Here is a 144,179-nt window from a genome sequence, read left to right as displayed (position 1 = left end):
TTATTCATTTATAAAATGACTGGATTCAATTTACCAAGAGGATTCAGGAATGTACAGTGAATTAACCTTGTTACAAGACGTGTGCAAAACCTTTCATTAGTCTTAGTGACATGGCCACCACTCGGTAATAAACAATAAATTGATATGAAAATCATTTTTTATTGTCATTGGGTTTATGCACCACTTTGCAGTTTAATAATCTTAGGATTGTATTCAATGAAAAATGAATCATAATGAATGAAAAACTGAGGGCTATTAACTATGCTCTGGATGTGCAGAGACATTGCAAAATGGGTGTATACTAGTCAAACTGGATTTAAAAAATAAATATTCACTATAGGGAATTTGCATGCAATTTCAGCTTTTGCATACATAATTATTATTATTATTATTATTATTGCCATTTATATAGCGCCAACAGATTCCGTAGCGCTTTACATTCCTTTCTATTTAACAAATAACCCATACTGGATATCCCATGCTAAATTTACTTTAATTAGGTTGGTCAGAAACCTCATTATGATTTTTTTTTTTTTTGTCCAGCTTAATTATCTACTGCAGGAGATACAGCATAATTTAATTTCCAACAACAGAATTGTATATTTTACAGGCCAGGGCCTCACAGGACATCCTCCAATTTGGGACCCTAAGCAACATCAAATCCTCTCGAGATACTCAGATGTACCCCGTATGACGAGAATCCACTATTGTAATTGTCAGAGTTTAACAGTTGGGCAAATATTATTATTACTTGTGTGAACGTTGGGCATTTTTTCTATGTATAAGTCTTTGCTGTAACAATGTCTGTACTGTTTTTTTCATGTTACATTTTCTGTCGAAAACAATAACTTAAAGTAAAAAAAACAACAAATAAACAGATTCTGAAATGAAGCCACAAATGTGTCTGTGGTAGCATATATTAAGAGGAATAATAAAAACAAAAATTAAAAGAGGGCTGCGCCACAATAAATAGTGAATAAATAAGCAATGTCCAATTCCAATAATGGAAGCAAATATAAAAGAGTCCAACCTAAGTGTTCTCACTGTCGTCTTAGAGTGTTGAATACAGGAACAAGGTCTTCAGGTGTAATTTTGATTCCAATAATATGGAAGATAAAAGAGAATAACAACCAATAGTGCAATACGTATATCTCAAATGAAATAAAATTGGAGTAATGGTAGAGAACTCACATTTATAAAAGCTTATCCAGCTCTAGGGTAAAGCACGCACAGTGGTATAATCCCCGCTTATGGGATAGTGGTGAGTACCTCTCCGTCAGTGGCGTCCAATACTCGGAAAAGAGGAGATAAAAGAGACAACCAATAGTGCTCTCTATTTAACTTTCTCAGTGGAAATTAATTAAAATCGTACTTACAAATACAGAGCAGACCAACTGCTCTTTGATGTCAGCGTTGGTGGAATGATCCCCACCTAGGATTTCTTGGGCTGCAGGGAGCTTCCAGGGGTCATAAAACCAGAATAATAAAAAATATAAAATAATAAAAAGCAGAATAAAAAGCCAGGAAAAAATAAAAATGTGTATATGAGAAAAGGATGACCGGCCTGAGGGAAGCGCACAGCGCTCTCTCCTGCCGGTCACTCGGTGTAGTGTGGCCAGGCGGCGCTGAACGCGGACAGGAACTTCTGGTCCACTAAGGGGTTTATGAGAGGGAGGACCACTAAGGGGGGGGGAGAGGGGAAGGACCTCCAAGGGGGAAGAGGGTAAGGACCACCAAAGGGGGGGGTGATTAGGAGAAGAACCACTAAGGAGGGAGGACCACTAGCGAGAGGGGAGGAGGATAAGGACCACTGAAGAGGGGGAGAGGATAAGGACCACTGAGGGAGGGGAGAAGGACGACCACTAAGGGGGTGGGGGAGGAGGGGAAGGTCCACTACGGGGTTTGGGAGAGGGAGGACCACTAATGGGGGGGAAGAGGGTAAGGACCACTAAGGAGGGGAAGGGGGAAGGACCACTAATACATTTGGGAGACTGGGGAGAGCGAGCACCACTGGGGGGGGAGTGAGGGAGGGGTAAGGAGGAGAAGGACCACTAAGGAGGGATGACTACTAAGGAGAGGGGAGGAAGGTCCACTAAAGGGTTTTGGAGAGAGAGGACCACTAAAGGGGGGAGGTAAGGACCACTAAGTGGGAAAGGGGGAACAAGGTAAGGACCACTGGGGGGGGAAGAGGGGAAGAGGGGAAGGACAACTAAGGGGGGGGGAGAAGGACCACTAAGAAATTTGGAAGATGGGGGGGAGAGGGAGCACCACTGGGGGGGGGGGAGTGAGGGAGAACCACTAAGGGGGAAAGGGGGAAGTGAGAAGGCCACCAAGGGGGGACTGCAGAGGTATAGTAGGACAAGGAAGAGCACTAAGGGACACAAGGGGAGAACACTGAGGGACAAGAGGGAAGGGGAGATCACTAGATGACAGGAGGGGAGAGCACTATAAAAAATAAATAAATAAAGATCTGCTCCCCTCTCAGTCCCTATCCTACCCCACAAACCATTTTTTTTACATTACAACACATACACAATGCATCCCCACATACACACACAGAGAAACATACAATGCATCCCTACTCACACACAGACACAATGCATTCCTTACGCGCACACACACACTGATTCTCTTACACACAGAAACAAAACGCATCTCTTACACACACTCAATGCACCCTTTACAGACACACACTGCGTTAAATAACATACACAGAAACACACCTTGCATCCCTTATACACACACACACACACAGAAACATACAAACAAACACACACTGCATCCCCTATACACACACTGCATCCCTTACAAAAATTGGTATCCATATACACTAAAAACACACACACATTACATCTACAATAACACATAACACATCCCCTACACACATACACTCCACTCCCTGTGAGAGAACTCATGGGTGGGCCATGTAGGTGGATTTATGGGTGGGCCTTGTAAGCATACTCACAGTCAGGCCCTGGAGGCCCAGACCTTGAGCTGTGTAAGGCCTGTGCCTGCAGGCTTTTTAATGTAAACACACTGTCTTTTCAGATAAAAGAAAATTTGTGCAGAACTGGCGTTGGCCCATATGGCAGAGCATGGTGAGCAGGACATATGGGGGGGAGGGCGGCAAAAATCCTTGCCCTTGATTGAGGAGACTAGTGGCTAGGGAGGCCACTAGAGGCGAGGAACAGGTACTGGATGAAATAAACAGAATAATAACTTGATTGTCAGGATAGGTTCATGACATGAGGTTCCACCCCATCTATCTATCTATCTATCTATCTATTTATCCCTTGTTGTAAGGGATCCCGTGATCAAGCCTGTAGTTCTTTGGGGCTATATACATATTTAGCTGTGTCTCAGTGATCTACATAAGTATTCTAGCATTTCATCCTAGCCTTATATTTTGTCATCATTTTTTTCAATTCAGCTGATGGTAAACAGAATGAATTCTAGTCGAGCCAAACAAACTGAATTTCTCTAAATGTCCTGACATTTAGTAAACAATCCTCTGAATAGCCAAATGGTTGACATTTTTATTTTTATAGAAAAATAATAATAAAGCCTTTGCTTTTAAATAGGAATTTATCACAATCTATGTTTCTGTGCTTCTAATTCAATTTTCCATTTATTCAATTTAGCCTTTATTTAAATCACTTAGCATTGTTATTACCATATATACCATATTCCCATCTGCAAATCTATTGTTCAAACAGTGCGTTGTTCACACCTTGCAAATCAGTTAAAGCAATCAATCTTTTCTGATTTACTTTAAAATTAGTAAAACAAAATATAATTAAAAGCATACAATTTACACTATAAGAAACAAAGTCATAGAATGGAAAAAAATGGGATAAGAGTTTTTAAGTAATGCATGGAAAATAAATAGGCTATAAAACCCAAATCCTTGATTATTGTTAATATTTGATTGTTGTTATTATGTTTGACATGTGATACTTTAATTAAATGTGAACAAATGAATCACATGGGGTTGGTTTAGATATCTAAGGACATATCTTTAGATCTTGTTTTGGCTTTTGATAGAGTATGTCTTTTCTGTCTCCCTAACAAAGTTGTGAGATGTGGGTTCCTGAGACTATCTGCTAAGTCCGCATTGACCAGTACATACACCATTAAAGAATGGTATATCAATTGCAGTTTTAATCTTCAGGCTAAAAATCCTTGTAAATATGTACAGAAATGCAGTTGACAAGTAGTTCTTGCTAACATATGACAGAAGATGGCTGCTACATGACAATATAATGAACAGCACTATAATAACCGGAAGGGTGGAGTTAGCTGAATACAACCTAACTAAGGAAGCCCAGCAGGGATAAATAGCCATGATATTATTACTATTATTATTATTTATAAAGCGCCAACAAGGTCCGTAGCGCTGTACAATGGGTGGACTAACAGACACGTATTTGTAACCAGACAAGTTGGACACACAGGAACAGAGGGGTTGAGGACCCTGCTCAATGAGCTTACATGCTAGAGGGAGTGGGGTAAAGTGAAACAAAAGGTAAGGGTAGGGTGGAAAAGTAGGTTGCTAGGATAGTGTTTATTGAGGGCTTATTGAGGGCTTAATTCATATGCTTTCCTAAAGAAGTAAGTTTTCAAAGATTTGAAGGAGTCTAACAGAGAGGGTAAGGGCATTCCATAGGAACGGCACAGCCCTAGAGAAGTCTTTAAGGTGAGCATCAGATGTAGGAGTACAAACAGAGGTTAGACGTAGGTCTCCGGCAAAATGTAGGGCCCTAGTCGGGACATATTTGTGTATTAGTGAGGATAAGTAGGTGGGAGCAGCATTGTGTAGAGATTTATAAGCAAATGTCAGGATCTTAAATTGAGCCCTATATCTTATGGAAAGTCAATGGAGGGACAGACAAAGGAGGAAGGTGTGGGAGGTGCGGGCAGACAGGAAGATGAGCCTCGCTGCCGCATACATTATAGACTGTAACAAGGCAAGTTGGGAACATGTATGACCACTAAGAAGCGGATTACAGTAGTCATGGCGAGAGAGGACAGCAGTATGGACAAGCACCTTTGTCGTATCAGTTGTTAAAGATGGTCGGATGCGCGTAATGTTTTTGAGATGGAAGCAGCAGGATTTGACGATTGATTGGACATGAGGGGTGAAGGAGAGGTCAGAGTCAAAGAAAACACCTAAGCAGAGAGCCTTAGAGGTAAAGTGGATGGTAGCGCCATTGACTTGGAGGGACACATACAAGGGAGTAGCAACACTTGCGGGAGGGAAAACCAGAAGTTCTGTTTTGGACAGTTTCAGTTTAAGGAAATTTGCATATCATCCGCATAGAAATCATAATGGCAGCTGAAGGAGCTGATAAGTTTACCAAGGGAGGCAGTGTAGATTGAGAACAATAGAGGACCAAGGACAGACCCTTGGGGAACACCAACAGAGATGGATTGGGGAGAAGAGGCAGAGGCAGAGAAAGAAACACTGAATGAGCGTTGGGAAAGGTAGGTAGAGCACCAGAAGAGAGCGGTATCTCGTAAACTGAGATTACGGAGGATGAGAAGATGCTATTGATGATCAACATTGTCAAAAACAGTAGAAAGGTCAAGGAGAATTAGGATAGAGTAGTGGTCTAGGGATTTAGCAGTGATAAGATCATTGTATACTTTGGTCACAGTTGTTTCAACAGACGAGCGCGGAATCCAGATTGAAGCGGGTCAAGCAGAAAGTTAGATTTGAGGAAGTCTGTCAATCTTGCATACACAACTCGCTCAAGGATCTTTGAAACAAATGGCAGTAGCGAGATGGGGTGGTAGTTGGGCTTTTTCAAGGTTGGGCTTTTTCGGAATCAGGGTTATGGTTGCATGTTTGAAGGGTAGAGGAAATGTACCAGAGCAGAGAGAGATTGCAAATTGTAGTGAGAGGCAGTGCAAGAGATGGAGACAAAGTGCTGATGAGATATGAGGGAATAGGATCAAGGGAACAGGTGGTGGGGTGGGAGGAACAGAGCAGAGCAGAAACCTCTTCTGCTGTAGTGAGTGCAAATGAGCATATGACAGCTGAGGGAGTGTGCTTAGGCTAAAAGTTCATAGTGGATGGAAATGGATGAGAGATCTCTTCACTGATTGTAGAAATCTTCTCAGTAAAGTGAGTTGCAAAGTTTGTGGGGGTCAAGTTGGTAGGAGGAGGAGCCATGACAGGGCAAAGAAGAGAGTTAAGAGCAATAAACCGTTGTTTGGGCTCACAGGAGAGTATGGTTATGAGTGTATTGAAGTACTTTTTTTTGAAGAGGAAGGAGCCAGGCTGTAGGAGAGGAGCATAAATTTATAGTGGAGGAAGTCAGACGCAGAGTGAAACTTTCTCCAGCAGCGTTCAGCAGTTCTGGAACATTTTTGGAGGTATCGGGTTAGCTTGGTGTGCCAGGGCTGTAATTGGGATGCTTAGTGCGTTTAAGTATAGGAGGTGCCATGATGTCTAGTTGAGAGGAGAGAGTGGAGTTGTAGAGTGTTAGGGCAGGTGAGATTTGAGATTGGTGAAAGGAGACTTTGGAGGTTGGTGGAGAAATGCTGTAGATCAAGACAATGGAGGTTTCTGCAAGACTGATGTGGTGAGGTTGAGGTACTTTGGGTACTGGGTATGAGAAAGATGTCAATGGACAGCAGATGGTAGTCAGATAGAGGAAATGGAACATTGGAGAGATTAGAGGTGGTACAGAGATTGGTGATGATGAGGTCAAGAGTGTTTCTTGCCCTATGAGTTGATGAATTAGACCACTGTGTAAGTCCAACGGAGGAGGTTATAGAGAGCAGACGAGCGGCATCAAGGCAGTTAGGGTTGTTGATTGGAGTATTAAAGTCCCCAAGAATGAGGAAAGGAGTTCAACAGGAGAGAAAATGGGGTAGCCAGGAAGAAAAGTGTTCAATAAATAGCCTAGGATGACCAGGGGAGGGGCGGGGGAAGGGAGATAAATGATGGAAATTCTTAAAGGAGTGGGTTTAAATAGAAAGACAGTGTGAACTTCAAAGGAAGTAAAGGATAGGGCAGGGTAGGATAGGTGGATAGGTTGAAAGGTACATTGAGGGTAGAGAAGGATGCCTACACCACCTTCTTTACAGTTGTTTGGTCTGGGAGTGTGGGAGAATTGTAGCCCACCATAACATAAGGAAGCAGGAGTAGCAGTTTCAGAGGGGGAAAGCCAGGTCTCAGTGAGTGCAAGAAGTGTGAAAGAATTTGATATGAAGAGGTCGTGTATGGCTGTTGATTTTATATTGCTGAAGATGGAGCGGGCGTTCCAGAGTGTACACTGAATATTGGTAGATGGGGGTAGACGGCATGGTATTGGGATGACACCTATGATATGATAGGTATCAGCAGCAAACAACAGCTTCAACACAGAACACAAAAAATACATAGTAAAATAAAAAGTAAACCCTGAGTAATGTGACATGACAATTTCAGTTTTGTGTGTGCCCTCTGTGTGTGTTGCTGTAAATGTGTTTCTGTGTCTGTATGTGACTTAGGGATTAGTAATGGAATGGTTTCAAAATGGGCTAAAAACAATATATATGGAAGGGACCATAAAATGTACCTTTGAGCTGAAGCCTTGTCTTTTTACCATCCAGGAATGCTATTTTCACTGTTTTAGGTTTGTACCATGGCATCTCACTTTTAGAGCAACCAGACAGTTGTTACCTGCATATGCTATTATATGAGCTTCCACTATGCAAAGTGCATCCAGGTCATTCAGACCTTGCAAAACTACTTCAGTCCTGAGTGCAACTAAGCCAAAGTGACTTCCTGCAGTATTTCAGACTGATACGCCTGTTTTCATGTGACACTCTCCTCTTTCCTTCCCACCTTACCTTCATTTTACATGGGGCATTTCAGAACAATCAATCCAACTTTGCATCAGGGCATGACTAGCCCAGGTCCTTCTTCATGCCTGCCAAAGACGACTTGCACAATATACCTGCAGTACAGCCAGGTATGTCAGGAAAATGGCAAAACACTGTGCCGAGTGATGAGGAGAATATGTAAGAATGTTCCTTCTCAATGTTATACTTTATCACCATTGATTAATGATCAGCAGTCTCCACTCCCATTCCACACATCTTCAACTCCCGGTAACAACTCACTGAGAAGAAGGCTTATTACCATAGAGACAGTTGCCCTCTGTTTGGAAATGGAAAACAAACAGTCCAATGCATTGCAGGTTTTTTTGGAGCAGACATTTACAGTTATACTTAAATTGATTGCTGGACAGAGGAGCAATGTTAAGATAGGAGAAAAAAAAGTCTGACCAAAGCCAGATATATGGTAACCCTACCCTTTAGGTTCCTAGAATCTAGATTCAGCCATGCTCGCTGTACAATTTGTTCTCTGGGCAGGTATACAATGTGACAACAGACTTCACTCATCTGGTTTGTATGTGGAGACGAGAGCAAGACAATATATATTGATGTTCAACACAGAGAAGTGCTGTTATATGTCAGCAGCACCATATAACAAATACTCACATGGCACGATCTCTTCATAGACCGGCACCATAAGGAGTAAACCAAAATCCTCTCCCATTTTAAAAATGTTGCAGTGGAAATGCCTATTCACCCTTGTGAATAATGGCCAAAGTTAAACAAACCTGATATTGCTAATGTGGAACTGTGAATATCAACTCTATCATATCAATACATACAGGAAAGGATCACTGGCCCCTAACAGTAACTAAAGTGCTCCATTCCTTTTATCAATTTTGTAGCTCATCTCTGCACTTTTTCTAGTGCCATGATATCCTTCTCTAGAACAGGTGCCCAAAATTGCACAGCATATTCAAAGTGGGGTCTTACCAGCGATTTATAAAGAGGCAAAATTATATTTTCATCCCGAGAATGTATTCTCCTATTTATACATAACAGAACCTTACTGGCCTTAGCAACTGCAGATTGACATTGCATATTGCTGCCTAATTTGTTGTATATAACAATTCCCAAAATATTCTTGTGTGTGGTTATCCCGAATTCACTACCATTTAGGGTGTAAGTTGCTTGTGCATCCTTGACCCCGAAGTGCATAACTTTGCATTTCTCTACATTAAATGTCATCTGCCATTTTAGTGCCCAGTCCCCCAATCTATCCAAATCCCTCTGCAGCAAGGCAATATCCTGCTCACATTTTTTTATTTTACAAAGTTTTGTGTCATCTGCAATCACTGAAACATGGTTTTCAATGCCCATTTCAAGATCATTTATAAATATGTTAAATAGAAGCAGCCCCAAAACAGGACTCTGAGGGACACCACTTACCACTTTTGTCCAGCTTGAAAATATACCATCAATGACAACTCGTTGTACTCTTTATTTAAGCCAATGTTCTACCCAAGAACAAGAATATTCATCTAGGCCAATTGTTTTTAGTTTGAACATTAACCTATTGTGAGGAACCGTATCAAATGCCTTGGCAATTTCAAGTAGATCACATCCACTGCAACACGCTGATCTATACTTCTACTTACAAACAATACTACTTACAAACAATACTACTTACAAACAATATACAAACAAAATATATACAATCTCATCAGAGATGAATAGAAATGAATGTAGTTCAGTAGGAGAAAGGGTGATAGTTTAGTCTAGTCCCAATAACAAAAAAAAAAGCTATCCACTAATATTTCCGTGTGAGTGATGAGTGAGTAGAGTGCTGTAACTTTAGATTATTGCTAATGAAAATATAATGAGGAGAAAACACATATTAACTTTTTTTTTTTTTTTTTACTAATCAAAATAATAATACTTATAATTTATGATTTTGCATTATTTTTCATTTTCATTTAATTTTGCCTTTCAAACATTATTTATCATTTCTTCTTTTTAATGGATGGGACACTATCCTACACCTGTATCCATTTATAGAATAGTTTGTGTAGATATTCATATGTGTTTAGATACTTCTTGTTTCCTTTCTACATGCTCCCCTACAGATTTGGACTCCTGCAGTGTCTATATACAAAGGAACAGTCTCCTGGCAAGTTAGGTAGTGTGTTTATGTGATATGGTGTAGCGGTGTCGCCAAGTAGATGGAGTGTATGAATGATGGGATGACATAGTCGGAAGGGATCATTGGAAGAAAGTCTGCGCCCCGAAGCTTGTATTCTTATTTTAGATATAGCACATATGATGTGTGCCCCCCAGTTTTGTCTGTTGTCGACAGTGTGCTGTCTTACATATTACCTCCTGGATATGCCACTGTCTGAATACAGAGCAGTCATACAATGCACATACTGAATATGGACCAGGGAGATACAGTACACTCTGAATGCACAGAACACTCTATATGTAGATCAGAGAGACACAGTACTCGCTGAATGGAGAGCAATCAGACATAGAGCACACTCAATACAATGCAGTCAGACAAAGCACACTCTGGATGTAGAACAATGAGATACAGCACGCTAAGCAGAGAAGTCATACAAAGCATACACTAAATACAGACCAGTCAGACACAACACACTCTGAATGCAAAGCAATAAGACAATGCACACTCTTAATGTAGAGCAGTGAATGCAAAGCAGACAGACATAGAACACTCTGAATGCAGAGCAAACAGACAAAGAACACTCTAAATGCAGAGCAGTAAGACACAGAGTGCTCTGAATACAAAGCAGACAGACAGACATAGAGCACTCCGAATGAAGAGCAGTCAGACATAGAGCCCTCTGAATGCAGAGAAGACAGCCATAGAGCCCTCTGAATGCAGAGCAGACAGCCATAGAGCCCTCTGAATGCAGAGCAGACAGACATAGAGCCCTCTGAATGAAGAGCAGACAGCCATAGAGCCATCTGAATGCAGAGCAGACAGCCATATAACCCTCTGAATGCAGAGCAGACAGACATAGAGCACTCTGAATGCAGAGCAGACAAACATAGAGCCTCTGAATGCAGAGCAGACAGCCATAGAGCACTCTGAATGCAGAGCAGACAGACATAGAGCCCTCTGAATGCAGAGCAGACAGCCATACAGCCTCTGAATGCAGAGCAGACAGACATAGAGCACTCTGAATGCAGAGCAGACAGACATAGAGCCTCTGAATGCAGAGCAGACAGCCATAGAGCACTCTGAATGCAGAGCAGACAGACATAGAGCCCTCTGAATGCAGAGCAGACAGTCATAGAGCTCTCTGAATGCAGAGAAGACAGACATAGAGCCTCTGATTGCAGAGCAGACAGCCATAGAGCTATCTGAATGCAGAGCAGACAGCTATAGAGCCCTCTGAATGCAGAGCAGACAGACATAGAGCACTCTGAATACAGAGCAGACAGACATAGAGCACTCTGAATGCAGAACAGACAGACATAGAGCACTCTGAATGCAGATCAGACAGCCATAGAGCTATCTGAATGCAGAGCAGACAGCCATAGAGCCCTCTGAATGCAGAGCAGACAGCCATAGAGCCCTCTGAATGCAGAGCAGACAGACATAGAGCACTCTGAATGCAGAGCAGACAGACATAGAACCTCTGAATGCAGAGCAGACAGCCATAGAGCACTCTGAATGCAGAGCAGGCAGACATAGAGCCCTCTGAATGCAGAGCAGACAGCCATAGAGCCCTCTGAATGCAGAGCAGACAGCCATAGAGCCTCTGAATGCAGAGCAGACAGACATTGAGCACTCTGAATGCAGAGCAGACAGACATAGAGCCTCTGAATGCAGAGCAGACAGACATAGAACCTCTGAATGCAGAGCAGACAGCCATAGAGCACTCTGAATGCAGAGCAGGCAGACATAGAGCCCTCTGAATGCAGAGCAGACAGCCATAGAGCCCTCTGAATGCAGAGCAGACAGCCATAGAGCCTCTGAATGCAGAGCAGACAGACATTGAGCACTCTGAATGCAGAGCAGACAGACATAGAGCCTCTGAATGCAGAGCAGACAGACATAGAGCACTCTGAATGCAGAGCAGACAGACATAGAGCCTCTGAATGCAGAGCAGGCAGCCATAGAGCACTCTGAATGCAGAGCAGACAGACATAGAGCCCTCTGAATGCAGAGCAGACAGTCATAGAGCTCTCTGAATGCAGAGAAGACAGACATAGAGCCTCTGATTGCAGAGCAGACAGCCATAGAGCTATCTGAATGCAGAGCAGACAGCTATAGAGCCCTCTGAATGCAGAGCAGACAGACATAGAGCCTCTGAATGCAGAGCAGGCAGCCATAGAGCACTCTGAATGCAGAGAAGACAGACATAGAGCCCTCTGAATGCAGAGCAGACAGACATAGAGCACTCTGAATGCAGATCAGACAGCCATAGAGCTATCTGAATGCAGAGCAGACAGCTATAGAGCCCTCTGAATGCAGAGAAGACAGACATAGAGCACTCTGAATGCAAAGCACAGACATAGAACACTCTGAATGCAGAGCAAACAGACATAGAACACTCTAAATGCAGAGCAGTAAAACACTGAGTGCTCTGAATGCAAAGCAGACAGACAGACATAGAGCACTCCGAATGAAGAGCAGTCAGACATAGAGCCCTCTGAATGCAGAGAAGACAGCCATAGAGCCCTCTGAATGCAGAGCAGACAGCCATAGAGCCCTCTGAATGCAGAGCAGACAGACATAGAGCCCTCTGAATGCAGAGCAGACAGCCATAGAGCCATCTGAATGCAGAGCAGACAGCCATAGAACCCTCTGAATGCAGAGCAGACAGACATAGAGCACTCTGAATGCAGAGCAGACAAACATAGAGCCTCTGAATGCAGAGCAGACAGCCATAGAGCACTCTGAATGCAGAGCAGACAGACATAGAGCCCTCTGAATGCAGAGCAGACAGCCATACAGCCTCTGAATGCAGAGCAGACAGACATAGAGCACTCTGAATGCAGAGCAGACAGACATAGAGCCTCTGAATACAGAGCAGACAGCCATAGAGCACTCTGAATGCAGAGCAGACAGACATAGAGCCCGCTGAATGCAGAGCAGACAGTCATAGAGCTCTCTTAATGCAGAGAAGACAGACATAGAGCCTCTGATTGCAGAGCAGACAGCCATAGAGCTATCTGAATGCAGAGCAGACAGCTATAGAGCCCTCTGAATGCAGAGCAGACAGACATAGAGCACTCTGAATGCAGAGCAGACAGACATAGAGCACTCTGAATGCAGAGCAGACAGACATAGAGCACTCTGAATGCAGATCAGACAGCCATATAGCTATCTGAATGCAGAGCAGACAGCCATAGAGCCCTCTGAATGCAGAGCAGACAGCCATAGAGCCCTCTGAATGCAGAGCAGACAGCCATAGAGCCCTCTGAATGCAGAGCAGACAGCCATAGAGCCCTCTGAATGCAGAGCAGACAGACATAGAGCACTCTGAATGCAGAGCAGACAGACATAGAACCTCTGAATGCAGAGCAGACAGCCATAGAGCACTCTGAATGCAGAGCAGACAGACATAGAGCCCTCTGAATGCAGAGCAGACAGCCATAGAGCCTCTGATTGCAGAGCAGACAGACATCGAGCACTCTGAATGCAGAGCAGACAGACATAGAGCCTCTGAATGCAGAGCAGACAGCCATAGAGCACTCTGAATGCAGAGCAGACAGACATAGAGCCCTCTGAATGCAGAGCAGACATAGAGCCCTCTGAATGCAGAGCAGACATAGAGCTCTCTGAATGCAGAGCAGACAGACATCGAGCACTCTGAATGCAGAGCAGACAGACACAGAGCCTCTGAATGCAGAGCAGACAGACATAGAGCCCTCTGAATGCAAAGCAGACATAGAGCTCTCTGAATGCAGAGCAGACAGCCATAGAGCACTCTGAATGCAGAGAAGACATACATAGAGCACTCTGAATGCAGAGCAGACAGACATAGAGCACTCTGAATGCAGAGCAGACAGACATAGAGCACTCTAAATGCAGATCAGTCACATAGAACACTTTGAAGCCAGAGCAGTCAGACAAAGCAACTATCTGAATGCATAGGCGTGCGCACGGGGTGTGCCGGGTGTGCCTGGGCACACCCTAATCCCCGCGGCACGCCTATGGATTGAGTCCTGCAGGAACAGAGTTCCTGCACTTTTTTGTGCAGGAACGCCGTTCCTGCAGGCACTCAGCACCCCCCTTCCTCCCCATGTCCCCCCTGTCATGGATGGGAGGGGGGGGGGCAAGAGGTGATGGACCCCCCCCCCCCACCCCCGGTCGGCTCTCTCAATATCAGCCGCGGCGAGGGAGCTGTGAGCTTTCTGCTCCCTCTCGCCGCGCACTGCTTGCTGATGCTGGGAGCCGGAATATGACGTCATATTCCGGCTCCCAGCTACAGCAGACAGCCCGCGCGGCGAGAGGGAGCAGAGAGCTCACAGCTCCCTCGCCGCGGCTGATATTGAGAGAGCCGCCGACCCACTGGACCCCAGGGACAAGTCCACGCCAGCACTCCAGGTAGGGAGGCTGGGTGGACATTTTTTTCATTAAAAATATAATAATGTGTGTGTGTGTCTGTGAGTGTGTGTGTTTGTGACTGTGTGTGTGTGTGTGTGTCTGTGTGTGTGTGTGTGTGTGTGTGTGTCTGTTTGTGTGTGTGTGTGTGTGTGTATGTGAATGTGTGTGTGTGTCTGTGAATGTGTGTGTGTCTGTGAATGTGTGTGTGTCTGTGAATGTGTGTGTGTCTGTGAATGTGTGTGTGTGTGAATGTGTGTGTGTCTGTGTGTGTGTGTGTCTGTGAATGTGTGTCTGTGAATGTGTATGTGAATATGTGTGTCTGTGAATGTGTATGAGTATGTATGTATGAGTATGAGTATGAGTATGAGTATGTATGAGTGTGTCTGTGAATGTGTGTGTCTATGAATGTATAAGTGTGTGTGTGTCTGTGAGTGTATATATATATATTTATATATATACACACACACACACACACACACATATACATACACACACTGGAGTGTATATTATTTTTTTGGGGGGGTGGGAATCTTGGTTCCCACACTTTATTCCCCAGGACTTTATTCTCCCCTGTCGGCTCACGCAGAACCGGCGCTGAGTGTCGGCTCTGCTCTAAGCCTCCATGGGCCGGCGGGAAGATCAAAGATCTACCTCACCGGCCCACAGCAGCATGAAGGGAGGCAGGAGAGGACCCGGGGAGCTCTAGACAGCAGCTCCGCCAGGTTCCTCTCACGAGATCTGAGCGTTGCCGCGGCACGAGAGTTAACTCTAGCCCCGCAGGCTAGAGTTCACTCTCCACTGGACCACCAGGGATGGCACATGGCAGCAAGGATCCCCCCTCCCTACATAAGGTAAGAAGGGAGGGGGGATATTTACTAATCTGCCCCCACCTCCACAATCTGTCCAAACATACAGGACACACACACACATACAGCACCCACACACAAAAAGCACCTACAGACATACAGCACTCTCACACAAACAGCACACACACAGCACCCTCACACACATAGCACCCAAACAGCACCCACACACATACAGTACACATACAGCACCCTCACACACACAGTACACTAACCGCACCCTCACAAACACACACAGCACCTTTACAAACACACAACACCCTCACACACAGCACACTAACAACACCCTCGCAAACACACACACACAAACAGCACCCTCAGAAATACACGACACCCACACACATCACACAAACAGCACCATCACACACACATCACACAAACAGCACCCTCACACAAACAGCACCCTCACACACACAAACACCCGCACCCACATAGCACACTACCAGCACCCTCACACATACACACACAGCAGCACCCTTACACACCACCCTCACACAGCACACTAACAGCACACACACACACACACACAGCAGTGTATGTATATATGTGTGTGTATATATGTATATATATATATATATATATATATATATATATATATATATATACATATACATGCTGCGCACGCCTATGTCTGAATGCAGAACAGCAAGACATATCAGCACACTGAATATAGAGCAAACAGTAAATATTGCACAAATCGCAAACATCAAAATAACTGTATACAAAAATCAGGACTGAAGTAAATCATGAATTAAAGGAAAGGTGAATCTCAGAGCTGTGGGAAGAGTGGAAATGCACAAGATACTAAAAGACAAATATAGAACAAAATAATAAACAGGCAAGAGGAGAAATAGTAATACTGATGAATGAAGAAGAGGTTACAGACTAAACGTATGGATAACTGAAAAAAACAAATGTATGGATAACTGATAAGGAAATAGTGGAAAAATAGTCCCAGAGAGTCATAAAAACACATTATTATTGATGGCAAGTTTTAGAAACGCATAAGAAAATATTGAAGAGTTAAATCCTTTGCTACAAAACATAAAGTTTTTTTTTTGTTTTGTTTTTTAAATGCATAGCATTAATTTTAAACATCACATGCACAGCCAGCGCGCAAAGGCTAAAAAGTACATTGAAGTACAGTTTTCTGTTCTGGGATACCTAAAAAGTTAAATTATATATATTTGCATAAATTATTTTTTAGGGAAATTTTACAGTAGTATTTGAAGTGGTGATCTCTATCTCAAACAGCATCTGTTTAGCCATATTCACAACATTTATTTCTAGATAATAGCAATGGTATTGGTTTCCTAATTAATAAAAGAAGGGTAAACATTATATGACTCTTTACTGGAAGTGTTTAGGAAGGCTGTGCAAGTCACATGCAGGAAGATGTGCCTAGGGCTGCATAAACAAAGTGATTTAACTCCTAAATGGCAAAGAAGCAGACTGCAGAAGCATGATCTATACACAAAATCTGCGTTATTAAAGGAACACTATAGCCACCTAAATTACTTTAGCTAAATAAAGCAATTTTAGTGTATAGATCATTCCCCTGCAATTTCACGCTCAATTCACTGTCATTTAGGAGTTAAATCACTTTGTTTCTGTTTATGCAGCCCTAGCCACACCTCCCCTGGCAATGATTGACAGAGCATGCATGAAAAAAAAAAACTAGTTTCACTTTCAAACAGATGTAATTTACCTTAAATAATTGTATCTCAATCTCTAAATTGAACTTTAATCACATACAGGAGGCTCTTGCAGGGTCTAGCAAGCTATTAACATAGCAGGGGATAAGAAAATCTTAATTAAACAGAACTTGCAATAAAGAAAGCCTAAATAGGTCTCTCTTTACAGGAAGTGTTTATGGAAGGCTGTGCAAGTCACATGCATGAAGGTGTGACTAGGGTTCATAAACAAAGGGATTTAACTCCTAAATGGCAAAGGATTGAGCAGTGAGGCTGCAGGGGCATGTTCTATACACCAAAACTGCTTCATTAAGCTAAAGTTGTTCAGGTGGCTATAGTGTCCCTTTAAGCTAAAGTTGTGTTGGTAACTATGGTGTCCCTTTAAATGCACTGTGCATTAAGGATACCTAAAGAATTGCTTATCTTTCAGGAAGTGAGTATGGACACTATTGGAGTTCACAAAAATGAGAATTCAAAATGCGTTTCATATTTAAAGCCAGAGTAGCTGAGTTGGAAAAGTTCTCTAAGGCCACGTTGGCTACTTGGCCTATAATCTTAAATTCACTTTGAAATTTGAAGTTATTTTGCTCCTAAATGGAATTTCGAATTGAGCAGTGAGACTGCAGGGCAAGGACCTTTACACCAAAACTGCTTAAAATGCTGAAGTTATTTTGTTACTTACATTGTCAATTTAAACAACTATTGTTTGCATATTTCCTGAAATAGATATATACATTTTTTCAAATCTTATGTTAAGCATCTGTACCACTTCTGGAGCTAAGAAAATAGATTTCAAACAGTTGCAAAGCAATTTAAAATGCATATTTGTAACTGCATTGCTCAAATACATTTAAAAATATGCATTGACGACTAAATGATTTTCGGTTAGCAGCAATTATAAGTATTAGCATTTGTTTACGTTAAATATACAGTATTAGAAAAGGTAGAAGAATGTGAACTCAAAAGTCATTCATCAAAGTCTCATTTTCAAACTGATAACTAGACTGTCATTAATATTGATTCACTTTATATTCCAATTAATTTGCTCAATTTATTAGAGGTCAGATAAAACAGCATAATGCATAAAATGAGTTACACTTGTAAGTTGCCCTATTTACTAGGGCAGCTTGTCATTATAAAAACCTAGTGTCTAGACTAGAGCCACATTAAGAGCCCATTGGGTCGGGTGCTGGCCGTTCTGAAGGGCCTTATCGACAGAAACCATTAAAGCAGTCATACCCCCCATGTGTCATGTATCTGATGGAGGTGGTGCTGGAGCGTAACACTGCGTCCACCGGCCTGCCTCTTTCCCATAGTGTGTCCTGCTGTAATCTCTTCCCCAGATAAACAATACATAGAAAACATGATTTATTGACCAGGCAACCTATTTCCATTACTCCATAATCCAGTTCTGATGCTCATGTCCCCGTTGAAGGCACTTTTGGCGGTGGACATCATGGGCACTCTGACCAGTCCATGGCTACGCAACCCCATTCACAGCAAACTGTGATTCATTGTGTGTATTAACACCTGTCTATCAAAAATAAGAAAAATGTTACTTTCACACTATTCAAAACCCCTATGCACATTTAACTAACTGTTTGTTTTTTAGTTTCACTCCAATGGCCATTAAGATGTAAGCTCTAATGTCAATTTGTGATACTAAAATACCTAGTTATTTAAATATGCATAGGGATTTGGGATAGTGTGAAAGTAACTTTTATTTTTATTTTTTTTATTTTATGTATTGGGGCTGATGTGTACTAGAGTCATTGCAGCCTCCGAGGAATAGTGGGAGTTTGAGCTCATGGCTTAAATTTGTAGCTTGCTATCATGACCAGCATTACGTTTTTCAGCAATTTGAGCTACAGTAGCACTTCTGTGTGATTGGACCACATGAGCTAACCTTCGCTCCCCATTTACATCAATGAGCCTTCGGAACCCATGAACCTGATGCCAGTTAACTGCTTGTTTTTCTTTGCACCACTTTTGGTTGTACAAACCACTGCAACCCACAAGACTTGTCATTTTGGAGATGCTCTGACCCAGTCGTATAAAACTCACTATTTGGCCCTTGTCAAAGTTACTCAGATCTTTTTGCTTGCCCATTTTTCCTGCTTCCAACACATGACATTCAAGAACTGACTGTTCCCTTGCTGCCTAATATATCCCACTCCTTGACAGGTATCATTGTAATGATATAATCAATGTTATTCACTTCACCTGTCAGTGGTTTAAATGTTGTGGCTGATCAGTGTATCTTCACACATTCTTCAAGTTAGTCCACAGAGCTTAGGAATGGAGGTTATAGTCTGTATTGTTTCAGAGCTTTTTTTTTATACAATTATAATTGGAAGCCTTATTACTGGGATATTTCACTTATATTTTAAAACTTGAGTCCTGAAAGCAAACTGAATGAAAATTTATTTTTATAGCATTTCACGATGAATGTCAACCAACAAAATATTAAGACAACTTTCACGTTACGCACATGGCTATAATCAATTTAATCAATACATTTTAATTGTAGCTAGAGTTAATTTTACCACATGACAGGAGGCTTCATATTTGCATATCTTTCTTTACTGAAAAACTCCAGCAGCATAGAAACAGTAACAACCAATCAGAGAAAAGATATGCTGCCCATAAAAGGGTCTGTCTATGACATCATTTCCTCTTTCTTTGCTGCTCCAGCCATCAACAGGTCAGAGTATTTTGCCTTGTGAAAAGATTTTTTACTGTGTACCTGTTTTTATTTGTGTACTGATTTAATTTGTATACGTGTGTTTATTCTTGCCCTGACTGCCTGTACCTGCTCCCCTCTCTCTGCTCTGTGCTCGTTGTATTTGTTTTCTCCCTTTCACTTTTTCCGGCGATCCGCGGGCGGCGCGGCTGTCTGTGCCACGCTCGCCGCACGGACCTGCCTCTACCACACGCAGGGTTATTGTGGGGTGACGGGTGGAGGGTAGCCGGGGCTTGTTTTTTCTATTTCGCCGCGTTTTCCTTACCGCTCGCGGCCGCGAGCGGGAACCTCTTCCCCACGCGGCCGGCGGCCATCTTGGATCTCGCGGTTATCGCGAGATCCGCCGCGGCCTCTCTCTGCGGTTCGGTATTCACCGACCGCCGTAACGACACCGGGGACCACCTTCAGGGTGACTCCCCGGTCTCCTTTCTCCCCAACCCCTGCACTGCCGTGCAGGGATAGTTATATTTACATATTACTGTTTGGTGCCTTCTTTTCTCCCTGAGGGAGAAAATACTTCACAACACTTTTTTTCCTATTTGTACATCTGCCTCACTGTGGCAAGGGAATGCATGCTCAATTTTGAAGGCTCAGAATAAGTTGTTATCGTCCCCTCAGTGTGGTTATTAATTAAAGGGACATACATACATATACGTATATATATATTTTCTCACCCCTCAGGGGAATTTGCTGGCACTATCAACCCTTCAGGGTATATCATTGGGTACCCCTCATAGGGTCCTGTTACATTACTGCACCCAAGGGTGAAATTTATGTGGGTGTCCTCTGGGTATTTTTTCATGGCACACCACCTGGGGTGACCCCCCAGACACGCATGCAGGGCGATACAGACCCCCTTTTTTTGGTTGATGTGGGTGTCCTCTGGTTACCACGGCACGCCACCCGGGGTGAACCCCGAGAATATGCACTAGGGCGTACCTAATTCTTATGCTAATAGCCCTTTGGATCAAATACGTGCATAAAGCCTTCTATACACGACAATATTGTCTATGTTTGCAAACGATAAACCACACGGTTCTCCCCACTGAACCTTGTTCTCGCCCCATAGGTTTGACGCTACATTTGGTCATGGAAGATACGCAAAACACAGACTTTCAAGCCATGATCAATGCCGCCGTGGCGGCTTCTGTGGAAAAGGCCCTCTTGCGAGCCCTCCCCCACAGCCGTGGTGATACTAGCCCTCCGGAACGCATGGAAGCGTCGGGCTCCGAGACGTCCAAGGCCAAGCGACTCAGGAAGCCTTTGAGCCCCCCCTCCGCCAAGGCGAAGGGCAAGATGCCCGCCAAACGGGTCAAGGGCGCGGACCAACAACCCGCACCCTGCACACCCCTGTCCTCGGACGAGGACGACGCCTACGATCCACATCGCCTGAATGTGGTGGATGAATGGCAACGGGAGGGTTCACCCTCGGACGACGAGGAATGGCAGGACCTGCCACCCACTTCTTCGACTTATGTCAAGGAGACCTTCTTGGACAAAGAGGCCGATGACAGCCACTCCGCCGGTCCGTCCGGGGATGGCGTCTTTATGGACGAACAGGGGTTGCCGTTGTTTGACCCACGCACCATCCGACACCCTCGCTCCTCAGAGTGGACACTGCCAGAACATCTGGCAAAATTTATTCATTACTGGCTGCACAAGCCATTGGAGAAGGAGGTACGGACGCGCCTCCGGGCCGAATGCCCCAGGCCCCAGGCCCCTGATCCCCGACAAGGTGGCGCTAACGCCAGAATTTGATGATACTATGGTAGCCTTTATGTCACGCTCGGGAAGAGACCCGCGCAAAGGGGTTGAAAAGGGCATCAAGGCGGCACAGGACAAAGTGCTGGACCTGCTGGGTCCCATAGCTAAGATGCTGTATCACGCTGACATGGCCCTCAGCCAAGGATCGCTGCTGGACCCCCATATCATACGCGAATGGGCCCAACGCGCAATATGTCTGCTGGGCAACGCCAACGCAGCGCTTTGCGTCGAGAGACGCAGATTGGCTCTGATCAGAATAGACAGCAAGCTCCTGGAACTGGGAGCCAAGGAATTTGGGCCTAAGGCCAAGGGTCTACTATTTGGCGATGCCTTCATTACTGAGCTGAAACGACATGTGAATTTATTCACGACCTTGAACAAGGCCCAGACCTCACTCAGACAAGTGTTCCACACTCCTCCCGCAAGAGGTGTTTTTGGAAGGGCTGGCCGACAGCGGAACCGTGCCGCCAGCCGATTTTGGACCTCAGGTCCCAGGGCGTTCCCACAGACGCCAACCTTCTTCCCGTCCTCCTCGCAAAAGCCTTCTACGTTTCGAGGCGCAGGAAGGTCCAGAGGTTTCAGGAGCCGCGGACGCGGCCGCTTCAATAATGGTGAGTCCCTCCATACGAACATTTGTCCCAAAGTTTATTGCAGGCAACCTGTCTTCTTTTTTCCAGAACTGGACACGGATCACCAGAGACGCCTGGGTCCTCCAGACGGTGCGCGGTTTCGTGATAGACTTTACCGCGCAACCTGTCCAAACCGCTCTCCCCCTCCCGATACGCATGTCGGCAGAACAAAACCGACTGGTGGACGAGGAGATCCACTCGCTCTTCGAGAAGGGCGCGGTTCAATACGCGCCAGACGGGGGAGGCTTTATAAGCAATATCTTCTTGGTGAAGAAGAAAACAGGCGAGTATCGGCCGGTTATCAACCTCCGACAACTAAACGCCTTTGTGGCCTACAGACACTTCAAGATGGAAGGCATCCATCTTCTACAAGACCTTCTCGTCAAGAACGACTGGTTTACGCGCCTGGACCTCAAAGACGCGTATCTCACGGTCCCCGTAGACAGAAGTTACCGTCAGTTTCTCCGCTTCAGATGGAGAGGACGGGTATGCCAATTTACTTGCCTGCCATTCGGCCTCAGCTCGGCTCCGTGGTGCTTCACGAAGCTATTGAGGCCGGTGATGGCTCACATCCGTACAAGAGGCATACGCTGTCTCGTATACTTGGACGATTTGCTGATTTTTTGCGAATCCGCGTCCAGGCTACGATCGCAGACGAACTTTGTAGTTCACTTACTAGAGTCCCTGGGATTCGTGGTGAACATGCAAAAATCGTCTCTCACTCCATCCCAGTCAGTGCAGTTCCTGGGTTTCGACATCGATTCGAGGGAATGCGTACTACGCCTCCCCTCGAAAAAGATTGCCTCAATAAGGAAGGAAATCAGGCGAGTCTTGAAGATGGACTCAATACCGCTCAGGATGCTCGCCCGGATTGTAGGACTCCTGTCCTCATCCATTCAAGCGATATTCCCGGGCCCTCTACACTACAGGGCCATGCAACGGCTGAAAGCGGGATACCTGCGCACCGGACATTCCTACGACCACTGGATCCCACTCACTTGGGAGGTGAGATCAGAACTGCGATGGTGGTTGCTACACATACAAGCCTGGAACGGCAAGGCGATCTTCGGCTCCTCCCCAGACTTCATTGTGGAATCGGACGCCAGTTTATGGGGATGGGGCGCCAACTGCTCAGAGGCCTCCACGGGGGGACCCTGGCAAGGGGAGGAAACCGGTCTCCACATCAACTGCCTGGAGTTGATCGCGGGTTCCTTCGCCATACGCAGCCTGGCCAAGGACAAGTCGAACTGCTGTATCCTGCTCCGCATGGACAACATTTCGGCGGTACAATACATCAACCGCCTGGGCGGAGCGAGGTCCAAAGATCTGACCGAAGCTACGAAGGACATCTACAGCTTCTGCATGCAGAGGAACATCATGTTACAGGCGGAATACCTCCCAGGGGTTTCCAACCTGACGGCGGACTGGTTCTCCCGGCACTGGAGAGACACCAGCGATTGGACGCTCAACAGAGAGATATTTCAGACACTGCGACAACGGATGGGTCCGCTATCAATAGATCTGTTCGCCTCAAGGAGCAACCACCAACTACGGAGATACTACAGCTGGTTTCCGGATCCGATGAGCGAAGCGGCGGACGCTTTCCTGCAGGACTGGCCCTCACACGGAGCCTACGCTTTCCCTCCATTCTCGATGATCCCACGAGTGCTACGGTACTTACGCACCCACAGGACTTCGACCCTACTCATAACGCCCCTCTGGCAGAGTCAACCGTGGTTTCCGGACCTCCTGGAGATGTCCCACGACACTCCCGTGCTGCTCCCGACTTTCCCACTCCTTCTGTCGGGACCTCGAGGGGAACCTCACCCCCTCGTCCTGGAAGGCCAATTGGAACTAGTGGCTTGGACGATTTCAGGGGATCCTGGTCAGTCCACGGCCTATCGCAGTCTACTAAAGACCTCCTTTGGGATTCGTGGGCCCCGGGCACCAGGAGATGTTACATTTCCGCTTGGTCAGCCTGGAGTGATTGGTGCATGGAAAGGGATTCCGATCCCTTTACTGCCCCTATCCCGCTGATACTCAACTATCTTGCCCATCTCTTCTCGACTGGTAGATCATTCAGATCCCTTAACGTGATCAGATCGGCCATTTCAGCGGCACACATCCCAGTACAAGGCAGACCGGTGGGTCAAGACCCACTGGTATGTCGCCCGCTGCGAGGCGCTAGAATGACGAGACCCCCAGCGCCCAAATATTCCAACCTCTGGCAGGTGAGTAGAGTGCTGGACTTTCTGAGAGGTTGGCCGGACAACCCGTTTCTATCTCTGAAACAACTCTCAGCAAAATTGGCTCTTTTGTTATGCCTTGTCTCTTTCCGACGGGTGTCTGACATTAGAGCCTTTGACGTGGACGGTTTCTCTCTCACTCCAGAGGGAGTCACTTTTTCCATTGCGAGACGGACTAAATCAGATACGCCCTCTGTATCCTATCCATACTTTGAATCGGATCCCAAGCTGTGTGTTGTCAAGACACTTAGGAGATACGTAGAAAGCACAGCCACTCTCCGGCACTTTCCGACGGGTCAACTGTTGATTTCCTACGTGAAACCTCACGGCCCAGTGTCTACGACCACCCTGGCCAGATGGGTTCGCTGGTTACTGCAACTGGTGGGAATCGAATCTAGCTTTGGAGCACATTCAGTTAGGGGGGCGGCGGCATCCCAAGCGTTCTTGGCAGGCGCCTCCCTAACCGACATTATGCGTTGCGCGGACTGGTCTAGGGAAAGTACTTTTCGGACATTCTATTTCCGCCAGGTTTCGCATGCTTCCTTCACACTGGTTAGGCCTAAGCTTTAAAAATGCAAATATGAAGCCTCCTGTCATGTGGTAAAATTGAAGATTATATTAGCTTTAGTGTACTAATAATCTTAATTTTAGAAATGACAGGAGGCAAATATTTCCCGCCCTAGGGTTTTTTCTTTCCCCCCCCAGATTACTTTGTTTTTCTTCAGGTTTAAGTCCTAGTGCTCAGGTAAGCATGCAGGTTATTACTGTATATGTTAGCATATGTTTTTTTGCATTGTTCTTTGCTATGCATGGATTATATATATCATCAGTTTTTTCTTTTGATTTTGTGGTCATGTTTCTCACGTTCCGTTCTTGATAACCTAAGTTTAAGTATAATACTTTGATGCCCTAGGTTTAAATTTCGCAGCTTAATATATATTATTGCTCAGTTATACAATGGTTATGATATGCGGACACGTTTCCACGCCAGAAACCTTTCACCTTTTTCTTTTTCTTTCAGCGTGAATATCCATTTTATGGGACGAAGAATCGTCTTCCACTCCGTCACATCATGGATCTACCTAAGTTCTTTATCGTTATATATTGTTGAATTGTTAATCTGTGTTGATATTTTATGTATTGACTGTTACCTTTTTTTCGCCTCAAAGAAAGAGGAAATGATGTCATAGACAGACCCTTTTATGGGCAGCATATCTTTTCTCTGATTGGTTGTTACTGTTTCTATGCTGCTGGAGTTTTTCAGTAAAGAAAGATATGCAAATATTCGCCTCCTGTCATTACTAAAATTAAGATTATTAGTACACTAAAGCTAATATAATCTTCAATTTTGTTTTATACTTAAATTGTATTTATATGCCCACCAAAAAAACCAAGAGAATAATCTTGGAAAATGTATCTTGATAAAGATTTGATTATTTAATAAAATAAATATATAAATATATTAAAAATAAATGCTACAGGCTTTGATATAAATCAAATAAAACTAATTAGCAAGCTTTCAGGATGTCAGAAAACGGCTTTAATTATCACAAGATTAACGGCTACAAAATTAACAACTTTCTCTTATTTTTAATTAGAATAATGAAAAACAGGTCGAAAGCATGCATTAAAAATATGAAAAATTAAAGAAATTTTGATCACCATAGTTTGATATTGTCTTAATTTCATGTAATATTTACTTATGTGTTATAGGACTGAAAGTCAAAGTAATTAAACTAGAAATTAAGACATAAAGTTCTGAACCCATTTGAGATTTAAATATTTTGCAGTATCAACTGTATTTAACAATGTATATGCATATGATATACTGGCTTTACCCTTCTTATATCAAAAGTATACCCTAGAGAATAAATCCACAGCATCTGTCCCTTCCTCTCCAGTCATGATCTTCCCCGACGGATAAAAAAAATATACACTAGAGCTCAGTCCATCTACATTGGTCTAATGCCTTGTTTCCACTGAGCGGTATGGTTCGGGTCGGTATGGTTTGGAAGGGTTAGAATGGTCCAGCCTATTCAGGTGAGCGTTTCCACTGCAAGTCGGATCTCCAGGGGGCATGCGGGGTTTAGACCAATGCCTAGCGTGTCATTTGTTGTGAGCATTGATGTTTTCCTGTCCATTAATCAATGGATTGTATAGTGTGACGCCAGTAGCTCTGCCCTAACCGTACCGTACCATTTCCTATGGACCTACATCTGAAGGGGGACCAGGAATGGTGCAGTTTGGTTCGGTTGTATGGGCCACTTTTTCATAATGGAAAAACTCAAAATAGCGTACCAGACTGTACCGATCCGAACCATGCCGCTCAGTGGAAACAAGGCATAATAGACTGTTAAATACCTCATGCTTCTCCAGCATTGAACTTCAACCTAGAAGGTCAGAAGTGTAAATGCTGCTGTAAAGCATCCAGAAAGGATGATCAAAGGAGTCCATGTGAATTATTGCAAAGCATGAGATTGATAGAGTTATTCACTAAAGTAAGAAATGCAGTGAATTCAAAGTGAATTCAAATTTAAGGTCAAAATAACTGAACTGGAAAAATTCTCCACGTCAGCTTTGCCTTTAATTTGGCTACTATGGCCTTCAATTTGAAATTCACTTAATTCCCCACAATTCATACTTTACTGAATAATCCTGTGTTTATGGTTTTCAGTGAGGCGAAGGTCAAAAATAGCATGATGCATACCTCATCAGGTTTGTGTACAACATTCAGTCATCACAGTCTTCCATAGAAAATCATTGCAATTCTCATAGAGAATCTCATAGAGAATCTCATAGAGAATCAATACAATTCTCTATGGCAGAATCATAGGAGCATTGCACCGAGCGATGAGGAGTATTGGATTAGCCTGTTATCCTGAAGCCACGTTTCCAGGATGACATAACGCTAGAAGGAGGTTATGGCAGCACTGAGGAAGATTCAGCACTGGTGAAGAAAATTATTCCATCATCTTCTTTTTTATTTTTTTCTTATTTACACAGGGAGAGCCTAGATTTAGAAGGTGCATCAGTAATGTATCACTGTATTCTTAATGCTACAGTATTCCTTTAAGTGGTACCCTTTGGAATTTACCCCACGGCCATTTTTTCCTTGAGGGAATAATGTTCACACTAACTACTACAGTGATACATCCACATTTGATACAAATTGACTAGCATGGGCCATATCCCCTGTAGAAAAATGCGGACTATCTGCAAAACAGTTATTTATAAATAATAATAATTTTACAGTTGTTTTTTTTACATTTTGCAGTGGAGTACCAGTTGTTACTATGATATACACCATTTGACCATTTAAACATGTAAATTATGCTTTCTTCAGTTTATCTTCAAAGTGAATGGAACAGCAACTACTACACATGGTGCACAGAATCCAGGATATACATTATTCAAATTAAAGAGAAAATATGCCAGCACATCTTTTCAAACGGTGTACCTTTATTTAAAGGCTCACTCCAGACCCCTAAACAACTTTAGCTTGCTGCAAAGCTTTAAGTGTGAAGAGTGTGTCCTCTCTTTTTTCATTTTGCAAAAAGTTCAGATTTCAATAGAAAGTGACACTTTTATAAATTAATCTGGTTACACCCCCCTTGGCTTTTAAGCAGACAACCGGTAATATTACTTCCTGGTTTGGTTAGCTCAATGCAGCTGACCTCAAGAGACAGCAATTTTCCCAGCACAGCTGACTTACAAAGACTTCTCATTGAGCTGTGTTGGTAAGTCTGTGATTGGACAGCCACAGAAAGTCTGGCGGGGTTAGCAGGGGAGGGCTTGCAAATGCAGCAGACAAGAGAAATATAGGTTTTACAAGCTAATTTTAGATATATCCCCAATGAATAAATATATAATTAAATACATACAATCTTTCATTTGGGGTATATCTACTAAACAGTGATTTGTATTTACTTTGTATTTGGGCAGTGGAGTGTCCCTTTAAGTGTTGTTGTATCGGTCGAAACCGTGCTACTGTGTTTACTCTTGTCACTTAAATAGACAAATAAATTTGAAAGGATTTGCTGGAGTATTTTCTCTTTTTCTGAAAAACAAAGTCACACAAAGTCAAAAAGACCTTCCCTGGAGAATGAACGCATTTTATAGTGAAAATGTATAGTATATCTTTCCTATCATGGCATCATTGATTGTCTCACACCACTTATCTTTAGATATCCAATTACACTGTGTATAAGATCAATGCAGCTGGCAAACACGAAGGATGAAAACGCCAATAGCAAATCAATAAGAATAAGAAATGTAAGACCGATCTTAACCCCTTAAGGACACATGACGTGTGACATGTCATAATTCCCTTTTATTCCAGAAGTTTGGTCCTTAAGGGGTTAATGAGGTCAGGGGTACCTTTCAGATGTTCTCCTCAGTCTAATCCCTTGTAGAGTAAAATAATTCTATGAGACAACTAGTAAACCCAAGAAACAGTGAAGAATGTATGTAAAATGTCCAGGATAAAAAAAATTCTGAGCCACACAAACAATTTCAATATCTTTAGTAGGAGGTCTATAATATAAAATACAGAGTATGTCACAGAGCAACATTCAGTAGCAGACACAATGAGGTTTGATTATTAATAAGGTTCCCGGCAGCGCTGATTGCACTGGATAAAGGGATATGTGGAAAGCTGTCTGAAAGTTATCAGTTAAGTACTGCTACATTTCAAGAAGCAATTTCACTCTGGATTACAAGAATAGAATTTAACATTTCAAAACTTTAGGGTTATCGCCAAGATCATGTTCAACCAAACAGACTCTATATATGCAGTGTCTATATTTGTTTAACGCCTTATCCAGTACTTTATTGCTCTGTAAATATTGGTAGTTGTTCAAGTGGAAACACATATTGTGTGACTATCCCTGATGGTCTTTGCCATCATAGCAATCTTTATGGATCGTATTCCAAAATCAAATCACCAATTCAATTCGTTACTGTAGGGTTAAATAAGAGGAACATTTAATGTTGGCATAAATTAACAAGTTTGTGGTGACAACATAGTGTAGCAATTGGTATTTAAGTGGTTGAATTTGAATGTAAAAATGCCTGATGAGCCTTTGAAGCAAGGCGAAACGCACGTCGGGGCGCGACGATTACATATTTCATATCACTATACTTACCAGACTGTAACGAGTATATACCCCTACACGCAGGATCCAGCCTAACAGAAGACAGTACAGAGGAGAGATACGTCTACCGGACCTTAGAGTGGCCGGACTCGACGTAATAGGATAAGACAGAGTCAGGAACGATCCGAGGTCAAGGGCACAAAGAGACAGCGTAAACGAAAACTAGCCGGTGACTGGTACACAGGAATCAGCAAGCCGGCAAACAGTACAGAAAAGGATAAAGCGAAAACGAAGTCAGAATACAAAGCCAAGGTCAAATACGGAGAAACACAACTGAACACAACAAGCACTAAAGGGAACTGTAGCAGAAACCACGATAGGGCAAGGAACTAAGGGAAAAGGGTAAGTATAAGTAGCCTTCAAACTAATGTGATTGGCTCCTGTCACTTCCACTCCCCCAACAGGTAAGTGTATGGGGTGATTGGCATGACAGGAGCCAATGGGAGCCTTTTTGCAATTTAGGCTCCCACTGTCTCTTTAAGAGCGCGCCCGAGATTCGCGGCGCGCTCTTAGCTGCAGGCGGGACACGTGACCGCTTCTCGCGGTCACTGCCCGCCTTCCTGTCAGAACAGTCGGACGAGCCGCGCGCGGCTCGTGCAGCCGCAGGACCGCGCGCGGCTTGAAGAGAGGACCGCGTCCGGCCCCCGGATAAGGTAAGTACCGCTACAGTACCCCCCCCTGAGGACACGCCCTCCGGGCGGGCAGGACCAGGCCTGGCAGGAAAACGCGAATGGAAAGAACGTACAAGGCGGGGAGCATGAACAGCATCCGCAGAAATCCAACTGCGCTCCTCAGGCCCATAACCCTTCCAATGTACCAAGTACTGAAGCCGACCCCTAAGAAAACGAGAGTCAATAACAGCAGATACTTCGAACTCCTCATGACCCTCCACAGAGACAGGAGGGGGAGGGGGAGTATGCCGGGTATAGCGGTTGTGTACGTAAGGCTTCAACAAAGAGGTGTGAAATACATTGGGTATACGCAGATTCTTAGGCAGACCCAAGGCATAAGAAACGGGATTAACCTTATGTATAATGCGATAAGGACCAATGAAGCGGGGAGCCAATTTCATAGAAGGCACCCGGAGGCGAATATTCCGTGTGGAAAGCAAAACCCTGTCCCCCACAACATAGGAAGGAGCCGCTCTGCGATGCTTGTCAGCCTGAGCCTTCTGGCGGGCAGCAGAGTCCACCAAAGAACGCTGAACCTGCTCCCAAGTATTACGCAAACCAGCCAAATGCTCATCCAGAACTGGCATGCCCTGAGAGGAGAATGCAGCCGGAAGAACAACGGGATGCTGGCCATAGACAACGTAAAAAGGGCTTTTGCCGGAAGAATCATGAGTGGCATTATTCCGAGCAAATTCAGCCCAAGGAAGCAGGTCAGACCAATTGTCCTGATGGTGAGACACAAAACAACGGAGGTACTGCTCAAGAGACTGGTTGGCACGTTCAGCAGCTCCATTAGACTGGGGATGGTAAGCGGAAGAAAATGAGAGGGAAATACCCATCTCCGAACAAAAGGCTTTCCAGAACCTGGAAATAAATTGGCTACCCCTATCGGATACAATAGATAAGGGAATACCATGTAATCGAAACACTTCTCTAGCGAAGATAAGAGCCAATTCCTTGGAAGTGGGCAACTTGCGAAGAGACACAAAGTGAGCCATTTTGGAAAACCGATCTACTATCATTAGGATGACTGTGTTACCATTCGAAGGGGGTAATTCAACAATAAAATCCATTGATAGATTAGACCAAGGTCTCTCGGGAACGGGCAACGGATGCAACAGCCCACAAGGAACTCTACGAGAGGTTTTCATACATGCACAAGTAGTACAAGCACTTATATAGTCAGTAACATCCTTACGTAAGGTATCCCACCAGAAATACCGAGAAACGGCTGACACTGTTTTGGAAATACCAGGATGTCCAGCAGTCTTAGTATCGTGATAAAGTGACAGAATATCCCGTCTCTCGGGAATGTCAACGAACAATTTATCATTAGGCCTCTCGCTGGGTGCCATGCCTTGTTTCGCTTGTATGGCCTGCAAGAGGGACGAGGAAATAGACAATATAGTAGTTGCTATTATCCTGTCTGGGGGAATGACAGGAGTGACATCAATCTCCTGTTTGTCAATAGTCTCGAATTGTCTGGACAGGGCGTCCGCTTTAGTGTTCCGGTCACCTGGCCTATAGGTGATTATATAATTAAAATGAGACAAGAACAGTGACCACCTAGCCTGCCTTGAAGACAATCTTTTAGCTTCGCTAAGGTAGGATAGGTTCTTATGATCTGTAAATATGAGAATAGGATCCTTAGTTCCTTCTAGCAAATGTCTCCATTCTTTGAGTGCTAAAATGATAGCAAGGAGTTCGCGATTACCCACATCATAATTCCTCTCTGCCTTGGACATTTGTTTAGAAAAGAAGCCACAAGGATGCAATGGCTTGTCAGGAGACTCTCTTTGGGATAAGACAGCACCTACCCCTATATCGGAAGCATCAACCTCAAGTATATATGGCAATGAGGGGACAGGATGCTGTAAAATAGGGGCAGAGGCGAACGTAGTCTTAAGAAAGTCAAAAGCCTGAAGTGCCTCAGTAGACCAGACACGTGTATTGCCATCCTTTTTAGTCATACGAGTTATAGGCGCTACTATAGACGAAAAACCTTTGATAAAACGTCTATAATAATTAGAGAACCCCAGAAAACGCTGGATGGCTTTCAGACCTTGCGGCAGAGGCCATTCTATGACTGCAGCGAGCTTCTGGGGATCCATCCGAAAACCCTCGGCGGAAATCAAATACCCTAAAAACTGGACCTCGGACTGGTCGAATAGACATTTTTCTAATTTGCAATAAAGACCATTAGCAAGAAGGGTCTTCAGAACTGTTGTAACATGTCTGTGATGAGCGTGAATGTCTGTAGAATATATTAAAATGTCATCCAAGTACACAATAACAAATGAGTGAATAAAATCCCTTAAGACATCATTAATAAATTCTTGGAACACTGCTGGGGCATTGCAAAGCCCAAATGGCATGACGGTATACTCATAATGACCTGACCGAGTGTTAAAGGCTGTCTTCCATTCGTGGTCCTTTTTAATACGTATCAAATTGTATGCTCCTCTAAGATCTAATTTGGTGAATACCGTAGCATGTTTGAGCCTGTCAAACAATTCTGTTATTAGAGGTATAGGGTAAGCATTTTTGATGGTGATCTTGTTAAGACCTCTATAATCAATGCAAGGTCTTAAATCACCTTCTTTCTTTGATACAAAGAAGAACCCCGCTCCAGCCGGAGAAGAGGATCTTCTAATAAATCCCTTGTCTAATGACTCTTTAATGTACTCCTCCATGACACGGTTTTCTTGAACCGATAGGGGGTACACCCTGCCCTTAGGAGGTATAGTACCAGGCAACAAATCAATAGCACAATCGTAGGGTCTGTGAGGCGGTAATTTGTCAGCCTCTCTTTTATCAAAGACAGTCTTTAAAGTTAAATACTGAGAGGGTATAGTCGTAGATAAAGGAGGAACAGTAGGAACGTTAATAGAATTCACAGGCGTGACTTCAATAGTACATGACTCATGGCAGGCTTCACTCCATGATTTTATCTGCCCTGTCTCCCAGTCAAAAATGGGATTGTGGGCACGTAACCATGGATACCCTAACACCAACTGTGAAGAGGGAGAGGTGATGACCTGGAACCGAATGGTTTCATAGTGTAGAACCCCTGTGTACATGTGTAGCGGTGCAGTCTCGTGAGTAACAACAGGAGATATCAATGGTCTACCATCTATGGCCTCAACGGCCAAGGGTATCTCCTTCTCTCTGATGGGAATATTGTTTCTCTTTACAAAACCAGAGTCTATAAAGTTCTCGGCTGCCCCAGAATCAACCAGGGCGTCTATGTTTTCAACTATACAACTCTCTCCCATATGTAAAGAAACAGGGAGAAGCAGTCGGTTAGGAGGCAAAGTAGGAGACTTAGAAATCACACCCAAGGCCAGTCCCCTATAAGGTCTTAGGTGCGAGAGTTTTCCGGGAGCAGAGGACACTCCTTTACCATATGGTCTCTCTTACCACAATATAGGCAGAGTCCCTCCCTTCTCCTATGTAATTTCTCAGTATCTGAGAGTTTGGCAACCCCTAATTGCATAGGTTCCTCTTCAGGTACTTTAACACTCTCCGGTATATTAACTCTGGGTTGAATAGGTGTAACAAAACGTCTATTCCTGTTCTTAGTATAGAGCCTGTCACGAATCCTATTATCTATATCGATGAGGTAGTCAATAAGGTCCTCTAAGGCAATAGGAAGCTCCTTAGCTGCTACCTCATCCAATATAGAGTCTGATAAACCTTCCATGAAGGCCGTAGTTAACCCATTATTGGTCCAATCGACCTGTGAGGCAAGGGTACGAAACTGTATAGCGTAATCAGCCACAGACCTAGAACCCTGTTTAACCCTCATTAATGCTCTAGCGGCATTCTTAGACCTTTTCATAGTATCAAAAGTTCTGCGAAAAGCTGTTAGGAAACTGTGAAAGTTATGCACCATAGGTCCATTAGCCTCCCAAATAGGGTTTGCCCATTCAAGTGCTTTGTCGGTAAGTTGGTGCATAAAGAACCCAACTTTAGACCTCTCTGTGGGAAATGAACGTGGATACATTTCAAAATGAAACTCTATTTGGTTAATGAACCCTCTGCATGTCTTAGAATCCCCTCCATACCTAGGAGGAGGCGTTAAATGTGCTGTAGCGTTAGGCATAGTCGATACTTCAGGAAGCAGGGGTGCAGGAGGGTTAGGTGCGGTTGCTGGAATGGTTCTAGCTAAGAGCGTCTGGAGAGCCTGAGCTATTTGATCCATACGGTGATCCTGCTCTACAAATCTAGCCTCATGGGTCGCCATCTGTTGAGCTAAATCTGCGGGGTCCATGGCCCTATCGTAATGTAACGAGTATATACCCCTACACGCAGGATCCAGCCTAACAGAAGACAGTACAGAGGAGAGATACGTCTACCGGACCTTAGAGTGGCCGGACTCGACGTAATAGGATAAGACAGAGTCAGGAACGATCCGAGGTCAAGGGCACAAAGAGACAGCGTAAACGAAAACTAGCCGGTGACTGGTACACAGGAATCAGCAAGCCGGCAAACAGTACAGAAAAGGATAAAGCGAAAACGAAGTCAGAATACAAAGCCAAGGTCAAATACGGAGAAACACAACTGAACACAACAAGCACTAAAGGGAACTGTAGCAGAAACCACGATAGGGCAAGGAACTAAGGGAAAAGGGTAAGTATAAGTAGCCTTCAAACTAATGTGATTGGCTCCTGTCACTTCCACTCCCCCAACAGGTAAGTGTATGGGGTGATTGGCATGACAGGAGCCAATGGGAGCCTTTTTGCAATTTAGGCTCCCACTGTCTCTTTAAGAGCGCGCCCGAGATTCGCGGCGCGCTCTTAGCTGCAGGCGGGACACGTGACCGCTTCTCGCGGTCACTGCCCGCCTTCCTGTCAGAACAGTCGGACGAGCCGCGCGCGGCTCGTGCAGCCGCAGGACCGCGCGCGGCTTGAAGAGAGGACCGCGTCCGGCCCCCGGATAAGGTAAGTACCGCTACACAGACCCTGCTTGCTGTGTTTCTCGTCACCTCCTCTCCCCCCCTACACTCTGCACTAGTATTTTTACTTACCCGCAATGGGGAGACAGCGGACGAACAGTTAGAGACACATACCGATCACGGCATACAACAGGAGTCAGCGACTGAATCTGTAGGCTAGTACCTCTCCGTATACAAAGGGGTCAGTCTGCTATCTCTCTAGCAGTTTAAACCTTCTTATCTTCCTTTCCTATACCAGGTACCCTCGAAGGTACCTTTTCTCACTATCTCTACCTAGAAACTTGAGATCCTGTTGATCTCGGTCACTAGCCATTACGGCACCATTTGGTATAGGCATCTAGAGCAGTTACATCTGCCATTGATGAAACTAACTCATATGACTCCTTAATACGGACTTAGGTACCTGTATGCTTTGCTGGACACACACTCCACCGCATACAACTTTGACTACAGGTTCACTCGCTGTGATAGGAATAGGATACACTCTCTCTGTAGTAGCATCCCTCTTTAGTCAAATTATGCCATAAGACACTATACTGTATCTCAAACTCTGACACTTTGAAATGAGTACAGTTTATGACAGTATCTTTATTTGACCACCTGGGATATGCTACAGTGTATACCCCTATTGATACAAATAACCTAATCTGCAGCAGCATCCCTTTTTAGTTGAATCACCGATAATAACACTGTACTGTATCCTAAACCCGGATACATTGACACAAGTACGGCTTATGACACTATCGTTATTCAACCACCCGGGACACGCTACAGCTTATACCCCTGTCGATACACAGGAACTTACCAACTATATCTAACAAAGACATTGTGTGGGCTTCTCACCGTCAGCAGGTGGGAATTGCCCAAGTACACAATTTTTAGTTTTATCCCTCATTATCTGTGAGGGGTCTTTTCATTATCTACCTTCTTTTCTTTTTTCCTCTGTATTGTACATACCCCTGTACTATTTATTATATACTATTACTATTATTATTTTTTCTCTTCATGCCCTCTACCCTAGCTGCCACTATTGACTTATGGTCTAGTTAGACAGCGACGGCCGAGTTTCTGTTTCTATATTGGCGTCTTTAACCCAATGATTAAAGCATAGTTCAGTTTTTAAATTGTTCACATTATCCTATATAGGCAATGAGATCAGACTCTCTCTCTCTCCCCATTTACCTCCAATTCTCTGTGGGTTACCCCCCGCTTTTCACTCTGCTCTCATGAGATTAATTAACTTTGACCCTTTGGCCATCTCCTATTAAAATAAGAGAATTAGATATTTTCTTGAAAGGACATTAACGACACCCAGACCACTTCATCTCGATGAGGTGATCTGGGTGTAGTGCCCCTTCTTTTTTTAACCCTGCAATTAAAAACATTGCCATTTTGCAAGAACGGCAGTGTTATTTATGCAGAGTTAACAGAGTTAACAAACTCGGCTGTAGATCAAACGTCTCTCATTGAGAGTATTTCACAGACGCAGAGTAGCTTTTGCCCCATATGCACATTAGCCTCCCAATGCGTCCATCTCTTGATCTCAGCCATGGCAATCGGGCAGCCATGGCAAAACCAGTGCAGTGAGGGAGTTAGGGTAAGTAAACTCACCTTTTTACTCCATCCTGAGGAGGACACCCAATCTAAAAAGATAGTCCAGCATTATAAAGTTAGGAATACTTTTTTAGCATTCCTTTAATTCATGTTTATTTCTGAACCCTGATTTTTCTCTTTCTAAAATTGAAATGAAATTATGTTCAAACCCACCTGTTCTTTTAATGCATGATATTCCCTTTCATCTATTGAAAAAGGACAACAATATAACGCTTTTTATGCATTTACTTCTGCTTATATTTAAGATTTACATTTTACTATTATTTCTCAGAACAAGTCTTGTTATTAATCATTCAATCCTTTTACCCATTATATTTTCTCTCTATAAATGGGTATTCGGTAAAGCTAAACCCCATGACAGGATTTGATTAAATTACATCTAAAAAAAAGTCTTACTCCTTAGTGTTTCAACTTCACACCAAACATTAGTAAACTGTGTTGTGGAACAGATTATATATATTTATTTGATAAAGAGAAAATGGGAAGTGAGCTTTTTTGAACAAAATAGCTGGGACTGTTATTATGAAGATGATTTAAATGAACTATTATATATTTCGTTACATTTTTCTCAAAACCTCTTTGTTGTATCTTCTCTAGAAACACCAGACTAATGTCAAGGCAGCAGATGTTAAAAGAGGAGATGGAAGGTAATTATGCTCTGTAATTTGAAAAAGAGAAAAGATCACTGCAAACCTATGAACAGTCCTTTTCTCGAAGAACCTTTCACGGATAAATTAGACAAATGAACATGTACAACTGGTGATAACATTGGGTTACACAGCAGCAGATGCCAAGAGTGCTATATACATTGTACACCTGTTTGAATGTTTTTATCTCCTGCAAATGTGTCTGGAATAATTTCTGAGAAGTCCATGAATCAGGAAGTTCTCCAGTACCTTAAGAATACAAATGCATGTTTTAGAAACACCATCCCAACGACGGAGCCCTATTTGTTTACCGTACTACATTAGACAGACTTATCATCATCTTATAATTTAGAAAACACTGGTAGGTGTCCTAACAATGATGTCCATTCTAAAACAACTCTGAATCGTTTCAATCGTCACCCGGAAAAACCTCTATACGTGAGCTAACCTGAATCCCTGATCTCTGGAGGAATTATCATCTGAAACCATGGAAAATACAGGAAGCTGGACCTATGAACCTACCAATCTAACCATCTACATGGTCAACCTAAACAGCTCCAATTCCAGTTGCCAGTTCACTGGTGTTCAACTCATCCAGTCTTACAAACTCCTTATCATACCGTGCTATACTCTCGTTGTACTGATTGGTATCTTTGGAAACTATCTGCTTCTATATGTCATCTGTAGGACCAAGAAGATGCATAATGTCACTAACTTCTTTATTGGAAACCTTGCTTTCTCAGATATGCTGATGTGTGCCACCTGCGTTCCCTTTACACTGGCATATGCATTTAACCCACAGGGATGGGTCTTTGGAAAATTTATGTGCTACTTTGTGTTCCTCATACAGCCAGTAACTGTCTATGTTTCGGTGTTCACCTTAACGGCCATTGCTGTGGACAGGTAACAAGTTTCTATTCCTAATTTTCTAGTAGATTGCACCTTTCTATTAATAAACCTGTTGCACTTTCAGACCATTTCTATTTCAAGGAATAATACTTTGATTTCGATCTAAAGAGTGAGGAAAGGTATTCTGTGCATTATTAGCAAAAAAATGTTTTAAAGATTCATTTGATTCTTTGATAAAAAAAAGATCCATCTAGCACATGCTTCTTTAAAACAATGTAGGGAAAAATGTCTTTAATGTTTACATACAAACAATATTTGTATTTGTGGCAGTGTAAAACTTCATAAGAAAGATGTATATAGGAAGCAGTTATGGGCCCTTCAACGAAACCTGAAAAGCATTTACAATACTTTATTGAGCATAGGAAGGTACATTTATGTTGTTCTGTTTTGTTAATGGCTCAGTTTGTTTTGGGAGGCTTTAACACAATTACTTTTTGGAGCTAAACCTAGTTTTTATTCTTCGATAGCACAATTCAGTAGTTGTTAGGACTTAGGAATTAGCAGAAAGAGTTTTATTATTTTAGCAGTCCTTATATTGAGTTACTGAAAAGCATGCCCTAAATATATTAGAGCATAATCAGAGATTATAATAAACTGGAGTAACTATTGTGAGTAGAAAGAAAAGGCATTCAGTTTTTAAGAAAAAAAAAATATTCCCATTTAATTCATGGGGTATACAGATTGGATACGTTTGTTGTATTAGTTTGTATGCATTTTCCCCTAAAACAATCTATTTACAACATATCTAGTTGAAGTGCTGAATAGCACCAGGCTTGGAAGAGCAGAATATCAAATAGAAAACATCTGTTTAGGTAAAATGCCATTATAACACAGACGTAGTTATGTAAAAAGAAAAAATTATTTCTAAGAAAGGTAATTGCCCATTACCTCCACGTAAACCAGAGATTCAGCTGTCCCACAACTCATGCTGTTTATGAAATGCACTTATCCAGCAATTATGCTTTGGTTGCCTCTTTCAGGCAATCTCCACTATCTCATAATGGCATTCATTTTAGGTCATGGTCAAACTGTAGTGAAAGTGGCTGCACTATTAAAATTGTTGTATAACTTTCTTACATCTTTGAGAAACTCTTGGAGGCAGCAATGGTAAAAATCAGAAGGAACATTTAGAAACTCTTCCCAATAATTTTGCTCTATTTATCTATCTATCTATCTATCTATCTATCTATCTATTTATCTATCTATTTATCTATCTCTATCTATATATCTATCTATCTATCTATCTATCTATCTATCTATCTATCTATCTATCACTATCTATGTATGTATCTCTATCTATCTACAGGGAGTGCAGAATTATTAGGCAAGTTGTATTTTTGAGGATTAATTTATTATTGAACAACAACCATGCTCTCAATGAACCCAAAAAACTCATTAATATCAAAGCTGAATATTTTTGGAAGTAGTTTTTAGTTTGTTTTTGTTATAGCTATTTTAGGGGGATATCTGTGTGTGCAGGTGACTATTACTGTGCATAATTATTAGGCAACTTAACAAAAAACAAATATATACCCATTTCAATTATTTATTTTTACCAGTGAAACCAATATAACATCTCAACATTCACAAATATACATTTCTGACATTCAAAAACAAAACAAAAACAAATCAGTGACCAATATAGCCACCTTTCTTTGCAAGGACACTCAAAAGCCTGCCATCCATGGATTATGTCAGTGTTTTGATCTGTTCACCATCAACATTGCGTGCAGCAGCAACCACAGCCTCCCAGACACTGTTCAGAGAGGTGTACTGTTTTCCCTCCTTGTAAATCCCACATTTGATGATGGACCACAGGTTCTCAATGGGGTTCAGATCAGGTGAACAAGGAGGCCATGTCATTAGATTTTCTTCTTTTATACCCTTTCTTGCCAGCCACGCTGTGGAGTACTTGGACGCGTGTGATGGAGCATTGTCCTGCATGAAAATCATGTTTTTCTTGAAGGATGCAGACTTCTTCCTGTACCACTGCTTGAAGAAGGTGTCTTCCAGAAACTGGCAGTAGGACTGGGAGTTGAGCTTGACTCCATCCTCAACCCGAAAAGGCCCCACAAGCTCATCTTTGATGATACCAGCCCAAACCAGTACTCCACCTCCACCTTGCTGGCGTCTGAGTCGGACTGGAGCTCTCTGCCCTTTACCAATCCAGCCACGGGCCCATCCATCTGGCCCATCAAGACTCACTCTCATTTCATCAGTCCATAAAACCTTAGAAAAATCAGTCTTGAGATATTTCTTGGCCCAGTCTTGACGTTTCAGCTTGTGTGTCTTGTTTAGTGGTGGTCGTCTTTCAGCCTTTCTTACCTTGGCCATGTCTCTGAGTATTGCACACCTTGTGCTTTTGGGCACTCCAGTGATGTTGCAGCTCTGAAATATGGCCAAACTGGTGGCAAGTGGCATCTTGGCAGCTGCACGCTTGACTTTTCTCAGTTCATGGGCAGTTATTTTGCGCCTTGGTTTTTCCACATGCTTCTTGCGACCCTGTTGACTATTTTGAATGAAACGCTTGATTGTTCGATGATCACGCTTCAGAAGCTTTGCAATTTTAAGAGTGCTGCATCCCTCTGCAAGATATCTCACTATTTTTGACTTTTCTGAGCCTGTCAAGTCCTTCTTTTGACCCATTTTGCCAAAGGAAAGGAAGTTGCCTAATAATTATGCACACCTGATATAGGGTGTTGATGTCATTAGACCACACCCCTTCTCATTACAGAGATGCACATAACCTAATATGCTTAATTTGTAGTAGGCTTTCGAGCCTATACAGCTTGGAGTAAGACAACATGCATAAAGAGGATGATGTGGTCAAAATACTCATTTGCCTAATAATTCTGCACTCCCTGTATGTATCTCTATCTATCTATCTATCCATTTACAATAAGGTTATATTGGAAATCTATACCAGAGCAAAAATATATTTATAGAGCGTTAGCCATGGAGGTTAAATATATTTGTTCTTGTTGCTTTCTTTGCCGTTTTGTTTTGGGAATCCCTTTACTAAACACCATTGTATTCAAAATGTCACCTGACCATCTATGAGGGAGATGAGCTGCCACGGGGGGGTGGGAGAGAAACCACAAAGTGACGGGTCGGAGATGGGGTGGAGGGACTGTAAATGGACTGTGGTGGGGGGAGAAACCAAAGGTGACTGGGTGGTGAAGGAGAGACCTTAAATTGCCAGGGGGGATGAGAGACATTAAAAGGATGGGGGGGGGGGTGAAAGACCACAAAGTGGCAACGAGGGGTGAGAGACCATAAAGGGACAGAAGGGTGAGACTACAATGGGATGGGGAAGGGGGGGGGGGGAGATTGCGACCACAAAGGGATCGGTGGGAGATCACAAAAGGACAGTTAGACAAAGGGGCAGGACAAAGAGACACATGGTGGGACTGGTGGAACAAAGAGACACACCGAGGAGCTGGGGCACAAAGAGACACACATAGGGTGTGGGGGGACAAAGAGACAAACAGAGGGGTTGGGATGATAAAGGGACACACAAAGGGGCTAAGGTAGTAGAAAGAGACCCACAAATGTGCTGGGGGGGGGAGGAGAAGACAAACAGAGGGACTAGGGAAGGGGAAAAAATAGACACATTAAGGATTTAGCACAGAAAGAGACACACAAAGGGGCTAGGGATGAGAGAGGAACATATAGCTTGTAATTTTCGTTTTGGGGGGAGTGCAAATAGCTGGTCTTGCCTAAGGCACAAAATAGTCTTGTACCAGTGCTCATAGGAAGTCCTCTACCTCTCTTTGAAAGAACATAATAACATATTTACTCTTACGCACCTTTCCATTTCTCTCACCTTTAGCACTTTTCCCAGACTGCACCAGAGATTTAAACCGCTAGGACTTCCTGACTACCTCCATCACTCACAGTTTTCAAATTCTAAAGAATTCATGTTTTTAAAAAGTCTTACAAACCTTTTCATTATCATCTCAAGGTCTTACACATCCAAACCTGAAGCTTGTTTAACATTCTCTTTCTGACTATGTATAGTGCTCTCAAAAGATATTGGATCAAGGGTGTTTTGCTTGTCAAATCTAGTTAAGTGTTCTTGCATGGCAAGACCACTTACTATTATCTCACATATATAGTATTATTCTTATTATAGTCAAATTTACCACCCTAACTCCTCCCACAGTGTTTACACTACATAGACATAGAGATGTCCCGAATAGTTCGCTGGTGAATAGTTCCTGGCAAACATAGCTTGTTCGCATTCGCCACGGCGATGTTCGGACCGCCACTATTCGTTATCATTGAGTAAACTTTGACCCTGTACCTCACAGTCAGCAGACACATTCCAGCCAATCAGCAGCAGACCCTCCCTCCCAGACTCTCCCACCTCCTGGACAGCATCCATTTTAGATTCATTCGGAAGCTGCATTCTTAGTGAGAGGAGGGACAGTGTAGCTGCTGCTGATTTAATAGGGAAATCGGTAGCTAGGCTAGTGTATTCAGTGTCCACTACAGTCCTGAAGGACTCATCTGATCCCTGCTGTAAGGACAGCACCCCAAAAAGCCCTTTTTAGGGCTGGAACATCAGTCTGCTTTTTTTTTCCTGTGTAATCTAATTGCAGTTGCCTGCCTGCCAGCGTGTTTGTCAGGCTCACAGCGTATACTGTGCCCACTTGCCCAGTGCCACCACTCGTATCTGGTGTCACAATAGCTTGCATTTAAAAAAAAACAACTTTTTTGACTGTAATATATTAGCAGTCAGTTTCCTTCACATGTGTGCGTTTCAGGGCCTGCCAGCGCACAGTGTCACACCAGTGCAACTCATATCTGTTGTAACAGTAATGTACATTTAAAAAAAACAACACTTTTTTGACTGTGAAATAATAGCAGTCAGTTTCCTTCACATGTGTGCGTTTCAGGGCCTGCCAGGGCACAGTGTCACACCAGTGCAACTCATATCTGGTGTAACAGTAGTGTACATTTAAAAAAACAACACTTTTTTGACTGTGAAATAATAGCAGTCAGTTTCCTTCACACATGTGCGTTTCAGGGCCTGCCAGGGCACAGTGTCACACCAGTGCAACTCATATCTGGTGTAACAGTAATGTACATAAAAAAAAAACTAGAAATTTGACTGTGAAATAATAGCAGTCAGTTTCCTTCACACGTGTGCATTTCAAGGCCTGCCAGGGCACAGTGTCACACCAGTGCAACTCATATCTGGTGTAACAGTAGTGTACATTAAAAAAAGAACTAGAAATTTGACTGTGAAATAATAGCAGTCAGTTTCCTTCACACGTGTGCGTTTCAGGGCCTGCCAGGGCACAGTGTCACACCAGTGCAACTCATATCTGGTGTAACAGTAGTGTACATTTAAAAAAAAAAAAACTAGAAATTTGACTGTGAAATAATAGCAGTCAGTTTCCTTCCCACGTGTGCGTTTCAGGGCCTGCCAGGGCACAGTGTCACACCAGTGCAACTCATATCTGGTGTAACAGTAGTGTACATTAAAAAAAAAACTAGAAATTTGACTGTGAAATAATAGTAGTCAGTTTCCTTCACACGTGTGCGTTTCAGGGCCTGCCAGGGCACAGTGTCACACCAGTGCAACTCATATCTGGTGTAACAGTAGTGTTCATTTAAAAAAAAAAAAAAATACAATTTTGACTGTAATAGATTGAATAGCAGTTAGTTGTCTGCAAGCGTGTGTGTCAGGCCTACAGCGTCTACTGTGCAAACTTCTGGCACTGTACAGTGCCACTCCTATCTGTTGTCACAGTAGCTTGCACGCATAGAACCACTAATCGAAAAAAAAAGACAGGCAGAGGCAGGCCACCCCGCAGTGGCCGTCGTGGTCATGGTGCTGTGATTCCCTTTGGCCCTAGAATACTGCCCAGTGTTCAGAGGCCACGTAACCTGAACTCGAAAAGTTCTGAGGACATAGTTGACTGGCTTCTGCTCGGAACCTTGACGCACCATCCTCCTCCAGCTTAGCTTCGGGCACCTCTCAAGTTACCACTCGCCCGCCTGCCGCCACCACCAACACTTGCACCACAGCCGCTTCACTTGATCTGTCAGAGGAGTTATTTACACATCAGTTGGAAAAAATGAGTGATGCGCAACCATTATTGCCAGAGGATGTAGATAACAGGGATATGTCTCAGTCAGGCAGCATTACACACATGGACGTACGGTGTGATGATGATGATGTTGTACCCGCTGCTGCTTCCTTTGCTGAGTTGTCAGATACAAGTGAAGCAGTTGATGATGACGATGCATCCGTGGATGTCACGTGGGTGCCCGCTAGAAGAGAAGAAGAACAGGGGGAAAGTTCAGATGGGGAGACAGAGAGGAGGAGGAGATGAGTTGGAAGCAGGGGGAGGTCGTCTCAAGAAGCTAGTGGCACAGTCAGACAGCATGCATCGGCACCCGGTGTCAGCCGAAAGCACGCCAATCAACGCATGCTGTTGCCACCACCAGAATGCCGTCATTGCAGAACTCAGCAGTGTGGCATTTTTTTTTGTGTGTCTGCCTCTGACAAAAGGAAGTAATGGCATGTCTGGCACACAGTATTGGGGCAAGGGTCCATCTGACCACTGATACCTGGTCTGCAAAGCATGGTCAGGGCAGGTATATCACCTACACTGCACATTGGGTAAACCTGCTGACGGCTGCCAAGCATGGAATGCGTGGCTCTGCAGAGGAGTTGGTGACACCGGCACGACTTGCAGGCAGGCCTGCTGCCATCTCCTCTACTCCTCCTACTCCATCCTCTTCCATAACCTCCTCGGCTGAGTCCTCTTCTGCTGCTGCATCTTGTTCCACATCAACGGGACCCCCCCAGGTCCCCAGGTACTATTCCACATCCCGGATACGGCAGTGTCACGCCGTCTTGGGGTTGACTTGCATGAAAGCAGAGAGTCACACCGGACCAGCACTCCTGTCAAGTGGATCAGTGGCTGAGTCTGCACCAACTGGAGATCGGCAAAGTGGTTTGTGACAACGGAAGAAATTTGTTGGCGGCATTGAATTTGGGCAAGTTGACACATGTGAGTTCATGGCACATGTGTGTAATCTGATCGTACAACGCTTTGTGCATAAGTACCCAGGTTTACAGGACGTCCTGAAGCAGGCCAGGAAGGTGTGTGGCCATTTCAGGTGTTCCTACATGGCCATGGCGCACTTTTCAGATATCCAGCGGCGAAACAACATGCCAGTGAGGCGCTTGATTTGCGACAGCCCGACACGTTGGAATTCAACACTCCTAATGTTCGACCGCCTGCTCCAACAAGAAAAAGCCATTAACGACTATTTGTATGACCGGGGTGCTAGGACAGCCTCTGCGGAGCTGGGAATTTTTTTTGCTTCGTTACTGGATGCTCATGCGCAATGCCTGTAGGCTCATGCGTCCTTTTGAGGAGGTGACAAACCTAGTCAGTCACACCGAAGGCACCATCAGCGACATCATACCATTTGTTTTCTTCCTGAAGCGTGCCCTGCGAAGAGTGCTGGATCAGGCCATAGATGAGCGTGAAGAGGAAGAGGAAGAGTTGTGGTCACCATTACCACCAGAAACAGCCTCATCAGCATCGCTTGCTGGACGTGCAGCAACGCTGGAAGAGGATTGTGAGGAAGAGGAGTCAGAGGAGGAATGTGGCTTTGAGCAGGAGGAGGAAGACCAACCACAACAGGCATCCCAGGGTGCTCGCTGTCACCTATCTGGTACCCGTGGTGTTGTACGTGGCTGGGGGGAAGAACATACCTTCAGTAAAATCACTGAGGACGAGGAACGGGACATGAGTAGCTCGGCATCCAACCTTGTGCAAATGGGGTCTTTCATGCTGTCGTGCCTGTTGAGGGACCCTCGTATAAAAAGGCTGATGGAGAACGACCTGTACTGGGTGTCCACGCTACTAGACCCCCGGTATAAGCAGAAAGTGCCTGAAATGTTACCGAATTACCTAATTATTAAGTCGGAAAGGATGCAGCAGTTCCAAAATAAATTAAAAAGTATGCTTTACACACCGTATAAGGGTGATGTCACAGCACAACGGGAATCTAACAGGGGAAGAGGTAAAAATAATCCTCCTCCTCCCACGACCACGCCGGCAGGGACAGGACACTTTACAGACGTGTTGTTGATGGAGGACATGCAGAGCTTTTTAAGTCCTACGCATCGCCACAGCACTTCGGGGTCCACCCTCAGAGAATGACTCGACCGACAGGTAGCAGACTACATCGCCTTAACTGCAGATATCGACACTCTGAGGAGCGATGAACCCCTTGACTACTGGGTGTGCAGGGTTCACCTGTGGCCTGAGCTATCCCAATTTGCGATAGAACTTCTGGCCTGCCCCGCTTCAAGTGTCCTGTCAGAAAGGACCTTCAGTGCAGCAGGAAGTATTGTCACTGAGAAGAGAAGTCGCTTAGGTCAAAAAAGTCTAGATTACCTCACCTTTATTAAGATGAATGAGGGATGGATCCCCAAGGGACTGACAGTGGGCGATACATTCGACTAAAAAAGGCCTGATGAAGGGGACGTAACAGGGATTAAACTGATAAGAATAGTACTACTTAACACACCACTCCTATCTGGTGGCACATTAGATTGCACGCGCAGTGCCCCAAATTTGAAGTAGGAGGACCAACCAAGCATCTTCTTCCATCTCCCGGTTCCTAAAATCGATGCCATATACACGTCCCCTGATAGGGGACGTAACAGGGATTAAACTGATAAGAATAGTACTACTTAACACACCACTCCTATCTGGTGGCACATTAGATTACACGCGCAGTGCCCCAAATTTGAAATAGGAGTACCGACCAAGCATCTTTTTCCATCTCCTGCTTCCTAAAATCGATGCCATATGCACGTCCACTGATAGGGGACGTAACAGGGATTAAACTGATAGGAATAGTACTACTTAACACACCTTATAATAACACAGAGAGAGGCAACGCAGAGAGAGAAGTCTGAAGAAGAGGAGTCAGAGGAGGAAGGTGGCTTTGAGGGGGTGGAAGACCAAACACAGCAGGCGTCCCAGGGGGCTTGTTTTCACCTTTCGGGGACCCTTGGTGTTGTACGTGGCTGGGTGGAGATAGAGACCTTCAATGACATCAGTGAGGACAAGGAACGAGACATGGCTAGCTTGGTATCCAACCTTGTGCAAATGGGGAATTTGCGGTTGTGCAAATGGACTGTTTGCAGTTGTTTACAGTTCATTAAACGGGGAGTTTGGTCTGTCACTGTGAAGCGGGCGTAACCCTTCCACTACCTGATCGATACAACATCATACCTGATGTTTTAAATCACGTTATTCCAAACAATTTAGGAATGTTAGGTGATTTATGCCCTTTATGGATTAAAACCAGACTCTGCATCAACTATGTAATTTTCCATGGGAGTTTTAGCATGGATCCCCCTCCGGCATGCCACAGTCCAGGTGTTAGTCCCCTTGAAACAACTTTTCCATCACTATTGTGGCCAGAAAGAGTCCCTGTGGGTTTTAAAATTCGCCTGCCTATTGAAGTCTATGGCGGTTCGCCCGTGTGAAGAAATGACTCTATTATCCTGTATTTCTGCATATTTCTTGCTTTTTCTGTTTATTTTCATTCGGCAGATGGGACTGCCGAACAAAGACCACCCCTGGCTCACTTAACTTCAAAGCCGGCATCACTTTCACCCTCTACGTGTGCGGTCAGCGTTCGTACTGCCGAACGCCACGTGGCAGAGAAAACCGCGGCCATCTTTTTTCGTCAAACAAAGGCAGCGGGACTTGGTCGTCGAGTGTCTGGAACTAAAATCGGACACTCTACTTCCCGAACACCGGTCTCCATCATACGAACGCTGGAACTATTGATACCGATTAGCTAGAAGAGCGCTATTCGGTACAAATGTGCACACGAATGAGGGGAACAATCGCTGCTAGGAGCTAGGGGAATTCATTCGGTACTTTTATTTGTTTTTTCCCGTTTTCTAAAGTGACCGGCAAAACCACACAAACCTCTGGAACTATTTTGGGCAGCCCACCCACGGTGAACCGGTCACAAAGGACTTCCATGGTTTTTGCGAACCCCTGAACCGATCTGGGTGAAATTTGGATATGTTGGTCACCCAGATCGGGGCTATCAGGGGACTTGTGGGGATACCCCATGTATAAAGGGGTGTTCCAGAAATTGGGGAAAACAGTGATTTTTCAGCCTGGAGATAATTAGGTTGTTACTATATCAGACCTGATTATCTCCAGGACTAGGGGAGGGAACTACCTGTTGGTGTTGGGTGTGTTTTATATTTTTACTGTACAGGATTGGATAAATGTTACTCCTCCCTGTGGGATGTTCCCTTGCATGGGGACCTGCATAAAAAGCCATGTATGTGAATAAAGCTTAGTTCTACTTGTATCCTGATCCTGGACTCTGACTGTTATTTGGAATTCGTATGCTTTACCAAGGGAATTATCTTGTGAAGCTGTTTGTATGTCGTATGGATTTCGTTGCCTGTAACTACCGAACAGAGGTCTCTCTACACTAGACTCAGACATTTCGGGAGGAAACTACCGAAAGAGGTTTGGCTAGACTTGGTTTCCTTACAACTGGTGGTAGCGGTGGGATTCGAATTCCGAATGGACATTTCAAACCAAGCAAGGGATTGAATGGCTCAGCAGTACCAGCTACTTAAAAGAACCACACTAAAGGACTTACTGGAAGCTCGAGGCAGAGTGGCAAGTAACAAGACAAAAGCCACGTTAATTGCAGAATTAATACAGAGCGATAATACCAGTAATACAGAGATGGATCAAGAGGAAGAAACCGTGATGCAAAAGGACATCCGATGGATGATCAGTCTTTTGGGACCCAACCCAACTGCAGAGGCGGTTCTGCAGGTCATGGCACAAGCCAGACAATCGCAAAAAGAGCGAGAGGACCAGGACAGACCGTCACAGGGAGATTTACTACACTCCCCGGGAAGTACTGGGGAACTACCAAAGAAGGTAAATTATGCAGCTTTTAAATATTTTAATGACAATGAGATGGAAATTGACAGTTACTTACAAGACTTTGAATGTCAATGTGCACTGGAGGGATTAGACTCCACAAAATGGGCTGCAGTCATTAGCAGTAAATTGTCAGGTAGAGCAGCTGAGGCGCTGCGAGCAGTACCTGAGGGGGACATACATAATTATGAAAAGGTAAAAGACATTTTGTTGGCCAGATATGCTGTAACTCCGGAGGCATACCGGAAAAAGTTTAGAGATCTGAGGAAGACTGGGAGAGATTCCCATACGGAATGGGCTTTTCGGCTACACCGGGCGGCCCGTAATTGGATGAAGGGCTGCCAAGCAACCACCCTGGAGGATGCTTTGCAACTAATGTTACTGGAGCAATTTTTTAATCACACTGCAGAGGACATAAAAGACTGGGTTAAAGATAGAAAACCAAAAACTGTGGAGGAAGCCGCCAGGCTAGCGGACGAGTATCAGGATAACAGGAGGAAGGAGCAAGGGGCGAGCAGACCACCTTTTAAGCCTAATTACACGGCTCCAACAACCCCTACCCCTCCTAGACCCTCCATGAGTAACTCCTCACCGAACCCTGCAGTGTGCCATTATTGCAAGCAACCGGGACATTATAAGAATCAGTGCCCTCGCTTAAACCGGGGAAGCTGGGAAAGGCAACCCCCAAAACAACCCAGGGCAGCTGCTCATTGTGTGCAACAAGAAAGCACAAACCATGTCCCTAACCAAGAAGAACAGTGGAGTGTGTTACACGAGGTCAACCCAGTGCAAGCTGGGGGTGACAACCGGGACCACCACCGCCAATGGATTACCGTAGATGGCGTGGGGGCCCGGGCGCTGAGAGACTCTGGGGCTACTTTGACTGTGGTGCAACCTCACACGATCAGAGCGCAAGCTCGCACCGGACGCACAGTCGCTGTGAGGGTGGCTGGGGGCGCTATCCACAAACTGCCCACCGCTAATATCCTTGTCGATTGGGGTTCAGGGTCCAAACAGCTGGAGGTTGGGATTATGCAAGAACTACCCGCCGAGGTTTTGTTGGGGAATGATGTGGGATGCTTAACCTCTCAACTAGCCCGAGACACCCCTGCCGAGGCATACCCGGTTACCACCCGAGCTCAAGCCAGACTGGAAGCACCGCTGCACTCTGAGGAAAACCAGGTAAGAGTCGAAATACCCCCCTTACCCGATCCCCCCTTTCCTTTTTGGGATACCCCCCAGGGGTTTGAACAAGAGCAGCGTACCGACCCCACATTAGAGGGATATAGGAAGGCAGTGGCCGCTACCCCAGGGAACAACCCGCACGAAAAGTTTGAATGGTATAAGGGGTTGCTGTATAGAGTGACTGGGGGGGTGGGACAGGGGGCCACCCAGGTCATCAAAAGACAGTTAATTGTACCACGTAAATTCCGGGCTGAGTTGTTAAAACTCAGTCATGACATTCCCCTAGCAGGACATCTAGGGGTCAAAAAGACAAGGGACAGGTTAACCCAAACATTCTTCTGGCCCAGGGTCACCCAGGACCTCAAGTATTATTGCAGGACGTGCGACGTCTGTCAAAGGCTAGGGAAAAGGGGAGACCTTCGGAAGGCCAAACTTCACCCATTGCCCATTATAGAACAGCCCTTTCACCGAGTAGCGGTGGATTTAATAGGACCCCTCAGCCGACCCAGCCAGTCGGGCAAAAAGTTCATACTAACGGTAGTCGACTACGCCACTAGATACCCGGAGGCAGTCGCCCTCACCAACATAGAGGCAGAGACCGTGGCAGAGGCCCTTGTTCAGATATTCACCCGGGTAGGTTTCCCACAGGAGATCCTATCCGATCGGGGAACTCAGTTCACGGCTACCCTGACACAACAATTGTGGCAGAGCTGTGGAGTAAAACCCCTGTTCAGCGCCCCGTATCATCCCCAGACTAACGGGCTCTGTGAACGTTTCAATGGCACTCTAAAACAGATGCTAAAAACCTTTACAGAGTCCCACAAGAATTGGGAAAAATTCCTTCCCCACCTTCTGTTTGCCTACCGGGAGGTGCCCCAGGCCTCCACTGGGTTTTCCCCCTTCGAACTCCTGTTCGGGAGAAAAGTTCGGGGCCCACTGGAGCTCGTACGGGAACACTGGGAGGGCAATACAGATGAGGGGGGAGTCCCTATTGTCCAGTATGTTCTGGAGTTCCGGGACCGTCTGCGGGCTCTCACCGAATCTGTTTGGGAGAACCTGCAGACGGCCCCAGGAGGACCAGAGGAAGTGGTACGATAGGGGAGCCCAAGATAGAGTACTGGACATAGGGCAGAAGGTATTAGCTTTGAGACCAGTTAAAAAGGATAAGCTGCAAGCAGCCAGGCAGGGACCGTTTACAGTAGTAGAACGGGTTAGCGAGACTACCTACATCGTGAGCAAATGTTCAGATGAAAGGCTGACCAAAGCCTTCCATGTGAACATGCTCAAACCATATTTTGAGAGAACAGAGGATGTGGGCGCCGTGTGTGCCCCCGCCACGGAAGATAGTGAAGGACTACCCCTCCCTGATTTACTAGACACCGCCCCCTGTACTATTGACCAAGTAAGTTTGGGTCAAAATTTAAACCCTATAGAGAAGGGTGAGGCCACTCAACTGCTGCAGGGATACCGAGAGATGTTTTCAGCCACCCCAGGCTATACCTCCGCTTCGGTACACCGCGTGGAAACCCAGGGAGAGACGCCGCTACGGCAACAACCATATCGGATCCCGGATGTTACAGCTAGGGGTAATAGAACCCTCTCAAAGTCCTTGGGCCTCCCCGGTAGTACTAGTACCGAAGCGCGATGGCACCACGCGCTTCTGTGTAGACTATCGGAGGCTTAACGATCGTACCATAACAGACGCCTACCCCATGCCCAGAATAGATGAGTTCTTAGACCGTATGACGGGGGGGAACTACTTGACTACCCTGGACCTGTGCAAAGGTTATTGGCAGATCCCCTTGGAGCCTGCGGCTATTCCCAAGTCGGCATTCGTCACCCCCTTTGGGCTATACCAATTCAAGGTTATGCGCTTTGGGATGAAGAATGCCCCGGCTACGTTTCAGAGGATGGCCGATAGGCTCCTGGCGGGGTTTCAGGACTTTGCATGTGCGTACCTAGATGATATTGCCATCTACAGCCGCACATGGGGAGACCATCTGGGTCATGTGTCCAGGGTACTCAAACGAATCCACCTCGCAGGGCTCACATTGAAACCCGACAAATGTCACGTAGGCCTGGCCGAGGTACAGTATCTCGGCCACAGGGTGGGCTCTGGTAGACAACGTCCAGAGCCAGCTAAGGTAGAGGCCATAGCTAACTGGCCCCAACCTCGTACCAAAACCCAGGTACTAGCCTTCTTAGGGACGGCCGGTTATTATAGAAAGTTTGTCCAAGAGTACAGCGCCCTGGCCAAACCCCTCACCGACCTTACCAAAAAGGCCATTCCCAAACAGGTCTCTTGGACCCCAGAGTGCACGGACGCTTTCCAGAAGCTTAAAGCGGCATTGAGTGAGGCTCCTGTGTTGGCAGCACCCGACTACACTAAACAACTTCTTGTACACACAGATGCCTCCATGTTTGGGCTGGGAGCCGTGCTAAGCCAAGTGGGAGCAGACGGCATGGAACACCCGGTGGCATAACTCAGCCGTAAACTTTTACCCCGAGAAGTCAGCTATGCCACCGTGGAAAAAGAATGCTTGGCCCTCGTGTGGGCACTCAAGAAGCTTCAGCCCTATTTGTACGGGCGGGCATTTACCCTTATGACTGACCACAACCCCCTGGTATGGCTTAACCGGGTAGCTGGAGACAATCCCAGGCTATTACGGTGGAGCCTAGCCCTCCAACCCTATAATTTTACCATGCAGTACCGGCCCGGCAAACAAAACGGTAATGCGGATGGCCTGTCACGCCAGACCGAACTGGACTCCTAAAAACCTACTTTTCTCGGACATCCCCAAGCCAACCCGACAGGGTCTAGGCGGGTATGCCGACCTATGGACTTATAGGGGAGCAGTGTGAAGAAATGACTCTATTATCCTGTATTTCTGCATATTTCTTGCTTTTTCTGTTTATTTTCATTCGGCAGATGGGACTGCCGAACAAAGACCACCCCTGGCTCACTTAACTTCAAAGCCGGCATCACTTTCACCCTCTACGTGTGCGGTCAGCGTTCGTACTGCCGAACGCCACGTGGCAGAGAAAACCGCGGCCATCTTTTTTTCGTCAAACAAAGGCAGCGGGACTTGGTCGTCGAGTGTCTGGAACTAAAATCGGACACTCAACTTCCCGAACACCGGTCTCCATCATACGAACGCTGGAACTATTGATACCGATTAGCTAGAAGAGCGCTATTCGGTACAAATGTGCACACGAATGAGGGGAACAATCGCTGCTAGGAGCCAGGGGAATTCATTCGGTACTTTTATTCATTTTCTCCCGTTTTCTAAAGTGACCGGCAAAACCACACGAACCTCTGGAACTATTTTGGGCAGCCCACCCACGGTGAACCGGTCACAAAGGACCATGGTTTTTGCGAACCCCTGAACCGATCTGGGTGAAATTTGGATATGTTGGTCACCCAGATCGGGGCTATCAGGGGACATAGGATTTGTGGGGATACCCCATGTATAAAGGGGTGTTCCAGAAATTGGGGAAAACATTGATTTTTCAGCCTGGAGATAATTAGGTTGTTACTATATCAGACCTGATTATCTCCAGGACTAGGGGAGGGAACTACCTGTTGGTGTTGGGTGTGTTTTATATTTTTACTGTACAGGATTGGATAAATGTTACTCCTCCCTGTGGGATGTTCCCTTGCATGGGGACCTGCATAAAAAGCCATGTATGTGAATAAAGCTTAGTTCTACTTGTATCCTGATCCTGGACTGTTATTTGGAATTTGTATGCTTTACCAAGGGAATTATCTTGTGAAGCTGTTTGTATGTCGTATGGATTTCGTTGCCTGTAACTACCGAACAGAGGTCTCTCTACACTAGACTCAGACATTTCGGGAGGAAACTACCGAAAGAGGTTTGGCTAGACTTGGTTTCCTTACAGCCCGGTTCGCCCGTTCGCGAACATTTGCGGAAATTCGCTTTCGCCGTTCGCGAACAGAAAATTTTATGTTCGCGACATCTCTACATAGACAGTATTATACTGAAACGTGCGGATTGTTCCCGGTGTGCTATTACTTTGTGGAACGTTTCGCTGAATCGTTCACAAAATATCGTCGTTTTTGTGGCGAAATTGGTCCCATAGGAATGAATGGTGGAATGTTCAAAACTAGTGTGAGCTGAAAAATCAGGACATGATTTCTAAACTGCCACCACTCCCTCATTTTTAACCCACCTACACAAATCTTATATCAAAACGTTCAGCTATCCCGGCTGCCACTAATAATGGCTAATAAGCCATAGTCCTGATAGTTTTCACAATATGACCATTTGTTTGCAACTCACGCCGTCCATTGACATTCATTGAAACTCCACTCTAGCCACCTCAAATTTGAAGGGCAATTTCTAAACTGCGACTGTGCCTTAATTTTTAATATTTCCGAGACATACTATGCATCAAAATGTAGGTCTGGGTCTTGTGATTCTCGCAATATAAAGCTCTTCGTTGTAGGATTTATAGTTTTTAAAACTACGACCGTTTGAACAAAACAGTTTGTTTTTAACCGCTCTTCTCTGCCCTTGCTGTAGAGTGAGTTGCCATAGGAACCCAGGTATGTGGGCAGCCAGCAGAGTGTTCCGGAACACAGAGGCTGCTAGATGAAACACATTCTCTAAACTGCTGTCATTCCTACAGTTTTGATAACACAAAAGTGAGCACTGTCACATTTAATAAATATATTTCCATGTTAGTCAATTCATTATAACTGTAACAGAAAAACAGTAACATACAATGTTACAACAATACAGCTAATCAAGGTTTCATAAAGTTACACTGCCCAGTCCAACCTTTCCACAGTTACTCCAGCCACTCCAACCACACAACAGTTACTCAAGCTGCTCCACCCAGTTACTCCGCCCATTCCAGTTTTAAACTACTGGTGGAGGCAAGAACACTTCACACAAATTCCCCAGAAATTTTAGCTTTTCTAGTTTTGTTATATTGTTACTTAACCATGATTATTTCTAAAAATGGGAATTGTGATGAATTGATAAGGGAGTTTTACAGTTTACCCCAAATATTGCTTTATTGGAAAAAGAATTCCATGGTGATTTTTCCAGATCAGCCATTTCGGCATAACAATTAAAACCCCTAAAACAATTGCCAACAATTCACAGTTGGTTGAATAGCTCTCAATATATCTAGAGTTGAAAGGTGCCATGAGGCCATGGAAACAAATCATAATTAAGGGTAATTCAAATGGTTTGCCATGCATTACCTTTGCATCTCCCTTATATTCTAATTTAAAAAAAAGATTTTGACACTTCACAAATAGATCCTGGGTTTTCCTGCTGTACCCTAGTGAATAATAGATTTTCTTGAGATAAATGGAATGTAGTGATTTTGACCTGAACTATACGATAATCAAATGTGATAAATTATTATACTATAATCTGACAGTTGAACGTTTGTTTCTTCTGTATTAATTAAAACAGAGCATCTGAGATAACCTAGAATAGTGCGGTTGGACAAAAGCCAGACAAATATAAAGAAAGGAATAGAGACAATAAATTGCAAAGTATTTTTTTTTTTTAATAGACTGGTAACATTAGTAGCGGGAAACAGACAATATAAACGTGAATTAACCTTTATTCTCTGCAGGTAGTGATTAAATTAAGATATGTTGTCTGCAATAGTATACAATCTATCAAACTGATATAATCAAAGTTGATTTAAATTACATTATTTTAGTTTATATACCTTATAGCATTGAGAAGGTTCTTTACCATTCTGTTCCATGCTCAGATTTAATGAGTATACTGAACATGCTAGTACTGTAATTGCTTGCCATAAAAAAAAAAAAAAAACACAACAAAAAAGAGATGCCAGAAGTAAAATGTTAGGAGCCATGTTTATTATATTATACATTATAGCAAATTTATTATCCAGTCTGTTTATCTGTCTGCTTCAATATGCTACAACCCTGTAAGAAAAAAAATAAAGTCAAGCAATGACTCTGTCCCTGTTGGAGGTTGATATTTGAGAGATTAGAAATAAGAGAGGTGACTAAAAAGACAGAATTCCCCATGCGTAAGATAATGTCTGTTGAAGAGCATTTTTCAAATTTCTTCTAAAATAAAGGCTACTTATCACTTGTTATGGTATTTATGCATTGGACTTTCCAGAGATTTTGATTAGATCAAGGACCCCGAGCACTTTTTGTTCCTGTAAGTTAAACATGCCTTGTTGTAACTACTTGTTTGTAAGTCCACCTACTGTAGACTGCTGCGGAAAATGGAACTTTGTAAATAATAACAATAATCAACCTCTATTCATAGCTATTTATGAGAGGACACTGAAAACTTTAGAACAGGACCTCTCTATAGATTCAGGTTTGATCGAATCAGTGTATAGATTTAGGGTTGATTGACTCAGTGTATTATTTCATTACCACTTACGGTCTTTGGGATTTATATATCGAGGCTTCCCTTAAACGTTGGTATGCCTGCAGATATGGGGGAGCTCACCCATATCTGATGATTGTGACAACTATCTCCCTTTCAGCATTCAGCTGCATATCCGTGTGGACACTGGTTACCTCTGTACAGGTCCTCTCTTATTATCCTATTTTAAAAGCAGTTTGTATTTCTGACGTGGTGGGGGTCTACAGGATTGGGTTTAACCCCCCTCACGCTGGAATATCTGTTATAGACATTTCTGTCGAGATCACTATATTTAGGACACATTATCGTTTGGGACATTGTCTCTTACCGGAACTATAACAGGTTTCTATTGGTATTTATTTATGTTGGTGGGTTCGCCACTTTTTAACATATTATTAAAAGTTTTGTATTAACGATTTAGGGCACTCATCTCTTTCTGTTTTGTTCCTTACTACCCTGGTAGTTCTTTGAGAGTTATCCCCTTACTATTGAGTGCTCGCTTAAGGCTTCCGTTCCTCCTTTTTGTTCAACCTCGATTTGCTTTCTTGAACCACTTAATCTTTCATGGTTGACTGTTGTTGATGAAGTCATAATGTCAAAAGAAGATATTACATATATTACAGTAGTGTGCACTGCAGTGGCGGTATGTTCTGTGGGCAATGGAAAGATGTTCAAACAATGAGCGATGAAGGCTTGCTGGAATACTTTCCTGAGATGTTATTAAATTGTAATGATGTGTGCTGGATTATTGTAGATGGCCTGTGATTGTGACGTGGAGTAGTTGAGCATGCCGTGTAGTCTTGCAATATATTTATAATTTGAGGTTCTTGGAGTCCAATGGATGTTGTAAATGTTGTATAATCCCTGCGGTTCTTGGTTCCTATTTGTTTTTGCTTTTATGTGCGAGCTGACATAAGTGTTCAACATCTCCTATGTAGTTCTCATATCATCATGTTTCTATTGAAAGGTACTGTGTGATGAACTGAACCTCGTCACGGGTTCTTGGAGGAGCCTGCTTGCCAGCCTCCTGCCAAAAGACTATGGACCCTTTAAAAAACTATGTGAACAGACTTGGTTCGTGGGATTTTATATTTGGTTCGGGAACCGAACAGGCGCACGAACCAGAAACCACCTGGGAACTTGTTAAACCTAATTGACAGTTTGTAACACTTTCTACTGCAGTGTTCTAAGTGTTCGTCTGTTCTCATGAATGACCACGAGGTGGCGTCCATCTTGTTCCCGCCAACGCAGGCAGCGGTGTTTGGTTGTCGAGTTCATGGAACTGTTTTCGGACACTGAAACTCCCAAACACCATTGGACTTCCAGGATCACCTGTGTTCCGTTCTACACAACTTAGAAGGGCACTGTTTGGTGGAAACATTCCCACGAACAAGGTGAAGAAGCTCCAGGGTAAGACTCTTGAATATGTTCGGTAGTTTGTTCAGTTTTTAAACTTCTGAACTAGACTGACTACAAGCCCTGATTCTCCGGAACTGTTTTGGGCAGGAGCCTCCTGTGCGGTTGGTCAAATTATGACTTCCATGGAAATTTCCGAACCCCTGAACCTATCTGGGTGATTTTTGTTGGTCCCCAAAATCAGGGCTATCAGCTGATATGACGCTTGTGGGATTTTCATGTGTTTTGGGGGTACTTTTGGGGTATTGTAAAATGTATGTTTTCTGTGTCTGGATATAATTGAGTTTAGTACAGTTCCTGTCTCAATTATCTCCCAGGCACAGAGGAGGGTTTATCTTGTTTTATGTGGGAGTGTCCTGCACTTGAGAGCCAATGTAATCATATGTATGTTTTTGCTGTAGTCTACTCTCAGGTCAAATTGGGAATGCCCCTGGAATATGTAACCGGAAACCCCTTGCATGGGGACCTGCATATGAGGCCAGTTGTGGCTGTCATTAAACAGAACTTCTTACCCCTTCATGAAGTCTAGGCTCATGTTTGGGGGATTGGGAGCTATACTCACACTCTGGGAATTGCTATACACCTTATACTCCCTGGGATTATAATTACTAGCTCTTGTAAGAGCTATCCTGCTTTGCTCTCTGGACTAGGAGAGGTCAACCCACTGGAAGTAAAACTGCATATAACAAGTAAACTTCTACCATATAGTGCCTAGGAAAGTTGGCTCTACCGGTATCAATCTACTTGTTTAGTACCTATTAGAGACTCCAGAAATCTCATGGGGCTTAACCCCAAATCGTATATAGAGAAAACGAATTCTGCAGACCATATAACTTGCAAAAAGCAGGTACATGGGCTGCAAAGTGTCTGGAAATCGTCAAGTAGTCAAAAATAATAATCAAAGAAGGTAATAGTAATAATAGTGGTGTGATAATGAAATCCCCTTTAAATCAAAACAATATGTGTATTCACAAGATAGATAGGGGGGAATCTAATTCTTCCAAATAGTATTCATATAGAGTCTTAGCAGTGCATATCCTATGTCAAAATGGACTGAGCTTTAATGTGTCAGGCTCAAAATATTCCTTACTAGATATGCTGACTCATGAATATAAAATGAGGAAGAAAAAATGCAATCATGCCATTTATTTGGAGTTACCAGAGTGGATACTTCTATATCTGAATATAAATGTATATACATAGATGTGCCTCCGTTATTAACGATATAGCCAGTATATGGAGTGCTTTTAAGGAGTACACATGTATGAAATACTAGTTCCACCTAGGACCCAGAGTAGTCGCTGTATATATCAAGAAAAAGTAAAGAAATATTATGGATATCGTGATGCTTAGAGTGCCCACGGCATATCCATGTATAGTATAGCAGTAAAAAGAAATAAAGATATATACAGATGCAGTCCTTACAATTTGATACAAAGTAATGTTTACAATGTTAACACAGTTTCCGATGCATATAAGTCTGCTTGGTCAGACCTCCTCAGGTGGCAAAAAATTGCTACTATCTATCCATACCAAATAAAGAAAAATATAAGTGCCGAAATTATCGTGTCATATTGTGAATAAGTGAAAGAGAAAGTGTACTGTCCATAAATGGGACAGGCAGAGCGCCTGACGCGCGTTTCAGTGCTATAACAAGCACCTTCGTCAGAGGCAAATGAACTGCTGCTCCGGGTGTCGAATATATACCCTGTGTGTGTATGCCGCTATCCAATAGATGTCCACTCTCATTTTTGGGCGTGACTATTTCTTGGCGCGAAATTCACTGCCCTATCATTTCGGGAAATGCGGATAGGGGTGGGATATGCAAAGTATGTAGCCTATAGTAGGCTCCTCCCATTTTACTCCGTTATCGTAGCCCATTCTGGCATTGCCGAAATGTAGTTTCATCTGTGTGTACAGGTGTACGGTTCAACTGTATTCATATACATATATTGATGCCACAGTTGGTATAATACATCCGGTTATCGAAATAAGTATATATATACCTGTATAATAGGATAACTTCATGTGATCAATGGAGAGTTATTAATTGCATACTTTATAAGGGAGCAGGCAGTTTATTAGAGAAAAAAAGGGGGGGTACAGTCGGACCTAAACAAATGGGTCAAAATAGAGTAGAAAAATAAATAAAACGTATGTTATCAGACTACTTGTGTATATTAAAATAGTTGAGTCATGTTTGCAAGGAATTATATACATTGTAAATTATAAATGATAAATGATTATAAGCATACATATATATATATATATATGCATTGTTTAGTCAGGGATGAATGGTGTGAATGAGAAGCCCTCATTCAAACCCATCGGTGAAAGGGTTTTGAGTTTATAGATCCATATGCTCTCTCTTTGTAAGAGTTTTTTATCTAGATCGCCCCCCCTCGGTCCAAGAGTGATCTTTTCGATTCCACAAAAACGTATGTTTTGTGCAGAGCCTCCATGGTGAAGTTTTAGGTGTTTTGAGATGGGGGTATCAACTAGTCTCCTGGGGTTTACTGATGTAACATGTTCTCTTATCCTTTGTTTAAATGCACGTATGGTTTTGCCGACGTACATTTTTTTGCATGAACATGTGAGTAAATATATTAGTCCGGTGGTTTGGCAATTGAAAAAGGTTTTGATCTCAAATTCATTGGTGTTCATGGAGTCGGAGATCTTTTTTGACCTACGTAGAATGAAGTTACATGCCTTACATCTACCACATTGATATGTCCCAGATAGTGAGGATGTCAACCATGTGGGTTTGGTAGATGGAGATCGTAGGTGACTTGGGACTAGTATATCCTTAATATTTCTTCCCCGTCTCGCTGTGACTGAGGCATATGGTGTGATGACTTTTTGTAGATGTTGGTCCTGTATAAGGAGTGGCCAGAATCTATTAAGAATCTTGATTGTTGGATGCCACCCTGCGTCAAAATTACCTATGCATCTTATCAGCTGTTTGTTTTCATTTCCATGTTTTTCTGCGAGGAGGGTGTCTCGATCTGTCATTAGTGCCCTTTTATATGCATTTTTCAGGCATCTGTTTGGATAGCCTTTCCTTTTGAACTGTCCTCTCAAGATCTTTGCTTTATTTTGGAAGTCTTCAATGGTGGAGCAGTTACGGCGTAAACGTAGGTATTGTCCTACCGGTATCCCTCTTTTTAGGGGTAGAGGATGGTAACTCTCCCAGTTGAGAAGATTATTGGTGGAAGTTGGTTTTCTAAAGAGAGTAGTCATCACTTTTCCTTGGTCAGTAATCGTGATATTAATGTCTAGGAAGTTAATGGACCTGCCTCCCATTTCGTGGGTCAGCCGCAAGTTAATATCATTCTGATTTAAAATATGTACAAATTCCTTAAAGAGGTCAGTAGTGCCCGTCCACACTATTATAATGTCATCGATGTAGCGCTTCCATGTCGTGACATATTGGGTATATTCCAATAGGGGTGTGCCAAATACAGTATTTTTCTCCCACCAACCCAGGTGGAGGTTGGCGTATGAGGGGGCACAAGCCGTCCCCATAGCTGTCCCTCTCACCTGGTGGTAGTACTTCCCCTGGAACATAAAATAGTTGTGCGTGAGTACATATCTCATGAGGTCTTGTACAAATTGGTTATGTCTCTCTGATGTAGTTATATTACTGTCAAGATGAGCCTTCAAATGTATAAGCCCTATGTCGTGTGGAATGGAGCTATACAACCCCTCCACATCTAGGCTACACAGGATGGCACTTTCGGGTAAATTAATGCCATCAAATGTCTTGAGAGTATGCTTTGTGTCTCTTAAGTAGGATGGTAAATCCATCACGGTCTTCCTAATGATTTGGTCGATATATACACTAACATTCTGGGTTGGTGGGAGAAAAATACTGTATTTGGCACACCCCTATTGGAATATACCCAATATGTCACGACATGGAAGCGCTACATCGATGACATTATAATAGTGTGGACGGGCACTACTGACCTCTTTAAGGAATTTGTACATATTTTAAATCAGAATGATATTAACTTGCGGCTGACCCACGAAATGGGAGGCAGGTCCATTAACTTCCTAGACATTAATATCACGATTACTGACCAAGGAAAAGTGATGACTACTCTCTTTAGAAAACCAACTTCCACCAATAATCTTCTCAACTGGGAGAGTTACCATCCTCTACCCCTAAAAAGAGGGATACCGGTAGGACAATACCTACGTTTACGCCGTAACTGCTCCACCATTGAAGACTTCCAAAATAAAGCAAAGATCTTGAGAGGACAGTTCAAAAGGAAAGGCTATCCAAACAGATGCCTGAAAAATGCATATAAAAGGGCACTAATGACAGATCGAGACACCCTCCTCGCAGAAAAACATGGAAATGAAAACAAACAGCTGATAAGATGCATAGGTAATTTTGACGCAGGGTGGCATCCAACAATCAAGATTCTTAATAGATTCTGGCCACTCCTTATACAGGACCAACATCTACAAAAAGTCATCACACCATATGCCTCAGTCACAGCGAGACGGGGAAGAAATATTAAGGATATACTAGTCCCAAGTCACCTACGATCTCCATCTACCAAACCCACATGGTTGACATCCTCACTATCTGGGACATATCAATGTGGTAGATGTAAGGCATGTAACTTCATTCTACGTAGGTCAAAAAAGATCTCCGACTCCATGAACACCAATGAATTTGAGATCAAAACCTTTTTCAATTGCCAAACCACCGGACTAATATATTTACTCACATGTTCATGCAAAAAAATGTACGTCGGCAAAACCATACGTGCATTTAAACAAAGGATAAGAGAACATGTTACATCAGTAAACCCCAGGAGACTAGTTGATACCCCCATCTCAAAACACCTAAAACTTCACCATGGAGGCTCTGCACAAAACATACGTTTTTGTGGAATCGAAAAGATCACTCTTGGACCGAGGGGGGGCGATCTAGATAAAAAACTCTTACAAAGAGAGAGCATATGGATCTATAAACTCAAAACCCTTTCACCGATGGGTTTGAATGAGGGCTTCTCATTCACACCATTCATCCCTGACTAAACAATGCATATATATATATATATATGTATGCTTATAATCATTTATCATTTATAATTTACAATGTATATAATTCCTTGCAAACATGACTCAACTATTTTAATATACACAAGTAGTCTGATAACATACGTTTTATTTATTTTTCTACTCTATTTTGACCCATTTGTTTAGGTCCGACTGTACCCCCCCTTTTTTTCTCTAATAAACTGCCTGCTCCCTTATAAAGTATGCAATTAATAACTCTCCATTGATCACATGAAGTTATCCTATTATACAGGTATATATATACTTATTTCGATAACCGGATGTATTATACCAACTGTGGCATCAATATATGTATATGAATACAGTTGAACCGTACACCTGTACACACAGATGAAACTACATTTCGGCAATGCCAGAATGGGCTACGATAACGGAGTAAAATGGGAGGAGCCTACTATAGGCTACATACTTTGCATATCCCACCCCTATCCGCATTTCCCGAAATGATAGGGCAGTGAATTTCGCGCCAAGAAATAGTCACGCCCAAAAATGAGAGTGGACATCTATTGGATAGCGGCATACACACACAGGGTATATATTCGACACCCGGAGCAGCAGTTCATTTGCCTCTGACGAAGGTGCTTGTTATAGCACTGAAACGCGCGTCAGGCGCTCTGCCTGTCCCATTTATGGACAGTACACTTTCTCTTTCACTTATTCACAATATGACACGATAATTTCGGCACTTATATTTTTCTTTATTTGGTATGGATAGATAGTAGCAATTTTTTGCCACCTGAGGAGGTCTGACCAAGCAGACTTATATGCATCGGAAACTGTGTTAACATTGTAAACATTACTTTGTATCAAATTGTAAGGACTGCATCTGTATATATCTTTATTTCTTTTTACTGCTATACTATACATGGATATGCCGTGGGCACTCTAAGCATCACGATATCCATAATATTTCTTTACTTTTTCTTGATATATACAGCGACTACTCTGGGTCCTAGGTGGAACTAGTATTTCATACATGTGTACTCCTTAAAAGCACTCCATATACTGGCTATATCGTTAATAACGGAGGCACATCTATGTATATACATTTATATTCAGATATAGAAGTATCCACTCTGGTAACTCCAAATAAATGGCATGATTGCATTTTTTCTTCCTCATTTTATATTCATGAGTCAGCATATCTAGTAAGGAATATTTTGAGCCTGACACATTAAAGCTCAGTCCATTTTGACATAGGATATGCACTGCTAAGACTCTATATGAATACTATTTGGAAGAATTAGATTCCCCCCTATCTATCTTGTGAATACACATATTGTTTTGATTTAAAGGGGATTTCATTATCACACCACTATTATTACTATTACCTTCTTTGATTATTATTTTTGACTACTTGACGATTTCCAGACACTTTGCAGCCCATGTACCTGCTTTTTGCAAGTTATATGGTCTGCAGAATTCGTTTTCTCCGGATCTTGAAAGTGCATTCTTATTATATGTGGAAAGTATACAGCATGCATTTCTTTATTAAAGGGACACTGCAGTCACCAGAACCACTACATCTTAATGTAGTGGTTCTGGTGTCTATAGCTTATCCCTTCAGGCTTTTTAATGTAAACACTGCCTTCTCAGAGAAAAGGCCAAGTTTACATTGCTGCCCATGCTCTGCATGGACACGCTGAATGTTCCCCATAGAGATGCACTGATTCAATGCATCTCTATGAGGAGATGCTGTTAAGCGCAGCCCTGTGTTTTCCTATGGGAAAGCATTGGATTGGCTGAGATGATCAAGATTGATGATCTCAGCTTTGGAGATGGGGCAAATGCAAATCATTATTGATTAATTCACTAAACATGCTTCCTACTTGCTTCTACCCTCATCAAGTGGGCTCTGAGCTGGGGGATAAAAGCGTGCTTTGTCTAATGTGTATTGTTGTGAGAAATAGTGCTCTTGTACATACTATAATGAATGATGCACTCCTCAAAACCTAAATTTAAAGCTAAAGTAGCCAATCTTGGAACATTCTCCAAGTCAGCTAGATTTCAAGTTTTGCTACTTAAGCCTTAAAAGTGAAATTCACTTTTAATTTTCTTTGCCTTAATGACAATTATCACTTTAGTAAATAACCCTTTGTTATATTTGTAACATGTCACATTGTGTCTAGATAAAAACTGCCCTTAGAAGAGGGAAAGTAAAACACTAGAAGTGTACAATAAATTAATGAGGTCTACATTTGTGCTTGCTTAATTGACAATGACTTAGGATGATTACACTTAAGTTAAAATAAAATAAAAAGGGGAGTTATAAATAAACGAGTGACTCAGTCGCAAAGGTTAATGATGGTGGTAAAAACGGAAGCCAATAATGCAAGTTAAAATCACAGGAAAAAAGGAAGGAAAATCATTACAAAATGAGTACAACACATAAATAAGGTTAGAATAATAAAAACTAATTGATATCATGGCTATAAGAAGGGAAGGCTTAATAAACAATATAGGAAAGGAAGAAAAATGGGAATATTATAAATAATAGAAAATATAAATATATAGTAACTCTAAAAAAAGGAAGAGTGCTACTAAAAATGAATATGTAAATTGTCAACTTTTGTTTGATTTTTCACATTGATAGATAATCCGGCAGAAATACAAAGGAACTATTACTAAAAATATTCCATAAAAAGTAGGTGTTAAAAATAATTTTAAAATGTAAGCTCCCTTTAATGAAATGTAGCGTGTTATCTGTATTTCTTTCTGCACGAGTGTTTAGGATTACATATAGATGTAGAAATGTCAGAGATAGACAGAACAGAAATGTGCTAGAGATACACAAGTTGCAATCAAAATGCAATGGCACACCAGATAATTTAGTAGGCATGTGGTATCACACTCTAAGTAATATCTGCTGAAATATCTAAAGGTAAATAAAAACGAATGGCTGAACTGATTGCATTTCATTCTTTAAAAAGAAAAACAATATCAGTTTTTTCACTTGGTAAAAGGTTTCCTGCCACATATAACATCAATGGAATGAAACTAACAAGTGTCACCTGCTGACAGGATTAACAACCACATAGAAATTCACCAGCCTAGATGTAAATGCAAACCCATAATGAGACACTGTAACACCCGACCTCCGTAACCCCTGTTCTTTCAAATGATTAATGTGGATCCTGTGCAATGATATGTTACCTATCTATCTTAGAACTCATACAGCACATTAACAACGTAAACACCGTTTTTGTATCTGAAATGAGCCTATAGCTAGCAAGAAAAAGGGTAGGGATGTGACTGAGAAATGGGTTCAAAAAGCGATGGGAGAAAAGCACTATTCAAAGAGCTACGTCTTTACTGACTGTCTTTAAAGGGCCTGGTCTAATATTGTTGTAGTAGTTTTATACGATTAACTTACAGAGTTTATTGGTATAAGAATTCAGAGCCTACCCATGTGCAATTGTTTCCGTCCGAATTTCGTTTCAGTCAGATGAATTTCGATAATTCGGACATTCAAATGCTTCCGAATTGCCGAAGTGCTGAATTGCAGAATTTCGGCAGTGCCGAACCGAACTGAATTGCTGAAGTGCCGAAGTCCAGAATTGCCAAAGTGCTGATTTTCGGAAGTGCCGAACTGAACCAAATTACCGAAGTGCTGAATTTCAGAAGTGCCAAAGTGCTTCGGATTTCATAAAAGTGGCAAAACAGTAGAAGGAGGAAAATTTAAGGGAATGATGACAGGAATCTAACCCTACTCCTAACCCTAGCCCTAACCCTACCCCTAACCCTTACCCCAACCTCCCTCTAACCCTACCCCTAACCCTACCCCTTCCCCTAACCCTTACCCCAACCTTCCTCTAACCCTAACCCTACCCCTAACCCTAGTAGTGTTAGGGGTAGGGGTAGTGTTAGGGGTAGGGTAAGGGTTAGGGATAGAGGTAGGGTTAGGGTTATTGGTAGGGTTAGGGTAAGAGTTAGGGGTAGAGGTAGGGTTAGGGGTATGGTTAGGGGTAGCATTAGGGGTAGGGTTAGGGGTAGGGTTAGAGGTAGTGTTAGGGGTAAGGTTAGCTGTAGGGTTAGGGGTAAGGGAAGGGGTAGGGTTAGGTGTAGGGTAATGGTTAGGGGTAGAGGTAGGGTTAGGGTAAGGGTTAGGGGTAGAGGTAGGGGTAGGATTAGGGTAGGGTTAGAGGTAGGTTTAGGGGTATGGTTAGGTCAAGCATTAGAGGTAGGGTTAGGGGTATGGTTAGGGGTAGGGTAAGGGTTAGTGGTAGAGGTAGGTTTAGGGGTAGGGTTATAGGTAGGGTTAGGGGTAGGGTTAGGGGTAGTGTTAGGGGTAGGGTTAGGGTAAGGGTTAGGGGTAGCGGTAGGGTTAGTGGTAGGATAAGCGTCAAGGTTAGGGTTAGGGGTAGGGTTAAGGGTAGGTTTAGGGTTAGGGAATTGCCGAAGTCCTGAAGTGCAGAAGTCCCAAATTGCCGAATTTCCTAATATTGGAAGTGCCTAACTAAACCAAAGTGCCGAAGTGCCGAATTGCTGAAGTGCAGAAGTCCCAAATTTTGAAAGTCCTGAACCAAACCAAATGTTTTGCCCATGCACATCCGTATCAGAGCCCAACAACCAATATTGATGATTTACCTCTTCATTTAGCTTTGCAGTGTGATTTGCTTTTTGCAGGGCTTAACTAATTTGTAAGCTTATTTGGGCAGGGCCCTCTTTTCCATTGTCAATATTGGTAGCACATTTCTATTTAGTTTTAGTCATAAAAAGTCATTTTTAGTTTTAGTTATATTTTAGTGTTCTGAATTGTTTTAGTTTTAGTCATATTTTAGTCGACTAAATCTCCAGTAGATTTTAGTTGGCACGACTAAAATCTAATGGGTTTAGTTAAAGTTAATTGAAGCCTCTATCTGTCTCTTTCCCCAGCCCCTCTGTGTCTCTTTGTGTCCTCCCAGCCTCCCTAGGTGTCTCTCTCCCAAGTCCTGGTCTGTCTCTTTTTCCCCATCCACAGCCCCCTGTGCTGTGTTAAGTTTGGCAACAAATTTCAATTTAGTTTTAGTCTTTTGACTATCAAGCCATTTTAGTCGTATTTTAGTCATCTGAATTGCTTTAGTTTTAGTCTATTTTTAGTCAACTCAATTTTAATAATTTTAATCGACTAAAATTGTTAGCCGACAAAATTAATACTGCTCTTCACTTAGTGTTCCCTTAGGTCATACACAGAATTATATGTTTGTCTTATTTACCTATTCTTCAGCACTGCTGAATATGGTGGCGTTGTACAAATAATTGTAATTGTAAATTACTTGCTCACGTAGATGTAAAATCACCTAAAATGTTTGTCAGTAATCCTGACCCTTCACCACACCTTCATCCATGTTCCCTAACACAAAGAGGTCCAGCTTTAGATGTTTGAATTTTTTAAATTTCTTTAAAAAAAAATATTTCTATCTAGGCACCCTTACCAGCAACTTTTTTTTTTTTACTTAACCTCCCTGGCGGTATTCCCGAGCGTGACTCGGGGTTAATTTTCGCTGCCAGAAGCGGTAACCCCGAGTCACGCTCGGGGTAGATAAGATGTACTTACCCCCGCCGCGATCCGCTTCGGGAGGACTGCCTCACAGCCCAGGCAGCCCTCCCACGTCAAATCAGGCCCCCGGGGGCCATGTGATCGCTCTCAAGAGCGATCACATGGCCCTCTATAGCTGGCTGTGGATCTGCCAGCAGGGGGACTGTTTGAAATATCAGACAGTCCCCCTGCTGGTGGGAAGTATAACAAAATAAATAAAAGACAAGTGTAAAAATAAATTAAATATATTTTTATATATATATAATATGTATATATATTATATAATAATATATATACATATGATATATATGTAACGTCATACAAAGTGTATTTTAATATTAATATAAGTATATATATTAATATTAAAATACACTTAGAATGACGTTACATATATACAATATGTATATATATTATATATATAATAGATGTACATCTATATATATTATATATAAATACGTATAATTAAAATAATAAATAAATAAAATAATATAAATAAATAAAATATTGAAACAAAATTTTATATAAATTATATATGCATATGTAATTTCATTCTAACTGTATTTTGTTATTAATACATATATATATCGGTAACAAAATACACTTAGAATGACATTCTATATATATCTATATATATATATAAAATAAAAATAACCGCAAATATATATATATAGATAAATACATATAATTACATAAAAGATTACATTAGTATACACGTAGAATTTAAATACCTATAAATGCATATATATTAAAATTCTACATGTATATTTAAATAATCTTTTAACGTAATTATGTGATTTGATTAATTAAAATTTGATTGACATGCCTGACATGGGGGCGGAACTGGGCGGGTAATTCAAATGCAAAAAAATGGTACCGCTTTTGGTACAAAATTCCTGACATAATCATACCGCCAGGGAGGTTAAACAATTCCTAATATCTACGTTTGTTTCCTAAAATTAGACTGGTTCAGAAGTACCCCTGCCTCTTCAGGTAAAACACGCGAGTATACCACAGACTTTATAAAATGTGTTTCTAGAGATCATACCAAATGGCTGCTAAAAAAGTCTTTGTAAACAGACAAGATTTCATTCCTTTAATTCTGGCTCCAAGAATATATCTGGTTGTCTTCTATTTTTAAAACTGACAATGTAGCACCTTCATTCACCACATATCTGAAGCTGATTAGAATCTTAATTCAGGTGCCCAGTCTACTATAGCAGAGGCCATAGCTCTGTCAGGATGCCATCACCACGAGAATGTACAAAAGTAGATCTACATTAATATAAAAAAAAAGAGACCAAAATAGTGTAATACGTTTAGACCACTATAATTAAAATAATTTCAAGGTTAAACTCAGAAATCCAAATATGGAAAAATCTGAAGACTATATATATAACACTTTATTCCATTTAACTGGTCTATAGCCACAATGAAATGAGATACAATCTGTTGATTAATGCTTTTTTTTTAACTATTTACCCACTGGCTGCAAATTGTCAACATTTGAGCGGTAAGCCTGAGCATTAGTCAATATTTTTTTTTTTGTAATTAACATATTTTGAAAGCCAGTGACGTACATACATAAAGGGAGTAAAGGAACACTCCAAGCACCATAACCACTACAGCCCACATTTTTCTAATGGTTTTCAAATCACCTGATTCCGGCTGGGTCCACATGGCTGCAGCCCTGCTTTGAGATTTTCCTTACAAGTGAATCCAATCAGCTAAGCAAGGCCATGTAGGGCTGAACTCATTGGCTGAGAGTATCAGCTGAGAGCTGTATCATACCTGTTGGGTTCTCTGGCTGTGAAGGTAGGCTGCTTCACAGGTGCCTAGGTGTTCCAGGTAAATTGTCAAATCATTCTAAAGTGGTTCAGAAGTTTACAATGGAAGGGCCACAGGACAATCCCGGCATTGTAAACAATACAGTGAGTTACAATGCAGCTGTACTGTCTGAGTAAAACTCAATCACACGATGTTGCATCTCATGGGAAAGCATTAGATTCATTGCTTTCCATGTGAAGCATTGGTTGATGATGACAGGCTCATCTTCTTCTCTGCCGGCACCGCCCACGCCTCACCCTTCTGTCAGTCCCTACATTGGCTTCCAGTAAGATATAAAATTCTGGTTCTTGCTTTCAAATCTCTACATAATGCTGTTCCCACCTATCTTCCCTCCCTAATATACAAGTATGTCCCGTCTAGGCCCTTACGATCTGCTGAAGACTTACGTCTATCTCCTGTCCATGCTCCCACCTCTGATGCTCGCCTTCAAGACTTCTCGAGGGCTGCACCGTTCCTGTGGAACTCATTTCCCTCCTCCGTTAGATGCTCACCCAGTCTCCACTCCTTCAAAAAATCATTTAAAAAAACTTCATAAAAGCATATGAATTAACCTGTTAATAGCTCCCGACTGACTCCTCTCTTGCAACTGTCATTAGTCTAATACTATCCTTACCTTTTGTGTCACTTTAGCCCACTTCCTCTAGCATGTAAGCTCATTGAGCAGGGCCTTCAACCCCTCTGTTCCTGTATGTCCAACTTGTTTGGTTACAACTACATGTTTGTTCGTCCACCCACTGTAAAGCGCTGCAGAATTTGTTGGCGCTATATAAATAATAAAATAATAATAATAATAATAATAATAATAATAATAATGCACATCATGCCCCATTGTTGGAGAAAGCCATGCCTCCTCAAATACATTGTGGGAGCTGGAGAGACTAGCATAGCTGAGGGAGTGTCGCCACTGGAAAAGGTAAGTAAAAACCTTTGTTTTATATTTTTATTACAAACAGGACAGCCTTAACTAGAAACTAGATAAGGACAGAGATACTATGGTGTTAGGAATACAGACTGATGTTCCTAATGCTATAGTGTCTCTTTATGTTATATATTATATTATGGTTGAAGAATAGGTCACTAAGCTAATTTTGCAATATGAAGAATAAGCCAATGGCTTTTCTGAAAAATATATTGTGTCTTGCTTTTATTATTTTGAGGTTTTGAGTCCATTGAGCTGAACATCACTTACTGTGAGAAGTACATTATTGCAAAGTACCACTTGACAGAGCCTGTTATCTGCTTTGCTGAAACTGAACACTATTCCCATCAGGGGATGGAATACATTGTGCAGTCTGTTCAGGCAATGGGTTGCTCCTGCAGTCTTTGTGCTGGAGTGTCAGCCATAAGCTGTAGAATTTATAGAATCAATAGGTTTTTGTTTGTTTTTTGCCTAGAAAAGTAGCAATAGACTACCAATCCCAAATAATGATTAGGTTCAGCAGACCTGTAAGCCATTCTTTTTTTCTGGTGACAGATATGTTCTAACAATTGCCTTTAAGGATATCAATAATGTTTTATCACTATCTCATCCCTCTAACTGTGAGGGTTAACATATTTAAACTATTTTATGCACATACTTTGGATGAATCTATGCCTTGAGACGTTTGAAGAACTAATACATTTGAAAGAAAATTGCTGAAAACAATATATGTTTAAAGTACATTTCTCCCAGATAGATTAAGCATTTCTCAGCTTTTTATAAACATGTTTAACAAATTATAATTGTGGAAAGAGAAGACTACTGGTAGGTACCGCAATGATACCACTGTTTACATATTCAGCTTTTTAAGCATTTGCTGCCAGGATAAATCATGCAAATGATTCTGCTCTTCTTAACAATTATTTCTTTCCTTCATTTTAAAAGATCACCCTAGATCTGAAACTAACATCTGTGCCAATAACATATTCATTCAACAGAACCTTTATTTTATACACATTTACAAAGTTGTACCCAGTTATACACAGTTGTGTATACACAGCAAAACAAATTCCAACAATGTTTCAAGACACCATCCATGTTTTAAAATATATGTTATACATGGGAATGATGGGTATGATATGCTGAATATATAACATTATCCTATATGTGAATAGTTATTTACCATACCAGGTCGTCAATGTGGCGACTATGCAGATACCCAGATGCAGATAATTAGATAGATTGAGATATAACACTTAACAGTTAATGCTAGCATATACATATCTCCCCTTTGAGGGGTAGACTAACCAGGTACCGGGCCTTCTGTCAGTCAGGGCCTGCGTTAGTCGGGAAACCCACCCACAACAAACAAGCACAAGTGTAGCCCACCCACAACAAATGATCACTGCACCTTGTGATTCTTGGTGGCCGGCTCTGGTCTATGTGTCCCAGGTCGCTGAGTGGGAGGCCAGCACCCCTAATCCCTCTGGCGCAGTTAGGCAAAATGCGGTGTAGACTTGGGAGGCAGAGGCCAGCGGCACTCTGCCCTGATGCCAGCGCTTCTGCTGGGGTAGCCTGTATGACACTTGGCTGGGGAGGGGAGACCTTGCTTACCTCCTCCTCCTGGTGCTCCTGCGAGGGTAGCTGGGGATCTGGATCGGCCGTCCAGCATCCCTGTGGGTCGGGTACAGAGACCACGGTCCCATCTGTACCGTCTGGGAGGTTAATGTCTCCCCTTTGTAGAGTAAGCTGCCGCTGGGGAGAGAGGGTGATTTTCTCCTCTCTCTCAAACACAGGCTGCCGCTGGAGAGGGAGACCGACTGTCTCCACTCTCTTAACATTGTCCTGCTGCTAGGGAGAGAGACCGACTGGCTCTGCTCCCTGTAGGACACACTGCTGCTGGGGGGGAACGACAACACCTTCGGTCCCCTGGGATGCATACTGCCGCTGGGGAGGGAGACCGATTGTCTCCGCTCCCGGTAGGGAACACTGCCGCTGGGGAGAGAGGCCGACTGCCTCCTCTCCCTGCAGGATACACTGCTGCTGGGGAGAAAGGCCCGGTTGTCTCCTCTCCCATATTGCTGTAGATAGGGACGCTGCACGATAGCTAGCTCTATCCCTCTATTGTAAATCGGTAGAGCATAGCAATCCCTTGTAGTGATATAGCTGGTTACCCCCAATAAGAGACAGGAATCTAGATTGAGGGTGAAGAAGAACTGACTCCAATGAGCGTTTATTCCTGCTTATATACAACTTTCCCAGCAAGGTTACCACCCATGTGGACCTTGTAGGGCACTGGAACTGTACATTTAACAACCAACATGGATAAGCACACCCACTTTTTACAATGAAAATCCTCCCCTCTGCTTGGGAGATAATTGAGTTAATTAATGTATCAACTCAATTATCTCCAAGCTAAAAAAACGTACTTTTATGCCATTTTTGTAACTTGGTGAGTTTACATGAAATTTCAATAAAAATCTAAATGTTATTTTTATAACCAGCATAATTTGGGGACAAACATATCCAAAATTCACTTGGATCGATTAAGTGGTTCAGGAGATAGGTGGGAGTCATATTTTGACCGAGGAGGGACAAAGCAGCCAGTTACAACTGGTCTGGCAGTGTCCCTGGGACAACGCCTTGCTGGAGAACAATGGGACAGGGGGAGGGGAAGAGGCACACCTTCCCATGGATTTAAAGAGGCAGAAAAAGTGTCCCAAAAGTTTCAATATGTCCATACACTGTTTTTAAAGGGCCAGCACTAGTCCAAATAAAAGTCCATAAGACCAAGTAATGGTTTTAAAGGGCCATACACCCCATGGCCATAGTCATGTGGCAAGAGGCTGGCAGCAGAACAGTTTGGCACATAGAAAGCCAGTGGCAAATGGCAGTTTGTCACAACTAGACTTGAGCATTCATTTTCATACTAATCGCAATTTGGACAAAAATTGGCTCATTCAATCTATTTTAGGAAGCTATGTAAAAAAACAGCTGAAAGACCAAAATTAAGAAAACAACTTTTGACTTTTGACTTTTCACATGCTTTGTAGATAGCTTTGTGGGATTACCATATTTAAAGGTACCAAATGATGGCGCTGTTTAGTAGATTGTTCCCTTATTTCGGAAAATATGCTGTAACGGACACTTCCTAGCTTGCCGAGGACCACAAGCACCGCACTGGACACCACAACCACCACAGACTCCACAACCGTCGTAGCTTAACTGGAGCCGCGCTATCTTCCGTCCACCCTGGAATCAGCTTCTGTCCTCCAGGACCATGTGGGGAAGACCTCTCCTCCAGGAGAGCGTATCAGGAACAAGATCTAAGTGTCACGGTTCTCACCGAGACATCCAGACTGCCAGACGAGGTCGCCCCAGAAGTGCCCAATAAGGGATTTGAACCTGGGTACTTTTTAGTCCTGGGCCTGCTGTTTCTCCTCTGAGCCACCATACAGCCTGAAGTTTGTATCTTGCCTTGTATCCAGCACTGGGGGCTGGATGTTATTCTGTGGCTGTTCCAACATTCTCAGCACACCTGTAGCTGATGGCCTCATTAGCCAGGTATAAAACACTGCCTCTCCCAGAAGGCAGTGTCAGTTCCTTGACTCTGGTGATCGGTTTGCTGTTTCCTGTTCTCCAGTTTGCTCTTGACTCCGGCTTGTGTTTTCGTTTATTCTGGCTTCAGAGGCGGCTCTAGACTTTTTGAGGCCTTAGGCGAAAATCAAATATGAGGCCCCCCCCCCCACCGCGCGCCACGAGCGCTAAAAAGAAAAAATAAGCAGCCGATATTAAAATTAACTGTATAAATTATATATTTTAAGGCAAACATTAATAAACCTCATAATCTCACTATTCACAAACTTATTTTTGTTATTAAATTATTCTACAAAATACCTATACACAAACATTGGGTATAGATAAAAGGTTTGTGGCTGACTACTTAGTTATTCTTGTTGATGTCTCCTAAAACTGAAATAAAGTTGAAATAAAGTTCAACAGTGTATTAAAAGAACACTACAGTATCAGGAGCACAAATGTGTATTCCTGACCCTATCGTGTTTAACTATTTAGCCCCCACCCCCCCCAATGTAGTAAAAACTTACCTAATTTCTAGAGCTGCACAAGTACGCCAGCGCCGGATCCGCCCAATTGGCTAACATAATCTAAACTGATGATCTCAGTCAATCACAATGCTTTCCCATAGGAAAGCATCGGATTGGCTGAGATCTTCAATTTTGATGTCAGTCAAGGAGTCAATACTATACTATAATACTATACTGTGATTATAACATATTACATATTATCATAATATTATTGTTAATATTAACATATTTACAATTAATATAGGGACACTCCAGGCACCCAGACCACTTCTGCTCATTGGAGTGGTCTGGGTGCCAACTCCCACTACTCTTAACCCTGCAAGTGTAATTATTGCAGTTTTTATAAACTGCAATAATTACCTTGCAGGGTTAGCTCCACCTCTAGTGGCTGTCTACTAGACAGCCACTAGAGGTCACTTCCTCCTTCATAGCACAGATTATCTGTGCTAGAGCGTCGCTGGACATCCTCACGCTGTGTGAGGACCTCCAGCGTCGCTCATTTCCTCATAGGAAAGCATTGAAAATCTTTTTCAATGCTTTCCTATGGGGAGCGCTAATGCCGCGCATGCGCATTAGGTCTCCTCGGCCGGTGGGCGGGATTAGTCTCGCCCACCGGCCGTCGGAGACAGTAGGAGGAGCGGCGCAGAGGAGGAGACAGCGACGAGGGACATCGTCACTGCCTCAGGTAAGTGACTGAAGGGGTTTTCACCCCTTCAGTAACCGGGTATTGGGGGGTGGGAGGGAGAGGGTACCTCCAGTGCCAGGAAAACCGATTGTTTTCCTGGCACTGGATTTTTCCTTTAATGATAATAATTAATATAATAATTAGGATAATATATAATTATAGTAAATAATATAATTATTATATTATTAATAATATTTAATATTGTTAAGTAATATTGTCATGATATACCACCATTATTCTGTGGAAAGATGGGGGGTACAGCTCTCCTGCTTTTTTTCTCTCTTCTGCTCTGCTCTCCTTCCCTTTTCTTTATTTTCCATTTGTTCTCTTTCCCTTCCCCTTCAATTTATTTTCCATGTGCTCTCCTTCCCTTCCCCTTTAATTTATTTTCTTTTGCTCTCCTTCCCTTCCCCTTTAATTTATTTTCTTTTGCTCTCCTTCCCTTCCCCTTTAATTTATTTTAATTTGCTCTCCTTCCATTCCCCTTTAATTTGTTTTGTTTTGCTCTCCTTCCCTTCCCCTCCCCTTTCATTTATTTTCTTTTGCTCTCCTTCCCTTCCCCTTTAATTTATTTCCTTTGTCTCTCCTTCCCTTCCCCTCCCCTTTAATTTATTTTATTTTGCTCTCCTTTAATTTATTTTCTTTGTCTCTCCTTCCCCTCCCCTGTAATTTATTTTCTTTGTCTCTCCTTCGCCTCCCCTTTAATTTATTTTGCTCTCCTTCCCCTCCCCTGTAATTTATTTTCTTTGTCTCTCCTTCGCCTCCCCTTTAATTTATTTTGCTCTCCTTCCCCTCCCCTTTAATTTATTTTATTTTGCTCTCCTTCCCCTCCCCTTTAATTTATTTTATTTTGCTCTCCTTCCCCTCCCCTTTAATTTATTTTATTTTGCTCTCCTTCCCTTCCCCTTTAATTTATTTTCTTTGTCTCTCCTTCCCCTCCCCTTTAATTTATTTTATTTTGCTCTCCTTTAATTTATTTTACTTTGCTCTCCTTCCCCTCCCCTGTAATTTATTTTCTTTGTCTCTCCTTCCCCTCCCCTCCCCTTTAATTTATTTTATTTTGCTCTCCTTCCCCTCCCCTTTAATTTATTTTATTTTGCTCTCCTTCCTCTCCCCTTTAATTTATTTTATTTTGCTCTCCTTCCCCTTTAATTTATTTTCTTTGTCTCTCCTTCCCCTCCCCTTTAATTTATTTTATTTTGCTCTCCTTCCCCTCCCCTGTAATTTATTTTCTTTGTCTCTCCTTCCCCTCCCCTTTAATTTATTTTGCTCTCCTTCCCCTCCCCTCCCCTTTAATTTATTTTATTTTATTTTGCTCTCCTTCCCCTCCCCTCCCCTTTAATTTATTTTATTTTGCTCTCCTTCCCTTCCCTTCCCCTCCCCTTTAATTTATTTTATTTTGCTCTCCTTCCCTTCCCTTCCCCTCCCCTTTAATTTATTTTCTTTGTCTCTCCTTCCCCTCCCCTTTAATTTATTTTATTTTGCTCTCCTTTAATTGATTTTACTTTGCTCTCCTTCCCCTCCCCTGTAATTTATTTTCTTTGTCTCTCCTTCCCCTCCCCTTTAATTTATTTTGCTCTCCTTCCCCTCCCCTCCCCTTTAATTTATTTTATTTTGCTCTCCTTCCCCTCCCCTCCCCTTTAATTTATTTTATTTTGCTCTCCTTCCCTTCCCCTTTAATTTATTTTCTTTGTCTCTCCTTCCCCTCCCCTTTAATTTATTTTACTTTGCTCTCCTTCCCCTCCCCTGTAATTTATTTTCTTTGTCTCTCCTTCCCCTCCCCTCCCCTTTAATTTATTTTATTTTGCTCTCCATCCCCTCCCCTTTAATTTATTTTCTTTGTCTCTCCTTCCCCTCCCCTCCCCTTTAATTTATTTTATTTTGCTCTCCTTTAATTTATTTTACTTTGCTCTCCTTCCCCTCCCCTGTAATTTATTTTCTTTGTCTCTCCTTCCCCTCCCCTTTAATTTATTTTGCTCTCCTTCCCCTCCCCTCCCCTTTAATTTATTTTCTTTGTCTCTCCTTCCCCTCCCCTTTAATTTATTTTATTTTGCTCTCCTTTAATTGATTTTACTTTGCTCTCCTTCCCCTCCCCTGTAATTTATTTTCTTTGTCTCTCCTTCCCCTCCCCTTTAATTTATTTTGCTCTCCTTCCCCTCCCCTCCCCTTTAATTTATTTTATTTTGCTCTCCTTCCCCTCCCCTCCCCTTTAATTTATTTTATTTTGCTCTCCTTCCCTTCCCCTTTAATTTATTTTCTTTGTCTCTCCTTCCCCTCCCCTTTAATTTATTTTACTTTGCTCTCCTTCCCCTCCCCTTTAATTTATTTTCTTTGTCTCTCCTTCCCCTCCCCTCCCCTTTAATTTATTAAGTGTTCTTGCATAGCAAGACCACTTAATGTTATCTCACATATATATTATTATTATTAAGTGTTCTTGCATAGCAAGACCACTTAATGTTATCTCACATATATATTATTATTATTATTCTTATTATTCTTATTATAGCCAAATTTGCCACCCTAACTCCTCCCACAGTTTTTACACTACATAGACAAAAATATACCAAAACGTGCAGATTGTTCCCGATCGGATTGCTATTACTTTGTGGAACGTTTCGCCGAATGGTTCACGGAATATCGTCGTTCTTGTGGCGAAATTTGTCCCATAGGAATGAATGGCAAAGCTAGAGTGGGAGCTGGCAAAAGCTGAAAAATCAGGACATGATTTCTAAACTGCCACCACTCCCTCATTTTCAGGCCCACCTACACAAATCTTATATCAAAACGTTCAGCTATCCCTGCTGCCACTAGAAATGTCCACGGCTAAGCCATAGTCCTTATAGTTTTCACAATATGACCATTTGTTTGCAACTCACGCCTTCCATTGACATTCATTGAAACTCCACTCTGCAAAGCTCACATTTGAAGGGCAATTTCTAAACTGCGACTGTGCCTTCATTGTTAATATCTCAGAGACATACTATACATCAAAATGTAGGTCTGGGTCTTGTGATTCTCACAATATAAAGCTCTTCACTGTAGGAATTATAGTTTTTAAAATACGACCGTTTGAAGATGGCAACCGCCAAAATACTCTGACCTGTGCAAGGCTGCAGCAGCAAGTGATGTCATAGACAAAGCCTTTTACACCTGCTAATTTTTTTATAACTGTATGTTTTAATGTAACTGTGAAGCACTTTGGGCAACAACATTGCAATTAAATGTGCTATATAAATAAATACTAACAGTTACTCCGCCCACTCTAGTTGTAGACTACTGATGGAGGCAAGAACACTTCACACAATTTCCCCAGAAATTGTAGCTTTTCTAGTTTTATTTTGCTCTCCTTTAATTTATTTTACTTTGCTCTCCTTCCCCTCCCCTGTAATTTATTTTCTTTGTCTCTCCTTCCTCTCCCCTTTAATTTATTTTATTTTGCTCTCCTTCCCCTCCCCTTTAATTTATTTTCTTTGTCTCTCCTTCCCTTCCCCTTTCATTTATTTTCCTTTGCACTCCTTCCCTTCTCTTTAATGTATTTTCCTTTGCTCTCCTTACCTTTTTCTCTCTTCTCCTCTGCTCTCCTGAGTCCTTCCGTTTTCTCCGTTTTCTCTCTTCTCCTCTGCTCTCTTTTCTTCAGTAGCAGCTACTCTTCTCTCTTCTTCTTGGTACCGCAGGCGGGGGAATGCAGGGAGGGGTTACGTCGTGACGTCGCCGCGTCGTGACGTCATCGACATCGCGGATTGGCCGATTACCAGGAAGTGTGCAGGAGGAGGGGAGGGGACTCACTCCTGCACGGGGAAACCCATTTGAGAGGGTTTCATCTTTTAATAGCGCCGGCGCCGCGGCAATCTTGATGCGGCCGCCGACCGGCATTAAAGTATTTATTTAAGTATTTTTTTTTTTTTTACTGGGAAAGAAAGCCCTGAAGCGGCTCTCTAATTACACGGTTTAGGCGGCCGCGAGGCCCCTTCTAGCGCGAGGCCTTAGGCGGCCGCCTAAACCGCCTAATTAGAGAGCCGCCTCTGTCTGGCTTCCTCTGACCCTTGGCTTCCCACGACTATTCTCCTGGTTTATCCGTTCCTCTGCCATGACTCGGAATTATCCTGCACAGCCCCCGTGCACCGACTCACAGGCCAGGTGAATTCTTGCCTGACCACCTCGGCCTGTGTTTTCTTGTAAGGGTGAGCATACATCTCTGCCTGCCGGACTCCCAACCTGCCGGACTCCCAAGCCCTGACAGAAGGAACTGACCAATGGAGTCTGCAGAGATGTGCTCACCCCTGTCCCAGCAAGTGTCCAGCCTGGCTCAGATTGTTTCGGAGCTGCAGCGAGAAATTTTATTTCTTAAAGGCAGAGTACGCCCAACCCCAGAACCTGCTTATCCAGAGCCGTTTGTTGTGATGCCTGACAGATTTGACGGTTCCCGTTCCTTCTACACAACATTCAGGATGGATTGTGAGCTCCTGTTTGCCCTGAAATCTAGAACCTACACCACCGACTTTGTGAAGGTCCGTACTGCTATTAATTTACTTTCTGGACGGATTAAGGAGTGGGCATACCAGAAGCTGCAGGAAAAAAGCACTGTCTTGGACAGCTGGGAGTCATTCATGACCGCAATGGACTCTCAGTGCGTTACCTCCAGGAAAGCTACTACCAAGCCTGCTCCATATACCTGCAGATATCGGTTACCTAAAGAAAAGGACTCCTACCAAGTCCCCATCATGTTGCAGCATGAACCCACCTTCAGGGTCCCGCCATGTAACCCTGTTTATACTCAAGCTAGCCGTGAAACTCCAGTGGACATGGAGGATCCCATGGAGATTGGATTTACCCGAACTAGGTTGTCGTCTAAGGAGAGAGACCGTAGGAGAGGGTGTGGCCTATGTTTCTACTGTGGAGAAAGAGGGCACTTTATCTCCCTCTGCCCTACCTGCTCACCTCTGCCTAAAACTGTTCAAGTAGGTACTGTCTGTACCCGTCCTGTCATCCCGGCAACACAGCCTGGAATCTGCCAAGGTTGCTGTCTAGCCGAGTGTCGAAGTGGAACCGGGGTCGCGTTTCCGTGGGGTTCAATTGTCTACTGGAGGTCTATTTTACACCCAAAAAGACAAAGTCCCGTTCGAACGTGTGTTCGAATCTTCGAACGGGACTTAGTCTCCAGCCGCAGTGTCGAAGGGCAGAGGAAGGTACAGGTCAGCGGTGTTCGTTCAAATGTGTGGCCGATTTCCGTTCCAGGCATTTGACTGCACACACCGCTGACCGCGTTCGACTGGATTAAAATGGCCGCCACCATGTGTTCGACTGTCTAGTGGCGGCCACTTAGACTTCGACACTTCGACTGCATCCGAAGTGCCAGTTTCAAAGTACAAACCCTTTCTTTGTACAACACAGTTAAAGGGCCAGAAAGAGTAGCATATAAGTCCATAAGCCCCAACTCAGTTCCTTAAAGGGCAATACATCCCAGGGCCATAGTCGCAGGACAGGAGGCTAGCAAGCAGTCCTCTCCAATGCCCAGTGGCAAATGGCAGTTTGTCACAGGTGCCAATTATATTTAGGAAGAAAACTAGTAAACAGCTGAATGATCAAAATTAAGAAAAGGGCTGTTTGATCTTACGGATGCTTAGGTGCTAGTTCTCTAATTTGGTGCCCTTAAATATGGCGATCCCACATAATGATTTTTAAATCAAATACCGGTGGTGCTCAGGAATACAACAGTGCTAATTCACCCAAGTATATTGTCACTAAAGTATACTTAAAAATACAAAATGAAAACCAAAAACAAGGTGGTAAGGGCACATAGTAAAAAAGGGATATTACCTTATACAAAAAAAAGACTATTTAACTTTTTAATTACATCTATTAGTCCTATTTAAAGATAAAATAGAGTACAACATATTGTAATCTGTAAATATGATTGGTGAGTATATGTTAAAATACAGAATGCTCACAATTTCCTGAGCCCATTAAAGGTGGCTCTGGACTTATAGAGCATATATGTCTCCTTGTGGACATAAAATGAATGTCCTCTAGTGGTTAGGATCCCAAAAGATGCAGAATCACTGCAATCAGGAACTCCAAGAAGAGGTAAATATATTTAAAACAAATATATTACTTGTAAATATAAAAACTAAAACATAATAAAGTGCACAACACGTTTCAACCCCAAAGCTAGGTCTTCCTCATGTGCTGATAAAGTACTTGTCAAGGTGAGCGTTTATATATGAGTATACATTACAAACAAATTTATTTCACATGTAAAAAAACACATGCCCATTCCCAAATGTACAAGCGCAAAGGACTTCATCACTACGGGCTTCCTATGGACGCAATGAACTATGAACCGTGAGACGTCACAGGAAGTGACATTGCAGACATTACTGGAAATGATGACACAAAGGAAACACAACGGATATAACATTGTCAGGATTACTGTTGATCCAGCACACAGAATTGTATCACACCTAGTACTAAGGATAATGTCTAACCGGACCTTAGAATGGGCGGACTTAACGTACCAGAAAATAGTCAAAATACTTGCGGAAGGTCAGGGACACAAAGCGAGGAACAGCGATAAGGAAAAGACAAAAGTCAAGGGTACCAGAAATCAGGGAAGTCAGAACGAAGCCAAAGTCAAAAACCAGAAAAACATGATCAGGAACATTAAGTAATAGAAATGGTGGTCCTGATCCAAAATTCCCTATGGGGGACTGATGGGTCAGTGCCAGGATAGGCCTATATTACTCTCCCCTGAATTGGGGAATAACCCACGATAGATACAATATAAAAGAAAATGGACTAGGTAGTACTAGGTGGGAGAGTAAATAGAATGGGGAAGGGGAGCCCTACCTTTAATAGTCCTAAGGGGAAACAGAATTAAAAGCAGGACAGGAAAGGGAGACCGAGGTGGGTGTAAGAGTGTATGTGAATACACACACCAATACTTGTCAATATCCAGCTAGGGAATACAGAATAGCTAATCCTCTAATTGGGTGTTAGCTTAACCCCTTAAGGACCAAACTTCTGGAATAAAAGGGAATCATGACATGTCATACATGTCATGTGTCATTAAGGGGATAAAGTATTATAATCCTGGCTTAGCGGAGAGAAAAAATCAGGTAGAGAAAAGGTAAAATACGATATTTGGACTGAAGAGAAAAGGAGTATCACACCCAAAGAAAAAAATCCCCCACTAAAGCCCAAAGTTGAAACACTCCTTATAGTGTCCTGTCCCTACTACCTCGGCACTGTGGATGATCACAAATGCCTACCTGAACCTCTCTCCCTTCATGTACTGATAAGTAAAATAAAATTCAATCTAAACTAGTTTAGTGCATAAGTGCTACCTAGTAGTGAAAATAAGAAAACGGAAGATAGCTCGACGTGCGTGATAGGTTCCCTCGATGGCACAGAGTTAGAACATTTGAGATCTTTTCTCCTTTTTCTAACATTAGTCACTACTCTCTTTATCTCTTCATTCCCTCAAATATCTTACCCCAGTATTACCCTAATACTTTGTGCCATGTGGCTCTCTATCATCTGATTCTGTTGGAGATCTGGTCACAATTTAGAGATCAAATGGCAATCCTCTGGCCTTGCTCAGAGGTGGGGAAGCTGCGGCCATAGGGCTACATGTGCCCTTCTAGATTAACAAATATTAGACAACAAATATTTTTATTTTGATAATTCCATTTTTGTTCATCGTTTATTTTATTTTTAAAATGAACGTGTGACGAAGCTCCTGTTCTCCAACTATGCACCTCCATCCAATCCAATACCTAGCCGCTTGCCGGAACCGTGGAACACTTCAGCCGCTATACAGGCTTCATAGTCCAAACCACTTAGTTGGTAGAAAGCATCAGCAGAACAGGAGATCACATAAAACATTTAACAATAAACAAATACTTTATACACACCCTGCACCTATAATAGGCACAGGGTGACTAAAACATTGGAGTAGCCAAGGATACTACATCCCCTGGTGATGATGACTACAGTCACGGAACGTATAAAATACCAAAAAATAAAATAAGTTTCAACAAAATAATCCTCCCAGATTGACTACTGTCAGACTTCTCTACCCTGTCAAAAATATCAACCCATGGCCCATCCGGTGACGGGGATCAGCTGTGGCCTGTAAATGCAAAAATGCAGTAGATTGCCAATGCCTTCGACAACATGCCCGAAAAAAGCTTTCTTGCTACAAATCTACTTTCTCCTGCCTAACCTAAATCAAGACGCTATTAAATAACAAATGACTGATACCCATGCAGAGAAGACACAACAAAGTCATTAAAAGGTTAGTTAACTTTAAACAAATTAACAAATAGTTTCATTTTTTTTAGTTAGTACAAAGTAGTTAGATTTTTGCAAAATAATCCACATTTTTAAGTATATCTAATTGAAGTTTCTTGAGTACAGCCTTATTTGATTACAAATTATTTCGGTCTTCCAACGTGAAAAGGTTCCCCACCCCTGGCTTAGCTGGTCTGGAAATGATTATGTTTTTAGAACAATTACTATAGAGTTAACCAATGCCCAGTTGTCTACAGTGATTTTTTTTTTATGACACGTTGGTAAGACATTGGCTATAATTGATTAATGTTGAAAAGGGTGGGTGGATGGAAGGATGAATTGACCGATGGATGGATGTACAGATGGATTGATTCTTTTCACAGATTATCCTTAATGGCATAATACCTTAACCCTACTCTGCTACTTTGGCACTATAGCACTACAGAGTAAACTAAAAAGGACCAAATGCATTCATTATCTACAGTGACCCTTATTCTGTTTCCACTCTAGGTTTTATCATGCTGAGAAAAAAACCTTAATGAAGTATAAATTAATCTATGATTGTTATTTCATAAATAGAAATGTATTCAGTATTCATGTTGAGTCTGTGCTCTTTGTAAATTCCCACAAATAAAATGTCATGTGGGTTTTATGAACAATATATCCTAATTAACTGAGATATTCTGTCAACACAAGGTATGGTTTATGTAGGAGTGCTTACTATTTATAACAAATATATATTAAGTTAGTAATTTTCTTCTTGATTTGCAAGATCCCTTGAAACTACAATCAGCAGATGACCTACTGCTTTTCAGTTGAGAAATCACAAACCTACATGAGATACATTTGTTCTGTTAGCCCCAGTGACTTCTATTAATGAATACCATTCTAGTTTCTAGCTGAAAAGACTTGGGGTTTTATATTCGTGTATTAAAGTATAGTACGTGTTAGAAAGTCCAGGCGTAGAAATAAATGTAAAGCAGGGGGCTGTATGACAACGCTATGGATGATGATACATGAGGACTACTGTTCTAGTATCTTGCCATTTGTATTTTCTTTTCTTACTTCAATAAATGTGCATTTTTTCTATGATTTCTTCCTGATTTATTTTTGGGGATTCCTTATGAGTGTGGATTAACACACTTGTCCTGGGTAAAGTGTCATAATAAGACACAGCCAAGCCAGACTTTGGACACTGGAGTGGTGTACTTGCTATTAAGATGACCAAGTAGTATGAGACGTGTTATTAGACAGGAAGGAACAGTGAAACTAACTAAATAGTTTTATCACTAGCAGTATAATAATAGGGACTTGACTGATATACTCTTAGCAACCTAGACATTATTTATCTTGAAACTGGTAACGTGCCTGTAGCTGTTGTCCTTGAACACTTGGCAGCAATGGGACTGGCACACTGGACACAGTTGCTGTGCAGAGAAGACTGATCTGTGTAATCCTGTCCCTACCTACCTCCTGTAGTGTCTCTGATGGCACCCACTCCTACTCTGCGTACTCTTACAGTTCAATGAGTAATGGTCACTCCTATTCATGAGTGCAATAACTGCACATATGTACTTGAGTTTTCTGGTCCAGACAAATTGAGGGTATTTTTGATGGCATAGTGACTCTGCTTACTGAAGTGTTCAGATGATTAAGTTTATTCTTTGAGATATTGACAACGCAACAATAAAGTCCACTAGTATATTCATTAATTATGATTGAAGAGGAAAGCGTCTCTCAAAAGAACTGGAGTTGTTGGAGTAAAGTCAGGGCCGGCCCAAAACATTGTGCTGCCTGGGTCCAAGGATGAAATGCTGCCCCACACACACACAAAAAAAACCCGCCCACGTCCATTATGTTAGATCAGGGGTAGTCAACCTTTTAACACCTACCACCCAGTTTTGTATCTTTGTTGGTGGTAAAAATGCCACTAGTGCCACAGTAACTCGATTGTTTAGATCAAGTGCAAATTGTTTTTTTAGAAAGGAAGGGTTTTTTTTTTAAAATGTGTACTTACATTTATCTATGTTTTTCCCTTTTTTTCTATTTTCTGTTCTATTTTTTTCTATGTGTGTGTGTGTGACGGGTGCAGTGCTAGTGTAAAGGGAGGGGTGTGTGTGAGAGGTGTTGTGCTTGGGAGGGGGCAGTGTGTGTGAGGCAGTGGGTGTGTGAGGGGGCAGTGTGTGTATGTGTGGGGCAGTATGTGTGTGTGTGTGTGTGTTTGGGAGGGGTACAGTGTGCGTGAGGGGACAGTGTGTGTGTGTGTGTGCGCAGAGCAGTGTCTGTGTGGGGGTGCATTGTGTGTGTATTTGTGTGTGTGAGGGGTGTAGTGTGTGTGAGAGATGCATAGGGTCTATATTGTGTGTAAGTAGGGCGAGATGTGCAAATCTAGCTTAATGTTTCCCCCTCCCTTCTTCTTACCTTTTTCAGGGATTTTATTTTTGTTCCTTCTAGGGAATGCAGACCATGGACACATTTCCTTTTTCTGTAGAGAATTCTACGTATTAAATTGGCTTTTGCTCTCTTTGTGGAACGCATGTTATTAGCATTTTCTGAATTCCTTCTAATAAAGTTTGTTATAAATTTACAGTACTGCCCATTGAAACATTAGACATATGTGTGGTTCTTAATAATGGCTCATCAATATACAATGACCATTAATTACTGATTTCCAAACAAATTTAAATGATGATAGCTTTCTAGAGACCATTCTAGTGTTGTAATAAAGTGCAGAAATCTCACTTGAAAATACAGTGATTGTCCTCAGGAGTCTCTCCTGGCAACATGTGAACTGGGCTGGCAACATATGAAATACATCAGTAGTACAAAGGCTTAATAAATATGGACTGTTACAAGACACTAATTGTTTTAAAGTAAGTACATGTTATCTGGATAACCTGTTTCACCCTTATAAAGTTTCAAACTGCAAACTTTTCTAGACCCGTTCAAACCTCTGAGTTTCTCTTTTTGTTTTCACCGTTTGACTGGATATGTTGGAGTGTGAGTAATATGATATTTCAAATGTTGTCCTTACGGGAGTGTGGTCATTTCCTATAGATGTTATTAGTTCTTTGTAGGAAAATTGGTAATTGTGAATAAATATGAACAGTGAAACCAATATGGGTCTTCAACAAAATCCAAAGAAAGATCAGTTTAAACACTAATCAAAAGGGGTTCTGTACCAGACAAATCAATTCATTGTTAAATAAATAGATTAATTTAAGGAAGAGTGCCATAAACTACACGTCTACTGGTAACTTCTCAATGAAAGCCATAGGTATCATGCTGCATTTGTCAATAGATGTCACTACATATTTTCATATAGTCTCCCATCCATATAGACTAGGAGCAATCTATGGAGCAAATGTCGTAAGAGAAGCAGACTGCTGAAACTGACAAGACAGGAATTGCACAAGACAGAAATATTTGGTATTATGCTGCCAGCAAAGTTGGACCTTATCTATCTGGATGTGAGTCTGATGGGGTAATTTTACCATGGGGTGTCAATGGTGTTACACTCATATCAAGAGCAGAAAACCAGAAAGAATTTATATTGTATGAGTTAGCTGGTTGCACAACTAGTTTTCAACAATGATAAGCTTGTGATGGGTGCAGAAAATGTTTTAGATAAATCAAGTGAAGCAGAAAGTAGGCACTGTTTAAATATATTTAAAAAAAAACAATATTAATACGTTTCCATGGAGACAGCCTATTAGCAACATTTCATCCATCTCTTGCTCTTTGACTTCTCTTGTATCTAGTGTTGCAATGAAGTCCAGTTTGCATTTTCCCTTCTGGCAAAATATTGTCTAGCCAGCAATTTATTTTTATTTTCTCACGAAATATTATTATTTCATTTTTAAAACAAGATGAGAGGGGTCTGAATTAAAGTCAACTCTGGGGAAAAGTTCTAAAGATGGTGCACTCAAGAACTTCATCCTAGCGCTATTCTTTATTTATAACTGCCTAAGGTCAATACGCACCATAAAGCCTTTGCATTGCATGTTTTAAGGAGCAACAGCACAAGCCGCAAGGAATGAATTCATGCAGCTGCCATATTACTTTCTGTGCGTTTTAGGCTGCAGGCAAGTTAAATCTTGGATTGATTATTAACAAAGGTCTATTGGGCAGAAGGCACATGTTAAGTGTGCTGAGATAGTAGACCAGGAGGTTATATAAAGCTTCAGAACTTGGTAAATGTAAATTTATGTAAAAAACTAAAGGAAAAAGCAAGAAAAGTAAGCCAGTTGCAAATTTTACTGCCTTGGGTAACAATACTTAGGGCAGAACATCTGATTTCTCCCAAGCTATGGAATACTAAATGAAACCAACGCAATTCGTGCCCACATACGGGTATCAGAAAACAATGTACAAAACTAGAAATAAGAATAGTTAATGAATATTATCCTAAAAGAAAAGTAATTATAAGAGGATAAGCTCACATTTAAAGGAACACTATAGTGTAAGAAATAAAAAAGTGTATTCCTAACGCTACAGCGTCCCTAATGCACTCAGGGTTTTGTCCAGCCCTCCCTGGGTGTTGAAATGGTTTTAAACCCTTTAAACACCAAAAGCGTGAGGACATCCAGCATCGTTTCAAGGAGTAAAATTTAGTGTAAATGCAAGAAGTGCATCTAGTGGCTGTCTGAGAGACAACTACTGATTATCTACATGCTTAATCATACAATATAAAGATTGTAGTGTTTTACAGTTTTACATTGAATTGGACAGGGTCACTGCACCCAGACCACTTCAATGGGATGAAGTGTCAATAGTGTTCCTTTAACCCTTTCTCATCATATGAGACTATCTTTTGCATTAACAAAGTCTGTATTGAATTTAAACAAGTTTAATTAATTCTAAACTGCTTGGAATAGGGACTAAAATTAGACTCAGCCAACCGACATGATGAGACCGAGCCTCTCATCTCTGCAGTGAGATAGCCCACATTTGCTGATATCAATATTCTGTTATTACTGATAGCAGGTGGGCTCATGAAGTGACCACTCATGCACGCAGTTCATCCCTGTGTTATTAGCGTATTTTGTGCTTGATTTAAATGTATCAAAGAAGCATTTCAGAATTACTGTATATAAAAGTAGAATAAATCTGTAGGATAGAAAGATTTACATAAAGCAATTAGATTATATTCTCTAATATGATAGGATTTTCTTTCTGGGAATTGTCCTAAGAAAGGATGATCTAAGCTCTAACAAGAAAATTACATCTACATAGCCAGGATGCAATGTTAATACACATTTATTAAAATAAACACACATTCCTCTTCAGTGATGGAACTAACATAAAGAGGGCGTTGTAAGGATTTTATTCATTCAAGTCCAATGCTTTGCTAGCTGGGAATCTACAGTTTGTGCATCCTTGCAAAGTTGTATTTAGCAATGAGCAGTATTTGTGTCTTTGAATGTAAACATGTTTTTAGTGTAGTGTGTGTGTGTGTGTGTGTGTGTGTGTGTGTGTGTGTGTGTGTGAATGTATGCATTTGTGTGTACTGTAGGCACTTGAATGCAGTTGTGTGTTTTTATGTACTGTTGCCATTTGAAAGCAGTTGGTGTACTTGTGTGCTTTTAAATGTGTAAAGGTGTGCTTGCAAATAGTGTTGAGGTTTGAATGCAGGTATGCATTTGTGTGTAGTGTTGCCTTTTAAATGCAGGAGTGTGTTTATATGTAATGTTGGTGTGTCAATACAAAAGTGTGTTTGCATGCAGTGTTGACGTTTGAATGCAGAAGTGTATGTACATATACACATATACTGCCACACCACACGGATACACATAAACACACTAACACACACAGATACACAGACACATACACTGACACACATGCAGATACAGACACACAGATACACTCCCTGACACATATGCAGATACACAGATACAAACACGGGCATACATCCAGATACGCAGATGCACAGATACAAATATTTAGACACATGCAGATACACATAGATACACACGTACTGACACACATACAGAAACACAGACACAAAGATACACACACTGACACACATACAGATACACAGACATACACCCTGTTCCAAATTATTATGCAAATTATATTTTTCTCATTTACCTAAATAGATGAGGTAAATAACAGTCAGCATAATTCTTCATGTTATCAACTATTAAGAGTACAATTCAAATTTTATTGAACAAACCTCCTAATGATAACAGTATTTTTTTTTTTAAAACATAAAAAACTGACAATGCACTGTTCCAAATTATTACGCACAGTAAGTTTCAAAACACTTTATAGGTTGTAAAGAACTGAAAATTGTCATTTGTTGTGTTTGCAGCATATTTACTGAAATCAAAAGCTATTTCAATCAAACATAACAACATTTTAACTTTTTAAAAATTTTTAACAGGTCACGTTACATTTTAACATAGAACCCCTTATTTGATAGCAGCTTCACAAGTCTTGCATCCATTGAACTTGTCAGTTTTTGGACAGTTTCTGCTTGAATTTGTTTGCAAGATGTCAGAATAGCCTCCCAGAGTGTCTGTTTGGATGTAAACTGCATCCCACCATGATAGATCTTTTGCTTGAGGATGCTCCAAAGGTTCTCAATAGGATTGATGTCAGGGGAGTATGGAGGCACCATGACTTTCTCTCCTTTTATCCCCATAGCAGCCATTGATGCAGAGGTATTCTTTGCAGCATGAAATGGTGCATTGTCATGCATGAAGATGATTTTATGACGGAAAGCATAGTTCTTCCTTCTGTACCAGGGTCAGTCAGAAACTCCACATACTTTGCAGAGGTCATCTTTACACCTTCGGGGACCCTAAAGGGGCCAACCAGCTCTCTTCCCATGATTCCGGCCCAAAACATGACTCCACCAGGGTGGCCGTCCACCAACCATCCACTACTCCATCCATCTGGACCATCCAGGGTTGCATGGCACTCATCAGTGAACAGGACTGTTTGAAAATTAGTCTTCATGTATTTTTCTGCCCAATGCAGTCGTTTCTGCTTGTGAGGATTGGTTAGTGGTGGCTGAATAGAAGTTTTATGCACAGTTGCAAGACTCTGGAGGACTCTACACCTTGATGTCCGTGGGACTCCAGAGGCACCAGATGCTTCAAATATCTGTTTGCTGCTATGTAATGGTATTTTAGCAGCTGCTCTCTTGATCCGATGCATTGATCTGGCAGAAATCTTCCTCAATGTGCCTTTATCTGCATGAACTCTTCTGTGCTCTGAATCAGCCACAAATCTCTTAATAGTGCAATGATCACACTTACGTTTTCGTGAAATATCTAATGTTTTCATACCCCGTACAAGGCATTGAACTATTTCACTCTTTTCGGCAGCAGAGAGATCCTTTTTCTTCCCCATATTGCATGAAAATGGTGCTCTGCTTAATAATGTGGAACACCCTCCTTTAGTAGTTTTTCCTTAAATTGGGCTCACCTGGCAGTCTAATTATCACAGGTATCCGAGATTGTTTTCAGTGACCAAAAGAGCCCTGAGACACAATGCCATCCATGAGTTAAACTGAAAAACAAAATATTTAATCTCTGTGACACGTAAATAGAATTTACATAATAATTTGGAACAGGGTGTAGAGATACATACTGACACACACTTGCATGCAGGAGGCATCCTTTGGGGTTTAACTTTTTAAGCTAAGAAAGTGACCTGGCTCCTCCTGGCACCATAAAAACTACATATAGATGTTGTGGTGACCGTAGTGTTCCTTTGAGAACTAGAGTGCTTTCAAAAACCCAGCAATTAGTCATAGTTTAAATATATAAGCAGCTGAAAGATTTTACTCTAAGATCTGAATCACATTTTCTATGTGAGACAGTCTATGAGCTCACAATTTAAAAGGGAAAATACAATATGTACCCAGACAAAAGGAATCTGGAGAAACACAGAAAACACAGCTATTAACTAATTGAGGGATATCAAAGGTAGAGTCGGTAAAAATGTATATATATATTATATGTATGTGTGTGTATATATATAATAAACAATACACAATTGGCCCCCAGCAGCACCCCATTTAAGCATGTTCAGGTGAGTGCAACCATCCCCCATGTTTCATATATATATATATATAAATCCAAAAACAGATGGCTGCACTCACGGAATTTTCAGTTTAAAATATAGCTTTTATTCCATATCCATAAAATCGACGTTTCAGTCCCTCTTGTGGACTTTCATCAGAATCCTGATGAAAGTCCACAAGAGGGACTGAAACGTCGATTTTATGGATATGGAATAAAAGCTATATTTTAAACTGAAAATTCCGTGAGTGCAGCCATCTGTTTTTGGATTTATGGATACTTGGCCCTGGTAATGCACCCGGTTTGGACTCATTAAGCAAAGACAGCTTGTGTGCAAGGTATAATTTTTATTTTTTATATATATATATATATATATATATATATATATATATATATATATATATAAATATATATATATCTTCCTAGCAACAGGAACAGCCAATCAGCTCTCCAGCATAATAGGCAATTATGCGTAATCTACTTGCTCTTTCTTTGCTGCTTCCTCAGTTAAGTAACACCGGTTCTCTTAACTGTGTGATCTTTTAAATCTCTTAAACCTTTTAAAAATTGTATTATCTGTTTTTAATATTTAGTAGTATTGTTGATGTATTTTAACCCCTTAAGGACTGAGCCAAATGTACACGTTACAGGGTCAAATATAGCACGTTACATTTTAAATTGAAATTCAACAGATTGGTTACGTTGCCTTTGAGACTGTATAGTAGCCCAGGAATGAAATTTACACCCATAATGGCATACCATTTGCAATAGTAGACAACCCAAGGTATTGCAAATGGGGTATGTCCAGTCTTTTTTAGTGGCCATTTGGTCACAAACATTGGCCAAAGTTAGCATTAATATTTGATTGTGTGTGAAAAATGCAAAAAACGCCAATTTTGGCCAGTGTTTGTGACTAAGTGGCTACTAAAAAAGACTGGACATACCCCATTTGCAATACCTTGGGTTGTCTTCTATTGCAAATGGTATGCCATCATAGGGGTAATTTTCATTCTTGGGCTACCATAGGGTCTCAAAGGCAATGGAACCAATCTGGCGAATTTCAATGTGAAAAAAATTAAACACAAGCCTTATATTTTACGCTGTAACTTTTGAAAACACCATAAAACCTGTACATGAGGGGTACTGTTGTACTCAGGAGACTTCGCTGAACACAAATATTTGTGTTTCAAAACAGTAAAAAGTATCACAGCAATAATATCGTCCGTGTAAGTGCTGTTTGTGTGTGAAAAATGCAAAAAAACCTTCACTTTTACTGGCGATATCATCTTTGTAATACATTTTACTGTTTTGAAACACTAATATTTGTGTTCAGCGAAGTCTCCCGAGTAAAACAGTAGCCCCCATGTACAGGTTTTATGGTGTCTTGGAAAGTTATAGGGTTAAATATAGTGCTAGCAAATTAAATTCCCTACACTTTTCGGCATGGGTTGTCAGGCAGGCCCCGCTAATTGTAATTAATTAAAATACCTAATTATGTAAAAATATTACATAAATATATATGTAGAATTAATATATGTATATATATATATATACGTATGTGTATATATATATGTATATATATAATTTTTTTAAATATTTTTATTTATATATAGGTATATATTTATGTATAAAGATATATATATATTATTTCGTTCTACGTGTATTTTGATATAAATATATATATATATTAATATCACAATACAGTTAGAATGAAATAACACACATCTATATATTTTTTAATTATTTATTTTTTATTATTTTTTATTTAAATTTTTTAACGTATTTACTTTTTTATATGATATATACATATATATATATATATATATATATATATATATATATATATAAAACAATAATTATATATATATATATTTAATCCGTATCAGTCTACGTGTATTTGATATTAATATATTTATAAAACGATAAATATATATTAATAGTAAAATACACCTAGACAGTGTATGTGTGTGTATGTATATTTATTTTATTTATTATTGCAATTTATATAGCGCCAACAGATTCCGTAGCGCTTTACAATATTATGAGAAGGGATTTAACTATAAATAGGACAATTACAAATAAACTTACAGGAACAATAGGTTGAAGAGGACCCTGCTCGATCGAGCTTACATTCTATAGGAGGTGGGTGTAAAACACATTAGGACAGGAATTTGCAATCAAATAAGGTGGACTGCCCTTTAGGAGAGGGCAAGAGACAGGTATGTGAGGTAAGGGTTAGTCTTGGAGGCCATATGCTTTCCTAAAGAGATGGGTTTTAAGGCACTTCTTAAAAGATGCAAGACTAGGGGAGAGTCTGATGGCGGTAGGCAGGCTATTCCATAGGAAGGGAGCCGCCCGCGAGAAGTCCTGCAAGCGCGAGTTGGCCGTACGAGTGCGGACAACGGACAGGAGGTGGTCATGGGCAGAGCGGAGAGACCGAGAAGGGACATACCTATGGATCTGTGAGGAGATATAAGAGGGGCTAGAGTTGTTCAGTGCTTTATAGGTGTGAGTTAGTACCTTGAATTGACTCCTATAGCATACAGGAAGCCAATGTAAGGACTGGCAGAGGGGTGAGGTGTGAGAGAAACGACTAGAGAGGAAAATCAGTCTAGCAGCAGCGTTCATTACGGACTGTAGGGGTGCAGTACGGCTTTTGGGAAGACCAATCAGGAGAGGGTTACAGTAATCCATGCGGGAAATTACCAGAGCATGGACAAGCTCCTTGGTAGTATCTGGTGCAAGAAAGGGGCGGATGCGGGCTATGTTTTTAAGATGGAATCTACAGGGTTTGGCAACATGCTGGATGTGAGGCTCAAAGGTGAGACCAGAGTCAAGTATGACGCCAAGACAGCGTGCTTGCAAAGATGGACTGATGTTGGTACCACAAACTTGAAGGGAGAGTGAAAGAGGAGGATCAGTATTAGGAGGAGGAAAGACAAGGAGCTCAGTTTTTGAGAGATTGAGTTTCAGAAAGCGGGAGGACATCCAGTCAGAGATGGAAGAAAGGCAAGCAGTGACACGTTGCAGGATGGCAGGGGAGAGGTCCGGGGAGGAGAGATATAGCTGGGTGTCATCAGCGTACAGGTGGTAGTGGAATCCAAAAGAGGTAATAAGTTTGCCAAGAGAGGCAGTATAAAGAGAAAATAGAAGGGGACCAAGGACGGAGCCTTGGGGGACTCCAACCGAGATAGGGCGAGGGGAGGAGGTATCATTAGAAAAGGAGACACTGAATGAGCGTTGGGAGAGATAAGAGGAAAACCACGAGTTTTATATATAAGTATATATATATACACATATATGTGTATATATATACTTAGATCATATATATATAGTGTATATATATGATCTAAGTATATAAAAAAAAATTTACACTGATTTTAACTGTTGTTTATTTGAATTCAGCCAGCAGGGGAACTAACTGTCATTACAGGGGGCGGAGGAGGCAGGATCCACCGCGGGGGACTCCCTGGGATCCCAGGTGAGTCCCCCCACAGCGATCACCGGCGTGGGGTCGCCCGCGACCGGGTAAGTAATAAAAACCATGAGGGCGTACTATTACGCCCTGCGGTTTTTAGAGCCACTTAGAATAGGGCTTAATAGTGCGCCCTCCGGTTTTAAGGGGTTAAATTATTCTATTAATTATATCTTACATTAATAATACATTTGTCTATTCTTGGTATACTTTGCTTGTTATTGATTTATATTGATTTATTAAATTTGATTTAGCTATTTGTGTATGTAATTGCTTGTGTTTTCTGTCATTGCTTGTGTTTTCTGGACCTCCCTGAGCCCAGTTTTATGAATTGGTCTCAGGGACGTCTTCAGGGATTTCTGTTCCCTGTTCGGCGCTTTCGCACCATTTTTCGTGAGCATTTTATTGTTCCAACCGCCACTCACTGGATTTGAATGTGCGCACTCGCGTTTTGTTCAGTTACAGCATTCTGGAGTTTTTTTACCGCAAACGCAGCATTCAGAAGTTTGTTCCCGCATTTTTTGCCGCGAATACTCCCATAGACTTGCGTTCGTTTCAAAAACTGTTCATATGTTTTGCCGTTCGCGGCAGCCATTTTCTTGATTTTTTTCCTGCGTTTTGATACTAGTACTGCCCCCAACGGCCAGAACTAGGAGTTGGGGGTTAGTTTTAGTGGCTAGATTTGTCATTATGGAACTGCCAGGATAAGTTCCTGGATATCTTGGGCCCGGCAGCCAAGATTTGTCAAAGAGGACCAAGATTTTGATTGTGCCACCATATGTGGTTGGATTTAAAGAGTAATTTGCCTAATTGGCAATGCCAATACAGCGATGTCCACAGAGCGTCGCAAATCTATACTTTTCAAAATGTAACCTAAATTGGTCAATATGGCTCTGAACAAGCCAGGCATGCAAGCCAATGGTCTCCTATTTAAAGACAATTTTGTCAAAGAACTTGATTATTTTGTACACACATTCACTGCCTTAGATAAAGCGCAATCAAGTATGCGCAAAGTATTTAACCCTAGGGTTTTTGGTGGGGCCGGAAGAGCCAGGAGCCGTCTGTCCGGCCATATTACCAGAAGTTCATTTAGGCAGAACCGAGGCTGTAGGGGGGCCAGTTTCCTGGAACACCAATCCACCTGTCTTCTTTCCACAACGTAGTCGACCATGGGTTGCCCATTAACCATGGGGCGCCCATTCAGGAAGACGACCTTATGGTAAGTCCTTTCAATCTTTCTTCCCTATTTGTAGTGGGGGTCAGACTACTTCATTTTTTCCATGTATGGTCTCTCATTTCTTCACATATGTGGATACTAAACACTGTGAAAGGTTATACCATAGATTTCCTATCTCTGCCAGTGAAAAACTTTCACCAAGAAAATATTGGATCTGGTGCGCAAACAAGCCATCATTGAAATTCCAACGTCCACTCCGGGTTATGTGAGCAACCTCGTCCTGGTTGCCAAAAAAGGCGGATGTGCCCGCCCAGTGATAAACTTGAGACATCTCAACGCTTATGTAACCTATCACCATTTCAAGATGGAAGGGATACATTGTCTGTGAGATCTTCTCCAACCATCAGATTGGATGGCAAAGTTGAATCAACAAGATGCCTACCTCACAGTGCCTATAGCATTACAACACAAAGATTTCCTGCAATTCATTTGGCAAGGAAAGAAATGGAGGTTTACATCTCCCTTTCAGGCTGTCTTCAGCCCCGTGGTGCTTCACCAAAGTCATGAAGCCCATGATCGCGCTGTTATGGAGTCGAGGAACATGGCTGATAATATACTTAGAAGACATCCTTATGGCTCAGTCTATTCAACTCCTCAAAACTCACCTGTACTAGACTTTGACTCTACTACAGAATCTAGGCTTCCTAATCAATTGTGAAACGCATGGAATTTCTGGGTCGTAGATTCTACTCTACAGACCCTGCATCTTCCGATGTCAAAGCTGTCCAATTTCAAGAAGGAAATCAAGCGCACACTGGCAGCTCCCCAATTTACTCTCAAGAAATCGGCGAGAATGATCGGTGTCCTGGTGGCTTTCATACAAGCCATTTTTATGGACCCTCTTCACTATCGAGCCCTACAATGCTTACAGACTTCCCATCTGAGGGAAGGTGCATCCTACACAGATATGGTCATTCTGGACTCAGAGACGAAAGACGAGCTGAAATGGTGGCTTCTTCACATGGAATCATGGAATGGTTGCACCATCTTTGCTGCAGCACCAGACTTGGTAATAGAATCCGATGTGAGCTTACATGGTTGGGGTGCTCGTTGTAAAGTTGTGAAGATTTCTCTACTGGTGGCAGATGGTCCCATTACAAATCGACTCTCCATATCAACTGTCTGGAACTCCTGGCAGGCTCATTCGCTATCCGCAGCTTCTCCTCAACTCAAGCCCAGTGCTCTATACTCCTGAAGATGGACAATATATCAGTCATCTAGGAGGTACAAAATCAAAGGTCCTGGTGAACATGGCATGGGATTTTTGGCAGTTATGCCTTGCAGAGGGCATATCAGTTACCACTGAATATATTCCCGGCCTCTCCAACACCATGGCGGATTGGTATTCATGACACCTTGGAGATTCCAGCGATTGGTATATGGATTAAAGAGTCTTCCAGGATATCCACCATTTATGGGGTCCACTGGACATAGACCTTTTCGCTTCTGGCTTGAACACACAGCTTCCCAGGTTTTTCAGTTGGAGACCAGACCCAACAGCAATAGCAATGGATGCTTTCACCCAAGATTGGTCATCTGCAAGGAACTTTGAAATTCCTCCCTTTGCATTGATTCCCCATTGCCTATTGCAACTACGACGCCAGTCCGGGACTCTGTTAATTGAGACGCCCTTGTGGCCTTCCCAACCTTGGTCTCCTCCCCTTCTAGAGATTGCTATTGACTTATCATGTCTTCTCCCATCACTCGACTGCCTCTTTCAAGATCCAGACGGAATGTCCCATCCCCTGGTTCTCCAAGACCTTCTACATCTCATGGTCATCTCATTGACCTTGGTCAATCGAGGGTGTTTCGAAATCAACTATCAGTCTTGTCAAGGGCGCATGGGCACCTGGCCCGAGAGCTTATAAGTCTATTTGGAGCAGATGGCATTGTTGGTGCCTGGAACGAAACATGGATCCCCTATTGGCTCCTCTGACTTCGATCCTCCAATTCCTTACCTCACTCTTCAATGATGGTAAGGCATATCGCACAGTGAACCTATACCGCTCTTCTATCTCTGCTGGACACCAAGGTTTGGATGGAACCCCTATAGTGTGTAGGCTTCTCCGCAGAATAAGATTTGCTCGACCCCCTTTACCACGTTATTCGGTTTTATGGGACGTTTCTATCATCCTCAACTTCTTCGAATCCTGGCCGACTAATACCTCACTATCTCTGAAACAACTATCAGCAAAACTAGTCATGCTTCTCTGTTTAATATCCTGCAAGAGGGTTTCTAACATCAGAGCTCTTGATATTACTGCTCGCTCATACACTGGAAGGTGTCATCTTTGATATATCTTGAAGAACTAAACCTTCCTCAAAGAAAGTGTTGTATCCATCCTTTCCTGACAGACCGCTCTTATGTACGGTCGCATGCCTGCAAACATATGAACTTCGCACTTCTTCACTACTGATCCTATCAAAACACGAACTCTTTGTTTCCTTCCAGAAACCGCATCTGCCGGTGTCTACTCCTACCCTGGTTCATTTGGTCAAATGGATTACTCATCTGGCTGGTATTGATACTTCACTATTTTCACCCCACTCGGTTTGAGGGGCGCTGGCCTCTAAGGCCTCCTCGATTGGTTGCCGCCTAGAGGACATTTTAAAGCGGACGACTGGTCTTCTGAGTCAACCTTCCGTGACTTTTATTTTAGACCCATTCAACACTTTGCAGGGACTGTAGTTTCCCAGCTTTAAACCAGCATAATAGGAGCCTCCGTGTCTTAATAAAATTCATAGATTTTACTATTAACATGACGTAAAGTCATGATTTTATTAATGACACGGTGGCGAGTATTATCCCACCCTCCCCTCAACAGAGGATTGAGTGGATTTGGGTAAGTTGACTTCACGGTAAGTCTTACAGTATAGTATTAACCAATTTCTAAGTGTCTACAGTTCAGTTGAGACTACTTCTAATTAATATCGTACATTTATACTTGATGACAGATAGTATGATTTATGTATTCATCCAGTTTTATACTTGGATATTACCATATTTCTCCTCTCTCTTCCAGCTTGATTTGACATTGCACCTTTACTGGCATACTCTTCTTGTTTGTGTTCCCCTTTTCTGTGACACGTTTGTCCTTGTTCGGGATCGCAAGAAAGAGGAAGTAGATTACGCATCATCGCCTATTATGCCGGAGAGCAGACGCTGATTGGCTGTTCCTGTCGCTAGGAAGATATACATCTCATGTATTTATTGTTATCATACCATTTGAATGTTATATTTTTTTATTTGCTGCTGAGTGAAATGAAGAAAGAGTGCAGCAATTTAGGAGCCTCCGTGTCATTAATAAAATCATGACTTTACGCCATGTTAATAGTAAAATCTGTGAATTTTTAGGCCGTTTGAAAGTTATTGCTCAACTGTCAACTAGGATGACATAATTTAATAAAGCTTCTCCTGATACGTTCACAAAAAAATAAACCTAAAATCTATCCTATGTTACCCAATATATATTGGATTTCTGGTTTGCATACCTTAAGGAATACACGAAGGTTTGATCACAAATCCTAGAATAATTTGACTGTTTTATGGATTTTCTGCTGCATCATGGCTCGCATGCATATTAGTCTCCAAAAGCATTTGATTGGCTGAGATTGGCAATTCTGATGATCTCAGTCAAAGAGGCCGAGGGTGAACGGAGCCAGCCATGGCGGATGCTTGTGGTGTTGGAAAAAAGGAATGTTTTAACAGTATTTAAGGGGAGCAAGGTGGTCAGCCACCTAAATTGTGTTTTTCTGACCCTGTAGCGTTCATTTAAATCATGTGCTTCATGTAATCCAGTATGAAGAAAGGTTTTACATGGAAATAGCAATTGCAACTGAACCTAAATAAGAGTGTTGCCATTAGGGTATTGAGGGCATAATCTGATAAACATGCCAAATTCTTGTGTTATGCTGTCTGTTTTTACACCAGGCCCACCGAATTTTTGTAATATTTTCTGTACAGCAAACGATGAGCATTCAGTCTTATGGTCGAACATAATATAGTTATATATAGCTACAATACTGGCACCTATATTGCTTTGGGTTAGTAAGGAATGTCCAGGGAAATAAAACCTCGATTCTAGCTTTCATTCCTGTTGCAATGATGCACAGAATTTACTAAGTTACATTATTTTGATGCTGTATTTCCATGGAAACTGATTTGTAAGCGCCACTGGCTGCTTGCCCTGTACGAACAAGTAGGTTTGAAGCCAGAGTTCTTTTTTATCTTTTTTTCACACATCTGCACCCTTTTTTCCCCAAGAGTGTTCAAAGAGAAATTGTATCAAATTTGCTTATATTAAAATGTTTATTGTGAAATCTGTATCTGCTAATCAGAATATCAATTTGTAAGAGTACACATTTGATCAAATATTTCTGAACCCACAAGTGAAATTACACTAAAGAATAAAACATTTTTAGTTTAATTTAAGCAATTTTGTCACATACCAATGCATGTTGTCATCAGGTAAATTTCTCTCACTGTGCCCAGGTACACTCATTTTCCTATATATACAACGCAAAGTGTCTTCCGTGAAATTTCAGTTTCTGGACTAGGTTCCTTTGTAGGTTTCCTAACTTTCTTAATTTTAGAGAAAGTCTGGTTCTTATTGTAGTCACATTTATTATAACATTGGTGTTGTCCTGGTGATTTGCTAAATCACATTTCTCTAGAATAATCGAGAAATGACAGGGTCATTTGTGGAGATTAAAGGAACACTATAGTCAACTAAATTACTTTAGCTAAATAAAGCAGTTTTAGTGTATAGATCATTCCCCTGCAATTCCACTGCTCAATTCACTAGGACAGGGGTAGGCAACCTTCGGCTCTACAGATGTTGTGGACTACATCTCCCTTGATGCTTTGCCAGCAATATGGCTGTAAAAGCATTATGGGAGATGTAGTCCAAAACATCTGTAGAGCCGAAGGTTGCCTACCCCTGCACTAGGAGTTAAATCACTTTGTTTATGCAGCCCTTGCCACACCTCCCCTGGCTATGATTGACAGAGCCTGCATGAAAAAAAAACTTGTTTCACTTTCAAACAGATGTAATTTACCTTAAATAATTGTATCCCAATCTCTAAATTGAACTTTAATCACATACAGGAGGCTCTTGCAGGGTCTAGCAAGCTATTAACATAGCAGGGGATAAGACAATCTTAGTTAAACAGAACTTGCAATAAAGAAAGCCTAAATGGGGCTCTCTTTACAGGAAGTATTTATGGAAGGCTGTGCAAGTCACATGCAGGGAGGTGTGACTAGGGTTCATAAACAAAGGGATTTAACTCCTAAATGGCAGAGGATTAAGCAGTGAGGCTGCAGGGGCATGTTCTATACACCAAAACTGCTTCATTAAGCCAAAGTTGTTCAGGTGACTATAGTGTCCCTTTAAATGTTTATTTTGTGTGCTGGTTACATCAAACTAACTCGAAACAAATGGGTTAATAATCCCCATTGGTTGAATCCATCACAGCCAAAGACAGCGGACATATGGCTGGGGTTCAGGGACCTGATTAGCGAGTGCTGGTGGAGAGTTATAAAAAATAGCCCTCCTACCCCCACCTCACAAAATTATAAAGTATCCCATTCACTATATGGCCAAACAAAAATGATGTCCAAATTCCTATTCCTTTTATTACTTGCTCTTGCAAATGATGTGGAGTCTAATCCTGGTCCCCCAGCTAATTATAATCCTAATCTCCCCACTCAAAAAGGCCTCTCTTTTGTGCACTGCAACATCCATAGCTTACTCCCTAAACTGGATGCACTGCAAGTCTGGTGTTCCCATTACAAACCAAAAATCATTGTGCTCTCAGAATCACAGTTAACAACTAAAATACAAGACACTGTCATTGCAATACAGGGTTATTCATGTTTTAGAAATGACAGAGCAAAGAGAGGAGGGGGCATTGTTATTTATGTTGACAATTCCATAAAGATTACCCCCTTACAAAACTTTAGCCCTCCTGCCACTTTTGATTTCCTTTCTGGTGCAATTGAGATCCCGTGCAGTAAATCAATCATTGTTGCAGGAATCTACCACCCACCTAGCTCCCCAGTGCATTCCATATCTGACATAGCCCATCTCCTCAGTGAAACCATAGCTCAAAACCCAAAAAGTGAACTGTTGGTCTTTGGAGATCAGTGATCACTGATTAGTGTACTGCGTGCGCAAAATAAAGGCTACTAAATCCTCTCCCAAGGTTAAAATCATCTGGTCCTTCAAAAAATGTAATCTTAAATCCTTTCTTAATGACATCAAAAACCTCCCATGGCACAGATTAAACATTATCCCAGATCTAGAATGTGCAGTTGAATTCTTTCAGTCTGAACTGCTACAAGTTTGGAATTTGCATGCCCCGCTGTGTAAGGTGAGGGTAAAAGGGGCACATATCAACTGGATCACAGCTGACCTCATCCAAATATACCAGTTTCGGGATTCTTTGTTGTCAAAGTCCAAGCGTACTGGCTCTATGAACGATCACTGTGCATATAGACAATGGCAAAATATATGCACAAAACAAACAAAATTGGCCAAGGTCCAATATTTCTGTGAAAATCTGAACAATAACCTATCAATCCCTAGAAACTTTTGGAAAGTCATAAATAAATTACAAACTTCCCAAATCCACACCCAAAAGGGAGTAGTGACATAATTCAGGGATTTCGAGACCAAATGTACAAGATTTTCAAATTCATCTGTACACATCTATAAATATTAGTGAACACCATAAATATTAGCAACCACCATTAACTGGGAGCACTATTTAGACCTGTCTTTCTATTTGTTGTCCTGTCATGTTTCTATTTTTGTCAGGCAGCTCACCCTAAGTTTCTATGATGATTATTGATTTGGTTAGTTTCTTGTCTGCTTTCCTTGACTTGGCCAGGTTACTCATGTTTGTGATTATCTGTATCAATTGGGCTCATCCATTTAATGTATGTATCCAGGGTCTGCCTTTTGTCTCCCTGGAGTCACTGCATGAAGCCTGGCTACCCTACGGACTAGTAGATGTATCTATTGCTTTCCATTCCTAGTTACCCATTGTTTAGGGTTTGGTCTATTCTCTGTGAGACTAGTAATGCTGCACTTGAAGTAAGGCGAGTTACAGTTTATTCTGATCTCAGAGTTTTTTCAGTGTGATACATCATTTTAGAGGCTGTAGTCATGATGACTTGTTTAGCTTACGGCCACAATCTTATGAGAACTTACCAACATCTAATAGCTTGATTGAACTAAGAGGTATTTTTTCCATTGCCATCTTCTAAGAGTCCCCTGGTTAAGTCCCCTGAATAACCCCAGCTATGTCTCTCTTGATAACGTTGTTATTTAAATTGTCTTTGGTCAAAAGCTTGGTCATAGTGACAAAGAAATGTAATATACAGTGTCTAGTTGAATGTAGCATCATTTGATCAGGTTCAAATCTCTCTCCCACCCCAGAAGCCCAGATATTGCCATTCCATTGATTTAAAATGTGTCTCAAAATGATATTGATTTTTCAGATTGTGATTTTGTTCCCTCCTTTAAAAAAAAAAATGGTGAAAATCCTGCATCAAAACACTTATTTTTTAGGTATAACCAATTGCTTGTGTCATTTCTGAAAGCCTCTCCCTACCAATACTATAAAGTGGCTTATAAAGTGTGTGGCAGACCTGGTATCAGTCCCTGAGTGTCATGCCTTAATTATGGTATCCTCTTACTTCCTGGTTCCACGGAGCTTAGCCACACCTCTTTATGACACGGTCTCCCTATTTAATCTGACCGCACCAGCTGATCGAGGCTGGATTAATGAACTACGTTCCGTACTCACGAACCGGCTGCAACATCGTTGTGAAAGCCTCTGTTACCGGACCGGACTGGAAGACTTCAAGTTCCCTTCACCTTTCCTCATCCACGACTAAAGCTGAACTCTCTCCATTCAGGATAACCGCCTCTGAGGAGATCTTGGGAACCAGTGTTCTATATGCCGGAAGCTAAGTAAAACCTCTGTGATAAGCGTTGCATCTCAAAGCTTTTATTTCCTGTCTCCAAAGTCCTTCGTTAAAACAAACCCGTTACAGCTAACTTCAACTCATACTTTGTCTCAGTTAGCTGCATCTGTCTTACTTCAGTTAAAGTCTATGGAACAGCTATTGTAACTTCTTATCACCTAATTAATTAATACTACTAAAGGTATTCTGATTCAGTTATCGTTTACTACTTAAAGCTACAGTGCCTATAATTGTGGACTTCAGTTATCGTTTACTACTTAAAGCTACAGTGCCTATAATTGTGGACTTCAGTTATCGTTTACTACTTAAAGCTACAGTGCATATAATTGTGGACTTCAGTTATCGTTCACTACTTAAAGCTACAGTGCCTATAATTGTGGACTTCAGTTATCGTTTATTACTTAAAGCTACAGTACCTGTAAATTGGAATTAAAGTCAATACCTTTTACTTTTTATAATAAATATTCAAACTATAAGAAATCTGCAGTTGTGTTCCTTCATAACAAATGTTTAGACGTGACAGATTAATCCAGCCATTGTAATGGATCCAGCAGATTTCGATTCTACTATAACTACGCTGAATCAAAGAGTTGATACACTAGCCCAAGGTGTGCAAGACCTGCAAGTTACTAACGAAAGAATTCTCACTTATGTCAGAGATCTACAAACTCATACTCCTCATACTATTCTGCACTCGGCTAGTGATCCTGCTGTATGTAACCCTGAAAAGTTCTCTGGAGATCGTTCAAAATACAGGGAGTTCCTCAACACCTGCAAATTATTAATTGCTTTGAAACCTCGATCTTATCCTACAGAAAGAACTAAAGTTTGTTCGGTTATTTCCTTTCTAAGAGGTGAACCTATGTCATGGGCCCATTCCTTTATGGAAAACGATGACCCCATCTTAGACTCACTGGATGAATTTTTTGAAGCCATGTCTCTTCTCTATGAAGATCCTAACAAACAAGCTACAGCTGACTTAACAATCAGAACTCTACAACAAAGAAATAGACCCGTTGCAGATTACATTGCTGAATTTAAAAGATGGGCTGTAGAAACGCAATGGAACGGCATCACATTGCGCAACCAATTTCGAATTGGTTTATCTGAAGCTGTAAAAGATGAACTGTCTAGAACAGAACTCCCTACTACTTTGAACGCTCTAATTCACTTATCAATCAGCATTGACAGAAGATTAAGAGAAAGAAAGGCAGAAAAAGCCCTTTTTCATTCTAAAGACCGAAAACCTTTTACTCCCTCAAAAGCTCCAGAAAAGATTTCCTTACCAAGTGAACCTATGGAAATAGGGGTAATAAGAAGTCCTCTCACTCCTGCAGAGAAGAACCGAAAACGTCAATTAAACCTATGCATGTATTGTGCCTCTCAAGATCATCTGGTTTCTGATTGTCCCTTATTAAAACGGACAAAGGCCGGTAGACAAGCCTATACCTCTGCGATCTTCAGTGCACTCCCCACAACACCGACCACTCCGTTCACACCTATATCCCTTGTAATACAGTGGGATAAGGTGAGAATTGTTACTGAAGCTATCATCGATTCAGGTGCAAATGGGGTATTCATCGATTCAACCTTTGTAACAAAGAATAAAATTCCTTGTGTTCGAAAAACCATTTCTGTTCCTATTAAAGTGATTGACGGCTCCTTTATCTCCTCGGGACCGATTCTTCATGAAACCATCCCTCTAAAGGTAACCACCAATCATATTCATACTGAATTTCTAGTATTTGATGTTATTCCATCACCTCTCTATCCCGTTATAATAGGGATCAACTGGTTAAGGAACCACAACCCTCAAATTTCTTGGTCTCCTTTCTCTCTCACCTTTAACTCACATTATTGTAAAGAAACATGTTTACAGCAAATTCCTATTCTTCAAATCTCCAAAGAACCAACCATACCTTCTTGTTATTCAGACTTTTCAGATGTCTTCAGTAAAAAAGAAGCTGAAACGCTCCCACCTCATCGTTCCTACGATTGTCCTATAGACCTCATACCTGGTACCCCAGTACCTTTTGGGCACATCTACCCTCTCTCTGAGGCTGAATTACAAATTCTCAAAGAATATCTAGATGAAAACCTACGGAAAGGGTTCATTAGACCCTCTAGTTCACCTGCTGCCTCAAGTATGTTTTTTGTACGAAACAAAGACCAGACTATACGTCCTATCATTGATTACAGAGCCTTAAACAAAATAACAGTTAAAAATCGTTATCCTCTTCCCCTCATCAATGAACTGGTTGAACGATTGAAAACTGCTACCATCTACACTAAGCTTGACCTTCGCGGGGCATATAATCTCATCAGGATAAAGGCTAATGATGAATGGAAAACTGCTTTCCGAACAAGATATGGCCTCTTCGAATATCTGGTGATGCCTTTTGGCCTCTGCAACGCCCCTGCAACTTTTCAACATTTCATAAATGATATCTTTAGAGACCTATTGGACGTCTGTGTCATCATTTATTTAGATGATATTCTCATATACTCCAACACTCCTGAGGAACATAGAAAACATGTCAGATGGGTGTTATCCAGACTCAGAACCCACAAATTATTCGCTAAACCCGAAAAATGTATTTTTCACGTCAAAGAAATAACCTTCTTAGGTTATGTTATGTTATCTCCCCTCATTCAATAGGTATGGATAATTCAAAAGTCGATTGTATCATCAACTGGCCTGTTCCCTCTACAGTAAAAGAATTACAGCGATTTCTAGGGTTCGCCAACTTCTACAGAAAATTTATTAAAAACTACTCTGAGATAGCTCACCCACTCAATCAACTTAACAGTAAAAAACATCCCTTCAATTGGAACGAGAAGGCTCAAACTGCCTTCACTGAATTAAAGAGAAAGTTTACAACAGCTCCTATTCTTCAACTTCCAAATCCTTCATATCTCTATGTCCTTGAAACGGATGCTTCGGAAATTGCAATTGGAGCTGTCCTTTCTCAACACAAAACTCCTCAAGAACCTCTTCATCCTGTCGCCTTCTTCTCACGATCATTATCTCCTGCCGAAAAGAATTATCCTACAGGAGAAAAAGAATTATTAAGTATCAAAGTGGCTTTAGAAACCTGGAGACACCTTCTTGAAGGCGCTCAGAACTCTTTAATCATTTATACTGACCATAAAAATCTCGAATATCTTCACTCCAATAAAACACTGTCTGCTCGACAAGTAAGATGGAATCTCTTTTTTTCCCGGTTCAACTTCCAAATCGTCTTTAGACCTGGGTCTAGAAACAAAAAGGCTGATGCCCTTTCCAGGATCCATAAAGACACTAAAATTGAACCTCCTTCGCCTAAAGTCATTGGAATCTTATCTTCTCTTATTGATGACATTAAAGATCTCAGTGAAGATGCTCTCGAACTTCCTAAATCAATTAAATTATCCAAGAAAAACGGTCTCTACTATTTCAAAGACTGGATTTACGTACCTCCCTCTTTCAGAATTAAAGTACTCGAATTTATTCATGATTCTCCTCTGGCAGGTCATCCAGGTATAAAAAAGACCCTTGAATTGTCTAAAAGATACTATTGGTGGCCTCGTCAAGACCAAACTATTGAATCTTATTTCAAATCTTGTTCTGTATGCCAAAGATCAAAACATGTCCATCATCAACCATTTGGTCAATTATTGAATTTACCAATTCCTGAACGACCTTGGCAATCCATTTCTATGGATTTTTTGGTAGAATTACCTCCTTCTCATCATCATACCACCATTTTAGTGGTAGTAGACCGCTTCACGAAAATGTCTCATTTCATTCCTTTAACCCCTTAAGGACCAAACTTCTGGAATAAAATGGAATAATGACATTTCTATCCAATTATGGATTTCATCCTTCCTCATTTCCTGCTCAGACTGTTTCTTCATCTAATCTCTCCGATTCGAATCAAATCTCTCATATGTCCTCTTTATTCAAGAAATTGCATGAGAATCTAGAATTGGCCTCCTCCAATCAAAAGAAGTTTTTTGATACAAAAAGACAACCTTCACCTTCTTATAAAATCGGTGATCTTGTCTGGCTTTCCTCAAAGAACATCTCTACAAATCGTCCATCAAAGAAGTTAAGTTCACATTTTCTTGGTCCTTTTCCAATAATATCGGTTATCAACCGTAATGTTGTTAAATTGAAACTTCCAACAACTTTAAAGCTACATCCTGTTTTTCATGTATCCTTGTTGAAGCCTCATCATCCTGACCCTTTCCAAAGAAATGTCACTACTTCTCCTGATCCCATATTGGTCCAGGGTGAAGAAGAATACGAAATTCAAAGTATACTGGATTCAAGGATCCATCGTGGCTCCTTACAATACCTCATCAGATGGAAAGGATATGGAATTGATGAAGATACATGGGAAAACTCCTCTGTCGTTCATGCTGACAAAATAATTTCCAAATTTCACAAGCGTTACCCTTCTAAGCCAAGTCAATAGCACCCAGAGGTTGCTCATTAAGGAGGGGATACTGTCATGCCTTAATTATGGTATCCTCTTACTTCCTGGTTCCACGGAGCTTAGCCACACCTCTTTATGACACGGTCTCCCTATTTAATCTGACCGCACCAGCTGATCGAGGCTGGATTAATGAACTACGTTCCGTACTCACGAACCGGCTGCAACATCGTTGTGAAAGCCTCTGTTACCGGACCGGACTGGAAGACTTCAAGTTCCCTTCACCTTTCCTCATCCACGACTAAAGCTGAACTCTCACCATTCAGGATAAACCGCCTCTGAGGAGATCTTGGGAACCAGTGTTCTATATGCCGGAAGCTAAGTAAAACCTCTGTGATAAGCGTTGCATCTCAAAGCTTTTATTTCCTGTCTCCAAAGTCCTTCGTTAAAACAAACCCGTTACAGCTAACTTCAACTCATACTTTGTCTCAGTTAGCTGCATCTGTCTTACTTCAGTTAAAGTCTATGGAACAGCTATTGTAACTTCTTATCACCTAATTAATTAATACTACTAAAGGACTCTTTCTGATTCAGTTATCGTTTACTACTTAAAGCTACAGTGCCTATAATTGTGGACTTCAGTTATCGTTTACTACTTAAAGCTACAGTGCCTATAATTGTGGACTTCAGTTATCGTTTACTACTTAAAGCTACAGTGCCTATAATTGTGGACTTCAGTTATCGTTTACTACTTAAAGCTACAGTGCATATAATTGTGGACTTCAGTTATCGTTCACTACTTAAAGCTACAGTGCCTATAATTGTGGACTTCAGTTATCGTTTACTACTTAAAGCTACAGTGCCTATAATTGTGGACTTCAGTTATCGTTTATTACTTAAAGCTACAGTACCTGTAAATTGGAATTAAAGTCAATACCTTTTACTTTTTATAATAAATATTCAAACTATAAGAAATCTGCAGTTGTGTTCCTTCATAACAAATGTTTAGACGTGACACTGAGGTTGCTCGAACCCATATTTCATTTTCCTGAGCAATAGCGTATTCCCTTGCTCGGGAACCCAACAGAACTTGTATGGTCCCCCTTGTTATTGACTTAGAACATCAAATATCCCTGGCTGTTTACCACAATTAAAGTATTAACTCGAGTGCTTTCCCTGGGAGGCCGCCATTCGTATAACCGAACGCACGTGCTTCAGTGCATGGCGATTTTGTCTCCCGAACACAGGCAGCGGTATTTTGTCATCGAGTGCATGGAACTAATTTCGGCTACATGTTCTCACGATCCCCGGTCAGGATGGTACTGCTGCCTGTATACTTTCCCGACCAACTAGACAAACCATATTCGGCAGATAGGATCTGGGGGGAGCATTCGCTACCTAAGAGCCAGGAGGAGCATTCTTCGGTTTTCGTGAAGGAACTCCCAAATGAAAACCGGCCGCTGCCCTGGAATCTTTGGAACTTTTTTGGTGTATCACCTCGTGGCCGGTCAGTCAAAACTTCTCCCAAATAGTGATCCCGTTCCACCAAACTAATCTGAGCACTTTTCAGATATGTTGTGCGCTCAGATACAGGCTATTCGGGGATATAAGTATAGTGGGGTTCCTCTAATGTTTTATTATGTGTTTGGGTGTTTTATAATATTTTCTGTATTTCCTGTAACTGAGAGATAATTGAGTTATCAAAATGCTCAGCTCAATTATCTCTCAGACCCAGAGCCTCTTGGGAAAACCCCTATAAAATTGCTTTAGAGACCCCCATCCTATGGGGATGTGCATAAAAAGCCATGTGTGAGCTAATAAAAATCAGTTGACTCCCAGAACGGTGTGTCATCCAGCTACTGGGGGAATAGGCCATGATCACTGACCTGCATTTTCTTCCAGCTCCAGAGGATTCCAGCGGAGATCTTGTATCTTAGGATTGCAGCTCCACTACAAAGTGCAAGAGGGACCCCAAAAACAGAGCAGTTTTAATTTTTCCTTAACTCTATAATGTTATATTATATATATCACAGTTTACAGGTCATAGCACTAACCACTTATCTACTTTTTTGTTCTTCTTAAACTTGTTATTTTACGCAAATCACTCCTATTATTAGTAGTAGTATTTATAGATCGCCAACATATTCTGCAGCGCTTTACAATAATAAAATAGGGATAACTGACAAACAATTTTAGCTTAATTTACATACAGCATGTATGTAGACAGGATAAGAGGTGTAGAAGGCCCTGCTCAAACAAGCTTACAATCTATGAGGAAGGGGTAAAGTCAACCAAGAAAAATAACATGTCAGAGGGGAGAAAGGACTGATGGATACGATGACTGTGTCAAAATAACCTAGTAAAAGTGGTATGTGGAAGAACTGAACATTGGCAGGAGAGATTGTGAGCTGCACTAGATTGCATATTTTTGGGACTCCTAGATTATCAGCTTGTTTGAGCGAGGCCTTCTTCATCTCCCCATTTGTCAAATCTTTGCTGTTTTAAATTCCCATTTAAAATTGTTATTTGGTGCTATGTGATGGTGGTGATAATAATACGGATAATAATTTATCTGTAAAAAAAAAGTGTGTGAATATCCGATATCCCCACTATCAGAACAATGTTGTTTTTTATAGAATTACCAGTTTATGGATCACATTTTTTCCAAAACATTATTAATGGACTCACTATATTTATTTCCAATTCACGTATCCAATCTAACATTCAGCTTTTAAAAGACCCTGTCTTTGTTAGATCTGAAATCAAAGCAGATTTGGAAAGAACCGAGCATCTGATTACATTCAATTGTCATAAATTAAGCAGGTGATGGAAGAGACCACCTGATGGGAAGGATTGACTGTATTCATTTCCTTATAAAACTCTGTCACTACTTATCCCTTCTAACTCAAACATTTGGCTGACTTATCTGTCTGATGTGACCTTTGAGGTTTGAGTGATCTGCCTACTTCAAAGAGAACATGTTATTGAAGCTTGGTATGTTGCATGCAAATATCCCACAAAATCCCCCTTTAATAGGCATGTAATATTGAAGTTTTTAACCTAGCAATATATATATTGTGGTTTGAATTCTATTTTTTTTTTATCTGTATCCATGAACATTCTTCAATAATAGATGCACATTAGAGGGTGATGTTATTTTCTCTGATATTGAGGATCCAAATGCATTGAGATGATTCATATGCACATGTGGAAATTAGTTAGAAAACTGAACAGATTTTAACACATTGCTGTTATAGCTAACCGGAGTAGACCTGGCAGAGATGCTACCAGAAACCATGTATGCTTTGAATGGCTTGAAAGGCAGAGCGGGTGTAAAGTCACCATTCTCCATCTGGAGAACTCGACTTCATGATGTCTATAACAAGGTCTCCAGAATGAGCAGTAGCTGGAGAGTTAGAGGAATGTTTTTAGTCCAGTCAACATTCTGGCTAATAGTCTATAGACAAATAGGGTACTCGAATACCAGACAGGCAACTGAAAAAAGTCTCCAAGATAACACTGGAACAAAACCACAGAAAGATGGAACATTCTGCAAGTCCCAGCCCTGGTATATTGAACACAGAAACCACATCCCTTGATTACTTGCAAACAGGGAATCTGTAGCAAACCCAACCTGGAGCTTGTGGATAAAGTGGCTGAGACAGGGGCTGAGGAGAAAGAGCAAATGCAGTTTTCTTGTGCCACCAGAACTTACTTAAAAAAAAAAAAACTTAAAATATAGGGAGATTGTGGAATTAACAGCAGCTGCAAACAGCAAATAGCAGCTAGAAGCCAGTAGCATGTAATATAATACATGCACTATGTAAAAATAATGCCATCTTGGGGTTCTGGAGATATTTATTAACCACTCGATCTTTCAACGTCATTCATTTCCCATTGTACATGCTTCATTGTTATATATCTTTTATATTGTCATGTATCTTTTAGGGCTATATTTAGTTTGTTGGGGTTAGGAATATGGATATGGTTAATATGAGTATAAAGACTAGGATTCCTTTAATCTTAGAGCAGCACCGGGACATACCTGTCCAGTTTGCCACAGATTGGTGGGAGTTATGCTCCCAGGTACATCTGCTATTTGCAGCAACTAACATCAATTAAGTCCTCATTGAGAAAGGGGAATAACGCACAGATGACATCCCCACCAAGCAGTGCTGGATTAGAAAACATAATTTGTATAAGAAAGGGAGAAACCGTAAAAGTACGGTAGTTTTTTTTTTAAATCAGTTGCTAGGTAATACTTCTCCCAGGACTTGCCTGAGCTATAAATTGTCCCTGCATGAAGCTCAGTCTTCTTTATTTCCAAAGATACATATTTGTGTTACAAACGTGTGGTTTATAAAAACACTCTCAGCAGGTCTTCGTCTTACACACTTGAATCCTTTCTCTGTTGTAAACAAGTTCCTTGTATGAAGAAAACAGCTATTTTATGAGCCGGAGTTACAGCAACAATTTAAGAAATTCTTGAAGGAGGTGAACATGCTCTCATAGCTTAGGTTGTTAATCATTGGTGGATCCAAGGGGGTAGTTGTGGGGGGCAATCAGGGCGAGTCTCCCCCTAAGTTGCCTTATCCTAGACTATTCAGGCACACAGTGGAAAGGAGGAAGACTTTGATAGAGGTGTGTAAAAAAAAAAAGTAGAAGAGACGTGTTTATTGTTCAGATAGTGATTGGTGCCTGTTTAGTTCGCAGAGGAATGTAGAGGTACTTGGAAGGGTAAGGATTCATTGGCAAGCAAATGTAGGGAGTGTACAATTATGGGAGGGGTTTAAATGGAAGAGGAAACTGGTATTGTAAATTATGGAAGTGTAATATAATTTAAAGGGGAAATAAAGAGATTTGGTTTTAAAGATGGAATGTACCTTAAAGAGTGAAATATTTGGGAGAGATTGTCTTCTATTGTGTCAACATATCAATCTTAGGCACTCTTCTCAGCAATGTAAGCCTCAATTAACAAATAATGACATGGTGAAACATAAAATAACATTTTGAAGAAGAAGAAAATATTACTGTGTTATCTAATTTGATATCTAGAGAGATTAAAGGAACTGTATGCATTCATTGACACTAGATGAAAGAGAGGCACACAATAATGTGATTCAATTTGCATTTAAAATTGTCTGGACCTGAGTCCCACCAGGAATCATTATGGATTTATGCATTACTCCTAATATGTTTAACAATGAGATTGAAGTTACAAAAGAGTGTATGTTAGCCAATTAGCAAAACGTACTAGATGTTCATTTTTGTCTATTAAGTTTGCAGTTTTCTAATCTTATCTGAACATTAAAGGGACATTATAGTCACCAAAACTATTTTAGCTTATCAAAGCGGTTTTGTCTATAGATCATACCCCTGAAGTCTGACTGCTCAATTCTCTGATATTTAGGAGTTAAATCATTCTTTAGTCTGTCCATGCAGCCCAAGACAAATCTTCCCCGGCTGTTACTCACAAATTCAATCAGACTTATTTCTTCTTAATTTTATCTCCTTCTCTGTAAATTGAACTTTAATCACACACAGGAGGCTCCTACAAGGTGTATCGAACAATTAACAGAGCAAGAGATATGAAATTCTAAATTAAACATAATTTGCAATAAAGGAAGTGTAATCATTATCTCTACCAAGCTAACCATTTTCTTTAAAAAAAAAAAAAAAAGTATATTTTGTAGCATATATTTTACGCCTTATTCTGCTCCAAAGTAACATTTTCAGAACAAGGTTACAGCTGCATAGAGACAGGGAGCAGGGAGGACTCTAAACACACTGACCATACTACAAGGCTTTTCAACAGGGGCACATCAGACATGAGCTAAACACCTGTGGTTGTAAGGGGCCCTGGCAAAAATACATTACAAGGATGGAAAGCTCAGAGAATCTTCCTAAACAGCTCAACATCAATTTGTATAAATTATTTCATTTTTTATTTACTAGTTGCTAGTACTAGCACAGAGTACTAGTAGAACTCTGAGGACATGTAGGGCCCCATCATTACCTTCCCTATTTCTGTAAGACCTTAAAATATGCTTGTTCTTAATGCCAGGTCTCTTCTTCACTCTCCTGGAGCAAGTGATCTTTTAAGGATTAGAATCAGGGCGAGGAAGTTGCATCACATCAATTTCTCTTTCTTCACACACACACACAGAGCTGCTTCTTTGAGTCATGATTGTTTTGAGGTTAAACAGAAGCTTTCCAGAGAAATTGGATCAATGCCAACTCTATAGCTGTGGACAAGCACAAGAGCTCAAGATCTAATTTTGTCCAGAGGCCCAGAATTATGTCAGCTCTTCTTCTTTTGGTGTAGGCATAGTGTTATGCAATCTCCTTATATCATAGGGACCACCTATCAGAAATCTATGATAAAAGACATAAGTAATTACGCTCCTATATTTTCTCTCAAAGAAGGAATGTGAATATGAAGAAAAGAGTGCCAACTGACCATGAGTCTGCATTTTGTCAAGGCAGTTAATTATTTTATTTAATGGTATATTCATTATTATACCTAAAGAAGGGTGATGGTGAATATGGCAATCAGAATTTAAAACTAGCGACGATTTAATAAAAGACAAGATTTTGGGGAACATTTATGTAGGGTGTTTGTATAACCTTGTCTGGATCAACAATCAAGGTTTAGAGCAGGGGTAGTCAACCTTTTAATACCTACCGCCCACTTTTGTATCTTTGTTGATGGTAATATTTTCTTACCACCCACCAGTGCTGCAGTAACTAATTTTATAGTGCAAGTGCCTTTTTTTAAATTTAATTTTTTTTTTTTTAGAAAGGAATTTTTTAAAAGAAAATCTGTCCCTAAATGTATCTATTTTTTCTATTTCTATTCTACTTTTTTTTTTACTGAGTGTGTCTGTGAGGTACTGTGTGTGTGTTTGTGTGTGAAGGGTGTAGTGTGTGTGTGTTAGGGGGGCAGTGTGTATGTGAAGGGTGTAGTGTGGGTAAGGGATGTAGAGTGTGTGTGAAGGGTGTAGTGTGGGTGAGGTGAGGGGTGCAGTGTGTGTGTGAAGGGTGTAGTGTGGGTGAGGGGTGTAGTGTGTGTGAAGGGTGCAGTGTGTGTGTGTGAGGGGTGTTGTATGTGTGTGGGTGTGTGTGTGTGAGAGGGGTGCAGTGTTTGTGTGAGGGGTGCTATGTGTGTGTGTGAGAGAGGTGATGTGTGTGTGTGAGAGGTGGTGTGTGTGTGTGTGTGGTGTAGCATGGGTGAGGAATGTAGTGTTGGTCAAGGGTGCTGTTTGTGTGAGGGGTGTAGTGTGTGTGAAGAGTGTGAAGGGTGCATAGGGTCTATCCTGTTAGGGGTCTATCCCCAGGGAGTGGGAACATAATGCTGCAAGCCCTGGTGGTCCAGTGGTGACATGTTCACGTTTTCTGCAGAACCCATCACTGCCTACCTGAAATCCCAAACCGTCTACTAGTGGGCAATAGGGATCAGGTTGACTACCCCTTGTTTAGAGCAACAAATTGATTTTATTTTCATTCCACCTCAATAATAAATTAATTACAAACTTCCCCTTATACAGTAGGAATCATAGAAACTGTTTTTCAAAGAAAAACAAAAGTGATCAAGTGATTGAAGTATGAAGACCCAATTTGTATTATCTGAGCCATATATCTTTTCCCCTTTGATCCTGTTTGGTTCAAAGCAGTTTATTCTAGCCCTCGGGAGAGCAGACTAGACTGTCAGAATATTATTTAACATCTAGTTTAGGAATGCTAATTAGGAAAATTTGAAATTTATGATTTTATAATCGCCTTTTGAGACTTGTTAAAAAAAAAAAAAAAGGTTAAATTAAAAAAAAAGTTTGGATATTTTCCTGACTTTGATATAAATATGTTTAAAGTCTAGGCATGAATCTGAAACTGTAAGTAAAATTGCATTTAGTCAAGTGTGAAGTTTGATAAAATGCATTAGTGCCATTCCAGAACCAGTCACATTGCACTTTAACTCTGTGTAGTTTTTTTTTTTCACTCAACATATGTAATTTTCTAATTAATGAACCACACTGTTGCTCTGTTCGGCGTCAGTAATAGAATGTCTTGATATAGTAAACTCAATGCTCAGCAGAGCTTGATTTGCCAATAAGGGCATGTGGGCCTACTTGTTACAGGGACTCTGGGATGAATACAGATTGCTACTTTTGCTACAGTGGCAGGGTCATGCTGCTTTTCATTCTGTTTCATTTATTCTCTTGCTAAGCTGTTGTTGCTATAACTCAGCCTTTGATGGCATTTAATAGAGCCTCTTTTGTTTAATTGTCTAATGAAGGTACAGCTACGAAAACAGTGTAACTTTTTATGTACAGTGTCCCATTTAGATATCATCATCTGTTAAGTTTATCAAATGTAATTTTAAATTTATATACATTTATTAAAGGATGATTGTCATCACGTTGTAACTTATCATTTTTAAAATTTTATTATTATTTAAACGTATTTTGTTTTATTTATGTAAATTGATTTTTTTTGAGATCATTTCACTTTTTTTTTTTTTTTTTATATCAGGCTGAGCAACCATATTAGCTCAGATTGTTATCTGGCCAACTACTGCTCAACCTTACTTGCCTGAAGCCTTGATTGCTCTGTGTGAAATTGCAGCCGTAGGCAAGCTAGGTTAAGCAGCAGCCGGTCAGATAACAGTAGCGTAGCTGTTGATAAAGCATGAAATGCGTTCAGCTCTCCTGGGCATGCGGTAATATCTATCTGCTCTTTTCCTCCTGTACGTTCAGTAAATATATATATTTTTTTGGATTGCTGACCAGCCATACTTTTGATATTATTATGCATTTCTAATAAAGTTCTTTTTGATAAAGCTCCATGCAAGCATTTTTCTCTGGGGACAGTTAACTTTTGGGATTTTATTATTTTTCTTTTTATACTGAGGGGGTCACCCTATTGTGCCCCCGAGAGAATTTTATATTGTCAATAATTTTATGGCAAACCTATTTTAACACAATTTGAGTATTTTATTTTATTTCATATAATTTCTAAAATATCCAGTATTTAGTTATTTAATATATCAAACCTTCCAAATGCTTCTCTAGAACAAATATTTGATTGAACAGTATAAACAAGGAAGTTGGTGCTGGACAGAAAGGGAGTGGGGGAATAGCTTAGATGCAGAAGAGAGTGAGAATGTTAGAGACTTCATTTTAAAAAAATGCCCAATTTCTACTTTAACTGTCTTATTTAAGTGCAATGAAATATATATTTTTAAAATAGAATTTCCTTTTAATTTTTATTTCTTTATATTGCATTGGTCACAAATGATGTGCAATTAATAACATATATTCTTCTAAAGTATACTATTGACTTCTCTTTTTGCTTTGCTTATTTAAACTGTTCATCCAGGTTAAAAGTATGTAAAACAATAAACTATTTGTGAAATATTAACCCTTTAAATATCACATTCATATTCCCATTAAAGGGTACAGTCTGATCCCTAAAGACCTTGTGTTAGTGTGGCATGCTTATTTTGCAGTTGTTGTTCTATATAGTTATCTACTGTAATCATCAAATTAATGAGTCATAATCTATATTGACTCTTTAAAGACTGCTTTGTTAGAATTTTTTTTTTTTTATCAGAGGTCCTTAAGGGTTTATTCTATTTTAAATGTAACCTTTGTCTTTGTCGTTAATATCGTGTAGTGAAATTCTTTGGCAGCCTTATACTTAATTTCCAATGTATTTGTATCCCATGGGCTTAACTGTTGACATATTGCTATGTAAGTTGATGACTATTCATCAGTTTGCATTTCACATTGAAGAAACATGAGAAAATGTCTGCACTTTAGTCAAACTGTGATTTGATTCATTGATTCGTTAAAAAGAAATCAAAATTGACAGTTTTTTTACATATCCTTCATATGTCTGAATATTACTCTGGCTATCCATGCATTGCTTTCACATCTTGACTAAATCATCCTCCGGGCATTAATCTGGCTGATAATAGGATATTTTTGTTTATTTATTAATGTAATGCATACATTGAGACTGCAGATGAAAACATGTAGACTATTTTTATATGATGTAAATTGTAAAGATAGTGGAAATATAATTATATATAAATTAAAGGAACACTATAGGGTCAGGAATACAAACATGTATTCCCGACCCTATAGTGTTAAAAACACACTTGCGTCCCTTTCCCCTCTTTGCCCTCCTTAAGTAAGTAAAATAACTCACCTTTTTTCAAGTGCTGCGTGGGTCCGCCGGTGCTGCCCCCGCCACCCATCCACCTTCTTGGCTGACATCATCAGTAGTGATGATCGCAGCCAATCATTATGCTTTCCCACAGGAAAGCATTGGATTAGATGAAATTGTGAATTCTGATGGTCTCAACCTAAGAGGCAGGGCAGGGGCAGATCCAAACACCACCCTAGCCAATCAGCATCACCTAAATGGGGAGCATTCAGCATCTCCACGTTCTACATGGCAATGTTGCACACTGTGCAGTACTGCTGGCCCAGGAAGCACCTCTAGTAGCTATCAGAGGAATGGCCACTATAGGAGTTCCTAGGCACACCTAAACACTGCCTGTTATTTCAGATACCCGTTCGCTTTCGGTTCCTCCCGAACTGCTAAAGGCTGAGTGATTATAGCCTGCAGTTCGGGTGTTGATTTGCAGTATCCAAGTAAATTCTCCAAGCAATCAGACGTATACCCAAACATCAGCCTAACTGGCCGGTTTATATGCAAGTCCCCATGCAAGGGCTTTACAGTGACATATTCCAGGGGCATTCTCAACTGGACCTGAGAGGGGACTATGACAAAGTACACAATGTAATTACATTGGGTCTCAGGTCCAGGACACTCCCACACAAAACAGGATAAATCCCTCTCTTGTGCCTGGGAGATTATTGCGACAGGAACTGTACTAAACTCAATTATCCCCAGGCACAGAAACATAAATTTTAACAACACCCCTAAAGTGCCCCAAAACACCTATCCCCTGATAGCCCCGATCTAGGGGACCAACATATCCAAAAATCACCCAGATCGGTTCAGGGGTTCAGGATTTCCATGGAAGTCATAATTTGACCGACTTTCGGGAGCATAAACTACAGTAAAAGTACCGAACATAGCGGTTCATGGGTACGCTCAGTCTATGTCCCTCGTTCAGGAGCTTGCTCCCATCGAACGCCATTCAATTCTCACACGTCTTATGAACTTCAATGGAAGTGGAAGTTCTAGTGGTGTTCGCGTGTCTGATTTGAGTTCCATGCACTCGACGGCCAAACACCGCTCTATGTCTTCACGGCTAAGGATGGCCACCACCACGTGTTTTCCTTATACGTTCGGTAAGCCCCATATACTGAACCATATAAGTCTAAACAGGCTCGAACAGAGCATTTTTAAAGTATATTAGCCATGGTCAATTGCAGGGGCCATAGTCCTGAGGCAAGAGGCTGGCCAGCAGGCCCCTCCAAGCACCCGTGGTGAGGTTCAGTTTGTCACACTGCCTTTTCTCTGAAATGTCTGCAGGGACTGACAATACTCACCAAAACAACTAAAATAAGCTGTAGTTTTTCTGGCGACTATAGTGGTCATTTAAGCCAAAAATGAGAGCCAACTGTTTGCAATTGTAGATAGATAGATAGATAGATAGATAGATAGAGAGAGAGAGAGAGAGTTTATAGCCTTATCCACTGACATAAATAATTTATTGTGGATGACACTGCACGATAGGACTGAGAGTCCACAACTGCTGGCTCCCATTGGTTGTCTCTTCCAGCTGTAGAGGCATTTGACAGATCATTTGATGTGGTTTGCATTTCATGATTCTCAGCAGTGGTGTATTCTGGTTTTGTGCCGCCCTAAGCATGACAAAACTCGGGCACCCCCTCAAAATTATCTTCCTGACAGACACATGCCCTCACTGATACATCCACTGACGTACACTCACTTACAGATACACGGCCATTGTCACACACACGGTTTAACCAACACACACTTTCAACACACACTGAAACATACACATTCACAGACATAAATACTCACTCATTCACAATTAAACACACACACTCACCGACAGACACACATATACACTAATTGACAGACATGCATTCACCGACAGACACATGCACCCTCACTGACAGACGAACTCTCACTCAGTATCAGACACACACACTGAAACACACTTATACTCACTGACAGATACACGCTGACAAACACACATACACATTCTCTGACAGTCATATATACACTGTCAGTTTCAGACACACACATTCACTAATAGATTCACTGACAGACATACTCTCAGTGTCAGACACCCATACACACACTGACAGACATGCTGAAACATGACTACATACACTGACAGACATGCATACACACACTGACCGACACGCATACACACATACACACACTGACAGGCACACACTCTCAGTGACAGATACACACACACTGACAAACACACATACACATTCTCTGACAGTCATATATACACTGTCAGTGTCAGACACACACATTCACTAACAGATAGACTGACAGACATGCACATTCACTGACAGACATACTCTCAGTGTCAGACACGCATACACACACTGACCGACACGCATACACACATACACACACTGACAAATAAACACTCTCAGTGACAGATACACACACACTGACAGACACACATACACTCTCACTAACAGACACACTAACAAAATGGCAACACACTAACTTACACAAACACACTCACAATTTTTTTTTTACTCACTTTTTAAGTTGCTGGAGTGTAATGTTCCCCCATTGGGTCCAGTGCGGCTGACTCGGCAGGTGTGGGCGGTTGGGCAGGCAGGTGAATGGAGGAGGCAGGTGGCGAGGGAGCTCTAATCCTCTTGCTCAGCTCCCTCGCGCACCACTTAGTGATGCTGAGGCCGGAGCTGAAGAGATGCCAGCCTCAGGTGGCCCTGAGGTGGCCAGTCAGCCAGTTCCTAGGTCCCCCAGGACAAGAGGCTAACAAGATATTTGCCAGGACATTTGGGGGCGGCTTATTTTGCCACCCCCCTTAAAGTGCCACCCAAGTCAAATGCCTGGTCTGCCTCACAGTAAATACAGCACTGATTCTCAGGCAGCCATTGTAGCACCGCCAAATGTTTGCCATCACTTTCCCATAAGCTGTATCTGCAATCTACTCATTCACCCTGAGCAAATCCAACACAAATGCCAGCTTTATTGGTAATGAAAGTTTTAGCATGCTGTGCAATTTCTGCTTGTATTGCTTTTCATTGCGGTCTTACATTTATTTTTCATTGTGTGAATAGAGCTTCCAAATTCAATAAAGCTTGAATAAAAGCAAACAGATGCCATTCTAAGGTAATAACACATTTCTTTTCTGCCCTATCATTACTAGTCCAACTGCAGCATTATTACCTCAGCAGGCTGATACCTACACAATTCTATTTGAAAGAAAATCCTCTGTGCAATGCTAGTAGATGGCTTGTGTGTGCAAATAACCCATTCACATATCTAGGCATAGTTCATCAGGATGTGTTTTCTTTGTATGACCATTATGAGAGAGTTTTCAAACATGGGAAGCATTAATTACATTATATATTTAAATTCCATATATTTAATGAACAAAATGGCAAAAAAAAAAGTATGATCTTGTCTAAAGAAGAGGAATGGATAGTAATAAATCCAAATAAAAAAATAAAAATAAAAAGACTGCTGCTCTCAACCGCCACACTCTACCACCAAACCCATCAATATATCTTTACTAAAAAAAAAAAGAAGAAGTAGCTTTTGGTAATTCATAAGAAAAGTGTTTTACTAACAGTTTTCATTTGTATTGGTATATTATTACAACCAAACTTGTCTACAAGCTCTTAGATGGTATTGAAATGTGAATATCAGTGAAAGAAATAGCACTATGACCCTCTGAAGACTAACAATTGTCCTATTCTTGTCTCTACATTTTTTCCAGATACTATGCAACGGTTCATCCATTTAAGAAAAGGATATCTGTTACAACATGTGTCTATGTCCTTGGTGGTATCTGGCTTCTTTCCTGTGCCTTGGTAGGACCTGCAATTGTACATACCTACCATATAGAATTCCAGCAGGAAGGTTTTACCATATGTGAAGAATTTTGGGTAGGCAAGGAAACTGAGAGGCTGGCCTATGCTTATAGCACCCTGATTATTACTTACATCCTACCTTTATCGGCAGTATCCTTATCCTATATCTGCATTACTGTCAAGCTGAAGAACAGGGTGGTCCCTGGCCACCCCACCCAGAGTCAGGCTGAATATGACAGGCTCCGCAAAAGAAAAATATTCAGGCTCATTGTCCTGGTGGTAACAGTCTTTGGGATCTGCTGGCTCCCCATTCATGTTTTCAACATTATTCGGGATATTGACATCAATCTTATCAACAAGCATTACTTTCTGCTGATTCAACTTTTCTGCCACTGGTTCGCCATGAGTTCTTCCTGCTGCAACCCTTTCTTATATGCCTGGCTGCATGATCGATTCTGTAGTGAGTTGAAGAAGATGTTTATGTTTAAGCGTAATATCATTCCCACCAACAATTGTGTGGATGTCAATGTGATGCTGTGAGATGAAGCTACCAGGGTTTATGACTGTGATTAAGAACAGCTCCAGGCAGCTGAAAGAGAACAAAATGAAGACACTGGATGTGTAGTCAGTACTATTTTATTGAAGAATAAGATTCAGTAGATAAAAAACAATCAATCAATCAGAAACAAGTATTGTACTATACGATACAATGAGGAAGATGAAACATTCCAAGATGGACATTAAATAGAATTGTCTTTGACAAGTAGAGGTAACAGTCCAAAACCAATCATGAGCAACTACTGATGGGACACTGGATTTTTATCACCAGAAATGGATACCTGAATGGACATCAAAATCCACATATTTAAAAAAAAAAAAATAGACTATCTAAATATTTAATATAAAAGGCTCAGTATTATCTCAATAGTGATTAGAATCATTTTAAGTCAAATTGTCTGAAGAGAAATTACAGCATAACTGATTATAAGTCAACTAATTAGAGAAAGTCTTTGTAAATCTTTTAAAATTAAAGTTGTACTTTAATATCCAAAAAAAGGTTAACACAATCTAAAGGATTTAGTGGTAGAAAGTGGCAAAGTGTCCTATTAAAAAGGCTTGGCTCAGTATATATTACCTTTTCTGTTTTTGCATATAACGAAACATAGCTTTTCAATATTGCTTGTCTTATTGGAGAGTCATTGGGTTAACAATACCAGTTACATTTTATTGTTCTTGCCATCAGTCATTTTGATTAGGTGGATAATAACTAAAACTTACTGTTACATTCATCTTTACAGTAATAGCAATTTCTACATCGCAAGAAGACTTTTTACGATAACATTCAGTTTGCTAAATTGGTCCCGTTTCAGTCTCAATGTAAACTTAACAATTTTATTCCCTGCGCAATGTGTAAAGGCATAGAGAGGTCTGCACTGAATGAAGGCAAGATTGGTCAGTAAGTTGTGCTTAAACTCTTTGATTTCAAGTCTCAGACTCCACCTTGTTGGATGCCAGTCATTGGAGTTGCAGTCCAATTGAGATGTCCAACAGCGACCGCAAAACAAGAAGAACCGAAGGTCTGAATTTCAGCTACAAAATGTAATTCTTAATAGAATTTTTTTGACATCAGTTGTTTTTGAATATGGACGCCTGCTATTAGTTGTCCGCCAAAAGAAGGAGAATGGAAGAGAATTGCTGCCAGCTCTTGTGTCTCGCTAAAAATGTGTTCCGCAATTTACTGTATACTGCTGGATGTAATTTGAGCTAGATCAGAGAATGCCATTAGGTACATGCTTTTGTGGTCGAGGAATAGAGTGTTAACTTAGAACTTTATGTAACTGAATGTACGTTATATTGTCAGCCAGCGTCTGTGCCTATTTAGAAAAGACAGGCAGACATTACATGCAAAGCTTGTTACAGCATCACTGTGTAAATTAACACTGTCACTGTGTCCACATTAATATGAAGTGCCTAATAAACATAGTATATTGCATTGCACATAAGCGTGGTGCGTGATTAAAAAAACTACATAGAGATATGGATATAAATTTTATTTAATGATGTAGACCACACAAAAACTAGACTTGAGATCATAAAAGAAAACTCATAACCGTTGGCAAATTAGTTAAAGTTATAAAGCCAGTTAGAGTCCATTATCAAATTAACCATTTTAGTAATGCCCAGTGTCATTTATTTTGCAGGCAAGTTTTAGATATGAGCCACATTAACTATATAAAAGTATATCTGCCTAAGAATTCTAATTTGGGAACGTTCAGAACACATATGACACTAGTTTTATGTTTGTAATTTGCACCAAAAGTACCAATCTATTTGTGTTCATCAATTGGATACAATTCTTAATTTTACCTGAAATGTATTTGCAGACATTTTCAACCATCTGTGGATGTTTATGATACAAGCAACGTAAAAGGACACTTTAGTCACCAGAACAACTACAACTTATTGTATTTATTCTGGTGAATATCCTAATTCCTTTAAATTTCAGTACTAAACACTGCCTTCTTAGAGGAAATGCTTACATTGCCCCCTAGGGATACTTCCACTTGCCAATCCTCAGATGGCTACTAGAGGTGCTTCCTGGAGCACTACTGCATACTGTGCACGGTAGAGACAATGAACGTTCCTCATAGCGATGCATTGATTCAATTTCCTATGGGAAAGCAATGTAATAGGAAAATGTAATTTCTGATGATGTCAGTCAAGCAGGCAGATCAGGGGCAGAGCCAGCACCAGCAGACTGCAGTAAATGCAAGGGGAGGGCAGGGGGGCTAGGTGGTGGTTTTAACACTATAGAGTAAGGAATACATGCTAGTGTTCCTGACCCTATAGTGTTAATTTAAATAGTGTTCAGTTAAAATGCTAACGTGTAGGTGAGGTCTACACATTGGATATTACAGAAAGGCAAGTCTACAGCAAAGTCACCTTTCTTACTAATATATACTGCTTGACTTAGCTATATTTGGGTATGATTACAAAAAAGGTGATTATGATCTCTTTTTTGTTTTTATTTTGCTCTAAATTAATTATCAGCATTACGGAGGATATCATTGTAGCTGTGGGTTCTTAAAATATACATTTCAAAATAGACAGAATCTTTATATTTTTCTACAGCCATACCCTGTGTAGAACCATTTTACATGGACCAGGGCTACATTCATTCTATATTTAAAATACTACTTTTCACTGATATTGTTATATATTTTTATCTGAGTATTCATTAAGCTTTCCAATGCCATACCATACCAGCCTCAATCTTTTGGACATTACTTGATTTACATGGCAAAGGAAATTGTGCTTCTAAGTTGTCTGAAAATTATGTGAACAGAGTCTTTCAAAATGATACCTGCAACTTGCTGTTTAACTAAAAGGTTGAAGAACCTTGCAGAGGGATTCGTGTCTGTGAAGTTGTTTCACAAGCAGCATCTCTATGACAGGTCAAGAGGTCCCATCAAGATTGCTTTTATTTTCCACAACCAATATAGCAATTACTGATCTAATTTAAGGTTAGAAAATTATGGGCTCTTAAAAGCAAACACGCTGATAAAAATTCTAACTATAATGGCTATAATCATTGGTCTTTTTTCCTCTGCACACAGCATATAAATGGTTAGTACACATGGAACACAGCATTTCATAGCATTATTAATTATTTATTCAAAAGCACAGAATCTAAGCATTTTATTGGCACCAGCCACTAAACAGGAAAAACCAGAAGATAGAAATTCTACAGAATCTAATAATAAAAAGGGTTTTGGAAATGTAAAACATGCATAGCATGTAGGAATAATCCAAGTCAACTAACACATAGCAATACATTTAGTCATCCTCAAACAAAATAAACCTTTAAAATCAAAACCCACTTAAATTGTAACACCACAGGAGTCATTTATATGTTAAGATGTCCCTGCAACAAGATATATATATATATATATGACAAACCAAGAGAACGCTTAAAACAAGAGTGAGCGAACACATAAGGAACATCAAAAAAGGTCTTCATACACATAATCTTTCAAGACACTTTGATATTAAACATGGAAGAAATGCAACGGAATTGAACTTCATGGCAATACAGAAAATAAATATTCCATGGAGAGGAGGAGACCTGGAAAAAGAGTTAAATAAAGCAGAAGCCAAGTGGATTTTTAAATTAGACACCTTAGAACCCAAAGGGCTAAATGTGGACTTCGAACTTAATGCCTTTTTATAATACAGCTCCTTTTCTTAGTCATACCAGCCCATATCATTTTTATTCCTACTTTCATTTTATTTTCAATTTTTAATTTTAGTTTCCACTCATCCCTTTTTTTCCACACATTTTATTATAAGAATTTTATAGTATTTAACTTTCTTCTTTTATATACACATATATTGCATAATTTAACCTTCTTTTTACCAGTGCTCAGAATTAAGAGTTTAATCTTCTTTTACCAGCATCTTATTTATTCTCCTATGTATTATTCCTCTTAAATCAAACTTCTATCTATCAATACTTCTGTTTCAGTCTGAAATAACTCAATTAAGGTTATAATATATTAATGCCTTTTTTTCATTTATCCCTTTATTTATTTCTCACACAAATTTGGTAATTTCAGATCATCATTATTTTTTATTATTTTTATTACAACAACAAAATGTCTATAAATGCATCCTAACACTTTCTGGTTATATATCTAACACATTATTATATACATGTTCTTAAAACTCAGCATATTTTATTGTTCTAAACTCAACCAATTTTGAAAAAATGTATGTATCCATATTATTTAACTTTCAAATATTATGAAATCTCTGCAATCTGCAAAAAATTTTTTTTTCAAATTAATGTATTTCTAATTTTATATATATACTTTGTAAATCAAACATCAAATTAATGTATATAAAACGATTTTTATTACAAATGCTTATCACAAAAGACTATTACAACAGTTTTTGGCAATCGAAAGGTTAACAAGTAATAACAACTACATCAGTTATTTAAACCCACTGCCGTACTCAAACGGCATCCTCTGATGAAGTGAGTCTTCTCACAAAACGCGTAAGGACTTTGAAGCACTTTGTTTTTTCGCATTGCCGAGTTGGAAATTGGAACACACCGAGGGGAAATTGATGGGACGCACGCGATAAATAGCAGTGCCTTATCATCAACCGGCCGGACTGCAGGACCTGGGCCAGATTAACAGCCCAGTGGGCCTGGTGCTGACAATTATGATGGGCCTAATTACAGAATCTTATCGACCAAAAACACTAACACACTCCCAAGCATCATGTATCTGATGGAGATGGAGCTGGAGAGAAAGAAATCATCAGCTATAGGAAAACACATACCCTATGCTAATCTCTCTCTAATTTATGCTTTCATCTTTCAAGCAGGAAGTTAATGGGCGCGCTACAAGAGTGTGCCACTGACGAAAATCCTGTAACCTGCCAAAAGGGACGAACATGCCCAAAAAGGGGGCATGTCTGTCCAAAGAATTGGAAGGCCAGCCTGGCATGAATGCATGTCAGGCTGCCTGCCAATCATGCAAGCTGGCAAACTAAGGGCATACTATGAAGACAGCACCTTGAGCTTGGCATAAATGCGTCTAATGATGCGCTAGCGCTTTCTAAGGACAGTCCCCTAGCACTCGCTGATCCACTTGTCTCCTTACCTTCTTACTAGCAGGCAGAAGCTCCTTGTATATAGTCTGGGACAGTGTAAAGGTGTATGTAGTGAATGTAGAAGAAAGGGAACATGCCACTGTGTTAGAGAGACCAAAGTCAGCATTACATTAACTAATGTTATTGTCAGCCAGTCCACACACGTTTTGTTCCCATATATTGTCAGCCAGTCCACACACGTTTTGTGTTCCCATATATTGTCAGCCACTCCAAACACAAGTTTCCATACTTAAGCAAGAGTATGTGAAAAGTAGTTAGGTTTGCCACCTTTCTTGGAAAAACATACCGGCCTTACTAATTAGCGTAATTAATTATGTATGGGTGACATCACATGATGGGGACACTGGCTGGGACACATGGGGACACTGGGAGACTAAAGGACACTGGGACACTAGGGGACACTTGAAGACATGGGGACACTGAGACACCAGGGACACTGAGACACTATGGACACTGGCTGGGAGACATGGGGACACTGGAAGACATAGGGACACTGTGTCCCCATGTCTCCCAGTGTTCCCAAGTGTCTCTATGTCCCCAAGTGTCTGTGTCATAATGTCTCCCAATGTCCCTTAGTGTCTCAGTGCCCCCATATCTCCCAGTGCCCCCATGTCTCCTTGCAGCATTTCCCCCCATCCCTCACTTCCCTGAGCTGTTGGCTTTCTCTGCAAGCTGGGAGTTGCTGTCTGGACTCTCCGTAGCTTCTCCCCTGTGGATCAGTGAGAAGACATAGGCAGGGAGGGATATGATGGAACTTCCTATCCCTGTCTCTCTCCACACACAGCGACCCCTACTGGCCAGTGCTGGTATTGCATTATAATGTCTGTTTATACTGAGAAAAATACCAGCATTTGTATTGCCAGTAAGACTGCAATATCGGCACCGGCCAGGCAGCCTCAAATACTGTGCCAGTAAAATGCCAGCCAGGTGGAAACCCTAAGAGCAGTGTGTTAAAAGTAGTGTGTTTTTTTTTTTTAACAATGGGCCTATATCATGGGCATGGGCCTGGAGCTGCAGCTCCATCAGCCCCTATGTTAATCCGGCCCTGTGCAGAACCCTGTCCCACTCTACACCAGAAATATCATCCAGCATTTCCATACCCTCTTGGCACAGTCTGTGAGTGAATTTTAACTTGATTTATTTTGAAATAAAATTTATTTATTTAAACAGAAAACACTATGGAATTTCGTTTTATCTTCCCATAGATTGAAGATCTCTTGGATCTCTTATGTGATCTTAAAGTCTATTGCAGAGTAACACAGTGTACAATATTACAATTATACACCATTTGGAGAAGCAAGATTGTGTTTTGTACTATACTTACATCGCTTGTTTAGCAGATATACCCCAGTTAACGTTGTAACTGGGATAACTGCCACTAGCTTACATTTAAAGGACTATTTATGCAACTGTATCTAAATAGACTATACAAAGTTGCAAATTATTGTGGACTTCAAGCAGCTCTTTTTTAACAACACGGAATTTTATATAGTAAAAACCAAAGAAAAGAAAAAGTTACCTGCGCTCTCTCCTTAATCCCTATGTATATTTAGACAAATGGAGGCCATTTAGTTGCTCCAATGGCCATTGGAGGGAATGCCCGCCTGCCAACGTCAAGGCAGACCCCCCTGAGCGGGTCCTAACACTGACCCTTCAGCCTGCTTCCTTGAGCTTCTGGCAAATATATCTCTAATGAGACAGAGAGGGGTATTTTTTATATACACCCCTAATATACTTATTAACCCGTAATAGGGAACACATGGGATGGGCAGCAGCATTGTAACAAGGCTGTGTGATACAAAGTAAATACAAATACAAAAAGAGAAGTCCTGTGCTCACTCCCATCACTACTGAGCCGGCAGCAATGACTACAGTACACATCAGCCCCAATATATAGTAAAAACCAAAGAAAAGAAAAAGTTACCTGCGCTCTCTACTTAATCCCTATGTATATTTAGATATTTTATGACCTCCATTTGTTAGTGATGGGATTGAGCGCAGGACTTCTCTTTTTGTAACTGAATTTTATATACTCAGAATCCTTTATCTATTTTACTAACAGTATATTTTTACATTTTGTACATATAAAGTGGTGCAATAATTGCAGATTTTAATGCATATAAGTATTGTGTTTTATGAATATTGATCTATAAGCTATCTTCACTAAAGGTACTTTACCAGATATATTTCCTATCTTACTCCTGGATAACAATTAGAGTTAATCTAATACTTTATCTTACTAGAAACAGGTTTAATACATTCAGGTTAGAAATAGGACTATTCTGGTCATAGACCTTCAGAGGGTTACAAACAGAATTATTCTGGTCATATACCTTCAAAGATCTTTATAAATAGACTTGTGAAAAAATGATAGGAATGTGCTATGATTTGCAATTAAGCAAAGAACAGTGTGGATAAAACTGAATAAGTACAAAATATGAGTTCAGCAGTAGATCAACTCTAACTTGTCCTTATAGCAAATCTTAATACATTGTGCATAATAGACATAGGTTACTCATATACTCTTATTAACTCTTTTATTCTGAATAATATGTTCATGATGGCCAGCTTAAGGGGAGGATGGTAACATATTTGGGAGGGATAATTTAGGTTTACTATATCAAGGGAAATGTCAGGGAAGGGATGCCAATATTTCTGGCTGTGGAACGCATACCCACAAACACAGCAGGACTTGGGTTGAGGGACTGATATATGTTTTTTGGTGGGTAAAGGGGGTTCCTGAGTAGGTAACCAGTCACCATAAGGTGTGCAAGGGCACACCAGGAATGAGGAACAATAAGATGATCAATGTTGCAATGCCAGCACAAAATAGGATTAGCTTCCAAAATATATAAAGCATGCAGCAACCACATGGAGCAGGGGTTCCTAATCTGTGGTACGCACACCCCCAGGGGTATAATCCATTTCCCTCATTAGAATAAATGTGACATACATGCAGATACAAAGACACACACTGACAGAAGTGCAGATACACAGACACATATTGTAGACATGTAGATACACAAGACTTGACAAAGGCTCATGTAGGAGCCAAAATGTCTAAACTTCTGTATTCCAAAGAAAGACTGTCTTTTGAAAGAAACCATCGGATGTGCCCAGATATTTCTATATACTACCAGTGTTTGTTTCTGTGACAGTGTTTGTACCAGTTTTTTTGTGTTTGTATATGTGTAACTGCATGTGTGTCATTGTGTGTATCTGTGTGTCAGTGCATCTGCATCAGTGTGTGCGTGTGTGTGTGTGTGCACAGGGCCTTCTTTCCGCACAGGCATGCTGGACACTTGCCCGGGGGCCCCAACAGCATAGGGACCCCACAGAGTTGCCCATGTGCTGGGGCCTACAGGGAAGATCCTTTGATCTCCCCTGTCGGCCCATGGAGAGACAGCTATGCTCCCTTGCTTTGTTTGGGGAAGGACCTAGTAGGCAGCTCCTCTGGCTGCAGGCTGTCTTCACTACTTCCGCAAGCAGAATGTTGGGTGAGAGCGTTGCCACGGCAATGCTCTGACAGCATGCTCATGGGAAAAACTGCCTCCTAGGTCCTACCTCTCACTAACAAAAATCCCTTATCTCTATCCACCTCCTTAACCACACACAGCACCCCTCACACAACCAGCACCCTTCACATACACACAGCGCACCTATCACATACACACATTGCACCCCTCACTGCTGTCTGTGTGTATTCAGCAGTCTGTGTGTTTGTGTTCTGCAGTCTATGTGTGTGTATTCAGCAGTATGTGTTTGTTTTCCGCAGTATGTGCATGTATTCAGCAGTCTGTGCATATATTTAGCAGTCTGTATTTGTGTATCAAGCAGTCTGTGTATGCATTTAGCAGTCTGTGTGTGTGGACTCAGCAGTCTGTGTGTATTCTGCATTCTGTGTGTGGTGTGTATTCAGTAGACCGTGTGTGTGTATTCAGCAGTCTGTGTATGCATTCAGATGTCTGTGTGCAGTGGCATACATACCGGGGTCGCAGGGGTCATGGCTGTGACCGGGCCCGGCCCACCAGGGGGCCCGGCCGCCCTGCGACCTGGTATGTACGCCAGTGTGGCCAGCCTCTTCTCCTGGGGGGCCCAGGAATTGGCCACCTCAGGGCCCCCCGAGGCTGGCCCTGGTGTCACCGGGCGGGCAGGCTGGTGGGCGCGCAAGTGAGCACTCTCCCCTGAGCGCTCTCTGCCCAGCTCCCTCGCGCACCACACTGATGCCGGAATATAACGAGGGAACTGAACAGGGAAAAAAAAGCTTTATTTAAACGATAATTAAAATTTTTACTCCTGTGAGTGGTTGTGTAGGCAGGTGTCATGTTTCTGTGCAGGCCAGACAGGAGACTTATGCCGGGGTTTATTTCAGGTAGTTTATTCGATTTTTCAGGCATGGTTCAGACAAAGAAAATAATAGGAATAACAAGATAAAATAGAGAAAAGGAATAATAAAGAGAAAGGGGGAAAACAGAATTGCAGGTAAATAAGTAGTAAGGTGAAATAATAGAGGTTTAGGCAATATGACCCAAAACAGGAGTACAGGAATAGGAAAACAATTAGTAAAAACTAAACAGGAATATAAAGGGATAAAGTATAACAGGCTGAAGCAAAGTAATGGAGGTGATCAGCCTCTTTGGATTATAAACAAAACTGTAGATTCAGGGTGTTTGTGGATACTTGCAAATAACAATGTCCATAATATCCACAATATCCAGGCAGGTTGGGAGGAAAAACAATATGAAACCAAAGTCCAGATTAGAAATAAAGCAGGGTAGAAATGGATGAATTAAGATGGTTGCAGGTAAGTAAGGGTGGAGCAGGTTGTCCGGATTCAGTTGAGTTAGGTACAGGTCTTTATCAGATTATAACAAATCTCAGTAAGAGCCAGGAGCAGAGCACAACTTCTCTCTCTCAATGTAAAGGTCCTGTTGTAAGCAGGGTGTAGCCTTATGCAGCCTCTTCATTAGTCCCGGCAGGTGAGGATGATAAGGTGACTTACAAGGTTAATGGTAAGGGAGGCCACTAGTGGCGAGAAACAAGTATTGCATGAAAAAATAAGAATAGTAACTTGGTTGTCAGGATAGGATCATGACAGCATGGCCCAACTGCACTCCTTTGCCCAGGGGTCTATAATGTTGTTTAGATGGCAGTGTGTGTGTATATATATATACATACATACACACACACACGGGTCAAGGAAGAGCAGGGGAACCTGGGGCAGGGGAGAAGCATGGAGAACCCGGGGCAGAGGTGAAGCAGAAGAGCCTAGGATAGAGAGAAAGGGGAGACAGTGCAGAAAAAAAAATCTGTAAAATTTGAAATAACAGCAACTATATTAATTACAAACATTTCATTAAAATGTGTGGTACAATTTATGGAAACAGGCTTCCAAGGGGTACACAAGTGGAAAAAAAAGGTTGGGAACCACTGATCTAGAGTAAAGCATAAATACCCCCAAACATAATAAACATAAAACATATTATGCTTGGTATGCAGATTTTTGTAATTTGATTTTAAAAATACAATATAGTGCAGATCATCTGTACACAACTATATACTGCAAATATAATAGAAATCTTGTGGATGGCAATTCACAAAGAAGGGCGGGCCCCGACTCTCACGATGGCCAGACGTGTTTTCTCCTAGCTCCAGCTATAAGGACCTCATTTTGTGGAAAAAAATCACATAAATCACCTTATTTAAGCTACAGACCGAAACTCAACCTGCCTGCTACCCCCTGCTCTGGACCGGTGGGTGATATCCCGGTCCCCACTGGAGCACTGACCTGGTACAAACCAGTTGACCTCACAGGGTCTGCAAGGCTGACTCCCTGCCACGTGCAACCTAAAATGGCTGCTGACGGGTGGCCTGCACTTTAGCAGTCCTCCACATATGGGCCATGAGCAAAGATCACATTACCCAAGCCTTTGAACAACTCTGGGAGCATCTCTGGGACATAATTTACCAGCAGGAAGACAGGCTTATAGTGCAGCCTGAGGCACAGCCTGGTCCTTTAAGATGCCATGATAATCCACACCCTGTTCTGCAAGGCCCGGATTTCACGCAGACAACACGGAAGCGAAGGAAGGTGCTTGGAAGGGAGAACACATACCGAAAGCCAGGTCCTGCTGCTGGTCAATAACTTCCCAGACCTCGGTCCAAACAGGGACTAACCCCTAACCACTACCCACAGGCTCGGATGGCCAGTAATCAATGTGACACTCAGCAGCGTGACAGGACCAGACATTGTGGTCTCAGCAGGCGACAGGACCAGTGAGACTGCTGTGCTGGACTGTGCAAAAAATCTGGGGCAAGTGGGGAGTTGATTTGTGGGGCGTAGGTCACACATCCTGCCTGGGCAGAATACACTATATGAAAGGCATAGGCTGAATCCCTACCATCCCTGTCTCTTTATTATTAGCCTTTTGATGCATAATGGGTTGTTGTTTTATGTTTGTTCCTCCCTACTTTCTGTTGCATTGCATATAGAATTGTCATTCTTGGGTCCGCTTTACACATGGGCTTTGTGTTTAATATGTTTACCAATCTTAATGCTTTCCATTCAGGTCTGAAGACCTTTCCTTACTCAGCAAGCTACACACCCAGTGGAAAGATTGTTAGTCATAATGTCAGTTCATTCAGGCTGTCTACCTCGTGTATTCTTATACCCACTGCTGACATATCTTCCTTTATTTTGATTAAGCCTTACACAGTTATCCATCACCACGTCAGGACAACTATCTACTTAGTTTTATTAGTTCAGTACTAACACATACTTGCACGTGTGTGCCTAGCCTTCTCTTGTTCACTCTTCATTAAATTACAAAATTGTGCAGTTATGATATGCCAATTGTTTCTAAATGTCTATTAAAGTGTTAGAAATAGAGGTTGTGGCATTGCAATTCACAAAGAACAATTGAATTACGTGCTACTCTCACCGAACAGCTCTGGAGTGATCAGATTTCCTGTAAGCGATTGATGCCCAAGCAATTGTTTCAAATCAGCATCAAACAACGGACTGCTGGCTCAGCTATAGAAAAAAGTACTTCCTAGGTAAACAACCTAATAGGGAGTACAGAAGAGATGAGTTCCTAGGTGCTTTGTTTTTAGCCAGTTTTTTTTTTTTTCAAATAAAGTTTATTATTATTTTCTTGTTCAAGACGTTGTCATGGGGTGGCCTGAAGGGGATCAGCCCGTTTGGATACGGGGTGGTCGTACCTTAATTCTCTATTCTCTGCTGGCTCAGCTAAACGATACATCTTTATTTTCTTCTTTTAAAAACAAATGCTAGAAACTGTAAATGCACTCGAGATAAGTCTAAGATGGCTTACTGTAAAGTCCTGTTACAGTCCTCAAAAACAGCATTTGATATGTAGATCATCTTTACTAGTGATGTCGCGAACACAAAATTTTCGGTTCGCGAACGCGAACTTCCGCAAATGTTCGCGAACCGGCGAACGGGGCGAACCGCCATAGACTTCAATGGGCAGGCGAATTTTAAAACCCACAGGGACTCTTTCTGGCCACAATAGTGATGGAAAAGTTGTTTCAAGGGGACTAACACCTGGACTGTGGCATGCCGGAGGGGGATCCATGGCAAAACTTATGGTTATGGTTTTGGTTTTAATCCATAAAGGGCATAAATCACCTAACATTCCTAAATCACAATGGATATGGATTGACACCTGACATATCACATATTGACACCTTGACATATGGATTGACACCTGTCCTCAGAGACCCTGATACACACTGACAGAGATAAGAATAGGGACTGTTCCCCCTACATAGGGTCACTTGGCAGATATGGATTGACACCTGTCCTCAGGGACCCTGATACACACTGACACAGAGCAGAATAGGGACTGTTCCCCCTCCATAGGGTCACTTGGCAGATATGGATTGACACCTGTCCTCAGGGATCCTGATACACACTGACACAGAGCAGAATAGGGACTGTTCCCCCTACATAGGGTCACTTGGCAGATATGGATTGACACTTATCCTAAGGATCCATGATACACACTGACACAGAGCAGAATAGGGACTGTTCCCCCTACATAGGGTCACTTGGCAGATATGGATTGACACCTGTCCTCAGAGACCCTGATACACACTGACACAGAGCAGAATAGGGACTGTTCCCCCTACATAGGGTCACTTGGCAGATATGGATTGACACCTGTCCTCAGGGACCCTGATACACACTGACACAGAGCAGAATAGGGACTGTTCCCCCCTACATAGGGTCACTTGGCAGATATGTATTGACACCTGTCCTCAGGGACCCTGATACACACTGACACAGAGCAGAATAGGGACTGTTCCACCTACATAGGGTCACTTGGCAGATATGGATTGACACCTATCCTTAGGATCCCTGATACACACTGACACAGAGCAGAATAGGGACTGTTCCTCCTACATAGGGTCACTTGGCAGACATGGATTGACACCTGTCCTCAGGGACCCTGATACACACTGACACAGAGCAGAATAGGGACTGTTCCCCCTACATATGGTCACTTGGCAGATATGGATTGACACCTATCCTAAGGATCCCTGATACACACTGACACAGAGCAGAATAGGGACTGTTCCCCCTACATAGAGTCACTTGGCAGATATGGATTGACACCTGTCCTCAGAGACCCTGATACACACTGGCACAGAGCAGAATAGGGACTGTTCCCCCTACATAGGGTCACTTGGCAGATATGGATTGACACCTATCCTAAGGATCCCTGATACACACTGACACAGAGCAGAATAGGGACTGTTCCCCCTACATAGGGTCACTTGGCAGATATGGATTGACACCTGTCCTCAGGGACCCTGATACACACTGACACAGAGCAGAATAGGGACTGTTCCCCCCTACATAGGGTCACTTGGCAGATATGTATTGACACCTGTCCTCAGGGACCCTGATACACACTGACACAGAGCAGAATAGGGACTGTTCCACCTACATAGGGTCACTTGGCAGATATGGATTGACACCTATCCTTAGGATCCCTGATACACACTGACACAGAGCAGAATAGGGACTGTTCCCCCTACATAGGGTCACTTGGCAGATATGGATTGACACCTATCCTATGGATCCCTGATACACAGTGACACAGAGCAGAATAGGGACTGTTCCCCCTACATAGGGTCACTTGGCAGATATGGATTGACACATGTCCTCAGGGACCCTGATACACACTGACATAGAGCAGAATAGGGACTGTTCCTCCTACATATTGTCACTTGGCAGATATGGATTGACACCTATCCTAAGGATCCCTGATACACACTGACACAGAGCAGAATAGGGACTGTTCCCCCTACATAGGGTCACTTGGCAGATATGGATTGACACCTGTCCTCAGAGACCCTGATACACACTGACACAAAGCAGAATAGGGACTGTTCCCCCTACATAGGGTCACTTGGCAGATATGGATTGACACCTATCCTAAGGATCCCTGATACACACTGACACAGAGCAGAATAGGGACTGTTCCCCCTACATAGGGTCACTTGGCAGATATGGATTGGCACCTGTCCTCAGGGACCCTGATACACACTGGGGGGGGACCTACTGTCCTCCCTCCGGCCCCCACCCCTGCACGGTGGGTGGGGGCCATAAATCACAATGGGGGGAGGACCTACTGTCCTCCCCCGCCCTCACCCCTGCGCGGTGGGTGGGGGCCATAAAAATAATGAGGGGGGGACCTACTGTCCTCCCCCGCCCTCACCCCTGCGCGGTGGGTGGGGGCCATAAAAATAATGAGCGGGGGACCTACTGTCCTCCCCCCGGCCCCTACCCCTGCGCGGTGGGTGGGGGCCATAAAAATAATGAGGGGGGGACCTACTGTCCTTCCCCCTGGCCCCCACCCCTGCGCAGTGGGTCAGGGCCAAAAATCACAATGGGGGGAGGACCTACTGCAATTTAAAAAAAAAAAAAAAACGAGCGCTAAAAAAATTATCCATCTTCACCCATGGAGGGCTCCGCAGACTGAGGTCTGCAGGGCGGGGGAAGGCTTATAAAGCCTTGGCATGCCCTGAAATTAGGCTAAGAACACTCTGATTGGCTGGTTTAAGCCACTCAGAGTGCTCTTTGTCATTTTACACAGAATTTTCTTTTCCAAAGAACTTTCCCACGCTTTGTAAAATGACACAGAGCACTCTGATTGGTTAGATTCCAAGCCCACCAATCAGAGTGCTCTTTGTCATTTTACACAGCGTGGAAAAATTCCAAAGAACGTTCCCACGCTATGTAAAATGACACAAAGCACTGTGATTGGTGGGCTTGTAAATTACACAGCGTGGGAAAGTTCTTTGGAAAAGAAAATTCTGTGTAAAATGACAAAGAGCACTCTGATTGGCTTAAACCAGCCAATCAGAGTGTTCTTAGCCTAATTTCAGGGCGTGCCAAGGCTTTATAAGCCTTCCCCCGCCCTGCAGACCTCAGTCTGCGGCAGTGGCGTCGCTAGGGGTGGGCCAGAGGGGGCCATGCCCCCCCCCTACATCATGCTGTGCCCCCCCTTGGGCCCCCCCCCAAATGCCAGCAACTTGCTGGCCATGTCCTTAAATTCTATTCCCTCGGGCTGTGTGACAGCCCGAGGGAATGCAGGGCAGAGCAGCTGGAACTGTGCTGGGTGTTTTCAGCACCCAGCAGCATCCCTGGCACAGGCCCCGCCCCCAAATAAAGCCCCGCCTCCCGCACATAAGCCCCTCCCCCGCCGTTAAGCAGCAGCCCATGCTGCTGGAAATGATAGAAGATGGCTGCCTGACTCCCAGCATCAGGCTCCAGTGACAGGTAGGCTTAAAGGGACACTCTAGGCACCCAGACCACTTCTGCTCATTGGAGTGGTCTGGGTGCCAACTCCCACTACTCTTAACCCTGCAAGTGTAATTATTGCAGTTTTCTATAAACTGCAATAATTACATTGCTGGGTTAACTCCACCTCTAGTGACTGTCTACTAGACAGCCACTAGAGGTCACTTCCTGGGTTCTAGCACAGGAAACCTGTGCTAGAGCGTCGCTGGACGTCCTCACGCTGTGTGAGGACCTCCAGCGTCGCTCAAAACCCCATAGGAAAGCATTGAAATTATTTTTCAATGCTTTCCTATGGGGAGACGTAATGTGCATGCGCGGCATTGCCGCGCATGCGCATTAGGTCCCCTCGGCTGGTGGGCGAGATCAGTCTCGCCCACCGGCCGACGCAATGAAGAGGAGGAGCGTCGCGGAGGCGGAGACAGCATCGAGGGACATCGCCGCTGCCTCAGGTAAGACACAGAAGGGGTTTTCACCCCTTCAGTAACCGGGGATTGGGGGATGGGAGGGAGAGGGACCTTCCAGTGCCAGGAAAACGGATTGTTTTCCTGGCACTGGAGTTTCCCTTTAATGTGCTTGTGTGTGTGTGTCTGTCTGCTAGTGAGGAAGCTTGTGTGTGTGTGTGTGTGTGTATGGACTCTGTATGTGTGTATGGACTCAACAGTCTGTATGTGTGTATGGACTCAGCAATCTGTATGTGTGTATGGACTCAGCAGTCTGTGTGTGTATGGACTCAGCAGTCTGTATGTGTGTATGGACTCAGCAGTCTGTATGTGTGTATGGACTCAACAGTCTGTATGTGTGTATGGACTCAGCAGTGTGTATGGACTCGGCAGTCTGTATGTGTGTATGGACTCGGCAGTCTGTATGTGTGTATGGACTCGGCAGTCTGTGTGTGTGTGTGTGAACTCGGCAGTCTGTATGTGTGTATGGACTCGGCAGTCTGTATGTGTGTATGGACTCAGCAGTCTGTATGTTTGTATGGACTCAGCAGTCTGTATGTGTGTATGGACTCGGCAGTCTGTGTGTGTCTGGACTCGGCAGTCTGTGTGTGTGTGTCTGGACTTGGCAGTCTGTGTGTGTGTGTGTATGAACTCAGCAGTGTGTATGTGTGTATGAACTCAGCAGTGTGTATGTGTGTATGGACTCAGCAGTCTGTATGTGTGTATGGACTCAGCAGTCTGTATGTGTGTATGGACTCGGCAGTCTGTGTGTGTGTGGACTCGGCAGTCTGTATGTGTGTGTGGACTCGGCAGTGTGTATCAACTCAGCAGTCTGTGTGTGTCTGGACTCGGCAGTCTGTGTGTGTGTATGGACTCAGCAGTCTGTATGTGTGTATGGACTCGGCAGTCTGTATGTGTGTATAGACTCGGCAGTCTGTATGTGTGTATGGACTCGGCAGTCTGTATGTGTGTATGGACTCGGCAGTCTGTATGTGTGTATGGACTCAGCAGTCTGTATGTGTGTATTGACTCGGCAGTCTGTGTGTGTGTGTGGACTCGGCAGTCTGTATGTGTGTGTGGACTCGGCAGTGTGTATCAACTCAGCAGTCTGTGTGTGTCTGGACTCGGCAGTCTGTGTGTGTGTGTGTGTGTGTGTGTGTGTCTGGACTCGGCAGTCTGTGTGTGTGTATGGACTCAGCAGTCTGTATGTGTGTATGGACTCGGCAGTCTGTATGTGTGTATGGACTCGGCAGTCTGTATGTGTGTATGGACTCGGCAGTCTGTATGTGTGTATGGACTCGGCAGTATGTATGTGTGTATGGACTCGGCAGTCTGTATGTGTGTATGGACTCGGCAGTCTGTATGTGTGTATGGACTCGGCAGTCTGTATGTGTGTATGGACTCTGCAATCTGTATGTGTGTATGGAATCTGCAATCTGTATGTGTGTATGGACTCAGCAGTCTATATGTATGTATGGACTCAGCAGTCTGTATGTATGTATGAACTCAGCAGTCTGTATGTGTGTATGGACTCAGCAGTGTGTATGTACTCAGCAGTATGTATGTGTGTATGGACTCGGCAGTCTGTATGTGTGTATGGACTCGGCAGTCTGTGTGTGTATGGACTCGGCAGTCTGTGTGTGTGTTTGGACTCAGCAGTCTCTGTGTGTGTATGAACTCAACAGTGTTTTTGGACTCAGCAGTGTGTATGGACTCAGCAGTCTGTGTGTGTATGGACTCAGCAGTCTGTGTGTGTATGGACTCAGCAGTGTGTGTGTATGGACTCAGCAGTGTGTGTGTATGGACTCAGCAGTGTGTATGTGTGTATGGACTCGACAGTCTGTATGTGTGTATGGACTCGGCAGTCTGTATGTGTGTATGGACTCGGCAGTCTGTATGTGTGTATGGACTCAGCAGTCTGTATGTGTGTATTGACTCGGCAGTCTGTGTGTGTGTGTGGACTCGGCAGTCTGTATGTGTGTGTGGACTCGGCAGTGTGTATCAACTCAGCAGTCTGTGTGTGTCTGGACTCGGCAGTCTGTGTGTGTGTGTGTGTGTGTGTGTCTGGACTCGGCAGTCTGTGTGTGTGTATGGACTCAGCAGTCTGTATGTGTGTATGGACTCGGCAGTCTGTATGTGTGTATGGACTCGGCAGTCTGTATGTGTGTATGGACTCGGCAGTCTGTATGTGTGTATGGACTCGGCAGTATGTATGTGTGTATGGACTCGGCAGTCTGTATGTGTGTATGGACTCGGCAGTCTGTATGTGTGTATGGACTCGGCAGTCTGTATGTGTGTATGGACTCTGCAATCTGTATGTGTGTATGGAATCTGCAATCTGTATGTGTGTATGGACTCAGCAGTCTATATGTATGTATGGACTCAGCAGTCTGTACGTATGTATGAACTCAGCAGTCTGTATGTATGTATGAACTCAGCAGTCTGTATGTGTGTATGGACTCAGCAGTGTGTATGTACTCAGCAGTATGTATGTGTGTATGGACTCGGCAGTCTGTATGTGTGTATGGACTCGGCAGTCTGTGTGTGTATGGACTCGGCAGTCTGTGTGTGTGTTTGGACTCAGCAGTCTCTGTGTGTGTATGAACTCAGCAGTGTTTTTGGACTCAGCAGTGTGTATGGACTCAGCAGTCTGTGTGTGTATGGACTCAGCAGTCTGTGTGTGTATGGACTCAGCAGTGTGTGTGTATGGACTCAGCAGTGTGTGTGTATGGACTCAGCAGTGTGTATGTGTGTATGGACTCGACAGTCTGTGTGTGTGTATGGACTCGGCAGTCTGTATGTGTGTATGGACTCAGCAGTGTGTATGGACTTAGCAGTCTGTGTGTGTATGGACTCAGCAATGTGTGTGTATGGACTCAGCAGTGTGTGTGTGTATGGACTCAGCAGTGTGTGTGTGTATGGACTCAGCAGTGTGTGTGTGTATGGACTCAGCAGACTGTATGTGTGTATGGACTCAGCAGTGTGTATGGACTCAGCAGTGTGTATGGACTCAGCAGTCTGTGTGTGTCTGGACTCGGCAGTCTGTGTGTGTGTGTCTGGACTCGGCAGTCTGTGTGTGTGTGTATGAACTCAGCAGTGTGTATGTGTGTATGAACTCAGCAGTGTGTATGTGTGTATGGACTCAGCAGTCTGTATGTGTGTATGGACTCAGCAGTCTGTATGTGTATATGGACTTGGCAGTCTGTGTGTGTGTGTGTGGACTCGGCAGTCTGTATGTGTGTGTGGACTCGGCAGTCTGTATGTGTGTATGGACTCGGCAGTGTGTATCAACTC

General features: G+C 41.9%; 1 protein-coding gene across 1 annotated transcript; it reads left to right on the top strand.

The window, feature by feature from the left end:
* The first annotated feature begins 37,500 nt into the window (after positions 1-37,500).
* On the top strand, positions 37,501-124,714 carry LOC134601159 (prolactin-releasing peptide receptor-like). Its single transcript, XM_063445604.1, has 2 exons — positions 37,501-38,294; positions 123,836-124,714. Exons 1-2 carry the CDS (start codon positions 37,879-37,881, stop codon positions 124,467-124,469), a joined length of 1,050 nt encoding a protein of 349 aa, XP_063301674.1. The 5' UTR covers positions 37,501-37,878; the 3' UTR covers positions 124,470-124,714.
* The last annotated feature ends 19,465 nt before the right edge of the window (positions 124,715-144,179 follow it).

Source organism: Pelobates fuscus, chromosome 3, assembly GCF_036172605.1.
Source record: "Pelobates fuscus isolate aPelFus1 chromosome 3, aPelFus1.pri, whole genome shotgun sequence".
Classification (NCBI taxonomy): Eukaryota; Metazoa; Chordata; class Amphibia; order Anura; family Pelobatidae; genus Pelobates; species Pelobates fuscus.
Note: the sequence above shows the minus strand (reverse complement) of the source record. Positions and strands in the feature narration are given on the sequence as shown.

Excerpts from the sequence above, each read along its gene's own strand:
- LOC134601159 (XM_063445604.1), top strand. The coding sequence starts at position 37,879 with ATGGAAAATACAGGAAGCTGGACCTATGAACCTACCAATCTAACCATC. Across the intron at positions 38,295-123,835 it reads ACGGCCATTGCTGTGGACAG|ATACTATGCAACGGTTCATC; the intron begins GTAACAAGTTTC and ends CATTTTTTCCAG.